Source organism: Thalassophryne amazonica, chromosome 15 (genome assembly GCF_902500255.1).
Source record: "Thalassophryne amazonica chromosome 15, fThaAma1.1, whole genome shotgun sequence".
In the NCBI taxonomy this organism is placed as follows: domain Eukaryota; kingdom Metazoa; phylum Chordata; class Actinopteri; order Batrachoidiformes; family Batrachoididae; genus Thalassophryne; species Thalassophryne amazonica.
Genome location: NC_047117.1, coordinates 1,914,054 through 2,058,232, shown reverse-complemented (window position 1 = coordinate 2,058,232; position 144,179 = coordinate 1,914,054). Strand labels below are relative to the sequence as shown.

The 144,179-nt window shown below is 42.5% G+C and overlaps 5 protein-coding genes and 2 long non-coding RNA genes across 12 annotated transcripts in view; 3 read left to right on the top strand and 4 right to left on the bottom strand.

Annotated features, from left to right (window-relative positions):
- ttbk1a (tau tubulin kinase 1a) overlaps window positions 1–398 on the bottom strand; it is a 123,123-nt gene extending 122,725 nt beyond the window's left edge. Inside the window, 1 exon segment of the mRNA XM_034187653.1 lies at window positions 265–398. Coding sequence (XP_034043544.1) covers window positions 265–267 — 3 coding nt within the window. The 5' untranslated portion in view covers window positions 268–398.
- Window positions 399–24,380: 23,982 nt separating this feature from the next.
- tpcn3 (two pore segment channel 3) lies at window positions 24,381–73,708 on the bottom strand. 3 transcript variants are annotated; one of them, XM_034189266.1, is made up of 20 exons: window positions 73,308–73,708; window positions 72,499–72,581; window positions 70,712–70,826; window positions 69,022–69,150; window positions 67,420–67,536; window positions 67,036–67,154; window positions 66,408–66,509; window positions 66,021–66,147; window positions 65,535–65,742; window positions 52,440–52,584; window positions 52,156–52,341; window positions 48,291–48,320; window positions 45,573–45,637; window positions 38,302–38,389; window positions 34,686–34,755; window positions 33,721–33,940; window positions 33,237–33,327; window positions 28,035–28,148; window positions 26,378–26,490; window positions 24,381–24,676 (listed from the first exon to the last, which is right to left on the bottom strand). In XM_034189266.1, the coding sequence occupies exons 1-20, from the start codon at window positions 73,386–73,388 to the stop codon at window positions 24,543–24,545; spliced, it is 2,337 nt and encodes a 778-aa protein (XP_034045157.1). In that variant the 5' UTR covers window positions 73,389–73,708; the 3' UTR covers window positions 24,381–24,542. The 3 variants fall into 3 exon arrangements, with proteins under 3 accessions (XP_034045157.1, XP_034045159.1, XP_034045158.1); XM_034189268.1 differs by lacking the exon at window positions 28,035–28,148; XM_034189267.1 differs by lacking the exon at window positions 48,291–48,320.
- A 6,711-nt stretch (window positions 73,709–80,419) lies between these two features.
- pgap4 (post-GPI attachment to proteins GalNAc transferase 4) lies at window positions 80,420–85,861 on the bottom strand. 3 transcript variants are annotated; one of them, XM_034189271.1, is made up of 3 exons: window positions 85,797–85,855; window positions 85,029–85,060; window positions 80,420–82,980 (listed from the first exon to the last, which is right to left on the bottom strand). In XM_034189271.1, the coding sequence occupies exon 3, from the start codon at window positions 82,858–82,860 to the stop codon at window positions 81,670–81,672; it is 1,191 nt and encodes a 396-aa protein (XP_034045162.1). In that variant the 5' UTR covers window positions 82,861–82,980; window positions 85,029–85,060; window positions 85,797–85,855; the 3' UTR covers window positions 80,420–81,669. The 3 variants fall into 3 exon arrangements, with proteins under 3 accessions (XP_034045162.1, XP_034045161.1, XP_034045163.1); XM_034189270.1 differs by having other exon boundaries at window positions 84,999–85,060; window positions 85,797–85,834; XM_034189272.1 differs by lacking the exon at window positions 85,029–85,060 and having other exon boundaries at window positions 85,797–85,861.
- Window positions 85,862–100,515: 14,654 nt separating this feature from the next.
- LOC117525725 (putative uncharacterized protein DDB_G0282133) lies at window positions 100,516–113,313 on the top strand. Its single transcript, XM_034187652.1, has 8 exons — window positions 100,516–100,658; window positions 107,757–108,403; window positions 108,660–108,727; window positions 108,814–109,183; window positions 109,430–110,716; window positions 111,005–111,166; window positions 111,270–111,291; window positions 112,794–113,313. The coding sequence occupies exons 1-8, from the start codon at window positions 100,516–100,518 to the stop codon at window positions 113,311–113,313; spliced, it is 3,219 nt and encodes a 1,072-aa protein (XP_034043543.1).
- A 2,241-nt stretch (window positions 113,314–115,554) lies between these two features.
- On the bottom strand, window positions 115,555–124,031 carry LOC117527100. The gene is made up of 3 exons (XR_004565438.1): window positions 123,886–124,031; window positions 119,331–119,332; window positions 115,555–115,607 (listed from the first exon to the last, which is right to left on the bottom strand). It is a non-coding gene; the product is annotated as an uncharacterized LOC117527100 (long non-coding RNA).
- On the top strand, window positions 118,786–137,280 carry LOC117527094 (myelin and lymphocyte protein-like). Its single transcript, XM_034189274.1, has 4 exons — window positions 118,786–118,916; window positions 124,722–124,889; window positions 133,396–133,521; window positions 137,128–137,280. The coding sequence occupies exons 1-4, from the start codon at window positions 118,827–118,829 to the stop codon at window positions 137,200–137,202; spliced, it is 459 nt and encodes a 152-aa protein (XP_034045165.1). The 5' UTR covers window positions 118,786–118,826; the 3' UTR covers window positions 137,203–137,280.
- A 676-nt stretch (window positions 137,281–137,956) lies between these two features.
- LOC117527098 lies at window positions 137,957–138,359 on the top strand. Of its 2 annotated transcripts, none has more exons than XR_004565437.1 (3): window positions 137,957–137,989; window positions 138,044–138,077; window positions 138,267–138,359. It is a non-coding gene; the product is annotated as an uncharacterized LOC117527098 (long non-coding RNA). The 2 variants fall into 2 exon arrangements; XR_004565436.1 differs by having other exon boundaries at window positions 137,973–137,989; window positions 138,071–138,097; window positions 138,233–138,359.
- Window positions 138,360–144,179: the final 5,820 nt, after the last annotated feature.

Genomic DNA, 144,179 nt, shown 5'->3' with positions numbered 1-144,179 from the left:
AGGTGGATGGAGGCTTCGGAGGTCTTTTTGTTCCTGATCAAACTTTGACCACAGAGTTTCTGAGTTCAACGTTGTAAAGTTCTGTCAGTTTGTGAGGGAAAGTCTGTGGTCCAGCTGCAGGTCAGAGACGCACATCCGAATTCTTCTTCTTACCCAAACAGGTTTTTCAGGGGGCGGGGCAAGGGGTTGTGTGCTTTGCCAGAAGCTGGGTTTGCATCATTCCAGGCTAAGTATTAATTTATTTTTCAGCCAGTCAGAGCTCACCATAGTTCTGAGCTCCCAGAAAACGTGACGGCTTACAACAAATCCTGAGCCGGACAAAACCCGTCCTGCGTTAGCCTACAAGCCAAAACAGAGGGCAGACATTAAACAGGACAGGAAGTAACACAGTGATGACGTGGGCGGGGCAGAAGGACCGCATGCAGAAAGCTTTGTGAGAAACAGCAACAGCAAAAAATTAATTAATAAAAAGGTCACTTGGCTCAGTTTGGATCATTCTGATCATCAGAACGTCCAGTGAGAGTGACCATCTCAGCCACATTTAACATACAGCATTTACTCTACTTTGCACTTTATCTTACAGTCACTAGGGGGCAACATCACTCTTCAAAAATGTAAATAAAAATATACACAAACCCTAAATAATTCACATCTTAGGGCCCGGTCACCCGGCGACAGCTGAATGAAGGATAAAAAGTGACAAATTCACAAATGGTCGAGAAAAGGTGGACCAGTGATACTGCACCTTCCCGTCACCGAAAAGCCTGTGAATCAAAAGTGCAAAAAGGAACAAAACAAAACTAACGGAAGAAAAACTAAGTGAATGTGGAACTTGATGCTTCAAACAAAATCAAAATGAAACATTCACGATGACGTGACCGACAGCGGGTAGACCGACTGTAGCCAGCCCCGCCCTCATGTCCATAGCCCCTGCAGGGGCGGGGTTCGGTTGTCTTGAGAACAGGTGAGAGATGTTTGTCTTCACAGTAACACTGTGTGTGCACACGCACACCTGGAACGTGCATGAAGAGTTAAAGTAGTTGATAAAACATTCTTGCCGCTATTGGTTCTGTATGAAAAACGCTGCTTTTTGTCACACATGTGGACGAATCATCAGCGAGGTTGCTACGATCAGCTCGTCTGAGATTTGGTTATTGATCCATTCAGATATCACCAACATTCAGGCACAATGTTGGGCTTGGGAGGTTGGACGAAGTTCAAATGACAGTTAAACGGAACATCAACGTTATGGAAACTACACAAATGATGAGGAGCCATTAAGACAGGAAGCAAAACAGAATACGGACAAACTGAGATTATCGTCGGGATTCCTGCACATTTTTCAACAGTTTGAAAATTCTAATGATGTGCCAGCTACACACACACACAAAAAAAAAACTGGACGACAGTTAAACAAAAGTCAACATAAGTCCAGATTTCTTGCTTCGTTTGGGCTTGGGTGTCCTTCGTTAGTGCCATGTGACCGCAGCTTTACGCTCACCTTCAAAAAGACTCATTACTATGGAACAACAAAAACATATTCAAATGATAAAGGCACGACACACGGACCAAACTGCTGAGTTTAAGAAGTGACATTCAGCACGGTCACTGTCAGTGTTTGTTTCCATAAACACTTCAGATTTTGACTACATGGTGATATTATGACCTCCGAGGCAGAATCAATGCTTCAAGACACACTGGGGGCGGAGCTTCTGAGTAATAATACAGTGAAATGAATAAAGGACCTGTGAAACCAGGTGGCAAGGTGGATTAGTGGTTAGCAATCTTGCCTCACAGCAAGAAGGTCATGGGATCGAGTCCCACCTGTGTGGAGTTTGGACCATTCTTCTTTACAAAACATCTCAGGTTTGTTGGTTTCCGAGCATGGACAGTCCGCTTAAAATCACACCACAGATTTTCAATAATATTCAGGTCTGGGGACTGAGATGGCCATTCCAGAACGTTGTACTTGTTCCTCTGCAAGAATGCCTTAGTAGATTTTGACCAGTGTTTAGGGTCGTTGTTTTGTTGAAAGATCCAGCCCCGGCGCAACTTCAACTTTGTCACTGATTCATGAACATTGTTCTTAAGAATCTGCTGATATTGACTGGAATCCATGTGACCATGTGAAATTTCTGTTTGACCATCCAGTAGATGGGTCAAAATCCATAGAACATTGCCATCTACTGTATTGGAGTGTGAATAGCATCCAATCTACTGATATTGACTGGAATCCATGTAACCCTCAGCTTTAACAAGATTCTTAGTACCTGCACTGGCCACATAGCCCCACAGCATGATGGAACCACCTCCAAATTTTACTGTAGGTAGCAAGTGTTTTTCTTGGAATGCTGTGTTCTTTTTCAGCCATGCATACCGCCCCTTATGTCCAAATAACTCAGTTTTAGTTTAATCAGTCGACAGCACCTTATTCCAAAATGAAGCTGGCTTGTCCAAATTATAAGGTGACATTTTTTGGGAATCCCACGGGTCACGGGATTCCCATGGGATTCCCACGGGATGGGAGTCATCTTTGCTATTCATCATGTGATTGGGATGGTACGTGATTAAATGTTAACGGAGCAGACGGCAGCGGAACAAAGGTTTTAGGCAGCGAGCCGTCCTGCCGTAATGTGGGTGGTAAATTTTCAAAAAAGGCGCCGAAAAAATAGTGGGTGGCTTTGCTTAAAGCCGTCTAAAATTAGGACTGAGTCCGATCACTGCAGTCGTGTGTGTATGTGTGTGTGTCTGTGAGAGAGTCGGCTGGCTGCAAGGCGGGAGGGGGCGGTGGAGGGTGTGAGTGCTTTATTTCTCTCTGGACTGTTCTGACGGTACGTCCTGTTCACACCATGTGCACATGTCGGTGACAGACTGAAATTATGAGGTGAAATAAATTGGTCAGAATTCCTTAAAATGAGAATATATGAATGAAGATTATAAAAATCACACACGTGTGTTTAAAAAGACCTGATGTGGAGAAACTCTGCAGTGATGTTCAGAATCAGAAATCACAAAGCAGCTGAGAACTCTGAACTTTAACAGGCTGTTATTTTACAAAGATATTTATTTTAGATGGCTTCATGTAGTTGTTTTATGTTCAAGCACAAAACGTGACTGAGGAGGAAAATATAAGCTGCTGATTTTTATTTTTCAAAGTTATCAGTCTGCAGTTCTGAGTTTCATTTATTTCAAAGTAAGTTACCGCTTATTATCAGTCTGCATTGTTCAGTTTTTCCTGCACGTTTGTGTATTTTTTTCCTTCTTTATAAGAGTTTGGTGTTTGCGTTTGTTCTACAAAGTTTGAAAAACAATAAAGTGTTCACACTTTTCTTTATAGCAGTTCTGTAATTTCAGAAATGGAAGACAAACAACCACAAATCAGAAAAAGTTGGGACTGTATGTATGTGCTCAAATATTTAGTGCTAAATGTATTCAAATCAATAAAATGACAAGGGTGGCCAAATTTATGCACCTGCCTAATTTTGTTTAAATAATTATTGCACACTTTCTAAAAATACTAGAAACTTCATTTCACTTCTCAAATATCACTGTTTGTCTGCTATATGATATATTTAACTGGAATTTCTGATCCAGACAACCAATGATTTATAAAGGAAAATCATGGAAATTATCAGTGGTGCCCAAACACACACACACACACACACACACACACACACACACACACACACACACAGTCTCTCTGTCTCTCTCTCTCAAGATTGGGTTGTGTTTATAAAATAGGTTGCTGACATTTTTCAAGGGTGGCAATAAATTATGCAATGTTTCTATAATGAGTTTGAATGGTGTGTGAGTCCAAAATGTTTTTAAAACCTTAGACCTCAAGAGTTTTTTTGAAAAACACAACTCTTATTTCCTGTTAATTATGTAATTGGTAATTTAATGTCTTAATGTATTTATAAATTGTTTAGGTTATTGTTATCATATACACACAATTTTTATTAATATCGTTATAATTATTATTATTTTATTTTATTATGACTCCTATTTCATCATTTGGTTTTTAAATGGACCATAATAGAAATGTGTTTTCACCTTCTTGTGTCATCCAGGTATTTTTAATGCATTTACAATTATATTATGTATGTACACTGAACTTAGTAAATACGAGGTCTATTAGACAATAAACCGACCCTTTTATTTTTTTTTTTAACTATATGGATTTGAATGACGTGCGATTCCACCAATCATGCTTGAACCCTCGTGCGCATGCGTGAGTTTTTTCACGCGTGTCGGTGACATCATTTCCCTGTAGGCAAGCCTTGAGTGAGATGTGGTCCCGCCCTCTCGGCTGAATTCCTTTGTTTCACACGCTGCTCCAGACGGCGCGCGTTGCTTTATCAAAGTTTTTTCTGGACCTGTGAGGAATATCTGAGTGGACACTATTCAAGAAATTAAGATGGTTTTCGGTGAAAAGTTTAACGGCTGATGAGAGATTATGGGGTGTTTCTGTCGCTGTAAGGATTTCCCACGGAGCGGGACGTCGTGCAGCGCTTCCAGGCGCCGTCGTCGGCCTGTTTCGACCTGAAAACATCCTAATTTAAGGCTCTGTTGACCCAGGATGTCGTGAGAGAACGGAGAAGATTCAGAAGAGGCCGGCATGAGGACTTTATGCGGACATTCCACTGTTTAAGGACATTTTTTAATGAAAGACGTGCGCGCAAATTCGCAGAGTCACTTCCGTGACGACTCGGCGAATCTGTGTGCGCCACGACAGGAAAAACACCTCCGTGTTGAAAACCATTTGTAAAATTCAGGCGGCTTTTGATGGCTTTCAACAAGTGAGTAACTGAGAAATTGTTTAACAGCTGGGCATGTTCCAACTTGCCCGTTAAGGTTTCCAACGGAGGTGTTTTTCCTGTCGCGACCCCACGCGGTCAGGTCCGGCCCGACATGCGACTCTGCCCGCACGTTCTTTCATTACAAAATGTCCGTTAACAATGGAATGTCCGAATAAACTCCTCATGCCGACTTCTTCTGAAAGTTCTCTGTTCTCTGACAACTTCCTGGATCAACAGAGCCTGAAATGTGGAAGTTTTCAACTTGAAACGGCGAGACGCTGCCGCCTCGAAGCGCAGATCGCCGTCAGGCGCCGTGGGCCGTCCTTACGGCGACACTACCAGACCAAAATCTCTCATCAGCCGTTAAAATTTTTACCGAAAACCAGCTGAATTTATCGAATGGTGTCCACTCAGTTGTGCCTTACAGTTTTGAAAAAATTTTGATCAAACAAAGCAGCAGTCTCTGAGCCATTACTAATCAATGAAAAAAATTGACGAGAGGGTGGGCCACTCCTCACTCAAAGACTGCCCACAGGCGAATGACGTAACCGACAGGCGTGAAAAAACTCTCACATGCCCACGAGGGTTCAAGCATGTCTGATGTAATCACACGTGATTCAAATCCATATGGTTTTTGAAAAAAAATAATAAGGTCGGATACTTTTCTAATAGACCTCGTAAAATCATGCAGCACGCTTTTAATACATAGATGATTTACCGCCCCCTGCTGGAATGGCGTGCGAGTCCATAATGTAAATATCAGCGTCCATTGTTCAGTGTTGTTACCTAATACAGATATTCTTCACAGGTCCAGAAAAAATTTTGATAAAGCAACGTGCGCCGTCTCGAGCAGCGTGTGAAACAAAGGAATTCAGCCGAGAGGGCGGGACCACATCTCACTCAAGGCCTGCGCACAGGGAAATGAAGTCACCGACACGCGTGAAAAAACTCACGCATGCGCACGAGGGTTCAAGCATGATTGGTGTAATCGCACGTCATTCAAATCTATATAGTTCCCCCCCACACACACACAGGCCACTTGGCTAATATAATATATAGCAAAAATTACCATTTTTATGTCTGTAATTGCCACAAATAACAGCAGCAAATGTTTCTATAAACTACAAATTTTAAATATTTTAAAATAAATACTGCAAAACAAAACAGTGCAGAATTTTATTCTGAAAATAACATGCCAGGTGGATGTTTTTTGTTTTATCACATTATGTAACTAAAATATTTTATTTACAGTTCAAGATGTTACATTATGGAGCAGATCCAGATAAATGGATCAATCCAGGAATTAGTTCAGCCAATGGTGAAGTACAGGGTGTGTCAGTGGGCGGAGATAAGAGGGTGACTGTCATAAAGCGGTGGGCTAAGCCAGTTTACTTTACTGAGTGCCCCTCTAGTTTAAAACACCAGCAATCAAACAACCAAAACTCAAATATCAGCCTTTGTTTTTAGTGTCAGACAAAAACAATCACACGCTGATTAAATGGATCTACTCGCGTTAATCTGAGATACAGTTTTTGAGTGAAATCAAAGGAAGAACAAAAGTTAAATAATAATATATTAAGACTCCAGGATGGGACTGTGTTCTGAAAACGGGATGAGAAGAAACGATGGACAGAGCACAGACAGGAAGGAAAAGAAGGTTCAGGTCCAGACTGTGTGGACATCAGAACCACTGAGAACCAGGAAGAGAACAAAGAAGAGTGCCGCTGACACTCTGGAATCTGAGCTGTTGATCAGCATTTTTAAATCTGTTTTCTCACGTGAGAGATAATCAATAACTGTCACATCAGAGGCTGCAGCTGATCAAACTGCAGGTTTCTCTGAATGACGTTTGACTGACAGCTGGCAGGGTACCGCCCACTCTTCAGGCTTTGTTTACAGTATTTCACGCTGAGGGTTCTTTGTTACGTCATAAGAGGTCGAGTTTCCCTGAATGAACGTTTGATGGACAGCTGGCACGTTAGCCCCCCCCCCCGCATCTTTTCCTCTCTGCAGTGCACAGTCTCACGCAGCTCCGCGCACGCGCACCGCGGCATCCTGCCGATGAATAAATCCGGCCCGGACTGACCCGGTGACCCGTTTTTAATCTGATTCACGCGGAACAAACGTTAATGACGAGAAAATGACGTCATCACCGCACGAGCCGGCCTTTCATGTGGACTTCGGCAGGTGTGGACGCGGCCCGGATGTGGTCCGGATCAGGCCTACCTGGCGCACCGTCCGCTCCTTTTCCGCCTTTTGGGAATCTTCATCTGGGACTTGATTTGGACACAAAACGTTCGGAATAAAAAAAAACAGATCTGCTCAGTCCGAGGCGGGTCCGGGCACCACGTGCAGTCCCCGGTACCAAACCGGACCCGCTCGGTCCGACGCACAGCAAACTCTGTGACCGAACCGGAACCCCAGAACAGCTCTTAATGTCCCATCAGAGACCTTGACAGGCGCCTGTCCTCCTGTTCCGATCCGGATCAGCAGGATGCTGACGGCGACCCTCAGCCAGCCTGAACCAGAACACAAGATCCGACCCAGACCGCGGCTGTGGAGGAGCGTGAGGGTGTCCGGTTCTCCGGATCCAGCCCGATTGTCCGCACTGCAGCTCTGCGTCCCTTCGTCAAGCTGCCGGCAATGCACCGACACCGCCAAATCCACCATTTCAAAATAAAAGCCGCCCGGTTGAACGCTACATTTACTGAAAAATATCCTTTAAAAAACACATTAAATGTAAATATAGTGAAATAAAACACCAATTTAACAACTCTTCCATATCAACAAATTGTCCAGTATAGCTATTTCATGTTTTCAAAGGTTTAGTTTTCTCACATGTGCATCTGCTCACTTCCTTCAGCTGCTCCCCTGTTTTACAGCAGATCCCAGGTGGACCTGCATGTTCATTTGGCACAAGTTCTACGCCGGACACCCCTCCTGACCCAACTCCACAGTACACAGCAGGGGTGGGGTTTAGACCGGGAACCTTCCACACTGAAACCAAGTGCACTAACCGCCCTGTCAGCTCACTTCTTCATATTTTGTTATAACTAAATCCTGCAGTCTGTGACCAAATTCAACAGGAAGCTTTGACTGGCATCATCCAATCACAGGGTGCCGTTTTCACAGGCGTGTGTGTGTGCTTGAGTGTTTGAGCTTGTGTGTGTGCTTGAGTTTGTGTGTGTTTGTATGTCTTTGAGCGTGTGTGTGTGTGTTTGTATGTCTTTGAGTTTGTGTGTGTGTTTGAGTCTGTGTGTGAGATTGAGTTTGTGTGTGTTTGTATGTCTGAGTTTGTGTGTGTGTGTGTTTGAGTTTGTGTATGTGAGACTGAGTTTGTGTGTTTGAGTTTGTGTGTGTGACTGAGTTTGAGTTTGTGTTTGTTAGATTGAGTTTGTGTGTGTGTGTTTTGAGTTTGTGAGTGTGTGTGTGTGTGTGAGATTGAGTTTGTGTGTGTGAGATTGAGTTTGTGAGATTGAGTTTGTGTGTGTGTGTTTTGAGTTTGTGTATGTGACTGAGTCTGAGTTTGTGTGTGTGAGATTGAGTTTGTGTGTGTGTGTTTTGAGTTTGTGTATGTGACTGAGTCTGAGTTTGTGTGTGTGAGATTGAGTTTGTGTTTGTGAGATTGAGTTTGTGTGTGTGACTGAGTCTGAGTTTGTGTTTGTGAGATTGAGTTTGTGTTTGTGAGATTGAGTTTGTGTGTGTGTGTGTTTTGAGTTTGTGTATGTGACTGAGTCTGAGTTTGTGTGTGTGAGATTGAGTTTGTGTGTGTGTGTTTTGAGTTTGTGTATGTGACTGAGTCTGAGTTTGTGTGTGTGAGATTGAGTTTGTGTGTGTGAGATTGAGTTTGTGTTTGTGAGATTGAGTTTGTGTTTGTGAGATTGAGTTTGTGTTTGTGAGATTGAGTTTGTGTATGTGACTGAGTCTGAGTTTGAGTGTGTGAGACTGAGTTTGTGTTTGTGAGATTGAGTTTGAGTGTGTGAGATTGAGTTTGTGTTTGTGATATTGAGTTTGTGTGTGTGTTTTGAGTTTGTGTGTGTGACTGAGTCTGAGTTTGTGTATGTGACTGAGTCTGAGTTTGTGTGTGTGAGATTGAGTTTGTGTTTGTGAGATTGAGTTTGTGTGTGTGACTGAGTTTGAGTGTGTGAGATTGAGTTTGAGTGTGTGAGATTGAGTTTGTGTTTGTGAGATTGAGTTTGTGTGTGAGATTGAGTTTGTGTGTGTGTGTGTTTTGAGTTTGTGTATGTGACTGAGTCTGAGTTTGTGTGTGAGATTGAGTTTGAGTGTGTGAGATTGAGTTTGTGTGTGTGACTGAGTTTGAGTGTGTGAGATTGAGTTTGTGTGTGAGATTGAGTTTGTGTGTGTGTTTGAGTTTGTCTGTGTGTGTGTTTTGAGTTTGTGTATGTGACTGAGTCTGAGTTTGTGTATGTGACTGAGTCTGAGTTTGTGTATGTGACTGAGTCTGAGTTTGAGTGTGTGAGACTGAGTTTGTGTTTGTGAGATTGAGTTTGAGTGTGTGAGATTGAGTTTGTGTTTGTGATATTGAGTTTGTGTGTGTGTTTTGAGTTTGTGTGTGTGACTGAGTCTGAGTTTGTGTATGTGACTGAGTCTGAGTTTGTGTGTGTGAGATTGAGTTTGTGTTTGTGAGATTGAGTTTGTGTGTGTGACTGAGTTTGAGTGTGTGAGATTGAGTTTGAGTGTGTGAGATTGAGTTTGTGTTTGTGAGATTGAGTTTGTGTGTGAGATTGAGTTTGTGTGTGTGTGTGTTTTGAGTTTGTGTATGTGACTGAGTCTGAGTTTGTGTGTGAGATTGAGTTTGAGTGTGTGAGATTGAGTTTGTGTGTGTGACTGAGTTTGAGTGTGTGAGATTGAGTTTGTGTGTGAGATTGAGTTTGTGTGTGTGTTTGAGTTTGTCTGTGTGTGTGTTTTGAGTTTGTGTATGTGACTGAGTCTGAGTTTGTGTATGTGACTGAGTCTGAGTTTGTGTATGTGACTGAGTCTGAGTTTGTGTGTGTGAGATTGAGTTTGTGTTTGTGAGATTGAGTTTGTGTGTGTGACTGAGTTTGAGTGTGTGAGATTGAGTTTGTGTGTGTGTTTGAGTTTGTCTGTGTGTGTGTTTTGAGTTTGTGTATGTGACTGAGTCTGAGTTTGTGTATGTGACTGAGTCTGAGTTTGTGTGTGTGAGATTGAGTTTGTGTTTGTGAGATTGAGTTTGTGTATGTGACTGAGTCTGAGTTTGAGTGTGTGAGATTGAGTATGTGTTTGTGAGATTGAGTTTGTGTATGTGACTGAGTCTGAGTTTGAGTGTGTGAGATTGAGTATGTGTTTGTGAGATTGAGTTTGTGTGTGTGTTTTGAGTTTGTGTGTGTGACTGAGTTTGAGTGTGTGAGATTGAGTTTGTGTTTGTGAGATTGAGTTTGTGTGTGTGTCTGAGTTTGAGTGTGTGAGATTGAGTTTGTGTGTGTTTGAGTTTGTCTTTGTGTGTGTGTGTGTTTGTGCTGATAAGGCTGCCATGGGTTAGGCAGAGAAGCACAGAGTTCCAATACGGCCTCTCTTTAACCCTCCAGATCCAATTGTGAATATTCTCTGGTCTCCAACATCAATTCCTTTGCAGGGGAGACATTTGCTCCGAGATTATTTCCAATCTGCATTTCAATTCAAGAGTTAACGCAGTCTGAGATTGTACCGCCCTGCCCACCTCATTAATCATGACGGACAGGTGTGGGGTTGTCTTTTAGTAGCAGCCATTTTGACTAATTATTGTCACGGACACGGGTGAGCATAAAGTGACTTTTCCAAACTTCTGAAGTGTTAAGGCTAACAATTAGCCCCGTTCGGCTGGCTACAACAGTGACGTCACCGTGTGCGCCAGCTTTCTGCCTGTCAGATTTGTTTTGTTTTGGACTACTTTACTCGCTAAAAGCTCCACTTTGCGCAAAATGGATAAGAGGGAAACGAAGGGTCGACCTAAACGTGTTACTACTGAGGCGGGTGTAGGAGCTGGTGTTCCACTCAGGACGAGGCTCTGGTGGAGAGTGACGAACAGCGCTCGGACGCACCGCTCAGTGTGGCAACATTTATCAAGGTGCTAGCGGGCTTGAAGCAGGATATTTGTATGACGTTTGACTCCAAGATTGATTTCCTTACCCTCACACTAAGGTCAGAAATATCATCTGTGAAAACTGAGCTTAAGGCCAATGTAAACGCCATCCAGGCCCTTGTTGATGCTCAGGAGACCACCATCAAGGAGCTGGAAATTTCTGCCACCTCTTGCAGTGATGATCTGACCTCTCTTCAGGCCTCTGTGTCTGGTTTGGCAGAGAAGGTCAAATATCTACATGTTAAATGTGAGGATCTTGAGGGAAGATCGAGCTCACAGATCTAACAGGGAAAAGCCTAAAGCAGGGGACCCACCACGACCGATTATCATCAGAGTGCACTATTTTCATGTAAAGGAGCAAATACTGCGTCGTGCGGGAGCTGCTGCACCTCTTCTCTATCAAGGCAAGATGATCTCCATTTTTCCTGACTTCACGTCATCAGTGGCCAAAAAACACTCACAGTTTGCTAATGCTAAATGTCTCCTACACTCATGTCCTGGCATTAAGTTCGGCTTATTCTACCCTGCAGACCTAAGGATCACACTACCGGATGGAGGGGTACACAAGTTTTCTGATCCCAAGGCTGCTACAGATTTCATTAGTAAGACACTGGGGACCACAACTTCTTCAGATTTGTAGCTTTAACTTGATTGGAGGCTGATGGGACTCTTGTTCATTATTTTTAACCCATACTGGTAAAAATTTATTTTATTGAAAATCCTGTGTTAAGTTCCCTATCAATGTAGGGTGTGCTTTAGCTACTACATTTTGTTTTACTCAATTTTTTTTTATTACTATCTTTATTTTCAATTTTATATTATCATTCTTACCATTATTCTTTTTTAGTTCTACTTAGCTATTTTTAATACTATATATACCTGGAAAAAAATCTTTGAGTTTAGTTCAGTTATTAGTATTTATTAGGGGGAAGAAGAGACAAGTTTGCATATTTATTTATTGTTTTGTTGTTGTTGTTATTTCTCCTTTTTTAATTATCTTTTTTTATTTATCTATCTTTAAATTTTATTTTGTTATTATTATTTATTATTATTACTATTTTCTAATTCTATTTATTTATTTTATTTTTATTTTTTCTCTTTCCCTCTCCCTCTTCAAATTCCTATTTCTGCCTTGTTGTTTTATTTGTACTTGGTTATTTTTATTCTTTGGTAAATTTCCATATGCTTAACTGTGGAAAAAATGTATATATATTTTGTTCCTGCTTGATGGAAGCCTGAGTTCTGCTGGGTCACTGGATGAGTGGAAGGAGGTACCTAGCGGATAGCAAAAGGGGGTGTGTGCACATCTCGTTTGGGAAGATGCTTCAGCAGTTAGGGGTAAGTTTGACTGTTCTTTTGTTCGTTGCACTGTTCTGGCACAGGTTTTTTGGTCTTCAAGTGCTTGCAATGGGTCATTCCTTTTTTTTTTTTCTTTTTTTTTTTACTTTATTTTATTTATTTATTTATTTTTTTGGTGTTTGTTAAATAATGTCACAATCCAATAAGGGTAATGTACTGAAGGGTCAAATTCTCAGGTTTTGTAGCTGGAATTGTAAAGGATTAAATCAACCTATTAAAAGGAGTAAAGTGCTCCATCATTTACAGCATTTAGGCTTTCAAATAGCTTTCTTACAGGAAACTCACTTGAAAATCTCAGATCATTCTAGACTTCGGAAGGGCTGGGTGGGTCAGTTGTATCATTCAACTTTTCAAAGTAAGGTTCGGGGCGCTGCCATTCTGATTCACAAATCTGTGCCATTTGTTTGTTCTAATGTCACTGCTGATCCTAATGGTAGATACATTATTGTTAGTGGAAGTATCTTTGATACAAAATTAATTTTGGCTAATGTGTATGCGCCCAATTGGGATGACTGTAATTTTTTTAGTTCTTTTGTCACAAAAATTCCAGATTTATCCTCACATTTTTTGGTTTTGGATGGGGATCTCAACTGTTGGTTGAGTCAGCTGGATCGATCATCAAATAATTCTATCAGACAATCGCATTCTTCCAAAATTGTAAAACATTTTCTCAAGGAATTCTCAGTTGTTGATGCCTGGCGTTCTCTTAATCCTACTCGGAGAGAATACATTTTTTTCTCCCCAGTTCATCATACATACACACGTATTGATTACTTTCTCCTGGACAGTCAGCTCATATCTCATATCCGTGCTTGTTCTCATAATGCTATTGTCATTTTAGATCATGCCCCAGTGACACTGGACTTGGTAGTGGGCGGTGGCGCTTTCTCTTTTGTCCCGTGGCACATGAATACGTGCCTGTTGTCTTATAAGTTTGCTGACTTTGTGGTGTCAAAAATTGATCTATTTGTTGCCACAAACGATATACCCGGTACATCGCCTTCCCTTCTGTGGGAGGCATTTAAGGCTTTTATACGGGGACATATTATTTCTTACAGTAGTTTTGATGTGAAGCAAAGAAAGGCAAAGTTATCAGAACTTACAACCCAAATTTGTCATTTGGATGAATTGTATGCTGCCTCTCCTTTACCCGAAGTATATAATGACAGATTGTCTTTGCAGGCAGAATTTGATCGCTTATCGTCAGTCCAGGCTGAGGAGATGTTGTTGAAGGCACAACACGGCCAATACAAGTACGGTGACAAGGCCAGTAAACTACTCTCTCATCAGCTCCGTAGCGTGTCGACAGCACATCTTATTCCACAGATCCAAACCCCTGGTAGTGTTTCATCTGACCCTCAAATAATTAACGATCAGTTTCGAAACTTCTATTCATCACTTTATATCTCTGAATGTCCTTTTAGTATTCCGTCTTTGGACTCATTCTTTGACAACCTTGTCTGTCCTGTATTGGATAGAGCACAGAGTCTTAAGTTGGAGGAGCCTATTGGTGTCGGGGAGGTTCTTCGTGCTATTAATAATATGCAAAGTTCTAAATGTCCTGGGCAGGATGGATTCCCTGTTGAATTTTATAGAAAGTTTATTCTTAAATTGGCCCCACTCCTTTTGAAGATGTTTAATCACTCATTTGAATCTGGATCTCTTCCTGCCTCTTTATTACAGGCCTCCATATCCCTAATCCTGAAGAAGGGTAAGGACCCACTGTCCTGTGGCTCCTATCACCAGATTTCACTTCTAAACGTAGACTATAAAATTCTTGCAAAAATTTTGGCCCTTTGTCTAGAAACCGTATTGCCATCAGTAATCAGTCCTGACCAGACTGGATTTATTAAGGGTAAATATGCCTTCTCTAATCTTAGATGCTTGTTTAATATACTTTACAACCCTACAGACTCTGCTGAAGCGAATTTGCACTTAGTCTGGATGCTGAGAAGGCGTTTGACAGGGTCGAGTGGGGTTACCTTTTCTATGTGCTTGAATGATTTGGATTTGGTCATAAGTTTCTCTCATGGATAAAGCTTTTATACACTACCCCACTTGCCTCTGTCAAAACAAATTCAATTTACTCAAAATTTTTTCCTCTTTTTAGAGGCACTAGACAGGGCTGCCCTATGTCTCCATTACTTTTTGCGACTGCCATAGAACGATTGGCCATCTCACTTAGATCTAATGCACGTCACTGGAGTCACGAGACTTGGCCTTGAACAAAAGGTTTCCCTGTACACTGATGATTTGCTTCTCTACATTTCAAAACCAGCTTCTTCAATTCCCACTGTTCTCTCAATTCTTGACCAGTTTAGTCATATTTCTGGCTATAAATTAAACCTAGGCAAAAGCAAAATCTTTCCCTTGAATTCTGCGGCTCAAAATTATTCATTGGCTTCCCTTCCGTTTCGGGTTGCACTTGAAGGTTTTACATATTTAGGGGTGAAAGTTAGGAGGTCTATTAGAAAAGTATCTGACCTTATTATTTTTTTCAAAAACCATATGGATTTGAATCACGTGTGATCACATCAGACATGCTTGAACCCTCGTGGGCATGCGAGAGTTTTTTCACGCCTGTCGGTTACGTCATTCCTCTGTGGGCAGTCTTTGAGTGAGGAGTGGCCCGTTTTTTTCATTGTTTATGAATGGCTCAGAGACTGCTGCTTTGTTTGATAAAAAATTTTTCAAAACTGTAAGGCACAACTGAGTGGACACCATTCGATAAATTCAGCTGGTTTTTGGTAAAAATTTTAACGGCTGATGAGAGATTTTGGTCTGGTAGTGTCGCCGTAAGGATGGCCCACGGCACCTGACGGTGATCTGCGCTTCGAGGCGGCAGCGTCTCGCCGTTTCAAGTTGAAAACTTCCACATTTCAGGCTGTTGACCCAGGAAGTCGTCAGAGAACAGAGAACTTTCAGAAGAAGTCGGCATGAGGAGTTTATTCGGACATTCCATTGTTAACGGACATTTTGTAATGAAAGAACGTGCGGGCAGAGTCGCATGTCGGGCCGGACCCGACCGCGGGGGGTCGCGACAGGAAAAACACCTCCGTTGGAAACCTTAACGGGCAAGTTGGAACATGCCCAAGCTGTTAAACAATTTCTCAGTTACTCACTTGTTGAAAGCCATCAAAAGCCGCCTGAATTTTACAAATGGTTTTCAACACGGAGGTGTTTTTCCTGTCGCGGCGCAAATTCGCAGAGTCGTTTCCGTGACGACTCGGCGAATTTGCGCGCACGTCTTTCATTACAAAATGTCCTTAAACAGTGGAATGTCCACATAAACTCCTCATGCTGGCCTCTTCTGAATCTTCTCTGTTCTCTCACGACGTCCTGGGTGAATTAAGCCTTAAATTAGGATGTTTTCAGGTCGAAACAGGCCGACGACGGCGCCTGGAAGCGCTGCACGACGTCTTGCTCCATGGGAAGTCCTTACACCGACAGAAATACCCCATAATCTCTCATCAGCCGTTAAACTTTTCACCGAAAACCAGCTTAATTTCTCGAATAGTGTCCACTCGGATATTCCTCACAGGTCCAGAAAAAATTTTGATAAAGCAACGCGCGCCGTCTCGAGCAGCGTGTGAAACAAAGGAATTCAGCCGAGAGGGCGGGACCACATCTCACTCAAGGCCTGCCCACAGGGAAATGACGTCACCGACACGCGTGAAAAAACTCACGCATGCGCACGAGGGTTCAAGCATGACTGGTGGAATCGCACGTCATTCAAATCCATATAGTTTTAAAAAAAAATAAAAGGGTCGGTTTATTGTCTAATAGACCTCGTAAAAGTAAATTTTGTGACCTTTTCAAGTTTAATTTTGAGCCTCTTGTGGATAGGGTTAGGCAGGATTTAGACAGATGGTCCTTACTTCATCTATCTGTTGCTGGAAGAATTAATACAGTTAAAATGAACGTGCTTCCGAAGTTTTCTTTTGTCTTCCAATGTGTCCCTGTTTATATCCCTGTCTCTTTCCTTAGTAAACTGGACCAAATTATTACCAGCTTTATTTGGGATCATAAACCATATCTACAGAGACCAAAAAATGTTGGTGGAATGGCGTTACCAAATTTTATGTTTTACTATTGGGCCTCTAATATCCGTATTCTTACATACTGGCTTAAGTCAGATGACTTGGACAATACCCCAGCTTGGCTTAGCTTGGAAACCTCATCGTGTGTGCGATCATCCTTATCAGCTCTGGTTTATGCTCCGAAATCGTTACCAGCCACTGAAATCTCTAATAATAAAATCGTAGGAACAACTTTGAATTTCACTACTTTCGCTACTTTAAATTTTACTTCTTTTCCTTGCAATCCCCTATTTCTAAAAACCCTTTATTTTGGCCCTCCCTGATTGATTCTGCATTTTCCCTCTGGTTTTCTCTTGGTATTAAATCATTCAATGATCTCTATTTTGAGGGTACTTTTGCATCTTTTGATCAGCTTTCTTTGAAATTTGATCTCCCAAAAAGCCACTTTTTCCGCTATTTACAAGTTTGAAGCTATGTTAAAGAGAAAACTACTTTGTTTCCATCTAAACCTCCTGCCCAGGATTTTGAGAATCTTTTGCTGCCTCCCCCACCACGAAAGGGTCTTATATCATGCCTACATGAGAGATTGTGTTCTTTACGTGAATCTCATCTTTTAATTATCAAAGCAGCATGGGAGGAAGACTTGGGCTTTGCTATCCAGGATGATTTATGGGAAAAAAATTCTCCATCAGGTACATGGTTCTTCACTGTGTGCCAGGCATGGATTAATTCAATGTAACTGGACTAAGGCTAGACTCTCTAGGGTATATCCTAATGTTAGTCCAGATTGTGACCGTTGCCACCAAACGCCTGCATCGCTAATCCATATGTTGTGGTCATGCCCATCACTTCAACAATATTGGACCAAATTTTTTGCAACATTGTCAGAAGTTGTCCAGCTGACCATCCAACCTGATCCTTTAACAGCATTGTTTGGGGTTCTCCCTGACAGAGTCGCCATACCAAAACTTATATCTGATCTTGTCGCATTCCTCACTTTGTTGGCAAGACGTAGGATATTGTTGTGTTGGAAATCAGCCTCTCCTCCATCATTTGAAATTTGGATCAATGACTTTATATTTCAGCAAACTCGAAAAAATTAAATTTACCTTACATGGATCCATCTCAAAATTTATTAAGATCTGGCAACCTTTTTTTGATCATAATCGGACACTGCCGACCTGGAAGGTACCCAGGTCGGACCCCCTCTTTTTATTTTTTTCTCTTTTTATTTTTTCTCTTTTTTAACATATATATTTATTTATTATTATTGCTATTATTTTTTTAAGCTGCCTACACTGCACATCTTAATACTTTTGTTAAGATGGGACTTCTTTCCTCAGATTGTACCTTTTGTAGCTGTTTTTTATTTCAATATTTATTACTGAGGTGTGATTGTGCTGTGCACTGTGGAAGGTTGGTTCTGTTCTGTTCTTAAAAAAAAAATGCATATATATTTTGTATATCTGTATTCTGTGTTATTGGTGTAAAAATCCAATAAAAATATTTAGAAAAAAAAAAAAGAATAAATCCTCAACGTCTTCCACGGAGAGTGGTGCCAAGCACACAACGCGCCACTTCTCCCAGGCGTCAAGAACATAGCCCGCAGGATAGGTTCCGTCTGGGCATGCAGGGTCCCCCAGCCCTGATTTCCTGATTTGTTGAAAAGATGGTGTCAATAGCTTTGAGAGACCAGCTGATCAATTCCATGGTTATTCCAAATACAGTTCAAAGAATTCAGTCTGGTGAAGTTGGGACTTTTGAAGGTTGGGGCAGAGATTAAAAAAAAAAACACAGAAAGAGAGGAAAGAGGAGGAGATGCGACCGCCCTCGCCGGAGTCCCAACCAAGAGAGCCATGTTCCATGAAAGGACAGAAAAGAAGAGACGAGAGCAAAGATGACTAAATTAGACCGTTTAGGATTTTTCAGCACAGCCAGCAGCCCACCAAGTCCGATGAGTCCAGGCCCAGTTAACTGTAAAACTATACGAGGTCTGTTAGAAAAGTAACAGACCTTTTTATTTTTTGCAAAAACCATATGGATTTGAATCACGTGCGCTTGCATCAGCCAAGCTTGAACCTTTTTTCACGCCTGTCGGTTGCGTCATTCGCCTGTAAGCATGCTTTGTGGGAGGAGTGGTCCAGCCCCCTCAGCGGATTTTCATTGTCAGGAAAATGGCCGAGCGACTGCCGCTTTGCTGCATCAAAATTTTTTCAGAAACTGTGAGAGACAGCCAGGTGGACACCGTTCGGAAAATTCAGATGGCTTTCGGTAAAGATCTTATGGGCATCACACAGATTAAGGAGCATTACAACCGGATTAAAGACGGCCCACAGCAGCTGAGGGCGCGCCGCGCTTCGAGCGGCCATCGACAGGCTAAAACGACCAGATCATTTCCAAAGTGAAGGCTGTGTTGATCCGGGACGTTGTCTGACTACCAGAGAAATGACAAGAGAGGTGGACGTAGCACTTTTTCGGCACATTACACTGTTACAGGAGATTTTGTAATGAAAGACGTGCGGCAGAATTCGCGCGTCAGGACGGAGCCGCTAATGGCGCAGAACAAAAAGCACCTCTGTGTTGGAAGTCTCACGGGACATGCCCAGCTCTTCCACCATTCGGAAGATTCAGACGACTTTGGGTGGCTTTTCAGTCGAGTGAGTATCCGAGAAATTGTCGAAGAGCTGAGCATGTCACATGTCCTGTGAGACCAACACGGAGGTGCTTTCGTTCCGCGCCATTAGCAGCTCCGTGGCGAATTGCTCCGCTCCTGTTTTCATGACAAAATCTCCTTTAACAGTGCGCCCTCCGCCATTGTGCGCCGTCTTTAAACCGGCTGTACCACTCCTTAATCTGTGTGATGCCCATAAAATCGTCCCTGAAAGCCATCTGAATTTTCCGAATGGTGTCCACCTGCTTGTCTTTCACAGTTTCTGGAAAAATTTGATGCAGCGCTGCTCCAGCCATTCAGATATTTTCCTCACAATGAAAATCCGCAGAGGGGGGTGGACCACTCCTCCCACAAAGCCTGCTCACAGGCGAATGACGCAATCGACAGGTGTGAAAAAACTCACGCATGTGCACGAAGGTTCAAGCTTGGCTGATGCAATCACACGTGATTCAAATCCATATAGTTTTTGAAAAAAATAAAAAGGTCCAATACTTTTCTAACAGACCTCGTATGTGTTTAGTTTTTCTTTTCATTACTTGCTGAAAAGCAATCACTTTTTACAATTCTCCATATTATATAAAGAACCCAGTCCCGGCTGCCCCATCACCGTGTGACTCCCCAGTCGCCATCCTGGAGTCCTTCCATAACCTGAGGATCACCCATCACCCAGGACCTCAAGTGGGAGCTGAACTTCAGCTCTCTCACCAAGAGAGCACAACAGAGGATGAACTTTCTGCAGCAGCTGAGGAAGTTCAACCTGCCAAAAACAATGATGGTGAACTTCTAGACTGCAGCCTGACCCCACAGACACTGCAGTCTGACCCCACAGACACAGATACAGACACTGCAGTCTGACCCCACAGACACTGCAGTCTGACCCCACAGACACAGACACGCAGCCTCACCCCACAGACACAGACACGCAGCCTCACCCCACAGACACAGACACGCAGCCTCACCCCACAGACACAGACACGCAGCCTCACCCCACAGACAGAGGGCATTTTGATGAAAATATTTTAGATGCTGCTGTAAAACATATCGTAGCAATGCAGTCCTGGCCATTTCCCAAAAAATGTAATTGTTGTTTTTCTGAAACATTTTACAACACATCTACAAAAGCCAGGATCAAACAGCCACACAGCTGTGCTGATCTCCAAACCTGGACTGCATTGGGAGATGTGCTGGCTATTTGGAGATCACAGTTCACCCCTTTACAACAACGTCTGGGTGAATGGAATCAAAGAATGGGGGGAAAAAAAAAAAGAAAATTCTGTTTAAGTGTGATTCAGCACACCGTATGACAATCGTGACAGTTGGATGCTATTCACACTCCCATCCAGTAGATGGCAGTGTTCTATGGATTTTGACCCATCTATTGGATGGTCACATGGTCGTTATTCGTTGTGCTGAATCACACTTAAACAGAATTTTCACATGGTCACATGGATTTCAGTCAATATCAGCAGATTCTTGAGAACAATGTTCATGAATCAGTGACAAAGTTGAAGTTGTTCCGGGGCTGGATCTTTCAACAAGACAACGACCCTAAACACTGCTCAAAACCTACTAAGGCATTCATGCAGAGGAACACGTACAATGTTTTGGAAGGCCATCTCAGTCCCCAGACCTGAATATTATTGAAAATCTGTGGTGTGATTTTAAGTGGGCTGTCCATGCTCAGAAACCAACAAACCTGAGATGTTTTGTAAAGAAGAATGGTCCAAAATACCTTCAACCAGACTCTCATTGGAAGCTATAGGAAGCATTTAGAGGCTGTTATTTCTGCAAAAGGAGGATCTACTGAATATTGATGTATTTTTTCTGTTGGGGTGCACAAATTTATGCACCTGCCTAATTTTGTTTAAAGAATTATGGCACACTTTCTGTAAATACTATAAACTTCATTTCACTTCTCAAATATCACTGTGTTTGTCTGCTATATGATATATTTAACTGAAATTTCTGATCCAAACAACCAATGATTTATAAAGGAAAATCACGGAAATCATCAGGGGGGCCCAAACTTTTACATGCAACTATAACTAGTAACACGTGCATAGGCGTGTCCATGCATCTTGCACCGGGGCCGTGCTGAGGTCACTACGCTGCTGACTGCTGGAACACCATTTGTTTTTTTGTTTTATTTTAATGCTTTAGTATTGCTGCATTTCAAGTTTGCAGGCCCTTACCAAAAAATAGTACTGATAAGTATATAAAAAGTAAACTAGAAGTATACTTGAAACATACTTGCATATACTACTTTTTGGTAAGGGGGTTCACTTCCTGCCTGGTCCTTTCTGTGTGGAGTTTTCACTTCCTCCATGTTTGCGTGATCTAGCTCCACCCACTTCTACACAGGTGCAGGTCAGATGAACTGCAGGGGTGATGGTTTGTCTCTGTGGCCCTGTGACAGACTAACCTCCTGTCCAGGTTGAACTCCGCCTCGCACGCCTTGACTGCTGGAATAAGCTCCACCCCCATCCGCCCTTTTCAGGTTTCAAATCCCGCAAAACCTCAGAGAGGTCGCCGCGCTGTGAGATCCCAGTAACATTGAGAACTGCATTGAGACGCTCTGATCAGGCTGCACTTTAACCGCTGCACACAGACAACACAATTAACATCGCAACATAAAACTATTTTATATTGTGCCTAAAACTGTCATGAATATATTCTCTGGGTTTATAGACGTTATTGTGTTTATTTTATATAAACGTGAGAATCACAGTCTGTCTCTCCGTTATTTTCAGTGGGAGCTGCTGTGAGCTACAGTCACTTCCTGATCATGTCATTCTGGGGGGAAAGTGAAGTTTGCTCTTTAACGCCTTGATTATTGTTCTTTACAACACTGTTTGTCCTCTTTGTTCCAGACTAATATACCGTATATGTCTGAAATTCAGTTTGTGTTTATTAAATTCCACGCAGATTAAACGTAACAGACACAGATTATTTGTTATAATTGTTTTAGCAAGTTTTCAGGGTATCATGCAGCAGTCTCTTATTAACATGACAAAAAGCATAAAAAAATACGTATTTTTGTAGTATAATATTCATTTGTAATTGTCATCATGTGGATTCTCTATGTTGTTTTGACTGCAGCGACTCTCATGCGCAAGGGATTATGGGATACATGAAAACCCTGGATGACCCTTAATTGGAGTACATGGGTATTTTTCCAGTCAAAATGGGCAAAAAGATCAGATAAAATTAGTGAAAGGCTGAAAATTGGTGTATGCTCTCCCCTCAGTAGCCTTGACAACATACAGAAAGTCCCCGTGTATCCTCACTGAGATTTCACCATTATGACATCATAACTTATGTTTACGTGATAAATGGCCTCATCTGGATATGATTACTTTTTATTAAACAGCCATACAATGCTTTGGAATATTGATGTCAACACCAATAAACAAAAGAGCATGAGATCATAATGTCATGACCTCATTTATGATATCATAATATGTTGAATTACCTCAAAGTCGGTAATTATAGGGATGTTCACTGGAATGTTTAAGAACCACAAAATACTCTTAAAAGAGGACGTTACACAGCCCAGGATAGGTGTTCTATGCATTTTTTTCCAAACTCGGGGACTTGGGTTCACAGTAAAGTGTTACGGCTTGAGTCAGACTGTGCCCACATGAAAGGTTATTAAGGGGGCTTTCGTCTTTGTGGATATTCAGTCACGGCATGATCCTCACCAGCCATCTGGAAATCAAATGTCTGATTTTTCAATACCGGTGAATCGTTACTGAACCCCTTTGCACCGGCCAAAAGGCTTTTCTGTTTCCACGGATATGTCACAGTCATCAACAGAAAACGAGCAGCACTGGTTCAAGTTAAAAGGTGACAGCGATGATCTCAGTGTTTTTTGGGAGAAGGATGAAGCATAGACACAACACTAGAGTGTCGTGTCTAGTTTTTATGACATATCGTGTGCACAGTAACGGATGAAAGGCCAGTGAGCCGCTCTGTCATTCCGTCCCCTCAGCGTCCAGTCCGCTGGTCACAGTGACAGCCTCCTCATCCATGTGTTTACCTTTCAACATCCCTGACATTCATACACAATGACGTCATGATGTCACAATGATGTCATGGCGTCTACTTGATATCATATCTATTTCACTTTGAAGCAGTCTTGTCTGTCAAACAATGAAGATACATATACCGCTGCAAATAATTAAATCATCAACATGCATGAAACACTATTTTCCACATCCAAGACGCTCATGGCATCATGACGTCATACCAGGAAAAGCTCCAGGATACATGGGGACTTTTAGTTTGTTGTTTAGGATGGTTAGAGGATTGCATCCAGCTATTTTCAGCTTTCTACTAATTTTTTCCGACCTTTGCCAAAAAAAAAAAAAAAAAGACTTAATATTACTGGACTATATAGAAAATGATTACAAATATAAAAAAGGACTGTTTTGTGCTCAAATGGTTTTCCTCACACAGGACGTGACGTTTGTCGGGCTTCCTGTTTTGTTTGAACTCGTCTAACTTGACTCGCGGGGTTTCCTCGGGTTGTCGCGATGTAATACTTCATCATGACGGCGACCGTGACATGAATCAGCAGGTTTATCTGCGTGTGACAAACACCACCTGGATTTTAATCAATAAGCTTTTTGTTTGCTTTCTTACCCGCTTTTTGTTGCGTCGCTCCGCTCAGCATCAGCAGCGCGCGCGCTCTTCCTCTGTGACTGAATGCGACCGTCTACAGCGCCACCAGCTGGCGGGAGGCCTCTGTCACAACAAATCCATGATTTCTTAGCCTTCGAGTTCATAGATTTTGGGTTAATTTATTTTAATAAATACAAAGATGAGGTTTGGATGCACATAGTTTGCTTTGTTCATTTACAGCTAAAGGGTCAGAAAAGCCTCATGTTTGATTTTAAACCATGTGTACAGAATTGATCAATATTTTCATGTTTCATGTGTTTGATCTGCAAGCAAAAAAAAAAAAAAGAAACCTCTTTAAAATATAGGTTTGAGGATGATGAAAAGGGCGGTTTTAGGCCTGTTAGTTATCAACAGTCGAGTGAAGATAAACTGATGGATGGTCATGTGACATGTGCCCGTATCACTGAACTGAAGAGATGGAAAACAGAAAAAATGCCTTCACGAAGCACCGTAAGAACACAAAAACAAATAAAACCATTTAAACAGTCACTCTGACAGAGATAAACTGCAGCAGTTTATAAAATGTGAGGTTCTGCTCATTAGTAGGCAAATTTATATGCATAAATGTCACCAAAACCGGATCAGCTCCTCTTCTTCACGACTGAGTGAGGTGTGGCCAGCGTTAACGGTACAGACACGCAGGCCAGAGGGACGAACACGTGACAGACCACACAGGAAGTGATGTCAGCAGGCGCTCTGGATCAAAGACACTCCAGCACACAGTCAAGAAAAATAAAGAACATTTATGCAGATGATGAGCAGAAACATCTGTCCAAACATACATGTAGCGCACAGTGGGTGGAGTTACAAAGACAAACATGGTCCCATTGCATTCACACAAACTTAATGTCATGTTTAAGGCTTTCTTAAGGTGACATCATCATGCAGCATCACATCGAGCTGAAGGTCGGGTTGGAAAAGTTCCCGGCTGGTGAAGCTTCTGAATCGTCGCACTCGGCAAAGTCCTCGGGGTCCAGATCGGCCTCAAACATCCTCTGCAACAAGGCGTCAACCGTCCGATACCCTGTCCGAACAAAGAAAAGAACCACAGCTGACGGAAAACCTTCACACATCAAACACGTTACTTAACAACAAGGCATGGACCATCTGACATCAAGTCTGAGGTCCGGTGTCGCAGACTGAACAGTCCGCCCCTAAAAATCCGACCGCCCTGTCTTCACTGCGTTATTTGGGACCACAGCAGCTCGTCTGAGTCTCACTCGCTACACCCAAAGTGATCAAAGAGAATAACGTGATTATTAACCATATTCATTCTGAAGTCAGATTTAAGTAGAAACAAGGTGAAACTCTGTGACGCTTTGAAATGACGGAGGTGCAGTGAACGCATCAGCTAGCAGCTCATGTAGCTGCGGTGCTCTGATCGGTTCCTTGTCTTTTATGATGAAATAATGCTGAATTTATGTGGAAATTATTGTTGTAGAAAAGCTTCAGATATCTGTGGCTGAGACAGATGATGACTGGAGACAGTTTGAAGCAGAAACGAGGTGATAATCAGTGAACCGCGGCTGATGACGCATGCACAGTGAAGGCAAGATGAACCGATTTATAGGGGGACCGTTCAGTCAACAACACCAGCACCTCACCGCATCCACGAGACCCCCACGGGTCCTGGATGGCAACCACCCAGACAACCAGTTAACCAGACAACAAAGTAACCGGCCAGGAGAAACAGGGGCGTGTCCTCGGCCAGGAGAAATGGGGGCGTGTCCTCGACCTTTTCCAGTCTCTGGGGTCATGAACACAGACACCTGTGTCCTGGATCTTGTCCAGATAAACTCCCCACATGGACTAAACGTAGTGTCTGTAGTTTCCTTCACAGTGTCAGTGATCCTCCTCATCTGAGTCTCACTAAGTAACCGTTCATTGGACACAAAGTCATTCCAGCAGGACCCAAAGATCCTCCACAAAGACCTGGGACAAAAGACATCCAGTCCTCACCTTCGGTCACTGGTTAGAGTCCAAGTCTGACATTAGGACAATACGCCAGGAGGCACCAGGACCCTAAAGACTTTCACCTTTATTTTCCTGCAAAGACATCAGCAATATCAAACACCTCTGTCCTTTGACCTTGTGAATCCATAAGACCTTCCCAGGTGTCTCTAGATCTCAAAGGCCAAGGACCCAGAAACATGAAGGTTTCTGCTGAGATTGGTCAATGTCTCTACAACTTCAACACTTTCACCACATACAGAAACACTTGTGATGGACAAGTCCAGGATGTCACTGAAAGCCTGGATCATAGTCTGGATCCAGGACCATCCCAAACCTATATCCATAAAGGTAAGGTCAGAAAACCTTTCCTCACCAACAAAAGCACCTCATGCACTAGTTTCCACAGCCTGACCAAACACCCAGTCCATGCAAGTATTGAACAGTGGATGAACCAGAAGATGTCCCTGAGGAACATTGGTCTTTCCTGAGAAAAACTGAGTCTCTGGATCTGCTCTGCTGGTGTGGGATTAAAAATGTTAGCATTTGCATGTCCTCTTAAGAATGTTAGCTAAAATCCCTAAGCTAACATGCTAAGGCTAAAATTGGCACTGAAGTTGCACCATGTGGTGAAAACAGAATGCTCATACTGATATTTTAGTGTTCCGTTCATGATTCAGTATTCTCATTACATTTCATCGTTTCCATAAACGTCAATGGTCACATTAGCTTTTCAACACATTAGCTTGTGTTAGCCGCTATGTTTGCTTCGTACTTTTAGAAGCAATTTTAAACATGAGCGTTGACTTTCTCTTGCTTGACTGTCCAGTTCCCAGATCGTTATCGATGGTTTCCATCGCATTCACCAGGTTTTCTTCCATTTGTTCCCTGTTTAACAGAAAAAACACAAATTAAGGCCAAACATCAGCTCCAGCGGCTCCGATGCATTTATGAAACCAACATCATCAAATAAAAAGATTGTTAAAATCCACTTGATCATCAGATTCAAACTGTATGAAACTGCAGTTTCAAAAACTTTTTCATTATCCTGTACAGTGGCCATGAAGTGCAAAACCAAACAACATTCCTGTTTCCTCAAATGTATTTTCTAAATGTTGTATTTTAGTTTTTTAATGCTTTAAATTAGTTTTTTACAAACACAGAATAACAAATGAAAGCATTTTTCTTTTGTTCTCAAACATCTTGCATGGTAGCTAATAAGTGAGGAAACACTCAACAATCAACTTTACTCTACTTCTGTAGAGACTTTCAAGTCCAGACGGAAGATGCCCTTATTTTCCCTTTCGTATGGCTAGCATACTAGCATAGTATGTTTCTACGCTTTTTACTCTTTTAATTTATTTTATTAGTAAACGGAGCATGCCGCGGACTCAACTTTATCTAAATTCTGGGTCTTTTAGTTAAGTTTAGGGCTAGTGGTCGGCGATCACCTTAGTATTTCTTCTGTTTCTCTGTTGCTTAATGCTGACAAATTATACTTTAAGTGTAGTTTTTCTGGCCGACTGATTCTGTTTTCTTTTTCTCTCTGTCAGAGATGCAGCAGGATCCATGTGCTGGACTGTGTGATTTATGTGGCGGACGTGGGATGGACTCCACTGTAGGAATAGAGCCAACGAGTAGCTTGATGACCCCCCTCCCCCAATCCACTCCCCCCCGACAATGGACTCATCAGTTTTTGTTGTGTTCTCTATTATAAACCTTTTTGGTAGCCTGGTCCAAGCAGTGGGTCACCCCTTTGAGTCTGGTCTGCTTGAGGTTTCTTCCTCAAATCATCAGAAGGAGTTTTTTCTTACCACTGTCGCCTGTGTTCTTGCTCTGGGGTTGCTCTTGAGGCAACTTTGTTGTGATTTGGCATGATATAAATTAAAATAAAAATTGAAATTGAATTGAACCGCACTAAGCTCTTGGCCACCTGTATACAAATGCCAAAGTAAAACCATGGTCTCAAGTTCAAGATTTCTAAGCCATTATTGTGTGATATCAGAATTAAGTTGAAATAATCCAAGGACATTTTCACTTTCAAATTTGGCAAATGCACAGAAATGTTGATTAAAAAACCTGTTACATTAATAAAGTTCAAATTTATGTGTACCACAATGCATGAGCCAAAATGAGAGTTTCTTTAGTCCAAATGATGAGAAATTAATACAAAATGTTGACTTTAGTTATAGAAAATACAAATAAATTATTTAGATTTTTCCCACTTGAAACATGCTTTTATGTTATTGCACCTCAGGGACACCATACTCTGGAGTGTTTTCGTGACATCTGATCACGTCCCAAATCACCGAGGTCACATCATCATATCTTTAAACTCAAGTTTGGTTCTGTGACACTTGAACGTGTTCTTGAATGTGTGCATGGAGATGTGCAGGCCTGAGTGACAGCTCCTGGTTGTCACGGTAACGCACTGTGCAAACGCCAGCTCCAGCTCTTCGATCTTCTTCTCCAAAGACGTATGCAGGTCACTCTTCTCCAAGGAATACTCAACAAAGAACGCCTCAAGGACGAATGCCACAAAGATACTGTAGAAAGACGCAGGTCAGTGAATGCAGCACGTATTCATGTCAGCACAAAGTCTCGTTTCAGCTGCTCCCATTAGGGGGCGCTACAGCAGAACAATTGTTTCCATCTCACCCTGTCCTCTGTGTCTTCCTCTGTCTCACCCTGTCCTCTGTGTCTTCCTCTGTCTCACCAACCACCTGCATGTCCTCCCTCAGCACATCCATAAACCTCCTCTTTGTCCTCCCTCTTCTCCTCCTGCCTGGCAGTTCCATCCTCAGCATCCTTCTCCCTATATACCCTGCGTCCCTTCTCTGCACATGTCCAAACCATCTCAGTCTCTTCTCTCTGACTTTGTCTCCAAACTGTCCCACCTGAGCTGTCCCTCTGATATGTTCATTCCTAATCTTGTCCATTCTTGTCACTCCCAAAGAGAATCTCAACATCTTCAGCTCAGCCTCCTGTCTTTTTGTTAGTGTCACCGTCTCTAACCTGTCCAACATAGCTGGTCTCACTACTGTCTTGTAAACTTTCTCCTTCACTCTTGCTGATATTCTTCGGTCACAAATCACTCCTGCCACCTTTCTTCACCCACTCCACCCTGCCTGCACTCTCTTCACCTCTCTACCACACTCTCCATTACTTTGAACAGTTGACCCCAAATATTTAAACTCATCTACTTTCACCACTTCTACTCCTTGTAACTGCACTATTCCACTGGGCTCCCTCTCATTCACCCACTTGGACTCAGTCTTGCTTCTACTGACTTTCATTCCCCCAGGGGTCACCAACCCTGTTCCTGGAGGGCACCTATCCTGCATGTTTTCCAAGTCTACCTACTCAAGTCACACCTGATATTTTTAAAAGTGGTGTTTTCCAGCTCTTGATTGGCTGAGCACGCCCGATAGAGTTAATTGACTGGGAGTGGAACAGGGAGAGTTAGAAAACCTGCAGGTCAGGGGCCCTCCAGGAACAGGGTTGGTGACCCCTGCATTTCCAACTCTCCAAACCAGACTCAACCTGCTCCCTACTCTCACTGCAGATCACAATGTCATCTGCAAACATCATAGTGGCGGCATTTAAAAAACATTTCAAAACATTATAATACTCACAGCATCTTCCACATGCAGTTGTCATGTTTGTATTTTTGCCAGCATGCACACAGTCGTGGATGATAGATAGATAGAGTAGATAGAGATAGAGTATCTCGTCAATAGTTTTACATCCTCATTGAAGACAACTTTGGATGCTGTAGCTCCTCTAAAAAAGAGAGCTTTAAATCAGAAGTGCCTGACTCCGTGGTATAACTCACAAACTCATAGCTTAAAGCAGATAACCCGTAAATTGGAGAGGAAATGGCGTCTCACTAATTTAGAAGATCTTCACTTAGCCTGGAAAAAGAGTCTGTTGCTCTATAAAAAAGCCCTCCGTAAAGCTAGGACATCTTTCTACTCATCACTAATTGAAGAAAATAAGAACAACCCCAGGTTTCTTTTCAGCACTGTAGCCAGGCTGACAAAGAGTCAGAGCTCTATTGAGCTGAGTATTCCTTTAACTTTAACTAGTAATGACTTCATGACTTTCTTTGCTAACAAAATTTTAACTATTAGAGAAAAAATTACTCATAACCATCCCAAAGACGTATCGTTATCTTTGGCTGCTTTCAGTGATGCCGGTATTTGGTTAGACTCTTTCTCTCCGATTGTTCTGTCTGAGTTATTTTCATTAGTTACTTCATCCAAACCATCAACATGTTTATTAGACCCCATTCCTACCAGGCTGCTCAAGGAAGCCCTACCATTATTTAATGCTTCGATCTTAAATTTGATCAATCTATCTTTGTTAGTTGGCTATGTACCACAGGCTTTTAAGGTGGCAGTAATTAAACCATTACTTAAAAAGCCATCACTTGACCCAGCTATCTTAGCTAATTATAGGCCAATCTCCAACCTTCCTTTTCTCTCAAAAATTCTTGAAAGGGTAGTTGTAAAACAGCTAACTGATCATCTGCAGAGGAATGGTCTATTTGAAGAGTTTCAGTCAGGTTTTAGAATTCATCATAGTACAGAAACAGCATTAGTGAAGGTTACAAATGATCTTCTTATGGCCTCGGACAGTGGACTCATCTCTGTGCTTGTTCTGTTAGACCTCAGTGCTGCTTTTGATACTGTTGACCATAAAATTGTATTACAGAGATTAGAGCATGCCATAGGTATTAAAGGCACTGCGCTGCGGTGGTTTGAATCATATTTGTCTAATAGATTACAATTTGTTCATGTAAATGGGGAATCTTCTTCACAGACTAAAGTTAATTATGGAATTCCACAAGGTTCTGTGCTAGGACCAATTTTATTCACTTTATACATGCTTCCCTTAGGCAGTATTATTAGACGGTATTGCTTAAATTTTCATTGTTACGCAGATGATACCCAGCTTTATCTATCCATGAAGCCAGAGGACACACACCAATTAGCTAAACTGCAGGATTGTCTTACAGACATAAAGACATGGATGACCTCTAATTTCCTGCTTTTTAAACTCAGATAAAACTGAAGTTATTGTACTTGGCCCCACAATCTTAGAAACATGGTGTCTAACCAGATCCTTACTCTGGATGGCATTACCCTGACCTCTAGTAATACTGTGAGAAATCTTGGAGTCATTTTTGATCAGGATATGTCATTCAAAGCGCATATTAAACAAATATGTAAGACTGCTTTTTTGCATTTACGCAATATCTCTAAAATCAGAAAGGTCTTGTCTCAGAGTGATGCTGAAAAACTAATTCATGCATTTATTTCCTCTAGGCTGGACTATTGTAATTCATTATTATCAGGTTGTCCTAAAAGTTCCCTGAAAAGCCTTCAGTTAATTCAAAATGCTGCAGCTAGAGTACTGACGGGGACTAGAAGGAGAGAGCATATCTCACCCATATTGGCCTCTCTTCATTGGCTTCCTGTTAATTCTAGAATAGAATTTAAAATTCTTCGTCTTACTTATAAGGTTTTGAATAATCAGGTCCAATCTTATCTTAGGGACCTCATAGTACCATATCACCCCAATAGAGCGCTTCGCTCTCAGACTGCAGGCTTACTTGTAGTTCCTAGGGTTTGTAAGAGTAGAATGGGAGGCAGAGCCTTCAGCTTTCAGGCTCCTCTCCTGTGGAACCAGCTCCCAATTCAGATCAGGGAGACAGACACCCTCTCTACTTTTAAGATTAGGCTTAAAACTTTCCTTTTTGCTAAAGCTTATAGTTAGGGCTGGATCAGGTGACCCTGAACCATCCCTTAGTTATGCTGCTATAGACATAGACTGCTGGGGGGTTCCCATGATGCACTGTTTCTTTCTCTTTTTGCTCTGTATGCACCACTCTGCATTTAATCATTAGTGATCGATCTCTGCTCCCCTCCACAGCATGTCTTTTTCCTGGTTCTCTCCCTCAGCCCCAACCAGTCCCAGCAGAAGACTGCCCCTCCCTGAGCCTGGTTCTGCTGGAGGTTTCTTCCTGTTAAAAGGGAGTTTTTCCTTCCCACTGTAGCCAAGTGATTGCTCACAGGGGGTCGTTTTGACCGTTGGGGTTTTACATAATTATTGTATGGCCTTGCCTTACAATATAAAGCGCCTTGGGGCAACTGTTTGTTGTGATTTGGCGCTATATAAAAAAATTGATTGATTGATTGATGATTATGTAAGCTATGTGAACAGTAGCGTGTAAATGCTAAAGTGTTGGAAGGCTTGCTTTACGTATGTTAGCATACAGTTGTTAGTAATAGCATATTAACCAGTGTTAAATTCATAAGATGTTAATCATGGAATGTACGCCTGATTTCTGTATAATCCACAACATGTTCATTTATTACATGACAGTTTGTGTAATAATAAACTGATATCTGCAAATAATACAATATAAAATGTCAACTTTACTATGTCAGCATCTGTGAATTCTTCAAGCTATATTTGGATTAACTATGGAATTGATCAGCTGGTCTCTCAATGCTATTGACACCATTTTTTCCAACATGGAAATCAGGGCTGGGGGACCCTGCATGCCCAGATGGAACCTACCCTGCGGGCTATGTTCTTGACGCTTGGGAGAAGTGACGCATTGTGTGCTTGGTACCACTCTCTGTGGAAGACGTCGAGGAGTTATTCTTATTTGCTTTTACGGCAGGAGGGCTGGTGCTGATTGGGTTATGTGCTGCCCTGACCTACCGGAAAATTGGCAAGACGGCTGATACAAGAACAACAACCTCATAGCTGACCATCATGATTAACAAGGTGGGCAGGGTGCTATAATCTCAGACTGCGTTAACTTTTGAACTCAAACGCAAATTGGAAACTATCTCAGAGCAAATATCTGCCTTGCAAAGGAAGATGTTGGAGACCAGAGAATACTGATGAATTGGATTTCGACGGTCAAAGGAGCTGCAAATGGAATTTGTGTGTCTCTCTGCCGAACCCAAAACATGGCAGCTTTATCAGCTACTGAAGGTCAAAATGCCCCGCTTGTTTTTCCTCCAGAAGGATTCAACGGACTTGGTGAAGCATTCGGCTCCCCTCGTATCTGCCCTTATGCCCTCCCCTACAGCCTGCTGTTGTCAAGGCAACTCCAGACTTTATGCACACAAGGACAGAGACTGATATGAACTCATCTGCACACATGACACATGCCTTCACCTTCCCACCCCTAACACCCTACCCAAAGTTGTTTGAATCTTGAGTCTTTTCCCAAAAATACGCAAACACTTTTAGCCATCATCCAGACTTTAACAAATATAACAACTGATATTTAACAACTGATATTTCTATTCTGGGGTATTGTAAATAGCATTTTAGCTGTGTTAGCATGTTACTTTTATAATACTGTGGAACTGTGACAGTGATGCTGTAAAAAAAGACTAATCTTTATTTTTGGTGAATACATATTTCACTGTTGCCATGTTAGCTTTAACCCACAACATTAGCATCTTAGCATTGCAACGCCTCAGCTACATCACTGTAACTGCTGTAGCTAAACATTAGCCTAACAGGGTGGCTAGCATAGACGCCGTCTGAGGTCAACCTGGAGCAAAGCGGGTGGAGTGTCGCCGCAGCTGCAGTGTTTGTCTTACTTGATGATGACGATGACGACCACAATGTGGAAGACGACAAAGAAGATCCGGGCTGTCACGTGTGTGACGGCCACGAAGCCGCTGCTGAGAAGTGAGGTCATGTTAAGGTCATTTTTTTTAATCATACCTGTTGGTGGAAAGGGGGCATGGTTTTTAAATCCCTTCTAATTGGTCCGGGTGATTAAAGATGTTTTCCTGTTTTTCTTTAATTCTGGGATCTATAAAGTTGAAGTGTGTGTGTGTGTGTGTGTGTGTGTGTGTGTGTGTGTGTGTGTGTGTGTGTGTGTGTGTGTGTGTGTGTGTGTGTGTGTGTGTGTGTGTGTGTACGTACACCCTGCGTTTCTCATGTGTTCATAGTCACGCACTCTGAAACAACGTGTACTGTGTTTAAGATGGATAACTGCCCTGCTGTACATGGCACTTTGGTTATTAAAAAAAAAAAAAAAGGACCACACCTCCTCAGGTCGGAGCAGGTGAAGGATATCATGCCACTGGTTGACCACCGTGAGCTCCAGCAGCAGGACGAAGGAGGACACAATGTTGTTGAAGTTGTTCTTGCAGTAGTTAAGTTGAGCAAAAGTGGTTCCTTTCAGCTGAGGATTCCCACAGTACGCCTTCGCCGGGTCGCTGGAGTCGGCGTCAAAGAACACCACCTTGCCCTTGAACAGCTCCATCCCCAGCATGGCAAATATGTAGTAGACCACCTGGAAAGGACAACCATGTGACCAACACCCAGATATCCTGCTCTGTACTGAAGACACTGGAGCTACACAACATCGCCCCCTCTGGTCAAAACAAGCAGAGCCCGTACATCAGCTGACTGACCGATCGTTTTCAAAAGACGGATCTCATCTATATTATAATTGTCAAGCGGCCTCTGTGCATGTGGCTTCAATCACGCAAAAACCAAGTAGAGCTGACATTCTCCGTTTGGTATGTTCATGTATTTTGGGTCAAGGATAAACACTGCGAAAACGGAAAGTTGATAGGACAAATATTTTTAGAGAAACTACGGACATTAGCTAACAACACTGAGCAATGGATGTTGCTAACTACATTCTGGACTCACACTCCATCCCAGCAGGGGGCAGTAAGTGATTTTATTTAGTAAGTTCAATGTAAGCACGTATATAACCTAACTGTAAATACATTAAAAATACACAGATGACACAAGAAAGTGAAAACACTTATTTCCACTGTGGTCCATTTAAAAATCAAATGACAAAACAGAACTAAAAATAAAATAATAATAAGTGTGTATATTAAAGAACCTAAACAATTTATAAATACATTAAGACAGTAAATTGACATTAAAAATTACATAATTCATCCACGAGCCCATGTCAGACAGTGAGTACTATAAGGTCACAGCACGCCGTCGCTAACTCGCTAACACGACAGAGCTCCAGTGCCTTCAGTCTGTTCCTAGTGTGACCCAAAGCCACTTACAATGATGAGCTGGCCAAAAGTAAGGATGGCCGGTCCGATCCGGATCAGCGTGTTGATAATAGTACGGAATCTGAAAGAGAAGAAGGTACAGTCAGGTACATGACGGAAACCGGAACCTCGTTTAAAATCTACACCACCTCCAAAAGACTTCAAACTGTATGTGCAATATCAATAATGCTACACTAAGAATCCACGGACAGTGAAGGTGCCATCACTAAAAGCACATATCCCATCCAACATGTCGGACGTGTTTAATCTCTGAACTGTGTATTATGTTCTTTCCTCTCGCTCCACTCAGGACACGAACTCACCATCTCCAGTGTGGGAGGCAGGCGCTCTGAACAGAAGGCCAACACCTACAGGCTCCACCATCTGTGGCCAGACTGACTGCACCCACAGCGGTTTACCGACCGCACACACAGCGAGCCCTACGGTTTACTGATCACGTGCACAGCAACCCCAGTGGTTTAACGACCATGTGCCCAGCAACTCCTGCTGACCTCTGTCACAAACGCACTTGTCACTAAACAGCTGCTAAAGTAATCTGTACCCTGATTACTATTATGGTGGCAACCAGTAACTCATTAACATGTACTAACTAAGAAGCTTGTCACTGCAGCAGACAAAATCAGGTACGTGACTCTATGAACACATTCAGTTTGGACTTTTGTTGCGTGCGCATGCATTTTGCTTGTTGACATGTACTCGTTCACAGACATTTTTCACTTGTCAGGTGGGACGATCACCGACTAACTCACGTCTCTGTTGTTTTTCAGTTATTGGGTGTGGCATGAACTTCTAAATCGCCTCACACGGGCGCACCAATATAAATGTAATGAATTACATTAATTTAATTATTTGGAATGAATGGCACCTCACACGGAGTCCCCAATTTAATGTAGAGAGTGAGTAGTTAAACCTTGCAATGTTTAATTGTATGTGAGAACTTACTTTGCAATAAATTTGATTCTGATTTGACAATCAAATCAGCCCAGGTTTAGCTCTTGTACAAACAAGACAATTAGGGGTTATATTGTTTTTAAAATGTCTGCAATCCCACTCAGAAATGTTAAAAAGAAAAAACTAAACGGTCAACATGACAGTAAAACTCTGCCTGTCTGACTGGATTAAAGGTACAGTGTGTCATTTTTAAATAATATGTCCATCAAATATTAATGTGTTTTTAAACTTTTCAATGTTATATATTTTATTAACTTAGACAGAAACATGCAAAAAGAACTTTGATATTACAACATAAGTGTCCTTTTTTTTGGTCTATTATTCTTGCTTTCAATGCATCTAAAATCAGTCAAAATGACTCACAGCGCGCCACCTCGGGCGATAATTACCAACAACACGGCTATACTAAAAATTTCTGGGGCGAACCCTGAAAGCCCATCGCAACAAAACGCAGCCGCACAACAGACTTATTCCAGTATCTAAAACAGAGGCATCCAGCTGCGTGGGAGAAATGCTACACTTTAGAAGGGGAACAAGAGCGCAAACTCCCACTAAAAACCAGCTTACTTTGGTGGAATAATTTACCAAAGTGTATTTTTTAAATCAAAAGAACAGTTGGAGCTTCAATTCCAGGAGGTAAGTAGGGGTTAGTTTTAAGTTTTTGATCAAATAAAAGCAAAACTTGTTCTGAGTTATCTTTGTCATTTGTATTAAATGTTTACTTTTAAAAAGTAGGGGGGGGGGTCGGAAAAAATCGAAAATAGAATTTTTTCTGAAAAAATCTGAGATTTTATTTTTAGGCCAAATCGCCCAGGCCTAGCTATTAGTAAAAAAAAGTAGAAAAGGGGGTTTTCACAATAATAGTAGCATCTGCTGTTGATACTACAATCTCAAAACTATTATGTTCAAACTGCTTTTTTATCAATCCTGTGAATCACTAAACTAGTATTTAGTTGTATAACCACAGTTTTTCATGATTTCTTCACATCTGCGAGGCATTAATTTTGTTGGTTTGGAACCAAGATTTTGCTGGTTTACTAGTGTGCTTGGGGTCATTGTCTTGTTGAAACACCCATTGCAAGGGCATGTCCTCTTCAGCATAAGGCAACATGACCTCTTCAAGTATTTTGACATATCCAAACTGATCCATGATACCTGGTATGGGATATATAGGCCCGACACCATAGTAGGAGAAACATGCCCATATCATGATGTTTGCACCACCATGCTTCACTGTCTTCACTGTGAACTGTGGCTTGAATTCAGAGTTTGGGGGTCGTCTCACAAACTGTCTGCGGCCCTTGGACCCAAAAAGAACAATTTTACTCTCATCAGTCCACAAAATATTCCTCCATTTCTCTTTAGGCCAGCTGATGTGTTCTTTGGTAAATTGTAACCTCTTCTGCACGTCTTTTATTTAACAGAGGGACTTTGCGGGGGATTCTTGCAAATAAATTAGCTTCACACAGGCGTCTTCTAACTGTCACAGCACTTACAGGTAACTCCAGACTGTCTTTGATCATCCTGGAGCTGATCAATGGGTGAGCCTTTGCCATTCTGGTTATTCTTCTATCCATTTTGATGGTTGTTTTCCATTTTTTTCCACGCGTCTTTTTTTTTTTTTTTTTTTGTCCATTTTAAAGCGTTGGAGATCATTGTAGATGAACAGCCTATAATTTTTTGCACCTGTGTATAAGTTTTCCCCTCTCCAATCAACTTTTTAATCAAACTACGCTGTTCTTCTGAACAATGTCTTGAACGTCCCATTTTCCTCAGGCTTTCAAAGAGAAAAGCATGTTCAACAGGTGCTGGCTTCATCCTTAAATAGGGGACACCTGATTCACACCTGTTTGTTCCACAAAATTGATGAACTCACTGACTGAATGCCACACTACTATTATTGTGAACACCCCCTTTTCTACTATTTTGACTAATAGCCCAATTTCATAGCCTTAAGAGTGTGTATATCATGAATGCTTGGTCTTGTTGGATTTGTGAGAATCTACTGAATCTACTGGTACCTTGTTTCCCATGTAACAATAAGAAATATACTCAAAACCTGGATTAATCTTTTTAGTCACATAGTACTACTATTATTCTGAACACTACTGTAAGTGTCTCCAAAGCTTATCTCCAGATGGACCCAGGAACTTCTCAGTTAGAATTAAAACACAGTCTGCCCTCAGTTCAAAACCTCAGGTTTTTGTTGAGAAAGCATTAATGTATTTATTTAATTACGGTGAAGCGAGGCCATGCGCTGCAGGTGGGACGCTCACCGACTAACTCACGTCTCTCTTTGTCGTTTTTCAGTTGTCGGGTGGGACGGTCGCCGACTAACTCATGTCTGTTTCTGTTGTCAACACCTCACTGACTCTCAATTTGAGTTTCTTGTTATTGGCAGAGACAGAACAGATCATTCAGTCATCTGAGGTTTGGATTTACAGCTGCAAATTACACACAGGCTCATGACTGCCCCCTGGAGGTCCACTGCTGTCCTTACTTGAAGATGTTTCTGTGCTTTTAAGAACAAACCAGGATTCAGAATTCATGTGTGAACGTTGGTGTGAACACCAATTACATCCAGCTAAATGTCCTCATGTGACTGCTGCAGTTTGGTGTGTGTGTGTGGACGATGATATCAGACAGAAGGTCAAACCTTTGGATGCTGTCCACGACCCGGATCAGTCTCAGGACTCGCAGGATAAAGACGATGTCCAGAATCTGTCGGCTGGTGTACCCGCCCGCTAAACAAACAAACAAACAAACAACTTCACAGGTGTCACATGTCCAGACAGTGTGAATGAGTAAATACGACTGGAAACTAAATTAAACATAATTCAATTAAATTTATATAGCGCCAAATCACAACAGAGTCACCTAAAGGAGCTTCACACAAAACAATTCAGAAAACAAAATAAAATGAATTAAAATATATAAAAAAAAAGCACAGTAAAAGAGTACTATACCAGTATGCTAGCCATATGAAAGGGAAAATAAGTGCATCTTCTGTCTGGACTTGAAAGTCTCCACAGAATCTGACTGTTTTATTAATGCAGGGAGATCATTCCACAGAACAGGGGCACGATAAGAGAAAGCTCTGTGACCCACAGACTTTTTATTCACCCGAGGGACACAGAGTAGTCCTGCACCCTGAGAACGCAAAGCCCGGGCCGGTACATAGGGTTTAATTAGGTCAGCTAGGTAGGGTGGTGCCAGTCTGTGAACAATTTTATAGACTAGTAGCAGAACCTTAAAATCTGATCTCACTGGGACAGGAAGCCAGTGAAGAGACGCCAAAATGGGTGTAATGTGGTCAAACTTTCTGCTTCATGTCAAAAGTCTGGCTGCAGCATTTTGAACCAATTGTAGAGCCCTAATGCTGGACTGCAGTAACCCAGAAAATAGAACATTGCAGTAGTCCAATCTAGAAGAGATGAACGCATGAATCAGGGTCTCAGCATCAGCCATAGACAGGATGGGACGAATCTTCACTATATTTTGCAGGTGGAAGAAAGCAGTCCTCGTAATGTTTCTAATGTGGAGGCCAAAGGACAATGTAAGATCAAAAATTACTCCAAGGTTCCTCACTTTGTCAGTGTGATGTATGACACACGAGCCTAGGCTAAGTGTTAACTGGTCCAATTGATGCCGATGTCTCACTGGACCAAGAACCATCATTTCAGTCTTATCAGAGTTTAAAAGTCGGAACTCTGGCAGTAAATAGGACTGGAAACTAAATTAAACATACAAACTGTGTCTGTCTTTTAAATCATTTGTTTAAGGGAAAACTCACTGATAATTCACAATTGGATTGGTAGATTATGATATTGAGAGCCCATATGAAAAGTTGTAGGCATGTGTGATCACTTATGTTAAAGTTAAGAGCGTTATTATAGGGCTGGTCTAAAGCCACCAGCAGGCGGCCATGTTGGCTGCTATAACAGCGATTTGTGACATCACATGGGCACAGAGGTTCTACACTCTGCCAGTGTCGCTCTTCAGTACAGAAAGGGCAAAGCACATAAGCAGCAACCAACATCCCAGTTTTGGTATCAGGTTCCAATATAGACATAATTTGCGGATCGGAATTTCCTGATCCAACCTGAGGAATTTTCCAATACTGGAGAGAAATCACGTCTGTGCAAACCTCTCTCACACTGCCTGCTGTGTTTACTGGTGAACAGCAGGAGAGGAGGGGGAGGAGGAAAGTTTCTGCACTGAAAGCGAGCTGTTACTTCCGGAATCCCGGACCAGAGACAAGATTTAATCCACCGGTAACAGCAAATTTCCTACGAGGATTTTCAGATACTGGAGAGAAACCACATCTGTGAAACCTCTCTCGTGCTGCTTGCTCTCTCCTGTTTACTACTGAACAGCAGGAGAGGAAGGGAAGGGGGTGGTTTCTGCGCTGAAGGCGAGCTGTTTTTTTCCGTGCATCGCACCAGAGACGAGGTTTAATCCACCGGTAACAGCAAACGTCCGCCCGGCTCTCGGGTTCAAACGGTCCGTGCCGCAGAGCATGGAATTTCCGAAAAATGAACTGAATTGTTCCTGAAAATCAGCCTCTTTAATGTCTCGGGGCTGTGAAGCCACAGCTCAGAGCGCAGCTGAAGAGGATAGTCGAACAGAAATTCACTTTCTCCCCGCTGAACGGGAAAACCACCAAACCCCTTCAATTTTTATCCAGTTACTCCCGTGAGCACTGATGATACATGTAGAAATTAAGTTTATTTTACAGTTGAAAGGGTTCGATGTTCAGCAGGAAAATGGCAAGTGAGAGAGAGACAGAGAGAGCAAGGGAGGGGAGAGAGAGAGGACTTTTACATCAGAGCCTGTTCGCCATCTGTGGCTTTTTGTGCTCATGCTATGTCACAGCAGTGCCGCAGGCGATCCAGGGTTTTTTCTGATTGGTTAAAATTATGTCAATGGCGGCATTTATCAAATCTTAAATGTCAACTTTCAAGGCAGATATTTCAGTTGTAAGAGCTCCTTATTTTCATTGATACGCATCAATCGTTAGTTTATAGCACAGTCTATCTTCCCAGCCGTATTTTATCAGTGGGTTTTCTTTTCTTTTAAGGGTATATCATTCAGAGATAATACATCACATCATTACTGTGTTATATGATGTTATTCCTGTTCTACATCACATTATTACTGTTATATGAAGTTATTCCTGTTCTACATCACGTAATGACATATATATATTACCGTTATATGTTATTCCTGTTCTACATCACGTAATGACATATATATATTACCGTTATATGTTATTACTGTTTTACATCACGTAATGACATATATATATTACCGTTATATGTTATTACTGTTTTACATCACGTAATGACATATATATATTACCGTTATATGTTATTACTGTTTTACATCACGTAATGACATATATATATTACCGTTATATGTTATTACTGTTTTACATCACGTAATGACATATATATATTACCGTTATATGTTATTACTGTTTTACATCACGTAATGACATATATATATTACCGTTATATGTTATTACTGTTTTACATCACGTAATGACATATATATATTACCGTTATATGTTATTACTGTTTTACATCACGTAATGACATATATATATTACCGTTATATGTTATTACTGTTTTACATCACGTAATGACATATATATATTACCGTTATATGTTATTACTGTTTTACATCACGTAATGACATATATATATTACCGTTATATGTTATTACTGTTTTACATCACGTAATGACATATATATATTACCGTTATATGTTATTACTGTTTTACATCACGTAATGACATATATATATTACCGTTATATGTTATTACTGTTTTACATCACGTAATGACATATATATATTACCGTTATATGTTATTACTGTTTTACATCACGTAATGACATATATATTACCGTTATATGTTATTACTGTTTTACATCACGTAATGACATATATATATTACCGTTATATGTTATTACTGTTTTACATCACGTAATGACATATATATATTACCGTTATATGTTATTACTGTTTTACATCACGTAATGACATATATATATTACCGTTATATGTTATTACTGTTTTACATCACGTAATGACATATATATATTACCGTTATATGTTATTACTGTTTTACATCACGTAATGACATATATATATTACCGTTATATGTTATTACTGTTTTACATCACGTAATGACATATATATATTACCGTTATATGTTATTACTGTTTTACATACACGTAATGACATATATATATTACCGTTATATGTTATTACTGTTTTTACATCACGTAATGACATATATATATTACCGTTATATGTTATTACTGTTCTACGTCACGTATGACATATATATATTACCGTTATATGTTATTACGTTCTACGTCACGTTATGACTATATACCGTTAAATGTTATTACTGTTCTACGTCACGTTATGACATATATTACCGTTAAATGTTATTACTGTTCTACGTCACGTTATGACATATATTACCGTTATATGTTATTACTGTTTTACGTCACGTAATGACATATATATATTACCGTTATATGTTATTACTGTTTTACGTCACGTAATGACATATATATATTACCGTTATATGTTATTACTGTTTTACATCACGTAATGACATATATATATTACCGTTATATGTTATTACTGTTTTACATCACGTAATGACATATATATATTACCGTTATATGTTATTACTGTTTTACATCACGTAATGACATATATATATTACCGTTATATGTTATTACTGTTTTACATCACGTAATGACATATATATATTACCGTTATATGTTATTACTGTTTTACATCACGTAATGACATATATATATTACCGTTATATGTTATTACTGTTTTACATCACGTAATGACATATATATATTACCGTTATATGTTATTACTGTTTTACATCACGTAATGACATATATATATTACCGTTATATGTTATTACTGTTTTACATCACGTAATGACATATATATATTACCGTTATATGTTATTACTGTTTTACATCACGTAATGACATATATATATTACCGTTATATGTTATTACTGTTTTACATCACGTAATGACATATATATATTACCGTTATATGTTATTACTGTTTTACATCACGTAATGACATATATATATTACCGTTATATGTTATTACTGTTTTACATCACGTAATGACATATATATATTACCGTTATATGTTATTACTGTTTTACATCACGTAATGACATATATATATTACCGTTATATGTTATTACTGTTTTACATCACGTAATGACATATATATATTACCGTTATATGTTATTACTGTTTTACATCACGTAATGACATATATATATTACCGTTATATGTTATTACTGTTCTACGTCACGTAATGACATATATATATTACCGTTATATGTTATTACTGTTCTACGTCACGTTATGACATATATTACCGTTAAATGTTATTACTGTTCTACGTCACGTTATGACATATATTACCGTTAAATGTTATTACTGTTCTACGTCACGTTATGACATATATTACCGTTAAATGTTATTACTGGTTTACGTCACGTTATGACATATATTACCGTTAAATGTTATTACTGGTTTACGTCACGTTATGACATATATTACCGTTAAATGTTATTACTGGTTTACGTCACGTTATGACATATATTACCGTTAAATGTTATTACTGGTTTACGTCACGTTATGACATATATTACCGTTAAATGTTATTACTGGTTTACGTCACGTTATGACATATATTACCGTTAAATGTTATTACTGGTTTACGTCACGTTATGACATATATTACCGTTAAATGTTATTACTGGTTTACGTCACGTTATGACATATATTACCGTTAAATGTTATTACTGGTTTACGTCACGTTATGACATATTACCGTTAAATGTTATTACTGTTTTACGTCACGTTATGACATATATTACCGTTAAATGTTATTACTGTTTTACGTCACGTTATGACATATATTACCGTTAAATGTTATTACTGTTTTACGTCACGTTATGACATATATTACCGTTAAATGTTATTACTGTTTTACGTCACGTTATGACATATATTACCGTTAAATGTTATTACTGTTCTACATCACATTATGACTTATGATATTACTGTTAAATGTTATTACTGTTTTACATCACGTTATGACTGTTATATGATATTACTGTTTTACATCACGTTATGACTGTTATATGATATTACTGTCATATGAAGTTATTCCTGTTCTATATCACATTATTACTGTTATGATGTTATTACTGTTCTACATCACGTTATGACTGTTATATGATATTACTGTTATATGAAGTTATTCCTGTTCTACATCACATTATTACTGTTATATGATGTTATTACTGTTCTACATCACGTTATGACTATTATATGATGTTATTACTGTTCTACATCACGTTATGACTATTATATGATATTACTGTTATATATCACGTTATGACTATTATATGATATTACTGTTATATGTTATTCCTGTTCTACATCATGTTATTGCTGTTATATGATGCCATTACTGTTCTACATCACGTTATTATCATGTTATTGCTGTGTTATGATGTTTTTACACGTTACTGTATGTCCAAGTGAAAATAACCATAATAACGATTTATGTTACAGAGATCTGCTCAAATGCTTCAATAAAGTCAAAATCTTAGTTGCCCAACATCACCAGATGACATGTTGATTATTTCATCATTTAAAAGACCAACAGACCAATTTTTCAAGATGGCTGCAGTAACTACACTGGTTAGATTAGTTATGGTAGTGCCTATGGTCTATGTAAGCTAGCCATCTGTGACAACTAACCCGTTTTTACTGTAGCGACTGGTCTACGTGAGCTAGCCATCTGTGACAACAAATGCGTTGTAGCGACTGGCCTACATTAGCTAGCCATCTAGGACAACAAATGCATTGTAGTGCCTGGTCTACATTAGCTAGCCATCTATGACATCTAACCCATTTTTACTGTAGCAACTCGTCTATGTGACCAAGCCATCTATGACAACTAACCCATTTTTACTGTAGCAACTGGTCTACGTAAGCTAGCCATCTATGATAAACGCATTGCAGCGACTGGTCTACATGAGCTAGCCATCTACGATAACTAACCTGTTTGCATTGTAGCGACTGGTCTACATTAGCTATCCATCTATGATAACTAACCCATTTTATTATAGTGACTAGTCTACATTAGCTAGCTAGCTATAACTAACCCATTTGTATTGTAGTGACTGGTTTATGTTAACTAGGTATAACTAACCTGTTTTTATTGTAGTGACTGGTCTACATTAGCTATCCATCTATGATAACTAACCCATTTTATTATAGTGACTCTTCTACATTAGCTATCCATCTATGATAACTAATCCATTTCTATTGTAGTGACTGGTCTACATTAGCTAGCTAGCTATGACTAACCCATCACTATTGTAGTGAGTGGTCTACGTTAGCTAGCTATAACTAACCTGTTTGTATTGTAGTGACTGGGCTACGTTAGCTATCCATCTATGATAACTAACCCATTTTATTATAGTGACTCTTCTACATTAACTATCCATCTATGATAACTAACCCATTTTTATTGTAATGACTGGTCTACAATAGCTAGCTAGCTATGACAAACCCATTTTATTATAGTGACTGGTCTACATTAGCTAGCTACAGCTGACCTGTTTGTATTGTAGTGACTAATCTACATTAGATTAAAAGGTCTGCAGCCGGTGGATTGTGGCATATTTTGAACTCGATGTGTTGATATTTCTGAACATAATCATGTTTTATTGCTTTGATCTTGTGTGTTTTCATCTGTTTAATTAGTTAGCATTTTAACGATAAAACAAAGATTATGACATGAATCTGACAGAATCCACGTTCATTTTTTTTTTTGCCATCTTACATGATTTTGTTGCTGCATTGATGATTGTGGCGATCAGAGCCGCGAGGATGATGACGGTATCGAACCTGCAAAGAAAACAAAAATCCCACAAATGTGTCAGACACTTTTAACATCAATAACAAGTATTTTTCTAACAAAGAAGCCCAGCATTAGCCATCAGCTGCTGAAGATTACAACCCCTGGCAAAAATGATGGAATCACCGGCCTCGGAGGATGTTCATTCAGTTGTTTAATTTTGTAGAAAAAAAGCAGATCACAGACATGACACAAAACTAAAGTCATTTCAAATGGCAACTTTCTGGCTTTAAGAAACACTATAAGAAATCAGGAAAAAAAAAATTGTGTCAGTAACGGTTACTTTTTTAGACCAAGCAGAGGAAAAAACTATGGAATCACTCAATTCTGAGGAAAAAAAATTATGGAATCATCCTGTAAATTTTCATCCCCAAAACTAACACCTGCATCAAATCAGATCTGCTCGTTAGTCTGCATCTAAAAAGGAGTGATCACACCTTGGAGAGCTGTTGCACCAAGTGGACTGACATGAATCATGGCTCCAACACGAGCGATGTCAATTGAAACAAAGGAGAGGATTATCAAACTCTTAAAAGAGGGTAAATCATCACGCAATGTTGCAAAAGATGTTGGTTGTTCACAGTCAGCTGTGTCTAAACTCTGGACCAAATACAAACAACATGGGAAGGTTGTTAAAGGCAAACATACTGGTAGACCAAGGAAGACATCAAAGCGTCAAGACAGAAAACTTAAAGCAATATGTCTCAAAAATCGAAAATGCACAACAAAACAAATGAGGAACGAATGGGAGGAAACTGGAGTCAACATCTGTGACCGAACTATAAGAAACCGCCTAAAGGAAATGGGATTTACATACAGAAAAGCTAAACGAAAGCCATCATTAACACCTAAACAGAAAAAAACAAGGTTACAATGGGCTAAGGAAAAGCAATCGTGGACTGTGGATGACTGGATGATAGTCATATCCAGTGATGAATCTCGAATCTGCATTGGGCAAGGTGATGATGCTGGAACTTTTGCTTGGTGCCGTTCCAATGAGATTTATAAAGATGACTGCCTGAAGAGAACATGTAAATTTCCACAGTCATTGATGATATGGGGCTGCATGTCAGGTAAAGGCACTGGGGAGATGGCTGTCATTACATCATCAATAAATGCACAAGTTTACGTTGATATTTTGGACACTTTTCTTATCCCATCAATTGAAAGGATGTTTGGGGATGATGAAATCTTTTTTCAAGATAATAATGCATCTTGCCATAGAGCAAAAACTGTGAAAACATTCCTTGCAAAAAGACACATAGGGTCAATGTCATGGCCTGCAAATAGTCCGGATCTTAATCCAATTGAAAATCTTTGGTGGAAGTTGAAGAAAATGGTCCATGACAAGGCTCCAACCTGCAAAGCTGATCTGGCAACAGCAATCAGAGAAAGTTGGAGCCAGATTGATGAAGAGTACTGTTTGTCACTCATTAAGTCCATGCCTCAGAGACTGCAAGCTGTTAGAAAAGCCAGAGGTGGTGCAACAAAATACTAGTCATGTGTTGGAGCGTTCTTTTGTTTTTCATGATTCCATCATTTTTTCCTCAGAATTTTTTTCCTCTGCTTGGTCTAAAAAAGTAACCGTTACTGACTGCCACAATTTTTTTTTTTCCTGATTTCTTATAGTGTTTCTTAAAGCCAGAAAGTTGCCATTTGAAATGACTTTAGTTTTGTGTCATGTCTGTGATCTGCTTTTTTTCTACAAAATTAAACAACTGAATGAACATCCTCCGAGGCCGGTGATTCCATCATTTTTGCCAGGGGTTGTATTCACTGCGTTTTCTAACTTTACATGCCAAAAAAAAAAAAAAAAAAAAAAAAAAAAACTACAAATAAGTTGCTAATGCAGTTCCACTGGCTTGCCGGCAGGGGTCGCCCTACTGAAACAAAGAAAAATACCAAAATAAAAGGAAGTCGCAATGTTTTTAAGCTGGCGACCGCAGAGAAGAAAACAGCAGGCTGCATCAAGAGTTTTGGCCGCCAACACTGGATTCATTTAGTTCCAAAAGAGCCTGAAAGCAAAACACTATTTATTTTAAACAGATTTTTATAAAATGGGAGGATCTACTCGTCTGCAGCTTTAAGTCTTAGCAGGAAAACTTAAACACACTGTGGTGACTACAGCGACAGGCGTGGATGGTCTAGCTAAATGGGTGGAGCCATTAACATCGTAACCTGACTTGTTGCAGTTCGTGCAGCAGCTACTGTGTTGCCAACAAGGAGATCATCCATCCATCCATTTATCCCTCCCTCCCATCTTATTTCAGTTAAGGGTCACGGGGGTGGAGCCTATCCCAGGCTCTGCCTATCCACATCTCCTCCTCCTCAGCAGGATAAACTGTTATGGAGTTTAATTAAAATAATATCATTGGTTCTGGCCTGTAACATTTTGAAACAAGTCCACCTGAAGCAGCAGACATATTTTATTCTGAGGAGACCCCCACAGCAGTGTTCTAGGCTCTGCCTCTTTCTGGATCATTTCACTTCATTTGGCTTTTTATCATTTTGACTTTCAGACTTTTTGGCCCAAAATTCAATATGAAGCAGCTGCTTTTGAGGGAATAAATGTCTGGTAGGTTGTTGAAGCAAACATGCGTGTGTAGCGTTTATTAAGCATCTGAAACAGCATTTCTCACGTACCTGGTGCTTATAAGACGAGATGATGATACACTGCGAAAAATGGATGTGGACTGAACTTTAAACTTCAGGAAATTATGACATCAGCAGCAAACATTTCAAATCAGCCTGACTTCAACACATAGAATAAGCCCCGCCCACACAGGTGAGGAGTCCCAGCAGACGCGAAGTGGAACAAATAAAGAGGACTTGTGGAAAACAAAAACCCACCAGGCCAACCTCACACCACGGCGAGAAGACCAAAGGAAAACAATCAGACTGGATCAGACATCTGGTTCTGAATCTGATCTGAAGTCTGCTGAGGTCAGTTACAACCCGAGAGTCAAGATCTAAAATCTGATCTCTGCAAATGTTAATCCTGTCTGTCATGCTCAGAGGATCGCTCCTGTCTCCAAGTCCAGAGTCCCAACTGGACATTTGTCATGAGGGGACAAGACCACCTGTACCGAATCTGAGTCCAGATCAAAACATTAAACAGTCAAGAGATCGAGACAATATTTAAAAAATTAACGTCCGTTTTTAAGCCCCTGTTAATATTCCAAAGTGATGCTTCTATAAGAGACTCTGTCTGGCTCATTGTGAGGCAGCACAGCAACAAAAAACGTGCATTTTGAGATAAAAGCACCAAATTAGGCACAGACATAAAGTTATTTAAAGTGAAACTGGATATTAAGCCATTGTGAACTGTCATCGTGGTTACCATGGCAGCCATTTTACAAAGTGAATACTGGAAAAGTGCTCCAATCACATTGAAAACTAGTTCACATTATTTGTCTGAGCATAAAGATTCCAAAAATGTATAGTCTGGACTATCTGTAACTGAATGTTCTGGAGTTGGACACACACACACACACACACACACACACACACACACACACACACACACACACACACACACACACACACACACACACACACACACACACACACACACACAAAAAAAAACAGCAAGATTGGTGACAAAGGTCAGTTTGTACAGGGGTCAGAAGTTAAAGTTGCTCCAATTTTTGTAAAAAAGTGATGCAAGTTATTGGTTGAGTGAATACAATTAATATATGGAATAGTTTTGATTGTGTTCCATGTTTGGTCTCCAAAGTAAAGGTCAAACAAGGTCGACGTCCATTGGATTCTATGACATCAGAATCACCTTTACTGTCACTGCCCAGTAAAACAGCACAACAAAGTTCGTGTGTGTATCCTCAAAAACAATGCTCACACTCACACACACCCTCACCTCAGTAAATATTAAGAACATCAGGAGATGTGGGGTTATGAGGTGAGCTCAGAAGCCTCTAAACTGCACCGTCCCAGTCAGACATACGTCCCCACACTGCACATGTGACATATGTTACCCTAGAACATGATAACTAAATATGACACTTGGTGCAAACTATTCCTTTTTCAAACCTGATTAACTCAACTAATAATTTATCACTTTTTTTTTTAACAAAATTGGAGCAACTTTAACTTTTGACCCCTGTACAAACTGAAACTGACCTTTGTCACCATTCTTGCTGTTTTTACCCCATAACATTCAGTCACAGATTGTCCAAACTATACCTTTTTGGAATCTTTATGATCAGAAACATAATGTGGTGTAGTTTTCAATATGATTGGAGTATTTTTCAATATTCCTTTTGTAAAATGGCTGTTATGGATGACATCCAAAATTCACGATGGCTCAATATCCAGTTTTATTTGGAACAGCTTTGCCTATATGTGTACCAAATTCCATGCTTCTATCAGAAAATGCACAATAGTTATGGAAACTTTAGCTAAGCTGCACCACTATCAGCTGGGGTGAACCTGAACATTGCATGAGGTAAAAAAGTAAAAGTAGACCAAAACCCAACACTACATACTGAGCCTGATGGCTCACATTAGAGTCTTAATAATTATTATCATTTCTAATTAATGTTTCCAAGATCAAGATGAACTGCTGTCAATTCAGAGACACGACGGAGTGATAAGGTGGTCTGGAGTCAACGATACTTCTCACATATCAGGTCAGGGCGTGTAGACAGATGGGATTTTAGAGGCGTTACAGTAATTCTCATGAATGTGTGTCATTTCACAACCATGGATCAAAAAAGAAAAGAAAGTGAAGAAAAATTTTTAAAAACACCAAGAGAGTTTCTTACATTAACATACTTTGGCGCCTGTTTAATTGCAGACAGTTTGAACTCAAGATATTTTGTGGGAGATTTTTCTGGTCAACTGCTTTTCATTTGTTCATTTTCATCATTTCAAATCTGCAACATATTCTAAAAAAAAAAAAAAAAAAAAAGTTGTAACAGTGAAGCATTTACCACTATGTAATGTTTCATTTGTTCGTTGCTGTGGATCATTTTCTGCCTATCAGCGTTTGCGCACGGGAGCTGCCTCACAAGCCGGCAAAGCTTCCTTACCTACACCAGAGAGCATCTTTTGTCACTTCGCTCACCTGGTGGGGTTCCTTCAGTTTGTCTACCTGCGGACTGTCAGGAAATCCGACGGCCTCTTAAATGTCTGGGGAAGAGGAAAAAGCGTGGCTCCAGGGGAGGCGTGGCGGCAGAAATCGTGTGGTTCCGGCTCTTCTCAGGACAGACGTCTTCTATCCTCGAGCCTGCCCACATGTCACCTTTGTGTATTGACTGCTATCAGATTCTGAGATTGTCTGTATAGTCGTTGTGCACATTCACAACATTAAATTGTTACCTTTTGGCTCATCTATTGACCGTTCATTTGCGCCCCCTGTTGTGGGTCCGTGTCACTACACTTTCCCCAACAGTTTTATTTATCTTACTAGGTCTTATTCTACTTCTTCCTTTACTTCCATGTATTTTATGTATCTAATCTTTGTTTTATTCGTGTGTTTGTATGACTATGTTTGTATTTTAGTGTTGTCTTTTTTGTGCTGATGAGCCAAAGACAATTTTCTACATCGGTGGACAATAAAGAATTATTCTATTCTATTCTGACAACACTAAAAAGACGTGTCAAAGCAAAAAAGGGGAAGTTCTCCGCGCTTCTGCCAAGCACAAAAATCCGGTACAACCAGGTCAGGATAGACTTGTAGAAAAAGCAGGACCACTGGTGCAACACAGAAACATTTATTAAAGGTGCAAGAACAAAAATTAAATTACATCTTCCTCACAGTCCTTGAGCTAAGACTCTGAAGAAGATGCAATTTTTACATCAAAACGTTAGTCTCTTCATTGTTTTTTCACCTTTAATAAACTTTTTTGCACCGACTTCTGTGTTGCACCGCTGGTCCTCCTTTTTCAACACTAAAAAGACATTCAGTTTAGGTTTGTGTCCTTGCGCTTTACACACTGAAATTCCTTGAGTCATTTAATGATATTATGAAATCTAGAAGAAGAAATATACAAATCGCTTCCACTCTTTCTTTAAGGGATACTGTTTTTAAACATTTCAATATTTTCCCCTCATTCATTTGTTGAAAAACTAAAGATCCTCAGCCCATCTTAGGTTCAAACTATCTGCAATAAATCAGAGTTCAGCAAGTTTCTATGTGTAATTACAGCAATTCTCTGGTCTTGGTGCATCAGTACATCTAGTCTGACTTGATGGACACATCCATCGTACCACAGTAAAAAAGGTCTAATAAAATTAAGAGAAGTGGATGGAAATGTTCTCGAGTGTAACTCAGTGTGAGGAAGTGCGGCGGTAAGGTGTGAAGCTGGAGCAGATGACTGATGTCAGTGAGCGATAACTGTGCTTATTCTCCTTTCGTGGTCTGATGTGTTGAAATACAACGTGCAGATCAGATGGCGTCCTTCTGGTAATTGAACTATGTTCTGATGGGGCTACATCAGTATGTGGGAACCTGGTCTGAGACAGTCTCCTCTGCTGTACCACGGCTCACCAGTTCCAGAAGTTGTGCCTGGAGAAGAAAGCCCGGGGTTCAAAGGCATAGAGCTTCAGCAGGATCTCCAGCAGGTAGAGCGCCAAGAACACCCACTCCGAGTTGGCGATCAGTGGGTCGTCCTCGTCCAGGCCAATGAAGACCGCGTTCACCAGGATGATGAGGTCATATGCCATCACAAAGGCCCTGCAAAACATCTTCAGCTCAACATTTGTCACTTTTCATTTTTCTTCTGTTCCTTAATGATTTTAAAAAGAGAATCAGAAATTCTCTCTCCGCCCCACCTGTGCTGGACCAATCGGCAGAGGAGGCGACTGGGTGTGGAGTCATACAGGGTGGGGCACCAAATCTGAAGTGGGTGTGGCCTCGATTTGAGCGTGATCACCTCAATGTTCAGCAGGTCGACCAGTTGGACAAACGCCACTTTACCTGCCAAATGACAAATGCGAACTAAACAGACTTTTCATCTAGCGCCACCATCAGGTGAAAAGGTTAACATGTTCAACACTTTAGTAAAATCTAAGAACAAATAACAACAACAAATTCTCCTCAAACTGTGAACACGACACATGTCTCTATGCCATCAGTGTGCGACAGTGGTGGGCACAGATAACCAAAAAATTAACTTTGATAACAGATAACTGAAAAGTTATCTTTGATAAAGATAAACCGATAAACCACTCAAAAAATGTATCAGAAGTTACAGATAATCGATAACCGATAAATTCCGGTGTTGTCTATGGGACATTTGCAGTTACTAAAGAGCTGTAATTGATTTTTAACACGATCGAAAGCATCAAAAGCAGTAAAAAACCTAAAGAATAACCAAGAATGTCTGACTACGCTGCCCTCTGCAGGAAGCAGCACAGACAAATCCTGCGAGCACCCAAGAAATCAACTCTTTACTAATCATAATCATTTTTCTTTCAACATTCTGCCCCTGCTGGAAGCTCTTGTTTACAACAGCTCTCCCACCACAGAGGCACACCAAGAGCAGCCATAAGAGCAGCTCCCTATCAATTTCAACACTCCGGTCAGGCGGAGGTCTTGAAAAATAAAGTCATACTAACTTATGGTTTTTTGAAAATACTGATAGAATAACTCCATTAATGTCAATTCTGTGATTTGTACAAAGTTAAAATATAACATATATCTTTTAATGTTGAATAAGGCACTAATTCTGAGGTTTTGTAACAAACACAGACCGCAAAGCATTCTGGGTAAAAGTGCTAAACAGTGATTGGTTCAGTAATCCATTATGTAAACCAACACGTTAATGTGACGTGTGTTGGTTTAAAGATAAATGTGCTTTTGTAAAATATTCCATTTTTATTTGTAAAAACAGGCATTTTTACGGAGCCCTGGAAGTGTCATCGCAATTGCATGTTTTAAAACTTTTATGATGTTGTAAAACGTGCACTCAATATTAGTAAGTACATTTATTTATATAGTGCCTTTCACAGACATAAGGCCATGTACACATGTTGTCGGGTATTTGTAAAACTGAATATCTTACCCTTTCAGTTTGGGGAATTACTTCATCCACACTATGTCGTTTAAAAAAAAAAAAAAATCCATCCACATCGAACCGTATAAATGTGTTGTAATTAGTCTGCCAAACCTTTGGGTGGCGGTACTGATTAAAATTCTATCCAATCAGGAGCCTTATTCTCTTGTCGTCACTTCCACAAAAACTAAAAACATGGCGCCAACCTCGTTCATGTGGACCGATAAGGAGACGGAATTACTTCTAACCGTAGTTTTAGAATACAAAGTTAACATATATGCACACAAAAAGCGCCTGGACAATGGACAATACCAACACTTTGAGAGCAGCCATGTACCCAGACGTTTAATACTGCCATGAACACTCCTGGCCAGTAGATGGCAGTAGCGGCCTTGAAAAAATGTCAAACAAAATTCCAGATAATCCGTGTCTGCTACATTTAAGATGCGTGGAATTTAACAAACGCAAATACACTAACGTCTATAAACCCAGAGAATATATTCATGAGAGTTTTAGGCACTAGAGTTTAATGCTGTTATCTGTGGACCCTGAACAGAGTGTCTGAAATGCATTTGTCCTGTCGTGAACGTCTGAGATTACCTTATGCTACCCATAATGCATTGCTGCCTGGCACAGCATGTGCTCACAAAACCTTAAAAATTAGCACATTACTTTAAAACGAAAACATATATCTGATATTTTCACTTTATAAACTTCAGACATGACAATAATTTTAAATAACTTGTCTAAAATGAGTGGTTAAAATTTGAACCATAAGTTAAACATGTATGCCTCTGGATGACTTGGTGACATTGCGATTATATTAGTATGGTGTTAAAGGAAATGACTTTTTTTTTGGTCACCAGTTCTCCTTTGTTTACAGACGACAGAGTGGTTTCTGATTGCAGAGGGTAGAACAACATGCTTATTAGGAAACTTTTAACAGGTAGGTCTCAACAGCTTTAACAGTTTTAAAAATGTTTTTCACTATTCATCTTAGTTTAGTACGTTATCGGACGGTAATTTTTAAATTTATCTAAAAAGATAATCCGATAATGAAAACATTATCTTCGATAATTATCTGTTATCGGATTATGGGAAATGTGCGCACCACTGGTGTGCAGGCACTTGCGTTAGCATGCATGCATAGCAGCTCGCTCTGCGTGTGATTTTTGACTCCTCCCACTTGCAGACTGTTTAACTAGAAGCTTAAAACCCACGCTCTGGCCTTGTGTTCAGAGAGTCCTTTTAGCTGTTGGGGAGTGAGGTTTACCGACTACTACTGCACAGCGCCTCCTGCTGGTTTCTCCACACATGGTTAAATAATAAAAAATTACATTAAAACAACCAACACAAACAGCTTATATGTTTGATTTACCTGGAGAAACTCTGTTATGGAAACACAATTATCTGCACCAATATTACATGTTAATATAGACATACTAAAAGTAGTGTTGGGCCATGCTACATGCTACTGTAATTACTACAGCAATAAAACCATGATAATGTTGGCAATGGCCCACATGAGAGTGCAGCACGCTACATTATCATGGCAGCATTTAAATAACATGAAATTAAAATTCTTCAGCAATTAGTGTTTTAGATTGGTTTGTAGCATTCGTATATTAGCATTTTAATAGAATCTTGATGAACATGTTGCCAACATTTCATCACAAGAATCTGTTAGCATAATGTTATGATACATGCTAACATGGTAATTTTATCCTCACAGCATCTAAATGTTTGTTTTTACATAGTCAGACTGCTGACAACCTGCTGACACACGGCGGTAATAAAGCGGTTTGTTCTGGCTGCATGTGATGAAATCGTTGGTTATGTTTCTGAGGATCATGACTCAGCAGCACTCATAAAAATAACTACAGAGACACAAAAACCTTCTGCTGAAGCTGATTAGAGCGGAGTTTTTAAATGCATCATACAGCACGATTATGGCGCTACTTTTACTGTAACTGAAAACACGGGTATTAGCGTGTTATCAATATTGTGTTAGCAAAGACTCTGAGCTCACCACATTAGCATACTCGTCAGCGAGTGCTTACTGGTAAGATAGTGCTCCGTAACATTACAATAATAATGCTAACATAAAGGGGTGTTAGCAGTAGCATGTCAACATTAGCATGTGGGAAATCTTAATGTGCCAGTTATAGCATTAGCTTTTTGCACGTTATAGCTTGTTGTTGCGTATTTTAAGGTTAACATGGCACGTCCAGACTTGCTGTCCAGATTTAACTTCGACAACACCAGCATTAGGGAGGCCGAACATGGACACGGCCACTTTACAAGAGAGACGGTTGCCAGATTCAGGCACTCGAAAAGAGAACATTTGAACTGTTTGATGGCAGGAAAAGGCCCAGACGAAAGAAGAGAGCACAGTGTTAGCTTTGCAGTTAAGAGCCGTCGTTTGCCTACAGTTCAGCTCAGCAGTAAAGCTACTGGAAGGTTCCTCGCCCTCCAGCTAAACGCCACCACAGGCCCCGTCTCCCTTGTTAGCGTGGACACACCCACACCTGAAGCCAAAGGTGAGTTTTATGACAGTCTGAACTCACTCGTCAGAGACATCATCCCAGGCAGCCACCAAATCATACTTTTGGGGGACTTCAATGCTCGCATTGGAACTGAGCCAATGTGCCTTGGTCACTTCGCCGTTGGAAAAATGAATAAGAACGTCTGCTTGAGTTACGATCCTACCACCAACTGGGCACTACAAACTCCTTCATGAACAGATTACAACACAGGTCTCTTAGAATAGAAATGAAACTTTGTCATTGTACATATACACACACACAGTTGCATGTTAAAGTTTGGGCCCCCTAATGATTTCCATGATTTTCCTTTATAAATCACTGGTTCTTTGGATCAGAAATTTCAGTTAAATATTTCATATTGCAGACAAACACAGACATATTTGAGAAGTGAAATAAAGTTTATAGTATTTACAGAAAGTGTGCAATAATTCTTTAAACAAAATTAGGCAGGTGCATAAATTTTGGCACCCCAACAGAAAAACAATACATCACTAGGACTGCAAGCAGTCATATACAGGCCCTCGTTCCGCGCGACCGCCTACCCAGGCCAGTGGGTGCCCTTGTGACCACATGTGGGCATGTGCATACAGGGGCAACCACTCATCACACAGTTAAAATTTTAAACAAATCACACAACGCATCAACGAGTTATGACATGTTGATGGTTCATCCACTAGGGGGCGCTCAGTGTACAAACAGAGGGGCCAGGTGTGTTCAGGGGCCAACTGTCATCACACGTGAAGTTTCAAGTCAATCAGGCAAAGCATGAAGGAGTTATCATGACTTAATGTTCCATGGCAAAGGGTCAAAATGGCTTCAACATAGAGAAACGTTTTCGATACCTTTTGGTCAGTATCATCTCTGGATGCTGTGAAAGAAATTTGAAGTGCATTGGACAAAATCCCTAGGAGGAGTTCGTTCAAATACAACATGTGGAAATCATTTCAAAATGAGAAGAAAATTCAAAATGGCCGACTTCCTGTTTGGAGTAGACCCATGGTGCAAGAGACTTTTTTATGCGTCTATGCAAGTCACACGTGTACCAATTTTCATCTCCCTACTACAAAAAACCCCTATGGGGAGGGGTTTTTGAAAGTTTCAAGGGGGCGCTATTGAGGCATTTTGCCCCGCCCATGGGCGACGCCCCTATGAATTGTAAGAGGTTGTCATGCTCGACCTGTGTATCAATTTTCATGATGATGTGACAAAATTAAAGCCGTCAAAAGGAAGAGCGTAATTTCATGGCGAATGGGCAATATTCGGCATGTCGCCACATGGACGCCGTTACTCGTAACTTCACGGCGTTCATCGCCTACATTCACCAACTTGTTCCGCATGTTTTAGAAGTGGAATGAAGTTGATTGGGTTAAGTATGTGACATCAGGAACTCTTAAAGTAAAAATAGGACATTACCTGTTACCACCGGGGGGCGCTATGGCGCAGGTGGGATGTTAATATATGCACACGTTCAGGGTGGAGCCCTCATCATGTCCAGCAAGTTTGAAGGATCTACGATGAAGTATGTGGGCGTGACAGCCGTTCGAAGTGAAACAGCGTGCTCCGAAAAGCTCGCCAAAGTTTGACGACCCCTAGCAGCCACGCCTTTTGAACTAATTACATTCTTTTGATAACTTTTGATCACCATGGGGTCATGATGATCTTGACCAAATCTGAAGATGATTGGATGAGTTCGTTCAAATGTAAGTAGTGGAAATGGCCAAAAATGGCAAAAATTAGCTCAAAATCGAAACTTAAAATCAAAATGGCCGACTTCCTGTTGACATTTCACCATGACAGTAAGAGACTTTTTTGTGCATCCTGGCATGGTAAATATGTGTACCGAATTTCGTGAGGCTGCGATGAAAAAACCCCAATGTGGAGGGGTTTTTGAACATTTCTAGGGGGCGCTATTTCACCATTTCACTGCGACAATGTGCGACACCCCCAAAATATCGAATTTCGGATACGGCCGGATGACTATGCAAAGTTTGGTGAGTTTCTGAGCATGGGAAGAGGCCGAAATTTCGATTTCAAGAGTGAGAATAATAAACAGCGCAATTACAATAGGGTCCTTGTAGGACTTTTTCCTACTCGGGCCCTAAATATTTAGTAGATCCTCCTTTTGCAGGAATAATATAGAAATAAAGAATGTTTATGAGTTCAATGGTACGAATATGTTATGAGGTGAATTCTCTGAATTAAATATTCATTCCATTGAAAGAATGTAAAGACATTCATTATTTATTTTATATAACGGATAAAACAGATCCTTGTCGTTTGATATTTTATTAATTTATTTACAACAGAAAAGGGACTTACATTTTGGTGCTCCACTATGATGTGTAGTCCAGTGATGCTGTGCACTGACTTCAGACTTCCATAAAAAATAAAAAAAAAAGACTGTAGTTCCTCAGTCCAGCCAAAAATCAGATCAGCATTTCATCTGAACAGGTCTTCATGCATCCAGACGGCTTACAGCGGAGTGGATTTTGTGTATGTTACAAGCAGCGTCAGTTAGCTCAATCAAATCATCGTTTTCCTGTCCCCCGCGTGTTCAACTGGCTCGGTCGACTGTGTATGTCCTCAGTGCAGCAAACAAAAATAAAAACCATGTCAGAAATGAGTCCAGCTTTTTCTATATGGACTCACTCAATTCTGAGGAAAAAATTATGGAATCACCCTGTAAATTTTCATCCCCAAAACTAACACCTGCATCAAATCAGATCTGCTCGTTAGTCTGCATCTAAAAAGGAGTGATCACATCTTGGAGAGCTGTTGCACCAAGTGGACTGACATGAATCATGGCTCCAACACGAGAGATGTCAACTGAAACAAAGGAGAGGATTATCAAACTCTTAAAAGAGGGTAAATCATCACGCAATGTTGCAAAGATGTTGGTTGTTCACAGTCAGCTGTGTCTAAACTCTGGACCAAATACAAACAACATGGGAAGGTTGTTAAAGGCAAACATACTGGTAGACCAAGGAAGACATCAAAGCGCCAATATGTCAATATGTCTCAAAAATCGAAAATGCACAACAAAACAAATGAGGAACGAATGGGAGGAAACTGGAGTCAACGTCTGTGACCGAACTGTAAGAAACCGCCTAAGGAAATTGGATTTACATACAGAAAAGCTAAACGAAAGCCATCATTAACACCTAAACAGAAAAAAACAAGGTTACAATGGGCTAAGGAAAAGCAATCGTGGACTGTGGATGACTGGATGAAAGTCATATTCAGTGATGAATCTCGAATCTGCATTGGGCAAGGTGATGATGATGGAACTTTTGCTTGGTGCCGTTCCAATGAGATTTATAAAGATGACTGCCTGAAGAGAACATGTAAATTTCCACAGTCATTGATGATATGGGGCTGCATGTCAGGTAAAGGCACTGGGGAGATGGCTGTCATTACATCATCAATAAATGCACAAGTTTACGTTGATATTTTGGACACTTTTCTTATCCCATAATTGAAAGGATGTTTGGGGATGATGAAATCATTTTTCAAGATGATAATGCATCTTGCCATAGAGCAAAAACTGTGAAAACATTCCTTGCAAAAAGACACATAGGGTCAATGTCATGGCCTGCAAATAGTCCGGATCTTAATCCAATTGAAAATCTTTGGTAGAAGTTGAAGAAAATGGTCCATGACAAGGCTCCAACCTGCAAAGCTGATCTGGCAACAGCAATCAGAGAAAGTTGGAGCCAGATTGATGAAGAGTACTGTTTGTCACTCATTAAGTCCATGCCTCAGAGACTGCAAGCTGTTAGAAAAGCCAGAGGTGGTGCAACAAAATACTAGTGATGTGTTGGAGCGTTCTTTTGTTTTTCATGATTCCATCATTTTTTCCTCAGAATTGACTGAGTCCATATTTTTTTCCCTCTGCTTGGTCTAAAAAAGTAACTGTTACTGACTGCCACAATTTTTTTTTCTTGATTTCTTATAGTGTTTCTTAAAGCCAGAAAGTTGCCATTTGAAATGACTTTAGTTTTGTGTCATGTCTGTGATCTGCTTTTTTTCTACAAAATTAAACAACTGAATGAACATCCTCCGAGGCCGGTGATTCCATAATTTTTGCCAGGGGTTGTAGAACCCCTCACTTCTCCGTCATGATTAATGAGTTGAGGTGATACATTCTCAGACTGCGTTAACCCTTGAACTCAGACGCAAGTTGGATAACATCTCAGAGCAAATGTACGCCTTGCAAAGGAAGATGTTGGCAACCAGGGAATACTCAGAAATAGGACTTGGTGGTCAGAGGAGCTGTAAATGCCCTCCGTAAAGCTAGGACATCTTACTACTCATCACTAATTGAAGAAAATAAGAACAACCCCAGGTTTCTTGTCAGCACTGTGGCCAGGCTGACAAAGAGTCAGAGCTCTATTGAGCCGAGTATTCCTTTAACTTTAACTAGTAATGACTTCATGACTTTCTTTGCTAATAAAATTTTAACTATTAGAGAAAAAATTACTCATAACCATCCCAAAGACATATCGTTCTCTTTGGCTGCTTTCAGTGATGCCGGTATTTGGTTAGACTCTTTCTCCCCGATTGTTCTGTCTGAGTTATTTTCATTAGTTACTTCCTCCAAACTATCAACATGTCTATTAGACCCCATTCCTACCAGGCTGCTCAAGGAATCCCTACCATTATTTAATGCTTCGATCTTAAATATGATCAATCTATCTTTGTTAGTTGGCTATGTACCACAGGCTTTTAAAGTGGCAGTAATTAAACCATTACTTAAAAAGCCATCACTTGACCCAGCTATCTTAGCTAATTATAGGCCAATCTCCAACCTTCCTTTTCTCTCAAAAATTCTTGAAAGGGTAGTTGTCAAACAGCTAACTGATCATCTGCAGAGGAATGGTCTATTTGAAGAGTTTCAGTCAGGTTTTAGAATTCATCATAGTACAGAAACAGCATTAGTGAAGGTTACAAATGATCTTCTTATGGCCTCAGACAGTGGACTCATCTCTGTGCTTGTTCTGTTAGACCTCAGTGCTGCTTTTGATACTGTTGACCATAAAATTTTATTACAGAGATTAGAGCATGCCATAGGTATTAAAGGCACTGCGCTGCGGTGGTTTGAATCATATTTATCTAATAGATTACAATTTGTTCATGTAAATGGGGAATCTTCTTCACAGACTAAGGTTAATTATGGAGTTCCACAAGGTTCTGTGCTAGGACCAATTTTATTCACTTTATACATGCTTCCCTTAGGCAGTATTATTAGACAGCATTGCTTAAATTTTCATTGTTACGCAGACGATACCCAGCTTTATCTATCCATGAAGCCAGAGGACACACACCAATTAGCTAAACTGCAGGATTGTCTTACAGACATAAAGACATGGATGACCTCTAATTTCCTGCTTTTAAACTCAGATAAAACTGAAGTTATTGTACTTGGCCCCACAAATCTTAGAAACATGGTGTCTAACCAGATCCTTACTCTGGATGGCATTACCCTGACCTCTAGTAATACTGTGAGAAATCTTGGAGTCATTTTTGATCAGGATATGTCATTCAATGCACATATTAAACAAATATGTAGGACTGCTTTTTTGCATTTGCGCAATATCTCTAAAATTAGAAAGGTCTTGTCTCAGAGTGATGCTGAAAAACTAATTCATGCATTTATTTCCTCTAGGCTGGACTATTGTAATTCATTATTATCAGGTTGTCCTAAAAGTTCCCTGAAAAGCCTTCAGTTAATTCAAAATGCTGCAGCTAGAGTACTGACGGGGACTAGAAGGAGAGAGCATATCTCACCCATATTGGCCTCTCTTCATTGGCTTCCTGTTATTTCTAGAATAGAATTTAAAATTCTTCTTCTTACTTATAAGGTTTTGAATAGTCAGGTCCCATCTTATCTTAGGGACCTCATAGTACCATATCACCCCAATAGAGCGCTTCGCTCTCAGACTGCAGGCTTACTTGTAGTTCCTAGGGTTTGTAAGAGTAGAATGGGAGGCAGAGCCTTCAGCTTTCAGGCTCCTCTCCTGTGGAACCAGCTCCCAATTCAGATCAGGGAGACAGACACCCTCTCTACTTTTAAGATTAGGCTTAAAACTTTCCTTTTTGCTAAAGCTTATAGTTAGGGCTGGATCAGGTGACCCTGAACCATCCCTTAGTTATGCTGCTATAGACGTAGACTGCTGGGGGGTTCCCATGATGCACTGTTTCTTTCTCTTTTTGCTCTGTATGCACCACTCTGCATTTAATCATTAGTGATTGATCTCTGCTCCCCTCCACAGCATGTCTTTTTCCTGGTTCTCTCCCTCAGCCCCAACCAGTCCCAGCAGAAGACTGCCCCTCCCTGAGCCTGGTTCTGCTGGAGGTTTCTTCCTGTTAAAAGGGAGTTTTTCCTTCCCACTGTAGCCAAGTGCTTGCTCACAGGGGGTCGTTTTGACCGTTGGGGTTTTTCTGTAATTATTGTATGGCCTTGCCTTACAATATAAAGCGCCTTGGGGCAATTGTTTGTTGTGATTTGGCGCTATATAAATAAAATTGATTTGATTTAAATGTGTTTTCTCTGCTCACCTCTAAATATGGCAGGCTTATTAGCCTCTGAAGGGCAAGACACCCCGCTGCCAGAAGAATTTCGACAGCCTTGGTGAACCATTCAGCTGCCCTATTATCTTCTGCCCTCCCTGACAGTCTGATGTTGTCAAGGCAACTCCAGACATTATGCACACTGACAGAAACTGACACGAACTCATCTCATCCACACTCATGATCAAATACTAGAAACTTAATTTCACTTCCCAAATGTCACTGTGTTTGTCTGCTATATGATATGTTTAACTGAAATTTCTGATCCAGACAACCAATGATTTATATGGAAAATCATGGAAATCATCAGGGGGGCCCAAACTTTTACATACAATGAAACATGTCCTCTTGTCCTCTGCATTTAACCATCCTAATTACAGTTAGGCACAATCCAACCACTAGGGGCAGTGTGCAGCCACAGTCCGGCACCCGGGGACCAACTACAGATGTAGAGATGCTGCCTTGCTCAGAGGCAAACCCTACATAAGCATGTTTTTGATTGTGGGAGGAAACCCACACAGACATGTGGAGAACATGCCAACTCTACACAAAGGCTGGGAATCGATCCCACGACCTTCTTGCTGCGAGGCACCAGTGCTAACCACTAAACCACCGTGCCGCCCCGCTGCCCTTGGAGACATCCCCACTCTAAGAATTGGTCATCAACACAGTGTGCGGGTGGCGGTGGTTCCTGTGTGGGCAGGGCTGGCGGCATCAACACGTGCTCACCACAGCGCCAGTTGTGACACAGATCACTTATTGAAGTGTTGTAGGCTGAAGCTTCAGCCAAAGGAGTTTTATAGCACCAAATCAACAGGAAAAGCACATCTGCCTGAAGGCCCAATCAGAGCTCCAGCCAATGTTCTCAGAAACTTTCCAGAAGGTGTACAAAGCACCTGCTACCTCAGCCTCTGCTACAGGAGCATGGGACACCCTGAGGGACAGCATTCACCATGTTGCTGCGCACACCTTCGGAAAGCACAACAGGAAGTCTCCTGACTGGCTTGAGGCAAAGACCACACAGGTGATTCCCATCATAGAGGCAACATGATCTACCTTGATTCGGTAAAAGCAGTTACCCGTCAGGAATAACCTTCTTGCCTTGCGCATGGCTAGAAGCCTGGCACAGGGGACAGCTAGACTCTGCACTAATGAGTACTGGGTCGAGCTAAGCAGCAGCATCCAGCAAGCTGCAGACACTGGGAACGTTTCGTGGCACGTATGAAGGCATAAAGAAGGTACCAGGACCTACATCAAGCAAGACCGATCCTATCAAAGCCACATCTGGCACTCTCCTTACAGACACGGCTGAGCAAATGGAGAGATGGGTGCAGCACTATTCTCAACACCTTCAGATGCCACTGTAAGCCTTCCTCCATTGGACAATCTTGATAATGAACCAACCATGGACAAGCTGAAACATGCCATCAAACAACTGAAGCAAGGCAAAGCCCTAGGAAACAATGGCATTCCCCCTGATCTGCTCAAGCACTGTCTTTTGACACTTGCTGCCCCACTGCACCATATGACCATCATATGTGCCCCAGGATATGAGACACGCCAACATCATTACACTGTATAAGAACAAAGGAGACAGGAGGGACTGCAAAAATTACCGAGGTATGTCTCTCCTGAGCATTGTTGGAAACGTCATCACCAGAGGCTGCAGATGCTGGCGGAGCGTGTGTATCCTGAATCACAATGAGGCTTCCGTGCCGAATGCCTGTGTGACCAGAGCTCTCCTGTATGGGAGAAGAAGAGAAGAAAGCTCGACGTATTCCACCTGAGAAACTCTGGACACTCTGGGCCAAGCAGGGTCATCCCTTCAAGTCTGGTCTGCTTGAGGTTTCTTCCTCAGAGGGAGTTTTTCCTTACCACTGCTGCTCTGGGGGTTAATAAGGTTAGACCTTACTTGTGTGAAGCACCTTGAGGCAACTCTGTTGTGATTTGGTGCTATATAAATGAAAATAAATTGAAATAAAAAACTGAGAAGCCTCCGCGAGATTCTGAGTATCACCTTGCGTGATCAGGTCACAGATGCTGATGTAGTATCTCGTGCTGGTCTCCCTAGCATGTACTCGTACCTGCGACAGCACAGACTGCGTTGGCTAGGCCGCATTGGTGGAATGGGTGTCAGTTGCATCGTGAAAGACGTCCTGTATGCGGAGCTCCCTCAGGACTAGCGCTCAATCAGCCGCTTCCATCTGCGCTTCAAAGACGTGGTCAAAAGAGACCTCGCATGTATGAAGATTGACAGTGACTTCTGGCTGACAATCAGGCCAAATGGAGAGCCACCATGCACGAATGCATCATGGCCTTTGAGGCTAAACAGCACGAGCTCGCTGCTGAAAAACGCCACATGCGCTCTGAATGCACTGTAGCCCAGCAAGAGGGCACAACCGCCACAAACACTTCTCAGTGTGTCCTGTGTGGCAGACAATGCCTTTCCGGTACAGGACTCGGCAGCCACGGCAGACGATGCTCCAGCAGCAGCATCACTGATCTTTGTTATTTTCTGGTCAACTTGACCGAAGGAGGCAACGTGGAAAAAATAAGGTTAGCATGTTGACTCCATTTTATCTTCAGTGTTTTATCGTGGATGAAAACACTACGAGCTCTTCTGACTTCTTTTCAGAAAATAAAAATGCAGTGTGAACATATAAATATGTACTTTAAGTTTAAATAAAACAACTATCATCCTTCTAAATGATACAAATGAGGCTCCTCCTCCTGTATTAAATCAAAAGGCGATTTACCGATCCATCCCTGGTTCTTGTCGTCGGCGACGCTCCACAGCAGCTCTCGGTGGGCGTTACTGATGTCCGGCTGCACCAATCGGATCAGCTGGTTCCAGCAGGGCTGTGTCACCACTGGCTCTGCCCCCTCTACTCTGTGCTCCTGCAGCACAGCAAACGCTCGCGCCATCTTGTGGCGTTTGGCCCTGACGAGCTGCCGTACCTCCTGCTGTTTATCACGTGAAAATCAACATGTTCGATGAACAACAGTCTGATGACATCATGAGTTTAAATGAGAAATGAGTTTAAAACTGATACCTCACAGCAAGTTCTCAGACAAAACAGTGCAAAAACATTCACGTTAGCTAGCAATTAGCTGGTCTAACATCAATCAAATGGCACGCTGGTTAACCAGCGGGTTAGCATGTAGCTTTCATAAAAAGTTGTCTGAGTAACTCTGCCTTCTTCGCGGAACATTAGCATTCTAAGCAGTTAGCGACTCGGTACCTTCAGATATTTCTTGTAGTTGTTGTAGACAACGGCCAAGAAGACAGACATGAAGATGTAGGTGTTGATGAGGATGTAGAGGATGAAGAAGATGGCGAAGAAGGAGCTGAAATTATACGCCGGCATCCTGTTGAAGAGAGAGAGAGAAAAAAAACACAATGTGTAAACACGACTGCAAGGAAAGAGGAATCAGAGAGAGATGAAATCCCACAAAGTCATTTCCTTCTTCTTTGAGAAGGACGAAGTGTCTTTCTCTCACTGTGCGCTGAAGATGTTTCCTGAGACGGTTCCTGGTTTTACTGCGAGTCAGTGATCGGTTCCTGTTCAAGGTTCTGGACCCGCAGCATGTTTTCATGGCAGGAAAATATTTTTTTTCTAAAGTCTTACATGACGTCGGGGCTGTTGGCGGTGGTGACAAGCACGTAGAGGTCAAAGACGATGTCCAGGTAGCTGGTGAAGTACGGCGTGCCCTCGATGGTCTGCAGACCACTGCAGAAAACAAACAAATCAACACACGCAAACAAGCTGCTGCAGAAAACAAACAACATGTATTCAGAGAAAGAAGCTGCAGTGGAAAACATCCTTCTATCCATTTTCTATACCTCATTCACTCACTCATCTTCAGTTAAGGGTCATTGGGGGGGGGGGGGGGGGGGGAGCCTATCCCAGCAGTCGTAGGGTGTGAGGCGGGCAGGGTTCACCCTGGACAGAACGCCAGTCTCTGGCGGGTGTATTCTACATCAGAGGCAGTAAACTGATCACCTTCTGTGTGTTTAATAGAGAAATAGGCTAAAAGTCCAATTATCTCCCTTGAACTAGTTCCTTTCATGCACGTCCACACACGGCGTCCACACACGGCGTCCCCACACGGCGTCCCCTGACTGTGTGAAGACTCATTTAAACCCCCAAACACGTGGACATATCATGATGTCAAAGGTCAAAGTGTCAGATTTCTCAGGCATCATGATAAAACTGATCCTGTCCCAAAGTTTGATGGTGTTTCAGGAAGACTTACCGCTTCCCTATGAGTTTGAGCGCCATGAGCGAGAAGATCAGGACGCTGAACATGAAAAGCAGGAAGACATAGAAGATCTGAGGCAGAGCGTTCCTGATGCTTCGGAACGCTCTGCGAAGCTGGACACAAAGAAAAACAAGTAAATTTAAAACATCAACAATCAAAAGATTTCAGAAAGAAAATCCAAAAGCATGAATGTTGTGGTTTCACAGACAGACGTGTTTTTCCGCATTGTTGATCCAAATCTTTTTTGTGAGCTGTATTTTCAGTTGGGTTGAACTTTGCACCAAGAGGCCACCGTACTTTCAGGAGTTCAGCTGCCGTCTAGTCAAACCTTTGCACCTTTACGAGCAGGTGAGACGGGTGAGACAGGTGGGCGGTTACCTGCCGGCCCTCTGTGATGTTGACCAGCAGCAGTGGGCGGAGCACTCTGGACCAGCGGACGGCGTAGCGGTCTGTAGCCTTCAGCGTGCCGTAAATGACCATGTCCACCAGAGTCAGCTGGACAACAAACAGACCGATGATGTCATAGTCATGTTTATGTCTGTGGTTTACCTCCTTCATTTACAGTATGATTATGTTTTTATTTCCTCTTTATGATGTCACTTTGTTTCACAGTGTTTAATATATTTATGACTTTACATGCAGGAGACGTAAACGACTTCTACGAATAAAAAGCTTCACTTTGCATCAGAGTTTGTCTTTCGGAGTCCAAGCGAGCGGCGTGCGTTTGGCAGAAGCGGCTGTGCCGACATCGACTCCGTTTTAATGGAAAATTTAAAAGTCGAGGTGACAAAAGACAAAGAAAAGACTCCAAACATCTAAATAAGTTATATTGAAAAGAAAACATTTCATCAGAACCATTTTGTGTTTGGATTTTACGAGACACTCAAAGACCTGCAGAACCTGTCACCATGGCAACTAAAAAAAAACAAAAAAACAACTGTTAGGCAAGTCCTTTGAACTCGTCTTCGTGCACGCAGCAGAGTGACAGCAGGATGATGTCACGTGTGCAAGGAATTATGGGTCCTGAAAACGTCTCGTTTGGACATGATTTGATTGACAGCTGGCCTGATGATGTCCCTCTAAATTTGAATATGAAATTATAAACAACATTAATTTACTCAAAATCAGACAATGAGTCACTTGAAGTGTTTGTTTCTATTTTGCAAAGGATTCTGTGAACTTTTAAATACAGACAATAGTTTAATAATCATGAAGGGAAAATTTAAAAAACGGCATCAAACAACACTGAAGAAGAACGACAAAAGAAACAAAAAAATAAAATTCAATTAAAAAAGACCTATGACTAGTTTTTTTTAACTAAATAATCTGATCAATAATCAGTATAGATTAGATCACCAGCAATCTGTCACCATGGAGACAGAGCTCAAACTGTGCTGCTATCATTTTTAAGATAAAGAGCTAAAAATGTTTTTGAGTCTTGAGTGCCGCCTCAGTGTAGAACTCAGGACCAGATCCTGTCAGTCAACAACGTCTCCTCACAGGGACCGGAACCAGACGTTTGTTACTGAGTCACCAGGAAGCCGCGAGGCAAAACCGCTGACGAGGCAAAACTGCCGGCTAAAGGTCATTTCCCAACAACAGGCAGAGAGTCGCCTCAGCACAACACAGGAACCACCGCCATCGCCCCCCACAGGAACCAACGGCGCCATAGGAACTGTCGCCCACCCCCATCGCGGCAGCAGCCTGACATCGGTGTGTGAGTGTGTCTGTGCAAATGGGTGAATGTGAGGCATCATTGTAAAGCACTTTGAGCGTCTGATGCAGATGGAAAAGCGGGATATAAATGCATTTATGCCGCCATGCTGCCCCAGAATTAAACCAAAATGAGCATCAATCTAAACAAAGTTGGTCAGACTCTTTATACTGGTAATAAGCTCCGCCCATTGGACTGATGATGTAGCAAATGTCCTTGTTGTGATGTCATAAAAGCCTAGATGTAGATGTAACGGCCTCTCTTACCGCCACAATGACGATAATGCAGATGTTCTTCGGGTCTTTCCAGAACTTATCTCGAGGAATCACTTTGGCAAAGTGAAGCAGCCGCAAAGTGAAGACCAGCAGACACAGCAGCTCCATCAGCATGGTGACCTGAAGAGCAGAAATCAAACATCAGGTCACCGAGACGGCGGGACAGTTTCCCCGGGGACCCGAAACAGGCACCGGGTCACCAAGACAGCGGGACAGTGTCCCCGAAATAGACACCGGATCACCGAGACGGCGGGACAGTGTCCCCGGGGACCCAAAACAGGCACCGGGTCACCGAGACAGTGTCCCCGAGGACCCGAAACAGGCACCGGGTCACCGACACAGTGTCCCCGAGGACCCGAAACAGGCACCGGGTCACCAAGACAGCGGGACAGTGTCCCCGAAATAGACACCGGATCACCGAGACGGCGGGACAGTGTCCCCGGGGACCCAAAACAGGCACCGGGTCACCGAGACAGTGTCCCCGAGGACCCGAAACAGGCACCGGGTCACCGACACAGTGTCCCCGAGGACCCGAAACAGGCACCGGGTCACCAAGACAGCGGGACAGTGTCCCCGAAATAGACACCGGATCACCGAGACGGCGGGACAGTGTCCCCGGGGACCCAAAACAGGCACCGGGTCACCGAGACAGTGTCCCCGAGGACCCGAAACAGGCACCGGGTCACCGAGACAGCGTCCCCGGGGACCCGAAACAGGCACCGGGTCACTGAGACAGCGTCCCCGAGGACCCGAAACAGCACCGGGTCACCGAAACAGTGTCCCCGGGGACCCAAAACAGGCACCGGGTCACCGAGACAGCGTCCCCGGGGACCCAAAACAGGCACGGGTCCTCAGGAAGTACAATGTTTCATTTGTAGGAATCTGATCAACTTGGTGAATTTTTATCTAATTTTTGTTCACAAACAAACAGCACAGAGGTCACATGGTGTCCTGTTGTTCCTCAGGACTATGTAGCTGTGTCTCACGCTTAGTATGAAATTATAATTCATTTTCAGAATAACAGAGCTTAATAAAAAAATTCCTCTATACATTTCTTCAGGCTGTCAACATGCTAGCTCAGTAAACTAACTCATCACCATACGAAAATATCAAAACTCACAAGTGTTAGGTGACGTTAAGCAGCCGCGTGACGCTACCTGATTCAGAACGTATTTGCAGAAAACAACATTCATCCACAAATTAGTTTAACAAATGACCTTTCAAGTTATTTCAGTTGCTACGTGGATATTAGCGTTAGCTGCTGTTCAGTTTTATGCTACTACTTACTGAAAACTATAATTTATTTTTTAATCACTATACTCTAGTCAAGCAGGAATATATAAATACAAGTAAAAGTTAGCATCGTCATGTCAGGAGATACTTTAGCATTATGTTAGCAGCCTAAAGTTGGCTGAAGTTTGAAGCATCAAACATCTTAGTAAATTATGCGAGAAAATGTTTTGCTGCTAATAATCACAGGCGTTCTTTAAAATGATTTGAAACTTAACATGAAACTTCACAAAGCATTATTAATGACTGTGTCAATACTGTTAGCATGCTCAGCCGTGAAAACGGTTAATGCTGAAGCTAAATCTGTTAGCATTGTTAGCCAAACAGAGCTCCTTGATTAATTGATTTTATGACATCATAAAGTGCAGCTGGAAACAGAGGTGCAACTCACCCACATTGGCAGCGGAACGAGCGCGGGCTCCTCAAAGACAGCCAGCGAGAGATCGACCAGGATGAAGACATAGAGGAGGACCCGAGGAGCCCAGTGGTTATAGAGCAGGTAGAGTCTGGAGAGACACATGAGCGCCATTTAGTGTCCACAGCATCCCAACAACAACAAACCTTCATGTGCCAAGTTCCTGAACCTGCTTCTCCTACCAGGCTTCCTTCACCCATCTGTCTCCTCCTCATCTCTCTTCAGCAACACCTTCAAACCCCTTCAAACTGCTGTCCTGGACTTTCTTAGTTATGCGTTTTCTCCCTTCACTGCCTGCGAGTCAACCTCTAGTCAGTCTCCTCTCCACAACCCTTTCCCAGATTTTCTCTGGATGTGAGGTCACTCTGCTCCTTCAGAGGTCTCCACAGTCCTGAACATCTCCTTCAGGATGAATATGGTCCTCTGGCCTTTTCTCCTGATCACATCTGACAACATCTCTGCATCTGGTTTAGGGCTTCTTTGAATTCCTTCTTCTGCTCAATCCTTCATTTAACTGTTTTCAAAAAAATCCTCACGGGGCCCCGAGTACATAAAAAAAAACAAAACAAAAAAAAAAAACACACGGGCCCAGAGTATGTGAAAACAGTCCCAGGGACCCGAGTATGTAAAAAGAAAAAAAAAAAAAAAAAAACACACGGGCCCAGAGTATGTGAAAACAGTCCCAGGGACCCGAGTATGTAAAAAGAAAAAAAAAAAAAAAAAAACACACGGGCCCAGAGTATGTGAAAACAGTCCCAGGGACCCGAGTATGTAAAAATACCCACGGGGCCCCGAGTACATAAAAAGAAAAAAAAAAAAAAAAAAACACACGGGCCCAGAGTATGTGAAAACAGTCCCAGGGACCTGAGTATGTAAAAATACCCACGGGGCCCCGAGTACATAAAAAGAAAAAAAAAAAAAAAAAACACACGGGCCCAGAGTACGTGAAAACAGTCCCAGGGACCTGAGTATGTAAAAAGAAAAAAAAAAAAAAAAACACACGGGCCCAGAGTATGTGAAAACAGTCCCAGGGACCCGAGTATGTAAAAAGAAAAAAAACAAAAAAAAACACACGGGCCCAGAGTATGTGAAAACAGTCCCAGGGACCTGAGTATGTAAAAATACCCACGGGGCCCCGAGTACATAAAAAGAAATAAATAGCCACGGGGCCCTGAATATGTAAAAATACTCAGAGAAAAGCTGGAAAAGCTGAAGTGTGTTAAAAGCTAATCAGCAGAATGTGACAAGAAGATTTCAAGTGAACAAAAATGACTCAGATGAGTTTCTGTGGATGATGCAGTTTCCAAAATGTGTTTTTTTAAGAACTTAAATTTCTTTAAATATCTGATCTATTGTTATATGTGGCACCTGTCAATCGTCCCCACTGAAGGCCTGAACCTGATGTTCAGACCTTTCTGATTTCATATCTCCTTACTCAGATCTCTTTGCTCTGACCTCTACGTCAATGTTCTCCATGCGAGACCCTCATCAGTCTCCTGGAACCCAGACTCCGGGACGGTCTTTGCCTGAGTGGCGTTCTATGCAATGTGACGTGTCCACCCACGACTCCTGAAGAGACTATGGAGGTCGTGAAAGTTACCTGGAGGCTCTTGAGAGGACTGTGGAAGAGTCAGAAGGTTCGTGTGGACCACTGAATCCAGCTCAGGCCGTGCAGATTCTTTTTTGTTTTTTCCTTTTTTTAACAGTCAGATAAAGCATCACAACAACATTCCACAGGTGTTTGATGACATCACGGGTCTAACCTGACAGCCTGTGGTGTCGTGTCAAAGTAGACGTTCCTGTTGTACTGAGCGTCCGACACGAAGACGGCAGCCAGTTCCAAATCCTGAAACACATCAAAGCAGCATCGATGATCCAAAGACTCCTGGCTCAGTCCCCAGGTGGACTCTGTGCAGAACACACGAGGTCAGGAGGTCCAAACCCGCTCACTTGCACAGGGTCCACCTGGGGAATTAAGGCCCTTGCTCAAGGGCACCTTGGTGAGTTTCCCAGTCTGATCAGGGAGCTGAACCTCCAGACCTCCACCGGCCCAAAAACACTTTGACACCACTGAGCCGCACAGCAGCCAAGCTGTGGTGCACTGTGGGCAGAGGTGGGACGAATTCACTATCGTGTCATGATTCAGCAAGTCCCAAGTCAAGTCCCAAGTCATAATGACCACCAGCTTGCAAACTGACTTGAGGCTTGCAGATTCATGACTTCGTGTCACCTCTGATTGTGGGTAATTTGAGTTTGAAAATATGTTGTTAAGTTCAGACCATAAAAAAGATCATTTTTATTGATTTATGTTTAAGCTTTGATGAGGGCATTGGGGGCGGGGCCTATCAGCCTCGCACATGCGCACTTAAGAACTTTATAATCCACTGAAATTAAACTTTAGCAAATATTGAGATCAAGGAAAGGAAACAAGGACGCAAGGAAGCAGGACAGGGCATCAATGGAAACCCGATCCAAACGGAACCAGAGTCCTGTCAAACAAAATCTCGGTCCAAACGGAACCAGACCAGGTGTCAAACAAAAGTTTTTTTGTTTTTTTGGGGGGGGTTTTCACCTCTTTGCTTCTGCTTCGGTTCTCCGGGTTTGGACCTCCCGAACCGTCCGGACCTTTTGGGGGTTTCTCCGCCTCAGACATGCTCTGAAACAGCAAAACAAGAGTCCAAAAAACAACAAAAAAACTTTACCCAGAACTTTTTCCCAGAGACGGAAAAAAGTCACCGAACTGTTCCGAAACGGTTCGGAGGATCCGGTTTCTTATGTGATCTGAAGAAACCCGTCCAGACTGATTTCAACACGTGACCCTCATTTGCGCTGACGATCCGCTTTCCGCTCCATCAGGAGTCTGATCCGGATTCGAGCCGACAGCAGCGGCGGCGCCGTGTGGCCTTCACGGACCGTGGGAAACGTGTGTGACGGTGACGTGGTAAAGCAGGGGCGTGTCTGCTGGGAGCGGTTTGAAGTGGCGCACGTCTTATTACATTGACCACTAATCCACAATATATATTTGATTTTACTTTAATGTTTCCTGACTGCAGGTGTTTTTATTTACGTTACTCATTTCAAAAAGTCATATTTCAGACTAACAGGGTGATATAACCACGCCCCCCTTTTTAGGTGCTCTGTTGTAATGTTTTCTTCAGTAACTTAATAGTCTCATGCTTACATTTTTATGGTGATTAAAAAAATTGTAGCTAAAAAAAAGTTTGCAATGAGATTATGATTTTTTGTATGTTTTTAAGGTTTGTGTGCCTGTTGCTTTAAATGGAAAGGATCTGCTGTTGGCCACGCCCCCTTCCCCACTGGGAGCACGTGAAAATCTGTGATCTTTCATGAAAAGTCTCAACTTAGTTTAAGGCGAAGGGCACGCCCATTCAACGCCTGGTCAGGTGAAAGACACGCCCACTCAACACCTGGTCAAGTGAAGGACACGCCCACTCAACACCTGGTCAGGTGAAGGACACGCCTACATAAGACCTGGCTGGCAGTTTCTTTCAGGATATGGGTTTTGTTGCCACAGACCCTAATGGGCACCATGTGGGATTCTTGGGAACCAGATTAGTTGTAGTAGTTGGATGAGTCCAAAAACCAGCAAAGTTTCAAACCAGATCTTCAGTGATGGACAGAAAATTCTCAGCGTGCCGGGTTTTGGTGAATTTCATTACAATCACTAACATTTTATTTTTTTGCAGCCGACTTTGTGTCCAAAAAGTATTTTATGGTAAAATGGTAAAGTCAAACGGAGCAGCACATAGGCAACAGCAATCAGGAGGGAGGAAGAAACCTCAAGCAGACCAGACGCAGGGGGGCGACCCACTGCTTCAACCAAACTAACACTAACAAAAACCATTGTCGTGACAGTCGGCGAGGGAGGAGTGGGAGAACGTTCACATGGAGGCGAATCAAACGTCTTCAGTGGAGCTGCTTTCCAGGATCGGCTGCATCCTCAAACAGGGTTCGATACCCGGCTGCTCACCGACGATGTCACCTCAGAGAAAGAGAGCAGAATCAAGCAGCCAGAACCCACAGAACACAAAATAGTTTCTCGGCAGTAAACTAAGACACAGACAGGAAACTCATGTCATCATCTCCTTTGTCATCAGTTCTTCGCACGCCAAGCGCAGGCCTTTGCTAATGGGGCGACGCTCACCGGCCACTTTATTAGGTACACCTGTTTAGTTGTTTGCTAACACAAACAGCTAACCCTAACCCTGATGACATCATGTCAACATGGGCCAACATCTCTGAGGAGTGTGTCCCACAACATGTTGAATCTATGCCACCAAGAATTAAGGCCATTCTGAAGGCAAAATGGGGACCAACCCAGTACAAACAAGGTGGACCTAATAAAGTGGCCTGGTGATCATGCTGACCTGCCCACAGTGGACCACTCACCTCAACTTTGAAAATTAGCTTGACTTTGATGTTCTGGTGATGCAACAGTATACGTTGCTGCTCGTGGTACACTGAGTTTTGTTTGTTCTGATTTTTATTATTTATTTTCTTTTGGGAAAAGCTTTAATAAAAAATATGATGTCTAAAGTGGCCAATGAGTACATTTTGTTTTTCTTTAACAATGCTTCTAAACTGAAACTGAAGATATCTGAAGAAACGAGACTGAACTTTGACCTCAGATTTTCAAAAGACATTACTGTATCCAGGTTACTCAAATCCCGGTCCTGTAGGTACACCGCAAAGTTTAATTTATTAACATCCTCACTAAATCAACAGCACGCTGCAGTCGTTACATCGATTAGCAGCTTTTAACCAAAACCAGAATGGTTTTACTTTCACATCATTTTTACTCAAACTTGCAACCAACACCCCAAAACCCACCACCAAAATTAACCAAACACCCCCAAAAATCACCACCAAAATAAACCAAACACCCCAAAAACCACCACCAAAATGACCAAAAACCACCACCAAAATTAACCAAAAAACCACCACCAAAATGACCAAAAACCACCACCAAAATTAACCAAAAAACCACCACCAAAATGAACCAAACACCCCAAAAACCACCACCAAAATGACCAAACATCCCAAAAACTACCACCAAAATAAACCAAACACCACAAAAAGACCAAAAACCACCACCAAAATTAACCAAAAAACCACCACCAAAATGACCAAAAACCACCACCAAAATTAACCAAACACCCCAAAAACCACCACCAAAATGACCAAACATCCCAAAAACTACCACCAAAATAAACCAAACACCACAAAAAGACCAAAAACCACCACCAAAATGACCAAAAACCACCACCAAAATTAACCAAACACCCCAAAAACCACCACCAAAATGACCAAAAACCACCACCAAAATAAACCAAACACCCCAAAAACCACCACCAAAATGACCAAAAACCACCACCAAAATTAACCAAAAAACCACCACCAAAATGACCAAAAACCACCACCAAAATTAACCAAAAAACCACCACCAAAATGAACCAAACACCCCAAAAACCACCACCAAAATGACCAAAAACCACCACCAAAATAAACCAAACACCCCAAAAACCACCACCAAAATGACCAAAAACCACCACCAAAATTAACCAAAAAACCACCACCAAAATGACCAAAAACCACCACCAAAATTAACCAAAAAACCACCACCAAAATGAACCAAACACCCCAAAAACCACCACCAAAATGACCAAACATCCCAAAAACTACCACCAAAATAAACCAAACACCACAAAAAGACCAAAAACCACCACCAAAATGACCAAAAACCACCACCAAAATTAACCAAAAAACCACCACCAAAATGACCAAAAACCACCACCAAAATTAACCAAACACCCCAAAAACCACCACCAAAATGACCAAACATCCCAAAAACTACCACCAAAATAAACCAAACACCACAAAAAGACCAAAAACCACCACCAAAATGACCAAAAACCACCACCAAAATTAACCAAACACCCCAAAAAATCACCACCAAAATAAACCAAACACCCCAAAAACCACCACCAAAATGACCAAAAACCACCACCAAAATTAACCAAAAAACCACCACCAAAATGAACCAAACACCCCAAAAACCACCACCAAAATGACCAAACATCCCAAAAACTACCACCAAAATAAACCAAACACCACAAAAAGACCAAAAACCACCACCAAAATGACCAAAAACCACCACCAAAATTAACCAAAAACCACCACCAAAATGACCAAAAACCACCACCAAAATTAACCAAACACCCCAAAAACCACCACCAAAATGACCAAACATCCCAAAAACTACCACCAAAATAAACCAAACACCACAAAAAGACCAAAAACCACCACCAAAATGACCAAAAACCACCACCAAAATTAACCAAACACCCCAAAAACCACCACCAAAATGACCAAAAACCACCACCAAAATAAACCAAACACCCCAAAAACCACCACCAAAATGACCAAAAACCACCACCAAAATTAACCAAAAAACCACCACCAAAATGACCAAAAACCACCACCAAAATTAACCAAAAAACCACCACCAAAATGAACCAAACACCCCAAAAACCACCACCAAAATGACCAAAAACCACCACCAAAATAAACCAAACACCCCAAAAACCACCACCAAAATGACCAAAAACCACCACCAAAATTAACCAAAAAACCACCACCAAAATGACCAAAAACCACCACCAAAATTAACCAAAAAACCACCACCAAAATGAACCAAACACCCCAAAAACCACCACCAAAATGACCAAACATCCCAAAAACTACCACCAAAATAAACCAAACACCACAAAAAGACCAAAAACCACCACCAAAATGACCAAAAACCACCACCAAAATTAACCAAAAAACCACCACCAAAATGACCAAAAACCACCACCAAAATTAACCAAACACCCCAAAAACCACCACCAAAATGACCAAACATCCCAAAAACTACCACCAAAATAAACCAAACACCACAAAAAGACCAAAAACCACCACCAAAATGACCAAAAACCACCACCAAAATTAACCAAAAACCACCACCAAAATGACCAAAAACCACCACCAAAATTAACCAAACACCCCAAAAACCACCACCAAAATGACCAAACATCCCAAAAACTACCACCAAAATAAACCAAACACCACAAAAAGACCAAAAACCACCACCAAAATGACCAAAAACCACCACCAAAATTAACCAAAAACCACCACCAAAATGACCAAAAACCACCACCAAAATTAACCAAACACCCCAAAAACCACCACCAAAATGACCAAAAACCACCACCAAAATTAACCAAACACCCCAAAAACCACCACCAAAATTAACCAAAAAACCACCACCAAAATGAACCAAACACCCCAAAAACCACCACCAAAATGACCAAACATCCCAAAAACCACCACCAAAATAAACCAAACACCCCAAAAACCACCACCAAAATGACCAAACATCCCAAAAACCACCACCAAAATGACCAAACACCCCAAAAACCACCACCAAAATGACCAAACACCCCAAAAACCACCACCAAAATGACCAAACATCCCAAAAACCACCACCAAAATAAACCAAACACCCCAAAAACCACCACCAAAATGACCAAACACCCCAAAAACCACCACCAAAATGACCAAACATCCCAAAAACCACCACCAAAATAAACCAAACACCCCAAAAACCACCACCAAAATGAACCAAACACCCCAAAAACCACCACCAAAATGACCAAACATCCCAAAAACTACCACCAAAATAAACCAAACACCACAAAAAGACCAAAAACCACCACCAAAATGACCAAAAACCACCACCAAAATTAACCAAAAACCACCACCAAAATGACCAAAAACCACCACCAAAATTAACCAAACACCCCAAAAACCACCACCAAAATGACCAAAAACCACCACCAAAATTAACCAAACACCCCAAAAACCACCACCAAAATTAACCAAAAAACCACCACCAAAATGAACCAAACACCCCAAAAACCACCACCAAAATGACCAAACATCCCAAAAACCACCACCAAAATAAACCAAACACCACAAAAACCACCACCAAAATGACCAAAAACCATCACCAAAATTAACCAAACACCCCAAAAACCACCACCAAAATTAACCAAAAAACCACCACCAAAATGAACCAAACACCCCAAAAACCACCACCAAAATGACCAAACATCCCAAAAACCACCACCAAAATAAACCAAACACCACAAAAAGACCAAAAACCACCACCAAAATGACCAAAAACCACCACCAAGATTAACCAAACACCCCAAAACCCACCACCAAAATTAACCAAAAACCACCACCAAAATGACCAAAAACCACCACCAAAATTAACCAAACACCCCAAAACCCACCACCAAAATTAACCAAACACCCCAAAACCCACCACCAAAATTAACCAAACACCCCAAAACCCACCACCAAAATTAACCAAAAACCACCACCAAAATGACCAAAAACCACCACCAAAATTAACCAAACACCCCCAAAAATCACCACCAAAATAAACCAAACACCCCAAAAACCACCACCAAGATTAACCAAAATGACCAAAAACCACCACCAAAATTAACCAAAATCCACCACCAAAATAAACCAAACACCCCAAAAACCACCACCAAAATGACCAAAAACCACCACCAAAATGAACCAAAAAACCACCACCAAAATGAACCAAACACCCCAAAAACCACCACCAAAATGACCAAACATCCCAAAAATCCACCACCAAAATGACCAAAAACCACCACCAAAATTAACCAAAAAACCACCACCAAAATGACCAAAAACCACCACCAAAATTAACCAAAAAACCACCACCAAAATGAACCAAACACCCCAAAAACCACCACCAAAATGACCAAACATCCCAAAAACCACCACCAAAATAAACCAAACACCACAAAAAGACCAAAACCACCACCAAAATGGCCAAAAACCACCACCAAAATTAACCAAAAACCACCACCAAAATGACCAAAAACCACCACCAAAATTAACCAAAAAACCACCACCAAAATGAACCAAACACCCCAAAAACCACCACCAAAATGACCAAACATCCCAAAACCACCACCAAAATAAACCAAACACCACAAAAAGACCAAAACCCACCACCAAAATGGCCAAAAACCACCACCAAAATTAACCAAAAACCACCACCAAAATGACCAAAAACCACCACCAAAATTAACCCAACACCCCAAAACCCACCACCAAAATTAACCAAAAACCACCACCAAAATTAACCAAACACCCCAAAAACCACCACCAAAATTAACCAAACACCCCAAAAACCACCACCAAAATTAACCAAAATGACCAAAAACCACCACCAAAATTAACCCAACACCCCAAAACCCACCACCAAAATTAACCAAAAACCACCACCAAAATTAACCAAACACCCCAAAAACCACCACCAAAATTAACCAAACACCCCAAAAACCACCACCAAAATTAACCAAAATGACCAAAAACCACCACCAAAATGACCAAAAAACCACCAACACCAGAATTCCCAAAGACACACCACCACCAACACCAGAATCTCGACACACCACCACCAACACCAGAATCTCGACACACCACCACCAACACCAGAATCCCCAAACACACACACACACCACCAATACCAGAAACAGATATTTATTCATTCATTTCAAACATGTTCTGCCATTAGCAAAGTTGACTATTTTTACAATAGCTACATCTTCACATTGTTTTGTTTGAAAAGGAGTAGGCAGAAGTATAAACTTTCATTATTTGGCTGCAATGCTCTGATTGGCTGATTACCGGTCAGATAACCGGTCTGCAACATGTATTTTCGTTACAAACCAGGAAGCTAAAAACACAATTAGATAACCAAGTTGGACATGAATGTATTCCATAAATATCTAAACAGCATCAGAAAAAAACTGAAAGTTTACCAGCTAACGACTGGACCATCAGTTAAGATAGTGGAGGTGAAGAAAGCGAACAAGCTCCAACACTGTCAGCAGCACATTCAGGCAATACTACAAGTTTGTGTGTTCATATGCCATATAATAAACGCTTGCTCAGTTAATAATCCTTTAATATTATCCAACCCCATTTCTACAATACATCTTTATACAAATAATGAATGTTTATGAGTTCAGTGGAACAAATATTTAATGAGGTGAAAGCTGGAACAAACCATTCAACAAGACAATTGAAAGAATGGAAAAACATTCATTATTTGTTTTATATAAGGGCAAAAAGAGATCCTTGTCATTTGATATTTTATTAATATATAAACAACAGAAAAGAGCCTTAGATTTTGGTGCTCCTCACTGATGTTTAACAGTCCAACACAAACTTTAAACAAGAGTCCAGAAGTGTTCTCGGTAGTCCGTGATGCCATGCACAGATTTGCGTACAGACTGCCGCCTGCTTTCCTCACTGCTGTGAAAAATCACATCAGAAATTTGTCCAACTCTTCATCCTAACAGCGCTTCATGCCTCCAGACAGTTCACGGCGTGGTGGATTTGTTTTTTCTGTTAGATGAATTAGCAGCGTCACTTAGCTCCTTCAGATCGTTGTCCACCAGCAAAACAAACTCCGCCCCCTGTAGTGTGAGCATGCGCGGTTGTCAGGGTGTGCAAAAACACATTTCATATTTCACCAACATGGCACACTAAAAATGAGCTACTGCACAGTCAATGAAACACAACGGCAAATGGTACGAATAATCCATGTCATGTGACATACAACCCACCAATCAAATGACAAGGATTCACTCAGCCATTATATAAAACACTTTTCTATAACACAAAAACAACATCACCACCAGAATCCCAAACAAGATTTTATGAACAGCCTAAAGGACAACACCAAGCGAAATTCAACCCATTAAATCTTTGTTTTTGCTCAAAGAAACGAACATCTGATTCCCGGATAGGGAGAGTCAGAGGAGCCTGGGCTGGTTTGGGTTGGGTCTGACTGAGGAATAGGCTCCGATGTGCATGAGGAGATTGGGTTCCACGCTGTGAGACTGCTCTCCGGGGGTCGTCCTCGCTATATGGTACAGGACGATGTCTTTGGCATTACCTGGAGAGCAGAAGGAGCCGTCCAGGTACTGGGCCACTCTGACGGATGTGTTACCGGGGAACAGCATTGCTTGTGTGCAGCACTCGGTGGCCGGGGAGACTGCGTAAAACTGTGGTGAAAGTCTACGGATCTCTAGAAGATAGTGTCGGCCTACGAGCTCTGCGACGGACATGATGTACAGTGTGAAAAAAATCAGGTGGCGGCCAGACAGCGTGAAGGAGAAGGAGCACGGGTTGATGTATGGAAAGGTGAGGAGGAGAGCAGTGGCTCCGACCAGCCCGAGTCCGACCCACTCCAGAATGCGGTACGGCTCGGGGTTCCAGTAGCGCTGAAGTCTTTCAGGGTGGAACAGTTTGATGTAAAGAGTGTGGCGGGCAAACTGACGGGAGAGCAAATTGTTGACCACAGCAAAGAAGCCGTGTCGAGGCACAGCATCATCCTCCAGTACCAGCATGTTTTTGGGCTTCACCAGCTCCCATCCTTTACGGAGGCAGAAGACGTAGTCCCTCTTCTCCCTCTCGAAGATGTTGACCAGCTCCCTGTTCTTCAGTTCCTCCTCACGCGAACGCCGTATCACACGAAAGTGTCCCTCCAGCAGCTTGGCGTCCTCGTTTTGCAGCGGACGGCTTTCCACGTCACAGACGAGCACCTCTGCACAGCGTTGCTTCTCACCACAGTTGCCTAAGAGGACGCTAAGCTGCTGCATCACCTGGAGCAGGTAGTGGTAGTCTGTGGCCTCGCTGCGCCTGGTGGTTACCACGGTGACCAGCAGCTCAGGATTCTGAGTGATGTCAGTGAACCCGACAGAGGCCGCTGTGGTGGAAGCGCTCTGCCAGAAGCGTAGCGCATCCTGGCCGCGGCTGAGGCTCTGCTGCAGGGCGTCTTCACTCATGGAGTCCAGGTACTTGGACCTGTCGAAGAAGTATGAGTAAAGCAGCCGATGGCAGCAGTGAGGAAGAACCACACCGAACGTGACGATGGACAGAACCAGGGCTTGGGTGACGGTGCTGGACCATCGCAGGCAGCCGCACGCTTTCTGTCGCGGCATCAGTAAAACAGCCTTCAGATGGAGACACGTTACTCAGGAGGTCAGAAACACCAAATGCTTCCCGGCACCAACGACTTAGCTGAGAGAGTTGATCCTGGTTAGCAGTTTTGGCTCTGCTGTCTGTGGAAAGAGAAAAGTTTTCTTTCACTCATCATATTGAACATAATTTGTTGCAGTAATGTGTTGTATTTACTGATAGCATTAAACTGTATTCATTTTATTTATTGTGCCATATTAATATTTCTGTTTTCTGGTCCATTGTGCTCAGTGTATTTTTGTTAATTTGTTGTGGATTTTTTTTTCTGTATTTCCAGACTTCTTTCATGTGTTAATATGTCTTGATGCTTCCTGCAAATCAAATTTTAGTTGGGACAGAAACAAGCTGAAGTTGACCCACACAGCTGGAAGACCGTAAACCAACATTCAAACCAGACCTGCAGCTGCATTCATTCATTTTCTAAACCCGCTTACTACAACCAAGGGTCAGAGCGGGTTGGAGCCTATCCCAGCTGTCACAGGGTGTGAGGCGGGGTTCACCCTGGACGGGACGCCAGTCTGTCGCAGGGACACATACAGACAAACAAACAAATTCAACTTAAAGTTTCCACTTCTCCTAACCTGCATGTCTATGGAGGTGGGAGGAAGCCGCCGCCCGCCGTTTGAAACGCCGGGGCCGCCGCCTGCCATCTGAAATGTCCAGAGAAACTCACCACATGGACTAAATGTGGTGTCTGATGTTCCCTCACAGTGTCAGTGATCCTCTTCATCTGAGTCTCACTAAGTTACCGTTCATTGGACACAAAGTCATTCCAGCAGGACCCAAAGATCCTCCACAGAGACCTGGGTCCAAAGACATCCAGTCCTCACCTTCTGTCAAACCCAGACACTCCAATTTATTTCATTTATATCATGCCAAATCACAACAAAGTTGCCTCAAGGTGTGTCACACAAGTAAGGTCTAACCTTACCAACCCCCAGAGCAAGAACACAGGTGACAGTGGTGAGGAAAAACTCCCTCTGATGATTTGAAGAAGAAACGTCAAGCAGACCAGACTCAAAGGGGCGACCCTCTACTTGGGCCATTTGAACAATTAGTTTTTACAAAGTTTAACAAAAAAGAATATAATAAAAGATGAATTTGATGAGAAGTCAATGCAGGCATCCAGTCACAGGCAGGGGTCATGCATCATGATATTCAGTGGGCCCGTCCCCGCGGCAGAGTCCGTTCCATGTCCATTTCAGAAATTATACAGTCGTCACATCCAGCAAGACGTCATCCGCATCTTGGACAGAGAGAAAAAAAAGCAGAATCAGTCAGCCAGAAAAACTACACCTAAGGTAAAATTCATCAGCATTAAGCAACAGGAAAGCAGATGAAATGGGCCAGTACATAGGGTTTAATTAAGTCAGACAAGTAGGGAGTAGCGCTGGGTTGAAAAGATCGATTTGACGATTTTTAATCTATTCCCATTTTATTCCCCACAGATCGATTCATAGATCCAAAGATTGATATATATATATATATATATATATATATATATATATATATATATGTCTTTCGACATCTGGTAAGGATGCTCCAAGGTTCTGCTACTAACCTATAAAATTGTTCACAGACTGGCACCACCCTACCTAGCTGACCTAATTAAACCCTATGTACCGGCCCGGGCTTTATGTTCTCAGGATGCAGGCCTACTTTGTGTCCCTAAGGTGAATAAGTCGTCTGCGGGTCACAGAGCTTTCTCTTATTGTGCCCCTGTTCTGTGGAATGATCTCCCTGTATCAATAAAACAGTCAGATTCTGTGGAGACTTTCAAGTCCAGACTTAAAACACACTTATTTTCCCTTTCATATGGCTAGCATACTGGTATAGTTTTGTTTTACACTTTTTACTGTTTTAATTCATTTATTAGTAAATGGAGCGTGCCGCGGCCTCAACTTTACCTAAATTCTCGGTCTTTTAGTGAAGCTTAGGGCTAGTGGCCGGCGATCACCTTAATATTTCTTCTGTTTTTCTTGTTGTTTAATGCTGACAAATTATACAGTATTTCTTGTCTTTCTGATGCCTGATTCTGTTTTCTCTCCGTTTAAGGTGCAGCTCCATCCAGAGATGAAACACACAAACAACGGATACACACGAGGTCACATGTTCAGTGAGACATCTTCACCAGGGTCAGAAGTCAATCACACAGGTTGTAGTCTGTAGATAATGACAGAGACACAAAGGTTACATTCATTTTTTTCCTCTAAGTTCATATATGCTAACATAAAACTGATGAAAAAAATAATATATTAGATAACTTTGGTTTGAAGAGGCAATTTTCTCTGGACGTCATTCTGACAGCAACAAAACCTAAATTATATAACAATAAAATCATCAATAACCAAAGAAAACATTATAACTTTATCTTCTTCTACTTCCTTATATAACCATAATACTCTGTACTTTGTTGTGTGTTGAGGTATCATGAAATAAAACGTACTTTGTTTGATGTATGCGTGTATCTGTGAGACTGCACGAGTATGACAATACTGCAGTATTTATAGGGATTAGTTTCTGTGCCCGAAGCTGTCAGGCGACACACAAAAACCAGCGCCTCCAGTGGTCGGCCGAAGAACTGCAGGTTTTCACAATTCAGCGTTTGTTTCTTTTTTTTTTTTTTAGCACCAGCGGTCTGACCAAGTTTAGACCTGTTCTAAGCCCGTTTTAGACCTAAGTTCGTTTGAAAGTCAGTAGATCCTGAAACGTAACACGATTACAAACAGTTCTGTTTGGTTGTAAATGTATGTTGTTTATTTCAAAGACATTTTTTCATTACTACTTTTTTTACATTACGCCCGTTTGAATTATTTTTTCTGTGTTGACAAAAGCAGCAACGTTTGTGTGTTTACGTTAAAGTAAGTCAGTAATTCGGAGTTTGACATTTTTAACTCACCTTCAGTCAAAATGTTTTGGTGATTCTTCTTCTACGGCTGCCAGCAGCGCCGCTTCTTCTTCTTCGTGTTTAATGGCGGTTGGCAACCAGCTTCTATGGAGCATTACCGCCACCAACTGGACTGCAGTGTTGGTCAGGAGCCCCCAAACCCAAACCATCTGTCTCCCTGCAGCTGACTGGACAGTACTTGTCTGTCTGTGCTGTTGATACTTTGGACACTGTAGAAGAACATGTTCCACAGTCTCTTGATTGTCACCACAGTCGCAGGTTCCGTCAGCATGTTTATTCATCTTGAGCTGTTCAGTCCTGTGTGACCAAACCTCAGAACACATCCTCCTCTCTTTTGTTTCTGTACGTGCACCTTCCCCTGCCAACAGTTCGTCGAACACCATAAAAGTGACGATGTCTGCAGCCCCGCAGCCTCCCTTCTCATTCGTCTCATGGCGCTCTTGTGCCACACTCTCACGAGCGCCACTAGCTTAGCTTATGCCAAGCTAAAAGTGGACGTTCTCGTTATGGCCGAACAACTGTCCAGTTTCTGGGTATTCTGTGTCAGTGCGCGCCCGCGGCCGCAAAAAGTAGTTCCTAGATACTTGTGATATAATCCTGTGAGATAATGAGTATATCTCATCTAAATCAATTCTAAAATTTACCAGTAATACAATTTTAAAGACAACTGAAGTTTTAAGAGTGGCCGTAATAAATATTTAAGAAACTTAAAATTTATGAGCATTGTAAACATCTGGGACAAAGAGACACATTCTGTGTGTTTGATTGATTTATTCAGTTACATTGTTACATTACATAATTCAAAATTTCATTATTATTGCCAAAGATAGCGCAATAAAGCCAAAAGGCTTATTTCCATTGCAGTCCTCTAAAACCTAAATTGAGACACGGCACAGCCGGCAAACATAGTACAAGATATAACACACTGATATAAAAAAGAGACATAGCATAAATATCACAGAAACATAAATACATGAGATAAAACACTAGAATAAAAGAAAATAATAAATGAATAATAAATAATAAATAAGATGAGACTTATACACCAAGCTGACCTGAAACGATGAGACTTATACCCCAAGCTGACCTGAAACGATGACATTTATACCCAAAGCTGACCTGAAACGATGAGACTTATACCCAAAGCTGACCTGAAACGATGACATTTATACCCCAAGCTGACCTGAAACGATGAGACTTATACCCCAAGCTGACCTGAAACGATGAGACTTATACCCCAAGCTGACCTGAAACGATGACATTTATACCCCAAGCTGACCTGAAACGATGAGACTTATACCCAAAGCTGACCTGAAACGATGACATTTATACCCCAAGCTGACCTGAAACGATGAGACTTATACCCCAAGCTGACCTGAAACGATGACATTTATACCCCAAGCTGACCTGAAACGATGAGACTTATACCCAAAGCTGACCTGAAACGATGACATTTATACGCCAAGCTGACCTGAAACGATGACATTTATACGCCAAGCTGACCTGAAACGATGAGACTTATACCCCAAGCTGACCTGAAACGATGAGACTTATACGCCAAGCTGACCTGAAACGATGAGACTTATACCCCAAGCTGACCTGAAACTATGAGATTTATACGCCAAGCTGACCTGAAACGATGAGACTTATACGCCAAGCTGACCTGAAACGATGAGACTTATACGCCAAGCTGACTTGAAACGATGACACTTATACCCCAAGCTGACTTGAAACGATGAGACTTATACCCCAAGCTGACTTGAAACGATGAGACTTATACCCCAAGCTGACTTGAAACGATGAGATTTATACCCCAAGCTGACCTGAAACGATGAGACTTATACCCCAAGCTGACTTGAAACGATGAGATTTATACGCCAAGCTGACCTGAAACGATGAGACTTATACGCCAAGCTGACCTGAAACGATGATATTTTTACGCCAAGCTGACCTGAAACGATGAGATTTATACCCCAAGCTGACCTGAAACAATGACATTTATACGCCAAGCTGACCTGAAACGATGAGACTTATACCCCAAGCTGACCTGAAACGATGAGACTTATACGCCAAGCTGACTTGAAACGATGACACTTATACCCCAAGCTGACTTGAAACGATGAGACTTATACCCCAAGCTGACTTGAAACGATGAGACTTATACCCCAAGCTGACTTGAAACGATGAGATTTATACCCCAAGCTGACCTGAAACGATGAGACTTATACCCCAAGCTGACTTGAAACGATGAGATTTATACGCCAAGCTGACCTGAAACGATGAGACTTATACGCCAAGCTGACCTGAAACGATGATATTTTTACGCCAAGCTGACCTGAAACGATGAGATTTATACCCCAAGCTGACCTGAAACAATGACATTTATACGCCAAGCTGACCTGAAACGATGAGACTTATACCCCAAGCTGACCTGAAACGATGAGACTTATACCCCAAGCTGACCTGAAACGATGAGACTTATACGCCAAGCTGACCTGAAACGATGACACTTATACCCCAAGCTGACCTGAAACGATGAGATTTATACCCCAAGCTGACTTGAAACGATGAGATTTATACCCCAAGCTGACTTGAAACGATGAGACTTATACCCCAAGCTGACTTGAAACGATGAGATTTATACCCCAAGCTGACTTGAAACGATGAGATTTATACCCCAAGCTGACTTGAAACGATGAGACTTATACCCCAAGCTGACTTGAAACGATGAGATTTATACCCCAAGCTGACCTGAAACGATGAGACTTATACCCCAAGCTGACTTGAAACGATGAGACTTATACCCCAAGCTGACTTGAAACGATGACACTTATACCCCAAGCTGACCTGAAACGATGAGACTTATACCCCAAGCTGACTTGAAACGATGAGATTTATACCCCAAGCTGACTTGAAACGATGAGATTTATACCCCAAGCTGACTTGAAACGATGAGACTTATACCCCAAGCTGACTTGAAACGATGAGATTTATACCCCAAGCTGACCTGAAACGATGAGACTTATACCCCAAGCTGACTTGAAACGATGAGACTTATACCCCAAGCTGACTTGAAACGATGAGACTTATACCCCAAGCTGACCTGAAACGATGAGATTTATACCCCAAGCTGACCTGAAACGATGAGATTTATACCCCAAGCTGACCTGAAACGATGAGACTTATACCCCAAGCTGACTTGAAACGATGAGACTTATACCCCAAGCTGACTTGAAACGATGAGACTTATACCCCAAGCTGACCTGAAACGATGAGACTTATACCCCAAGCTGACCTGAAACGATGAGACTTAGACTTAAAGCACAGTTTCTGCGTGTTTTCTGCTGACTTCAAGTTATCCCCCGAAGTATATGTAACTTCTTGTTGATTTTAAATCATATTCAGGACCAAACTTGCTGATATTATTGATAAGAGCATGCAGACTGTCAGCAACTGTGGCCGAAAATCACGGTCAATAATCAGTAATTATTCATAAAATGTGTAAAGAAGGTAAAGAAGGCTCAGCAGCGGCTGTACTTTCTGAGGAGGCTGAGGAAATTTGGCATGTCACCCAAGATTCTCAGCACCTTCTACAGCTGCATCATTGAGTCCATTCTCACCACCTCGATTACTGCGTGGTATGGCAGGAGAGTCCACAATAGAGCTGCCGCCATCATAAAAGACCCTACACATCCCCAACACGGACTGTTCACACTGCTGCCTTCAGGACGGAGGTTCAGGAGTGTGAAATGCAAAACCACCCGCTTCAAAAACTCTTTCTACCCCACTGCCATCAGACTGCTGAATGCTGCTAAGGACTGAGCAGACCCCCTGGGGTCACTTCACACTGTTACTGCACCTTACTGTTACTTTACTGTTAACTGTTAATACTTGAATCTTGCTATTTGCACATTATTTCATTTCACTTCATACTGGAACTGCACCTTTATTGTTACTTTACTGTATATATATATATATATATATATGTGTGTGTGTGTGTGTGTGTGTGTGTGTGTGTGTGTGTGTGTGTGTGTGTGTGTGTGTGTGTGTGTGTGTGACAGGGATATTTGTTATGATCTGGACTCAGAATGGAAGAAAGTAGAACTCCAAATGGAAAAAGGCAGATTCAGATCAATTTGTGACAAAACCAGGTGATTTATTACAGCAAAAATAGTTAACAAAAGCAAACAGTGAGAGACTCAGGATACAAAAGTAAAAAAAAAAAAAATACAATTCAACTCAGAGGGAAAAATCAAAACCCACAGTACTGACAACACAGAGGGACGAACAAAAGCTTTAGACCCCCAACTCAAGACAAACAAGTCGTGGTATAAGTAAGATGACTAATAGACACACAGGTGTGAGTAATCACTAAAATAAAAAATAAAAAAAAAACAATGAAGTACTAAAGATGACCACACGAGGGCAGCATTACCAAAAGACAATATAATCTAAGACCATCATACAGTCAAATAAACATCTAAGAAAGAAACGCAAAGAGTGAACAGAGACACTTAGAATGTGAACACATAAAAAGACATTACTAAAGAGAAACTCCAAGAGGCATCAGATGAGGGAGAAGTCAGGATTCAAAAGTAACATGTGACAAAGAAGACCAAAACTCAACGTAACCAAGAACAAAATACCACGACCACGTCAAACATGAGCAGAATCCACATAAGCAGATAATCCAAAACCAATGAGGAAGAGAAATCCAGGCAGAGTGGACAGACGGCGTGAGACACAAGAGGTCAAGTGAAGGAGACGAAGCAGGAGGAAGGTGACAGGTGCACAGGGTGAAACACACACAGACTGATGAGCAAGTGCACCACACTTCATCCACACGCACGCACGCACGCACACACACACACACACACACACACACACACACACACACACACACACACACACACACACACACACACAGTAAACACAGAAAGTAAATGTGCAACAGAAAGACCCAGACAGACAGATGACGACTCAAGAGGTGAAACAGATCTAATTAAATACACACACGGCCGCGGGACTAGAGGGTGTGACTAACAGACTAGAACGGAAAAATGACATCAAACCACAAAAGAACCCAGCCGGCCGGGCCGCTGGGTGCAACCACTACAATATTAGAAGGTTGGCAGCCTCACTGCAGCAGTTTCTTTTATTTCCCAGGATTTCAAAGAAATATTGGCAACAAAACTCATTGTTAAGAACAATTCACATTTTATTTTCAGTCGTAAATTATTTCGATATCACTGAGGTATCACACAGTCAGTATGAAGAAATATGCATCATGTTGTGTGGGCCGCTGAAGAGGAGGTACTGCTGGCCCACCACCAGAGGGCGCCCTGCCTGAAGTGCGGGCTTCAGGCACGAGGGGGCGCAACCACCTCGCAGGAGCAACCGGGAGTGACAGCTATCACTCATCATCATCACCAGCTGTCACTCATCACCATCATCTCCACAAAAGCCGGGCAGCAATTCCACCTCGCTGCCGAGATATCGTCTTACCTTCAGGTAAACACTCAGCCATAGTTTTGGTGCCGTATGCACACAATTGTTCTGGACATTTTGCAGGTGAACCTGTTGACTGGTCAGCAGCTGGAAGCTGGGAGGAGACGACGCTCTTCGCTCCTCGGATAAGTAGGAGGTGGAGGTGTTTTTTCCCACCTGATAACAGAGAGACTGTTGCTGACTGTTGTACTGGGTGTGTACACACACACCCACCATTAACTGTTTCTGCCTCCTGCCAGCAGTACCAGGTCTGACAGCTGGAGACGGTGGCCACCTGGGGACTCAGGACTTGGCGGCTCCGGTGTGCTTCAGATCCGTTGGCAGTGGAAATCGAGTGGGGCCCGGCTCTTCTCTGGACAGACGTCTTCTATCCTCGAGCCTGCCCACACGTCACCTTTATATATTGACTGAATTCAAAATCTGTGATTGTCTGTATTTTGTTGTGCACATTCACAACATTAAATTATCTTTTTGGCTCATCCATTGTCCGTTCATTTACGCCCCCTGTTGCGGGTCCGTGTCACTACACTTTCCCAACACATCATTTATTTCAGTCCATACAAATCAAAGAAAATATGAGAGGCATCACGGAGGATCTGACACCTGCCTTCAGTTTCTATCAAGCTGCCAAAACTGTGGAAAAATCACCAGCAAGGTTTTATGATATAAATCAGGGGTGGTCAACTTGTTCCAGAAAGGGCCAAGAGGGTGCAGGTTTTCTTTGCAGCCACTGACTCCACCAGATGATTTGACCATTGGTAACCTTGGAAAGTAGGTCAAGGTCACCGGCCTTCAAACCCATGCGAAGTACTCCTCCAAAGCATGTACCCACCAAATATGAAGTTTTTGCAAGCAATAGGTGCCAAGCTATGTTGCGGCGAATGAATTGCGGCCCGTCAGACGGAAGGACGGACAACCTGGATGCTATATGCCCCGTTAGACTGACCCTCCATTACAATACTACAGTACATTGGCACAGTGATGTACTGAAACATGTATTTACTTACAGTATACCTGTGGTACAGTATATAGTACAGTCAGACAGTAATTCCTGTCAACATTTACATACTATAATGTCATAAAATGTCATTTAACTGGTCTCTTCTCTAAATCTTTGGATTCTGGTGGACACAGTGAATCTACTGATGTTTGGTTGGACCCTTTGTCCGTCCTCCCTCAGGCTCATGGACAAGAACACGGTCGATCACAGGAGCTCTGATTTCATCAGATGTTACTGTTCTGTGTCTTCGCTGACCTCCTCGACCTCCTGGACCACCTCGACCTTCTCTCACACCATCTCCTCGTCTGAACTGGCTTATACAATAGATGTTCCCTCACATCACTGGACACAAGTGTGATTGATTTTGAGTTGTTGTGTTCAAGTGGTGACACCAGCACTTTAACTGTGTTTGACTTTTGCCACCTGTGTTCACCATTATGTAACACAGGTGCATCACAATGAAAATGTGTTACCAAGTTGTGTCTAAACAGGTGAAGCGAGCTGATGGTTTTGACAAAAGACTGACTGATTCAATCAGTGGGTTCAAACGACAGGGTTTAGTGTTTGAACTGTAATATAAGTAGCAGTAAGTGTATAGTTTATATATATATATATATATATATATATATATGAAATAAAGTACAACCTGAACAGAGAAAAATAAGATCTTGATAAATTTAAATAAATAGCAGCTGTATCTAGGGTGACCAAACATCCTGTTTTCACAGGACATGTCCTGATTTTCACATCCTGTCCTGGCTGTCCTGCATTTTTATTTATTTATTTATTTATTTTAAGAACATGATGAAAATGTCCTGGTTTTCTTTGTTTTTCATCTTTGAGTAAACTTCGAGTATCATATGAGTATCTCATTGCCAGACCGAGTGTCCTGGTTTTCGGTAATCAAAATATGGTCACCCTGGCTGTATCCCTATAGAGGTGTAGACGACAACGAATTTAGCACCACGTTTCAGTCAAGAAAACAACAACAAATAGCAGTGAGATCTGGACTATAAAATAATGGACTAGAAGATAAGACAGTCTTTTAGACCAGAAATCATATAAAAAAATAAAAAGCAATAAAAGGTCTTAAAACTTGCCTTGTTGCTAATTGACTGCAAGATCTATATCTTATATACAATATATTTGATCGGAATAGTTCCCGACATGTGGGATACACACGTTATTGCAATAACAACAAAGCAATTTCATTTTGAGAGCAGGGTGACTTTGTGAGCAATAATTGTGGCAGCTACAAAATATAAGGCTCAGTAAATTATTCATATTAATTGATCAAAATATATGTTAATCTTTAACCTTATTTTGTGATGTTTTATGTCATTGATTCCCAGCAGAATATTGGAGTTTATACAACCCCAATTCCAATGAAGTTGGGACGTTGTGTAAAATGTAAATAAAAACAGAATCAATGATTTTCAAATCCTCTTCAACCTATATTCAAATGAATACACCACAAAGACAAGATATTTAATGTTCAAACTGACAAACTTTATTGTTTTTTTGCAAATATTTGCACCAAGAGAGAGACAAGAGAGATACAGACAGACAGACCCAAGCAGAAAACCCCTACAAGAAAATGAACCCATAGAAAACCAATGAAACAGAAAAAAGTAACAAACAGACTAGAGAAATAAAACCAGAACCAAATTCAAACCCTGACAAGCATTTGTGTCCAGCCATTTCATATTTCCAAATACAGGTCAGTAGAAGTCAAAGATGAATTAAAAATTACAAGAGTTTATTTTTCCAAAATTTCTAAAAACAGATGCACAGACAGGTCCAACAAAAATACTCTGTAACCGGCTCAGGGTGAGGAAAACCAGGAACTGAAGGAGTGGGAAGGCACAAACAAAACACACTCCAAAACCCAAACTCTGGGTGAGGAGCAGTTCCATCAAATGGAACTGTATGGGATCAGAGGGGTGGCTCTGAACTGGATTAAAAGTTACTTACAAAACCGGAAGCAGTTTGTTAAACTCGGGGACTACTGTTCTTCAAGTCTGGACATTATTTGTGGGCTTCCACAGGGTTCTGTGTTGGGACCAAAATTATTTATTTTATACATCAATGAGTTATGTAAAGTTTCAGATCTGTTTAAAGCTGTTCTCTTTGCTGATGACACAGACCTGTTTTGCTCAGGAAAAAATCTGCAACAATTATTATCTGATTTACGAACTGAAATGATAAAGTTAAAGAGATGGTTTGATATTAACAAATTATCATTAAATTTGTCAAAAACTAAATTAATGTTATTTGGAAATTATAAAAAAGACATACAAATTCAGTTAAATATACAAGGGGTAAACATAGAACGTGTCACAGAGAATACGTTTTTAGGTGTCATTATTGATGAAAGAATTAATTGAAAGCTCATATTCAACATATTCAAAAGAAGTTATCAAAGAGTATTGCAGTATTAAATAAAGTAAAGCATGTTCTTGATTGCAGAGCACTACATACTCTCTATTGTTCATTGGTTGCTCCTTACTTGACTTATTGCGCTGAAGTTTGGGGCAACAATTACAAAACTACATTGCAACCGTTATTCATTCTTCATAAAAGAGCATTAAGAACAATTCATAATGCAGGTTATTGAGATCACACCAACTCACTGTTCATTAAATCTCAAATATTAAAACTTCATGATATGCTTTTGTTCAAGACTGTTCAGTTATTGCACAAAGTGAAAAATAAACAAGTGCCCTTTAGAATTCAAGAATATTTTACTAAGAGAGAGGGAAAATATAATTTACGGGGCTTGTATCATTTTAAAATTGCTGGTGCCAGGAAAGGTTTCTGTGTCTCCATGTGTGGTCCTAGAATATGGAATAACCTGACGGAGGAACTCAAACGATGTCCCAATATCAATCAGTTTAAAAATCAATATACAGACATGATGTTTTCAAGATATGTATCTGCTGAAGAAGGATGTTTGTGTGTTGCCAAATTGTAAACGTAAATTTGTTTGGTATCATTCAGATTGTGTCCTTTAAGTTGAAGAGACTGAAGTGGTTGAAAATGGGAGTGTTGTGTGGGCCGCCAGAAGAGGAGGTACTGCTGGCCCACCACCACCAGATGGCGCCCTGCTTGGAGTGCGGGCTTCAAGCACAAGAGGGCGTCGGAGCAACGGAGAGTGACAGCTGTCATTCATCATCTGCACCAGCTGTCACTCATTTACCACATCACCATAAAAGCCGGACTACAACTCCACCTCCCCGCCGAGAAATCAGCAACCAAGAGGTAACCTTCTCTGTGGTAATTTTCTCTGCTAACGTAACTCTTCCTTGCAGCCGTTTGCCCTGTGGTGTCCTTATCGGAGCTGGAGTAAGGGCGTGACCGCGATGACTTCGCATCACGCTCCGTAGCAGATAAGTGGTTACACAGGAGCTGCACGAGTGTGTGATTGGAGGTGGAGGTGCTCCCTCCTTGGAGAACATTGACTGTGAGTGGACTACTGAGTGTGTGGATTCACACTCACCTGGATTTTCTCTGTTCTCTGCCAGCAGTACCAGGGTCGACAGCCGAAGACAGAGGCCACCTGGGGACTCGGGACTTGGCGGCTCCGGTGTTCTTCAAGCCCACTGGTGGTGGAAGCTGTGTGGGAATCAGCTCTTCTCTCGCCAGAGGTCTTCTATCTTCGAGCCTGCCCACACGTCACCTGGTGTATCATTGGCAATCCATATCTCTGTCTGTATTCCGTTGTGTGTTTCCACAACATTAAATTGTTACTGGTTGGCTTATCCATTGTCCGTTCCTTAGCGCCCCCTGTTGTGGGTCCGTGTCACGACACCTTCCCAACAGGGAGTGGGAATAGTTGGGTTTTTGGACTATATAACTTTATTTTTGGTTAATGGGGCCGGCGTTAATAAGCTTTGCTTCTGCCTGTACCTTTTCAGGCACACGGATGCATTGTTGATCCATTTTTTTTTCCCCTTTGTTGTAAGTTTTCTTCTTATTATTATTGTTGTTTTGGACTGTGCGTGCTGAATAAATGAATTAATTCATTTAAAAAAAAAAAAAAAAAAAAAAAAACAATTTGCACCAACTGTTCAGCCAATCCTTTGGATGCTAGATGGCATGTTGGAGTTCTGATGTGTTTGACTGCATTCAGTTTTAGGAATGTCTCGAATTCACTTGAAATGAATTGAGGTCCATCAGTTACCACCTCTTTAGGTAACCCATAAGCAGCAGACAAGTTTCTCAAAACTTTGATGGTTTTGCACGTGGTAGTTGACATAGGGACAATCTCTGGCCATCTTGCATATGCATCAATCAATACCAGAAACATCTGACCCTTTGATTCTGCAAAAAGTGTATTCTTTCCAATGGACCTGATGCCCATTTCCAAGTATGCACTGGTACTTCATCAGGTGCACTACGCTGATATTTGCAGACTTCACATTGATTCACTTCTGTTTCAATGTCTTCATCCAAAGAAGGCCACCACATTAAACTCCTATCCAGGGACTTCATTTTGACTGGTAGCTGTTATGTAGCTTGGCAAGTAACCTATCTTTCAGACTATCTGGGATGATTACTCGAAATTCCCAGAGTAAACACTCATTTTCTACAGTTAGATCAAATTTTCTCCTCAAATGCAGTGAATGTTTTCATCCGACACACGTTTTGGGCAACCTGACAAAACACACTGTTTTACTTTGGCCAGTGTCAGATCTTTTGCAGACTGTCCAAATAGGAAATTCAAAGCACCGTATTTGACCTTGGAAACACTGGAATGGACTGGTTTGATATGACTGACATGAAATGTGGGAAGAATGCACATGGACCAGGGGAGACGAAGACGAACTGAGATGGGATTAATAATTTTGGAGACTGGGAAGGGACCAACTAACCTGGAAGCCAATTTCTTGTGCATGGTGGCATGTCGAGAGACTAACCTTTTGGCCTGGAGTGTAGAATGGAGCAGCAGATCACTTACAGTCAGCGGCAGACTTGTAGACTACAGTGGAGCGTAATAAGGCTTTCAGAGCCTACTCCCAGATTCATTAGCAGCAGAGAATCAGACTGAGTGCTGAGGGGACAGAGCACTTGAGATTAACGGTGGGAAACAATGATGGCTGGTGACCAAAAACTACATGAAATGGATAATAACCAGTGTACACTGAGGGTAAACTGTTATGGGCGGGTTCTATCCCAGGGAGCTGTTCTGACTATGATGTGGGATGTTGTGAGGTGAGTACCCAGAGACTGTTCCGTCTGCCCATTGGCCTGTGAATGGTAGCCTGAGGTTAAGCTAGATGTGACCTCAAGGAGACAACAGAACTTCCTCAAAAAAATGAGATACAAACTGTGGTCCCTGGTCAGACACGATATCATGTGGTAACCCGTGCAGTTTGAAAATGTGGGATAGCATGACTTCAGTAGTTTCCTTTACTGATGGAAGCTTTCAAAAGGGTATGAAATGGACCATTTTGGACAAACAATCTACAACAGTCAAGATTACCTTGTGGCCCTTAGAGGGCAGAAAACCGGTTACAAAATCCATAGAAATGTGAGACCACGGGCGAGTTGGTATAGCTAATGGCAATAAGGAGCATGCAGGCGGGTGGTTAGACGATTTATGCATAGTACATACTTGACAGGCAGAAAAATACTCAGTAACATCCTTAACTAGTCCTGGTCACCAAAATCTTTGCTGAACCACAAACAAGGTCTTTATAATCCCATAGTGACAGAACAAACAGCCTCCATGACTCCAGCAGATCGCGTCCCCCCTGAGAGACAAAAAGTTTGCCTAGCGGACAACCCGCGGGAACTGATGCATCCCCTACTGCCGATTTAATTTTAGATTCAATGTCCCAGGTTAATGTAGATACAAAACATGACACAGGTAAGATGGTCCCTGGATCCGTAGGTGCGTCACCCAAGTGCCCCTGACGAGATAAAGCGTCTGGTTTGCTGTTCTTAGTGCCCGGACAGTAGGACAATGTGAAATTAAATCGGCTGAAGAATATGACCCATCTGGCCTGACGGTAGTTGAGATGTTTAGCTGTGTGCAGGTATTCAAGATTCTTGTGATCGGTATAGACCATGAATGGAATTTGTGCCCCCTCTAACCAGTGCCGCCACTCCTTCAAGGCCACTTTAACCGCCAACAGCTAGTGTTCGCGGATGCCATAACTGTACTCTGCAGCGGTAAGCTTTTTTGACAAGAAGGTGCACGGATGCAGCCTATTGTCCGAGGGATTTATCTGAGACAGGACCGTTCCTACTCCCACATTAGAGGCACCAACCTTAACCACGAACTGATGAGCAGGGTCAGGAAGGAGCAGCATGGGGGCCGCAGTGAAGTGATGTTTTAGGACACTGACTGCCTTGTCACACTCGGCATCCAGATGAACAGACGGAGAGACAAGGTGACTGCATGAAGAGGAGCTGTGACCATACTGAAACTACGTATGAATTTTCTGTAGAAGTTTGCAAACCCCAGGAATCATAGAACTTTGCGTGAAGTGGGAACAGCCCAGTCCTGCACCGATGCAGCCTTCTCAGGATCCATCTTTATTTCCCCTTCAGTAATAACAAAGCCCAGAAAGGACACCGTGAGTCTGTGGAATTCACATTTTTCAGCTTTTACAAAAAGATCATTTTGTAGTAACTTCTGTAGAACCGTACGAACATGTCGGTGTGAGTTGCCAGATCATGGGAAAAAATTAAGATGTTGTCGAGGTAAACAAAGACAAACTTATTTAAGTATTCCTGCAGCATGTCACTGACCAAATTTGGTGGGTGCGTTCGTGAGTCCAAAGGGCATGACCAGATACTCATGTCGGGAAGGCGTGTTAAAAGCCATTTTCTATTCATCTCCCTGTCTTATCCAGACCAAATGATAAGCATTCCGTAGATCGAGTTTAGGAAAAACTTTAGCTCCTTCTAACAATTCAAAAGCAGAGGAGATAAGCGGCAATGGATAACGGTTCTTCACTGTGATGTCATTTAAGCCACGGTAATCAGTGCAGGGGCAGAGAGCCTTATCTTTCTTTTCAACAAAGAAGAACCCCGTCCCTGCGGGCAACGACGATAGTCAAATCAAGCCAGCTGCTAAAGATTCCTGTTCATTCATAGTGTGGTGTTCAGGTGCCAATAGAAAAAAGAGCTTTCCTGGGGGAGGACTTGCACCGGGGAGAAGCTCAACAGCGCAGTCATACTCTCAATGAGGAGGTAAAGAGTTAGTTTTAGCTTTACTGAAAACAGCTGCAAGGTCATGGTAGCATTCAGGCACTCCTACCAGATCCGTATTGGAAACCTGCAGGGTGCATTCAGGTTTAGACAGACATACATTATTGCAAGCTGGGCTCCAGGAAGTAATTTCACCTGTTGACCAATCGAAATTGGGCCCATGTTGTTGTAACCAGGGGTGCCCCAGAATGATCAGGTAAGGCATATTATCCAAAACGTGTAAGCTTATGGACTCTGTATGAGTGTTGGAAATAAACATTTTGACCGAGTGAGTGCGATGGGTGATTTGACCAAGTACGTGACCATCCACAGCACGTACCACCAGAGGGCACAAAAGCTTAAATATCTTAAGGCGTAGGGGCCTGGCAAGAGAAGACAAAATCAAATTGGCATCAGAACTGGAATCGACAAAAGCCGATAAGGCAATAGTGGAGTGATCAGAAATGAATTTTGCTGGGATTATATTTTGAGCCAAGACAGAGGAGATGGAATTCAAACTCACCTGTAACTCCGGCCGTGACCACATGGTGGTACCCCTGCCCTGACAACTAGATATTAAATGTCTTGATTGTCCACAGTAATAGCAGAGTTCATCCACACAGCGGCACCGTCGCTCCATTGGAGAGAGACGCATGCGCCCCAGCTGCATGGGCTCTTCGGCGCTGTGCAGAGATGAGTCGGACTGAGCGTGAGTGGAGGAGATGGTGCAGCTCGGAGGCATGTCCAACCGGCGATACGGTTGAAGGCTCCTTCGGCGAGGTCGATCCAGTAGACGTCAGTCAGTGTGGATGGCCAGCACGATGAGTTCATCCAGGTCCTATGGGAGATCGATAGCAATGAGCTGGTCCTGAATGTCGGCTGACAGCCCCTGGAAAAAAACGTCAAGAAGTGTGGCCAGGTTCCATTCACTCACTTTTAGCCGCCAGGATATGGAAGTCTATAGCATAGTCAGTGACTCTGCGGCTGCCCTGCTTAAGCCTCATGAGGGAGCATGCTGCTTCATGTCCTGGAGCCGTGTGCTGGAACACCTGTTCAAGAGCCGTGGTGAAAGATGGAAGTGAAGCACAGTTGGAGGATTGTCAACCCCATTCAGCTGTCACCCATGCAGCAGCTCAACCGGACAGGTGAGTGATCATATGCATATATGAGCTGGAGGTACTTCCTGTCTTCGGAGTGAGATTGCATCAGAATTTTGGCTCTCTGTTGGGACTGTTTACACGGAGACTGCTACCTGCTGCTTTGGACTTTGAACTAACAGTCTTTTTCAAGACTTTTTTACTTTTTTACCTTTTTACTTTTTTTTAACTTTTTTACTGTGCTCCAACGCCTAAGGAAGACCTCTAACGGTCGAAACATCGCGACGGAGCACTTTTATCAGCTAACTTTCATCAGCGTTGGCAAGCTAACTAGCTTGCTAACGCTTTCGTTTTTATTTATTTATTTATTTATTTATTTATTTTTTAGCACTGTTGTCGTGCGTTACCTGTGCTGCTCCACAGCGTGTTTAGTCGATTTTTATTTTATTTTAGCACCGTTGTCGTGCGTTGCCTGTGCTGCTTCATGGCCTGTTTGGTGCCTTGATTGGGGCACTCCTTCTGCTGAATCACCTTTAAATTATTTACACATTATTCACTTTGTGTGTTTTTAGGAATCCGCTAGGTTGCGTAGCTACTAGCTCTTAGCCGATTTAGCATGGCGGCTTCTCCTGTCTCTCCCGTACTTTTCTGCTCTGGGTGTGAAATGTTTAGTTATTCCTCGGCCTCCTTTAGCAGTAACGGTACTTGTAATAAGTGCAGCTTATTCGTAGCTTTGGAGGCCAGGCTGGGCGAATTGGAGACTCGGCTCCGCACCGTGGAAAATTCTACAGCTAGCCAGGCCCCTGTAGTCGGTGCGGACCAAGGTAGCTTAGCCGCCGTTAGTTCCCCCCTGGCAGATCCCGAGCAGCCGGGAAAGCAGGCCGACTGGGTGACTGTGAGGAGGAAGCGTAGCCCTAAACAGAAGCCCCGTGTACACCGTCAACCCGTTCACATCTCTAACCGTTTTTCCCCACTCGACGATACACTCGCCGAGGATCAAACTCTGGTTATTGGCGACTCTGTTTTGAGAAATGTGAAGTTAGCGACACCAGCAACCATTGTCAATTGTCTTCCGGGGGCCAGAGCAGGCGACATCGAAGGACATTTGAAATTGCTGGCTAACGCTAAGCGTAAATTTGGTAAGATTGTAATTCACGTCGGCAGTAATGACACTCGGTTACGCCAATCGGAGGTCACTAAAATTAACATTAAATCGGTGTGTAACTTTGCAAAAACAATGTCGGACTCTGTAGTTTTCTCTGGGCCCCTCCCCAATCGGACCGGGAGTGACATGTTTAGCCGCATGTTCTCCTTGAATTGCTGGCTGTCTGAGTGGTGTCCAAAAAATGAGGTGGGCTTCATTGATAATTGGCAAAGCTTCTGGGGAAAACCTGGTCTTGTTAGGAGAGACGGCATCCATCCCACTTTGGATGGAGCAGCTCTCATTTCTAGAAATCTGGCCAATTTTCTTGGATCCTCCAAACTGTGACTATCCAGCGTTGGGACCAGGAGGCAGAGCTGTGGTCTTACACACCTCTCTGCAGCTTCTCTCCCCCTGCCATCCCCTCATTGCCCCATCCCCGTAGAGACGGTGCCTGCTCCCAGACTACCAATAACCAGCAAAAATCTATTTAAGCATAAAAATTCAAAAAGAAAAAATAATATAGCACCTTCAACTGCACCACAGACTAAAACAGTTAAATGTGGTCTATTAAACATTAGGTCTCTCTCTTCTAAGTCCCTGTTAGTAAATGATATAATAATTGATCAACATATTGATTTATTCTGCCTTACAGAAACCTGGTTACAGCAGGATGAATATGTTAGTTTAAATGAGTCAACACCCCCGAGTCACACTAACTGTCAGAATGCTCGTAGCACGGGCCGAGGCGGAGGATTAGCAGCAATCTTCCATTCCAGCTTATTAATTAATCAAAAACCTAGACAGAGCTTTAATTCATTTGAAAGCTTGTCTCTTAGTCTTGTCCATCCAAATTGGAAGTCCCAAAAACCAGTTTTATTTGTTATTATCTATCGTCCACCTGGTCGTTGCTGTGAGTTTCTCTGTGAATTTTCAGACCTTTTGTCTGACTTAGTGCTTAGCTCAGATAAGATAATTATAGTGGGCGATTTTAACATCCACACAGATGCTGAGAATGACAGCCTCAACACTGCATTTAATCTATTATTAGACTCTATTGGCTTTGCTCAAAAAGTAAATGAGTCCACCCACCACTTTAATCATATCTTAGATCTTGTTCTGACTTATGGTATGGAAATAGAAGACTTAACAGTATTCCCTGAAAACTCCCTTCTGTCTGATCATTTTTTAATAACATTTACATTTACCCTGATGGACTACCCTGCAGTGGGGAATAAGTTTCATTACACTAGAAGTCTTTCAGAAAGTGCTGTAACTAGGTTTAAGGATATGATTCCTTCTTTATGTTCTCTAATGTCATATACCAACACAGAGCAGAGTAGCTACCTAAACTCTGTAAGGGAGTTAGAGTATCTCGTCAATAGTTTTACATCCTCATTGAAGACAACTTTGGATGCTGTAGCTCCTCTGAAAAAGAGAGCTTTAAATCAGAAGTGTCTGACTCCGTGGTATAACTCACAAACTCGTAGCTTAAAGCAGATAACCCGTAAGTTGGAGAGGAAATGGCGTCTCACTAATTTAGAAGATCTTCACTTAGCCTGGAAAAAGAGTTTGTTGCTCTATAAAAAAGCCCTCCGTAAAGCTAGGACATTTTTCTACTCATCAGTAATTGAAGAAAATAAGAACAACCCCATGTTTCTTTTCAGCACTGTAGCCAGGCTGACAAAGAGTCAGAGCTCTATTGAGCTGAGTATTCCATTAACTTTAACTAGTAATGACTTCATGACTTTCTTTGCTAACAAAATTTTGACTATTAGAGAAAAAATTACTCATAACCATCCCAAAGATGTATCGTTATCTTTGGCTGCTTTCAGTGATGCCGGTATTTGGTTAGACTCTTTCTCTCCGATTGTTCTGTCTGAGTTATTTTCATTAGTTACTTCATCCAAACCATCAACATGTTTATTAGACCCCGTTCCTGCCAGGCTGCTCAAGGAAGTCCTACCATTATTCAATGCTTCAATCTTAAATATGATCAATCTATCTTTGTTAGTTGGTTATGTACCACAGGCCTTTAAGGTGGCAGTAATTAAACCATTACTTAAAAAGCCATCACTTGACCCAGCTATCTTAGCTAATTATAGGCCAATCTCCAACCTTCCTTTTCTCTCAAAAATTCTTGAGAGGGTAGTTGTAAAACAGCTAACTGATCACCTGCAGAGGAATGGTCTATTTGAAGAGTTTCAGTCAGGTTTTAGAATTCATCATAGTACAGAAACAGCATTAGTGAAGGTTACAAATGATCTTCTTATGGCTTCGGACAGTGGACTTATCTCTGTGCTTGTTCTGTTAGACCTCAGTGCTGCTTTTGATACTGTTGACCATAAAATTTTATTACAGAGATTAGAGCATGTCATAGGTATTAAAGGCACTGCGCTGCGGTGGTTTGAATCATATTTGTCTAATAGATTACAGTTTGTTCATGTAAATGGGGAATCTTCTTCACAGACTAAAGTTAATTATGGAGTTCCACAAGGTTCTGTGCTAGGACCAATTTTATTCACTTTATACATGCTTCCCTTAGGCAGTATTATTAGATGGTATTGCTTAAATTTTCATTGTTACGCAGATGATACCCAGCTTTATCTATCCATGAAGCCAGAGGATACACACCAATTAGCTAAACTGCAGGATTGTCTTACAGACATAAAGACATGGATGACCTCTAATTTCCTGCTTTTAAACTCAGATAAAACTGAAGTTATTGTACTTGGCCCCACAAATCTTAGAAGCATGGTGTCTAACCAGATCGTTACTCTGGATGGCATTTCCCTGATCTCTAGTAATACTGTGAGAAATCTTGGAGTCATTTTTGATCAGGATATGTCATTCAAAGCGCATATTAAACAAATATGTAGGACTGCCTTTTTGCATTTACGCAATATCTCTAAAATCAGAAAGGTCTTGTCTCAGAGTGATGCTGAAAAATTAATTCATGCATTTATTTCCTCTAGGCTGGACTATTGTAATTCATTATTATCAGGTTGTCCTAAAAGTTCCCTAAAAAGCCTTCAGTTGGTTCAGAATGCTGCAGCTAGAGTACTGACGGGGACTAGCAGGAGAGAGCATATCTCACCCGTGTTGGCCTCTCTTCATTGGCTTCCTGTTAATTCTAGAATAGAATTTAAAATTCTTCTTCTTACTTATAAGGTTTTGAATAATCAGGTCCCATCTTATCTTAGGGACCTCGTAGTACCATATTACCCCATTAGAGCGCTTCGCTCTCAGACTGCAGGCTTACTTGTAGTTCCTAGGGTTTGTAAGAGTAGAATGGGAGGCAGAGCCTTCAGCTTTCAGGCTCCTCTCCTGTGGAACCAGCTCCCAATTCAGATCAGGGAGACAGACACCCTCTCTACTTTTAAGATTAGGCTTAAAACTTTCCTTTTCGCTAAGGCTTATAGTTAGGGCTGGATCAGGTGACCCTGAACCATCCCTTGGTTATGCTGCTTTAGACGTAGACTGTGGGGGGGTTCCCATGATGCACTGTTTCTTTCTCTTTTTGCTCCGTATGCATCACTCTGCATTTAATCATTAGTGATCGATCTCTGCCCCCCTTCACAGCATGTCTTTTTCCTGGTTCTTTCCCTCAGCCCCAACCAGTCTCAGCAGAAGACTGCCCCTCCCTGAGCCTGGTTCTGCTGGAGGTTTCTTCCTGTTAAAAGGGAGTTTTTCCTTCCCACTGTAGCCAAGTGCTTGCTCACAGGGGGTCGTTTTGACCGTTGGGGTTTTTCATAATTATTGTATGGCCTTGCCTTGCAGTATAGAGCGCCTTGGGGCAACTGTTTGTTGTGATTTGGCGCTATATAAGAAAAAAGTTGATTGATTGATTGAAATGTGAGGCACAAACAAACAGCTGTGGTTGTAAAAATACTTTAGTGATGAGGATAGCAGTGGTCGGTACACGAGAAGCCAGTCCAAAAAACAACAGCAGTACAAAAATCATCAGGCATTGGCGGGATCAGAAAGGCAGGAGGTCGAGGAACACACTGAGGCAAGCAGGACTATGAAACACGAGAACGACAGCTGGAGAGAAGGCACAAGGCACATCAATCTGGCGAAGACTATCAGCACCCAGTGAGCTTATATAACCTCAGGTGATGAGCTCCAAACCAGGAACAGGTGTGCACGGAAAGCACCTGAACAAGGGAGTGGCCAGAGAGAGGGAAACGCTCACCACCGAGAACCCAGGGGCAGACGAGAGAAATAGACAGACCCAAGCAGAAAAACCCAGCAAGAGAATAAACACACAGAGAACCAATGAATCAATGAAAATACTGAAACAGACCTGACGAAAATAAAACAGAGAAGCAAACAAAAACTCAAACCCTGACAAATGGCTTGTGATCCGTGATCAACGTGAATTTGTGTCCAAACAAAATCATTGAATTTCATGATTCCAGAAACTAATAACAATAAGAAACAACTTTATTAATTCTGAAGGAAATTGAAATAGTGTCCTTTTCAATTTGAGAATAGTTTTTCTCGGCTTGTGTTAGCATTCACAAAGCAAAAGCAATAGGTTTCCCACTTCCGTGTGATATTTTGTGAGAAATCACTGCACCCACTCCCACGGTGACGCATCACATGCCAGAATTAATGACAGATCAGGGCTGTAGTGAACTAAAACTCTGTTTGAAATTAGCTGTCTTTTAGCTTCTGTAAAAGCCCTGTCACATGACTCTGCCTACTCCCATTTGACATCTTTTCTGTCATCGGTGCTGTCACTGTGGGCAAACTCGGAATGAACTTCCCATCGTAAGTCAACAAGGACAGGAAAGACCTTAACTCTGTCCCAGTTTTTCTTGGGAAATAGCCTCACATTTGTCTTTCAGAGGGTGAATTCCTTCAGCATCAATCATGTGGCCCAAATATGACACATTGTGCAGGAAAAAAGTCAACATTTGAACTGTTTACTCTAAGATTGTGATTTTTCAATCTTTTCAGCACTTCTTCCAATTTTTGCATGTGTTGCTCTGCTCATGGTCCTTTCGTGTGATCAGTATGTCATCCAGGTAACATATGACACCGTCGAAACCTTGCAACACTTGATTTATCAACTTTTAAAATATGGCATGTGCATGCCTTGGTATCCTGGATAAGCCTGTCCCTGTCCCAGAAATGCTGTTGTGTTTAATTGTAAAGTGTGTGAGTCTTCACACACTGTGTCCTTAAAAAAGAACAACAACTTTATTACAAATATGTACACCTGCTGCCCTCTTCGTCCCTGGCACCAACACCGTGGTTATGTGGTGTGGCAAAACCCAGCCTTTTATAAGGCCTGAGGCCCCCTGCTGGTTCCTTCTGGACACCACACTAATCATGTCCAATCAACTGAATTGACCCCAGCTGGACTCCAACTAAACTGTAGAAATGCCTCAAGGATGAGATGCCTGAGCTCAGCGTTGAGCTTTGTGGCAAAGACTGTGAATACTTACGGACATGTGATTTCATTCATTCTTTGTTTATTTTTAATACATTTAAAAATGAATGTACTCCATTTTGGAATAAGGCTGTAACAAAACAAAATAAGGAAAAAGTGAAGCGCTGTGAAAACTTTCCTTATGCACTATAAAAACCTGTGAACTTTGAGAACATTTCCATGATGCACAGAGGCAGAAACATGCCGATAGAACTTGTGCCGATAGAACTTGTGCTTTGGTTTTTTGTATTGTGAAATGTTTTGTGTTTACATCTGTGTGTTCATGGTGGTGTGCCCACAACAACAACAACAACAATGACAACAACAACAGCAACAACGACAACAACAACAATGATGACAACAGCAACGACGACAACAACAGCAACGACGACAACGACAACAACAGCAAAGACGACAACAACAGCAATGATGACAACAACAGCAAAGACGACAACAACAGCAATGATGACAACAGCAACGACAACAACAGCAACAACGACAATGACAACAACAGCAAAGACAACAACAACAGCAATGATGACAACAACAGCAATGATGACAACAGCAACGACAACAACAGCAACAACGACAATGACAACAACAGCAAAGACGACAACAACAGCAATGATGACAACAACAGCAATGATGACAACAACAACGACAACAACAGCAACGACAACAACGACAATGACAACAACAGTAACGACAACAACGACAACAACAGCAAAGACAACAACAACAGCAATGATGACAACAGCAACAACAACAACAACGATGACAACAACAACGATAACAACAGCAACGATGACAACAACAACAGCAACGACGACAACAACAACAACGACAATGACAACAACAGCAACGACGACAACGACAACAACAGCAAAGATGACAACAACAGCAATGATGACAACAGCAACGACAACAACAACAACGATGACAACAACAACGATAACAACAGCAACAATGACAACAGCAACGATGACAACAACGGTAACAACAGCAAGGATGACAACAGCAACGACAACAGCAACGACGACAATGACAACAGCAATGACGACAATGACAACAACAGCAAAGACGACAACAACAGCAATGATGACAACAGCAACAACAACAACAACAACAATGACAACAACAACGATAACAACAGCAACGATGACAACAACAACGACAACAGCAACGACAACAACGACAGCAATGATGACAACAGCAATGACAACAACAACAACGATGACAACAACAACAACAACAGCAACGATGACAACAACAATGATGACAACAGCAACGACAACAACAACAACGATGACAACAACGACAACAACAGCAATGATGACAACAGCAACGACAACAACAACAACAATGACAACAACAACGATAACAACAGCAACGATGACAACAACAACAACAACGACAGCAATGATGACAACAGCAATGACAACAACGATGACAACAACGACAACAACAGCAAAGATGACAACAACGATGACAACAGCAACGACAACAACAGCAACGCTGACAACAACAACGACAACAGCAACGACGACAATGACAGCAATGATGACAACAGCAATGACAACAACAACGATGATGACAACAACAACGACAACAACAGCAACAACGACAATGACAACAACAGCAAAGACAACAACAACAGCAATAATGACAACAACAGCAATGATGACAACAGCAACGACAACAACAGCAACAACGTCAATGACAACAACAGCAAAGACGACAACAACAGCAATGATGACAACAACAGCAATGATGACAACAACAACGACAACAACAGCAAAGACGACAACAACAGCAATGATGACAACAACAGCAATGATGACAACAACAACGACAACAACAGCAACAACAACAACGACAATGACAACAACAGTAACGACAACAACGACAACAACAGCAAAGACAACAACAACAGCAATGATGACAACAGCAACAACAACAACAACAACGATGACAACAACAACGATAACAACAGCAACGATGACAACAGCAACGACGACAACAACAACAACGACAATGACAACAGCAACGACGACAACGACAACAACAGCAAAGATGACAACAACAGCAATGATGACAACAGCAACGACAACAACAACGATGACAACAGCAACGATGACAACAACAACGATAACAACAGCAAGGATGACAACAGCAACGACAACAGCAACGATGACAATGACAACAACAGCAACGACGACAATGACAACAACAGCAAAGACGACAACAACAGCAATGATGACAACAGCAATGACAACAACAACAACGATGACAACAACAACGATAACAACAGCAACGATGACAACAACAACGACAACAGCAACAACAACAACAACAGCAATGATGACAACAGCAACGACAACAACAACAACAATGACAACAACAACAACAACAGCAACGATGACAACAACAATGATGACAACAGCAATGACAACAACAACGATGACAACAACAATGACAACAACAACAGCAATGATGACAACAGCAACGACAACAACAACAACGATGACAACAACAACGACAACAGAAACGATGACAACGACAGCAATGATGACAACAGCAACGACAACAACGATGACAACAACAACGACAACAGCAAAGATGACAACAACGATGACAACAGCAACGACGACAACAACGATGACAACAGCAACGACGACAACAACGATGACAACAGCAACGACAACAACAACGATGACAACAACAACGACAACAACAGCAACGCTGACAACAACGACAACAGCAACGACGACAATGACAGCAACGATGACAACAACAACGACAACAACAGCAACGATGACAACAACAATGATGACAACAGCAACGACAACAACAACAACAATGACAACAACAACAACGACAATGACAACAACAGCAATGACGACAACAACAGCAAAGACGACAACAGCAATGATGTTAACAGCAATGACAACAACAACGATGACAACAACAACAACGATAACAACAGCAACTATGACAACAACGACAACAACAGCAAAGACGACAACAACAGCAATGATGACAACAGCAACGACAACAACAACAACGACAACAACAACAACGTTGACAACAACAACAACGTTGACAACAGCAACGATGACAACAACGACAACAACGACAGCAATGATGACAACAGCAACGACAACAACGACAGCAATGATGACAACAGCAACGACAACAACAGCAACGATGACAACAACAATGATGACAACAGCAACGACGACAACGACAACAACAGCAAAGATGACAACAACAGCAATGATGACAACAGCAACGACAACAACAACGATAACAACAGCAACGATGACAACAACAACGATAACAACAGCAAGGATGACAACAGCAACGACAACAGCAACGATGACAATGACAACAACAGCAACGACGACAATGACAACAACAGCAAAGACGACAACAACAGCAATGATGACAACAGCAATGACAACAACAACAACGATGACAACAACAACGATAACAACAGCAACGATGACAACAACAACGACAACAGCAACAACAACAACAACAGCAATGATGACAACAGCAACGACAACAACAACAACAATGACAACAACAACAACAACAGCAACGATGACAACAACAATGATGACAACAGCAACGACAACAACAACAACGATGACAACAACAATGACAACAACAACAGCAATGATGACAACAGCAACGACAACAACAACAACGATGACAACAACAACGACAACAGAAACAATGACAACGACAGCAATGATGACAACAGCAACGACAACAACGATGACAACAACAACGACAACAACAGCAAAGATGACAACAACGATGACAACAGCAACGACGACAACAACGATGACAACAGCAACGACAACAATAACGATGACAACAACAACGACAACAACAGCAACGCTGACAACAACGACAACAGCAACGACGACAATGACAGCAACGATGACAACAACAACGACAACAACAGCAACGATGACAACAACAATGATGACAACAGCAACGACAACAACAACAACAATGACAACAACAACAACGACAATGACAACAACAGCAATGACGACAACAACAGCAAAGACGACAACAGCAATGATGTTAACAGCAATGACAACAACAACGATGACAACAACAACAACGATAACAACAGCAACTATGACAACAACAACGACAACAACAGCAAAGACGACAACAACAGCAATGATGACAACAGCAACGACAACAACAACAACGACAACAACAACAACGTTGACAACAACAACAACGTTGACAACAGCAACGATGACAACAACAACGACAACAACAACGACAACAACGACAGCAATGATGACAACAGCAACGACAACAACAACAACAATGATAACAACAGCAACGATGACAACAACGACAACAACAACGACAACGACGACAGCAATGATGACAACAGCAACGACAACGACAACAACAACAACGATGACAACAACAACGACAACAACAGCAATGATGACAACAACAACGATAACAGCAGCGATGAGAACAACAATGACAACAGCAACGACAACAACGACAGCAATGATGACAACAGCAACGACAACAACGATGACAACAACAATGACAACAACAGCAACGATGACAACAACAATGATAACAACAGCAACGACAACAACAACAATGATGACAACAACAACGACAACAACAGCAACGCTGACAACAACAACGACAACAGCAACGACGACAATGACAGCAATAATGACAACAGCAATGACAACAACAACAACAATGACAACAACAAGGACAACAGCAACGACGACAATGACAGCAATAATGACAACAGCAATGACAACAACAACAACGATGACAACAACAATGACAACAACAGCAACAATGACAACAACAATGATGACAACAACAACGACAACAACAACAACGATGACAACAACAACGACAATGACAACAACAGCAACGACGACAACAGCAAAGATGACAACAACAGCAATGATGACAACAGCAATGACAACAACAACAACGATGACAACAACAACGATGACAACAACAATGACAACAACAGCAACAATGACAACAACAATGATGACAACAGCAACGACAACAACAACAACGATGACAACAACAACGACAATGACAACAACAGCAACGACGACAACAGCAAAGATGACAACAGCAATGATGACAACAGCAATGACAACAACAACAACGATGACAACAACAACAGCAATGATGACAACAACGACAACAGCAATGACGACAACGACAGCAATGATGACAACAGCAACGACAACAACAGCAACGACAACAACAACAACGATGACAACAACAATGACAACAACAGCAACGATGACAACAACAACGATAACAGCAGCGATGAGAACAACAATGACAACAGCAACGACAACAACGACAGCAATGATGACAACAGCAACGACAACAACGATGACAACAACAATGACAACAGCAATGATGACAACGACAGCAATGATGACAACAGCAACGACAACAACAGCAACGATGACAACAACAATGATGACAACAGCAACGACAACAACAACAACGATGACAACAACAATGATGACAACAGCAACGACAACAACAACGACAACAACAGCAACAATGACAACAACGACAACAGCAACGACGACAATGACAGCAATGATGACAACAGCAACGACAACAACAACAACGATGACAACAACAATGACAACAACAGCAACGACGACAACGACAGAAATGATGACAACAGCAACAACAACAACAGCAGTGATGACAACAGCAACGATAACAACAGCAATGATGACAACAGCAACGATAACAACAGCAATGATGACAACAACAATGACAACAACAGCAACGACGACGACAGAAATGATGACAACAGCAACAACAACAACAACAACAGCAGTGATGACAACAGCAACGATAACAACAGCAGTGATGACAACAGCAACGATAACAACAGCAATGATGACAACAACAATGACAACAACAGCAATGACGACGACAGCAATGATGACAACAGCAATGACAACAACAACAGCAATGATGACAACAGCAACAATGACAACGATGACAACAGCAACGATGACAAGAAGAACAACAGCAACAGAAAGTCATCTGAGGAAACCTGACTGCTTCATTTCCTGTTATTTCTTCCTGTGCTGAGTTTGTGGGTTGGAATCCTGCAGGGTTCTGGTCCCTGTGACGACCAGGTTGTGTTGGGATCAGTTTCCAGCAGCGGGGGTTGGGTGACAGCGATAAGAAACCAGATCTGTGCTGTCGATTAGCTGAGGTGTTTGTCCAACATGTCAGCCACACGGCCACCACATGCTGCCAAACTGCCTCTTTGTTGCTTACAGGTGTGAAGTAAACAAACAGCTGACGGTTAGTAAGTAACAGCTGCAAAGTACCAACATGTCATGGAAACAAAGGCCTGCAACTACAACCAAACTGACCACGTTCCACCAGAACTAATCCACATGAAGACCAGTTTCATGGAGTGTTTAGCCTAGCTTAGCACAGACAGCGACAGCAAAAAAAAAAAAAAAGCTTTTGAGCATCATGATTTTTCTTACATCCGCCCTTTTCAGGTTTCAAATCCCGCAAAACCTCAGAGAGGTCGCCGCACTGTGAGATCTCAGTAATATTGAGAACTGCACTGAGACTCTCTGATCACGCTGCACTTTAACCGCTGCACACGGACAACACCATTAACATCGCAACATAAAACTATTTTTATATTGTGCCTAAAACTCTCATGAATATATTCTCTGGGTTTATAGACGTTGTTATTGCGTTTGTTTTATGTAAACATGTGAGAATCACAGTCTGTCTCTCCGTTATTTTCAGTGGGAGCTGCTGTGAGCTACAATCGCTTCCTGATCAGGTCGGAAAATGAAGTTTGCTCTTTAACGTCTTGATTATTGTTCTTTACAACACTGTTTGTCCTCTTTGTTCCAGACTAATATATATAATATGTCTGAAATTTGGTTTGCGTTCCATGCAGATTAAACGTAACAGACACAGATTATTTGTTATAATTGTTTTAGCAAGTTTTCATGGTATCATGCAGCAGTCTCTTATTAACGTGATGAAAAGTATAAACAAATACATTTTTGTAGTATAATATTCATTTGTAATTGTCATCATGTGGATTCTCTATGTTGTTTTGACTGTAGCGACTCTCTGGTGCGCAAGGGATTATGGGATACGTGAAAACCCTGGATGGAGTTTTTCTACGGCTTGTGGGTAATTTGGCCAATCACATCAGGTTTTTGAGATATGAAACCATATTTCTTGTTGTCGCTGAAGAGGAGGTACTGCTGGCCCACCACCAGAGGGCGCCCTGCCTGAAGTGCGGGCTCCAGGCACTAGAGGGCGCTGCCGCCTTGCAGGAGCAGCCAGAGTGACAGCTGTCACCCATCACCTGCGACAGCTGTCATCAATCATCGGATCTGCAGGGGTATATCAGCAGGACGGCATCTCCACCTCATCGCCGAGATATCGTTTCTACTGAGAAGGTAACGTGCTCAGCTGACTGTTTAACAGTGTTCTTTGTGACTTTTGTGTTTTGCTCTGAGTATTTTCCAACGAGAGGTGGAGGTAACTTACCTGCCGTTCGGATTCCTGGGTGCGAACGCGCCCTCCTTTAATTGTCCTTTGTTCCTCGCCAGCAGTACCAGGTCCGACACGCGGAGGCAGTGGCCACCTGGGAGTTCGGGACTTGGCGGCTCCAGTATTCCCGGGGTCTGGTGGCGGAGGAAACCGTGTGGTTCCGGTTCTACTTTGGAGAGGCGTCTCCTATCTTCGAGCCTGCCCACACGACACCTGTGTGAATTTGACTCTGTCTATTATTGTAATCTGTTGTACTTGTTGTGCATATTCACAACAGTAAAGTGTGTTATTTGACCTATTCCATTGTCCGTTCATTTGCGCCCCCTGTTGTGGGTCCGTGTACTTACACTTTCACAACATTTCTTGTATCAAGCATTGAAGCAGAAGCTGCCGTCTGAAACGTCTCTTCAGCGCCATAAACAATATTACAGCTCTTTGTTCACATTTCATGAACCTGGTTTAAAAATGATGTTTCTCAAGATGCTTTTGTGCGATTAGTGGCATCGAACTTGTGAGTGAATGAGCAACTTTTGTGTAATCCATCACTGCATGCAGATTGCAAAAAGAAAAAAAAAAAGTGATGTGATCGAGGAAATCTGACCTCAGATTCAGCATCACAAAATTACCCTAAATCAGTTCTCAAAGTCCATGCAAGAAAAAAAAAATTGGACCAGTGTAATTACATTTCCAAGAAGAAGCAATTATTCACTCACTCATCTTCAACCTCTTAGTCACGGGAGGTGGAGTCTATCCCAGCAGTCACAGGGTGTGAGGCGGGTTCACCCTGGACAGGACGCCAGTCTGTCACAGGCTGAACCCTCAGACAAACAAACACATTCACACCTACGGACAGTTTAAAGTTTCCAGTCCATTGAACCTGCATATGTTTGGCACCCGGAGGGAACATGCAAATTCCACACAGAAAGGCCACAGGTGGGAATCGAACCCATGACCTTCTTGCTGTGAGGGAACAGCGCTAACCACTAAGCCACCGTGCTGCCCGCAATTGTTTACTGTTCAAGGAAATTTTTGTTTTATTTCTGTCACCATGGACACTCGACTGTTTAACAGATGAAACTGTTAATCATGTAACTAATCGCTAACTGACCTCACTAGTTAAATCGTTAATCACAGTAGTATTTGAACACTAATGAAGCTTGATCAACAATATTATTTTGGCTCCTCCACACCTGCCCCTCTGCCTGCTCCCGGCTGTCCACACATCTTCAGTAGCCAGCCCTCCAGTCCCACTGACCCCCCACCTTCTACCCCCCGGTCACCTCCACTGCACCCCGGACCTCGTCCCTCCTCCCCCGCGACTGCATCCAGCACCAGCCCACCCCAGCTCCCTCCCCCTCACTGTAACTCCGACTGAGGTGAGAGGTCAGCTCCTGCAGCTGAAGCAGAGGAAAGCAGCAGGATCTGATGGGATCCCCCCGAGGCTGCTGAGGACCTGTGCAGATGAGCTCTGTGAGGTCCTCAGCCATATCTTCAACATGAGCCTCAGCCTGGGGGTGCTCCCCACCCTGTGGAAGACCTCCTGTGTGGTCCCGGTTCCCAAAACACCGCACTCCAAGGAACCAGCCCACTACAGACCAGTTGCCTGACCTCCCACCTCATGAAGACCATGGAACAGTTCGTCCTGTCTCACCTCCACACCATGGTGAGCGACACCCTGGACCCACTGCAGTTCACCTACAGGCCCAACATGGGGGTAGATGACGCTGTCACCTACCTACTGCAGCGAGTGCTCACCCACCTGGAGACCGGCGGGAGAGCTGTGGGAGTCAAGTCATGTTCTTTGATTTCTCCAGTGCTTTCAACACCATCAGACGGGCACTGCTGCGGGGGAAGCTGGAGGATGCAGGTGTGGATGGACATCTCGCCGCCTGGACCATCGACTACCTCACTGACTGCCCGCAGTACGTGCGGCTGCGTGGCTGTCAGTCTGAGGTGGTAAGGTGCAGCACCGGGGCCCCCCAGGGCACTGTCCTCTCGCCTTTTCTCTTCACCCTCTACACCTCGGACTTCACCTACAACATGGACAGCTGCCACCTCCAGAAGTTCTCTGATGACTCCACCATTGTGGGTTGTGTGTCTGAGGGGAACGAGCTGGAGTACCGGTCGGTCATCACAGACTTCATGGACTGGTGTGAGCGCAACCACTTGTGTCTCAACACCAGTAAGACGAAGGAGATGGTGATCGACTTCAGGAGGAAACCACCACCTCACCCACCGGTGAACATCCAGGGGAAGGACATAAATCAAATCAAATCAATTTTATTTATATAGCGCCAAATCACAACAAACAGTTGCCCCAAGGCGCTTTATATTGTAAGGCAAAAGCCATACAATAATTACAGAAAAACCCCAACAGTCAAAACGACCCCCTGTGAGCAAGCACTTGGCTACAGTGGGAAGGAAAAACTCCCTTTTAACAGGAAGAAACCTCCAGCAGAACCAGGCTCAGGGAGGGGCAGTCTTCTGCTGGGACTGGTTGGGGCTGAGGGAGAGAACCAGGAAAAAGACATGCTGTGGAAGACAGCAGAGATCAATCACTAATGATTAAATGCAGAGTGGTGCATACAGAGCAAAAAGAGAAAGAAACAGTGCATCATGGGAACCCCCCAGCAGTCTACGTCTATAGCAGCATAACTAAGGGATGGTTCAGGGTCACCTGATCCAGCCCTAACTATAAGCTTTAGCAAAAAGGAAAGTTTTAAGCCTAATCTTAAAAGTAGAGAGGGTGTCTGTCTCCCTGATCTGAATTGGGAGCTGGTTCCACAGGAGAGGAGCCTGAAAGCTGAAGGCTCTGCCTCCCATTCTACTCTTACAAACCCTAGGAACTACAAGTAAGCCTGCAGTCTGAGAGCGAAGCGCTCTATTGGGGTGATATGGTACTATGAGGTCCCTAAGATAAGATGGGACCTGATTATTCAAAACCTTATAAGTAAGAAGAAGAATTTTAAATTCTATTCTAGAATTAACAGGGATATGTTGATCAATTATTCAATTATTATATCATTTACTAACAGGGACTTAGAAGAGCGAGATCTAATGAATAAAGACTGGACAGTTTCAAATACCTGGGTGTTCACCTCAACAACAAACTGGACTGGACTCACAACACCGACGCCCTGTACAAAAAAGGCCAGAGTCGCCTCCACCTCCTGAGGAGACTGAGGTCCTTTGGAGTGAGCAGGCCTCTGCTCTCCTCTATGCTGTCGTCTGTTGGGCCCCGGGCAGCACAGAGCGGGAGAGAAAGAGACTGAACAAGCTGGTCAGGAAGTCCAGCTCTGTCCTGGTCTGTCCTCTGGACTCTCTGGAGGAGGTGGCTGAGAGGAGGGTGTTAGCCAAGTTCAAATCCATCATGAACAACTCCTCTCACCCTCTGCACTGGACTGTAGTGGAGCTGAGCAGCTCCTTCAGTGACAGACTGAGGCACCCTCAGTGCAAGAAGGAACGATACCGCAGGTCGTTCTTCCCTGCTGCTGTCAGACTGTACAATAACACTGTGAATCACGTGCAATATTAATATGTCCACAAATCATGTGCAATATTAATATGTCCATAAATCTTGTGCAATAACAACTTGTTTACAAATCCCAGCACTAATGTCACTTTATCACATCTAAACCCCACTTCACATATTGTAAAGAAGATGCTCCTATCTCTTTTCAATTCCAATCATGTTTATATATATGCATATGTACTTATATGTGTGTGTGTATATATATATATATATATATATACATATTCTATTTCTACCTCATTTCTTATGTCTTGTATTGTTACAAGTATTATTATTATTGCTTATCCTTGCACACTTGTCCTCTACTTGCACCCACCTTGTGTGTTTTTTAAGAGCTGATGTAACGTGAATTTCTCCTCTGTGAGATCAATAAAGTTTATCTTTATCTTTATATATGTACGTGGGTGTGGTTAGGTGGTTGTTTGTCGGTTGTCATGGTGATGACTGAGTCATCTCGGACGCTGGTCGGTGACACGGAGCCGGTCCGGTTCTGGCACCATGGCGTCCAACACAGCGGTCATGGCGAGCCTCCCGAGCGGGACCGGAATCTGCAGCACCGTCCCGGACGTCTTGTACCTGCCCGAACTGGTGAGAAGTGATTTTAGAAAACCGGCTCCGCGCGGCTTGGCTCCGCATGGCTCCGCGCGGCGCAGCTCTCTTCGCGCGGAGAAAACCGTTAAAACCGGGAAGTTAAACCGGTTGAAATAAATACATCAAATCCACTTTTTTTCTGTTTTTATCGTCACAGATCTGATGCTACAAATTTCTCAAGATGAAGGCAGAATGAGCGAATTATTTAAGAAAAAAAGACTTTAAAATTACTTTAGTTTTTACATTTCTGTGCAGTGTCTGTGTGCTTGGAACATTTGTTGTAGCAGCACTCTAAAATGTGGTTTTACGCTCACACAGAATATACACGAGTGGAGTAAATTGAACTTTAAAAAATGGCCTGTAAAGACGCGGATCCGCCGCAGGTTCTGGATAGCAACCATTCAGGCAGACATCTGGTACAAAGCAGCCATCTGTCTGCTGCAGTCAGGTGAGACGTGGGCGTGTCCTTGACCAGATAGAAAAGTGGGTGTGTCCTTGGTAACCGGGCAGGCTATGAATTGGGCCAGATACTGGCTCCATTTTGGAGTGAGGATTCCCTCTTCTAAACGACCAATAGGAGAGCAGCGCTTGCGCCACATCAACATGAGGCTGACGCATGAGCTGACGTCAGCGTCTCAGCCACCAACCAATCACAAGCTAGGAGCGAGAGGCCAGTATGTGGCCCAAGTGAGGCCCGGTTGTCGGGCTTGTGTCCTTGACTTTGTGCTGGATGGTGTCCAGACAAACTCATCATCACGTGGACTAAATGAGGTCCACTGGAAAAATTAAAGAGTCAACTTAAAAATGTAACCAGCTGTGAGTTTTTAAACAGACTCAACTTTACATTACAACTATAACATCACAAAGGCATACGTCAACTCAGAAAAGCAAGTTCACTTAACTGAATGGTTCCTGAAGTTAAAATCTGTCACAGATCTGCATGTTGACTTGGCACAAGTTCAGAACCATCCACACTATAAAGAAGCACTTTATGTTGTGAAAGTGTAGTGACACGGACCCACAACAGGGGGCGCAAATGAACGGTCAATAGATGAGCCAAAAAGTAACAATTTAATGTTGTGAAATGTGCACAACGAAATACAGACAATCTCAGAATATAATTACAGTCAAATCACAAAGGTGACGTGTGGGCAGGCTCGAGGATAGAAGACGTCTGTCCTGAGAAGAGCCGGAACCACACGATTTCCGCCGCTACAGAACCTGGTGAATACTGGAGCCGCCAAGTCCCGAATTCCCAGGTGATCACCGTCCCCGACTGTCGGATCTGGTACTGCTGGCGAGAACAAAGACAGTCAAGTGTGGGTGTGTGTACACCCAGTAACAACAACGGTGGGAATGCCACCTCCACCTCTCACTCAATACGCTGATGAATGTACAGTGATCCCTCAGAGGAAAGGAGTGCCGTCCTGCACTCACTCAGCCTCCACAGGAAGAGGGACCGGTACTCCTGCAAACACTCACAATATACAGATATAGATAAACACAAATGGCTGAGGATATTACCTCCAATGAAGTATGATATCTCGGCGATGAGGTGGAGATGACGTCTGGGTTTTATGGAGTGAGATGATGAAGAATGAGTGACAGCTGTCAGGAAATAATGAGTAACAGCTGTCACTCCCGGCTGTGTCCGTGGCAGCAGCGCCCTCTCGTGCCTGAAGCCCGCACTTCAGGCAGGGCGCCCTCTGGTGGTGGGCCAGCAGTACCTCCTCTTCTGGCGGCCCACACAACACTTTAACCACTTGGCCACCAGCCCAAACTCATCTACAGGAGTCACTTCACAAAGCCAGAACTGTTCCAGACCAGTTCCTAACTAGTTAAATACAATGAACACGTGGATTGAGTTGAACTGTTTGTGTCTGTCATTCTTAAATGTTTAAAATAGGTCACAAAGTGATGTTGTTGGGCTGATGGACAGCTGGTTAAGTGTGCTCATTTCCAGTGTGGAAGGTTCCTGGTTCATGACCCTGAGTGAGAAATAAGGGAGAAGCTGGAGGGACTCAGTCATGAAGTAAAGGTAAGGAAAGAATTTTTTAGTTTGTTCAACTTCAGCAACCATTAGGTTAAGTCAACTGTCTTTTCTGAGTTACATTATTATTTCAAAAGATCATTTTTATCTGAACCAAATCTGAGTTGCTATTAAATTAATTAATAAATATATCAATTCAATTAAATTAGTTGTAATGCAAAGTTGAGTCAATTTAACCTTCTCTTCTTTGTGAAGTTAAAGACTTACTGAGGAGAACAAGTCAGCACAACTATCAGGCCTGAAGTTCAGACAACTTAAGAACCTTTCACAGCTCGTTACGTTACATTTTTAAGTGTATTTTTTTACAGTGTAGCTGATGTTCCCGCACAGTGTCAGTGACCCTCCTCATCTGAGTCTCACTAAGTAACCGTTCATTGGATACAAAGTCATTCCAGCAGAACTCAAAGATCTTCCACAGAGACCTGGGACCAAAGACATCCAGTCCTCACCTCTTGTCAAACCAGACCCTTTGATTCCTCACTCGGCTTCACAGTCAGAGTTAAAGATTACAGCATCATCGGCAGCATCAAGGTCAGTAAATGTTTCATCACTAACAAAGACACCCGCTGGGGTCCACAGGCCGACCCGGCACCCGTGTAAGGAATGAACACAGTCAGAACCAGAACACATCCCTGAGGAACACCAGAACTCACTGGTGCCACACATCACCACATGTACTGAACTGTGGAACCACCTTGGGTCCTGGATGACAACCACCCAGGTAGAGTCATCTGCTGAACTTTAGCTCCGGACCGGGTGTGTCTGTAACTAGACCTGGTGTGTCTGTAACCAGACCAGGTGTGTCTGTAACTAGACTGGGTGTGTCTAACTGCACCAGGTGTGTCTGTAACTAGACCTGGTGTGTCTGTAACCAGACCAGGTGTGTCTGTAACTAGACTGGGTGTGTCTAACTGCACCAGGTGTGTCTGTAACTAGACCGGGTGTGTCTGTAACCGCACCAGGTGTATCTGTAACCGGACCAGGTGTGTCTGTAACTAGACCGGGTGTGTCTGTAACCGCACCAGGTGTGTCTGTAACCGGACCAGGTGTGTCTGTAACCGGACCGGGTGTGTCTGTAACCGGACCAGGTGTGTCTGTAACCAGATCGGGTGTGTCTGTAACCGGACCGGGTGTGTCTGTAACCGGACCAGGTGTGTCTGTAACCGGACCGGGTGTGTCTGTAACCGGACCAGGTGTGTCTGTAACCGGACAAAGTGTGTCTGTAACCGCACCAGATGTGTCTGTAACTGGACCGGGTGTGTCTGCAACCGGATCGGGTGTGTCTGTAACCGCACCAGGTGTGTCTGTAAGCAGACCAGGTGTGTCTGTAACCGGACCGGGTGTGTCTGTAACTAGACCGGGTATGTCTGTAACTGGACCAGATGTGTCTGTAACCGGACCAGGTGTGTCTGTAACCGGACCGGGTGTGTCTGTAACTAGACCGGGTATGTCTGTAACTGGACCAGATGTGTCTGTAACCGGACCAGGTGTGTCTGTAACTGGACCGAGTGTGTCTGTAACCGCACCAGGTGTGTCTGTAACTGGACCGGGTGTGTCTGTAACTAGACCGGGTGTGTCTGTAACCGCACCAGGTGTATCTGTAACCGGACCAGGTGTGTCTGTAACCGGACCGGGTGTGTCTGTAACTAGACCGGGTGTGTCTGTAACCGCACCAGGTGTGTCTGTAAGCGGACCAGGTGTGTCTGTAACCGGACCGGGTGTGTCTGTAACCGGACCAGGTGTGTCTGTAACTAGACCGGGTGTGTCTGTAACCGCACCAGGTGTGTCTGTAACCGGACCAGGTGTGTCTGTAACCGGACCGGGTGTGTCTGTAACTGGACCGAGTGTGTCTGTAACCGCACCAGGTGTGTCTGTAACTGGACCGGGTGTGTCTGTAACCGGATCGGGTATGTCTGTAACTAGACCGGGTGCATCTGTAACCGGACCGGGTGTGTCTGTAACCGGACCGAGTGTGTCTGTAACCGCACCAGGTGTGTCTGTAACTGGACCGGGTGTGTCTGTAACCGGATCAGGTGTGTCTGTAACTAACTAGACCGGGTGTGTCTGTAACTGGACCGGGTGTGTCTGTAACTGGACCAGGTGTGTCTTTAACTGGACCGGGTGTGTCTTAACCGGACCGGGTGTGTCTGTAACTAGACCGGGTGTGTCTGTAACCGGACCGGGTGTGCCTGTAACTGGACCAGGTGTGTCTTTAACTGGACCGGGTGTGTCTGTAACCGGACCGGGTGTGTCTGTAACTAGACCGGGTGTGTCTGTAACTGGACCGGGTGTGTCTGTAACCGGACCGGGTGTGTCTGTAACTAGACCGGGTGCATCTGTAACTGGACCGGGTGTGTCTGTAACTGGACCAGGTGTGTCTTTAACTGGACCGGGTGTGTCTGTAACCGGACCGGGTGTGTCTGTAACTAGACCGGGTGTGTCTGTAACTGGACCAGTGCGTCTGTAGTCACAGCACAGACAGCAGATGTTACCGTCAGGACGTGTCCACATGATCTGCAGCGTGAAGGTTTATCAGCAACCGTCAACCCGCCAGAAGCCCGGCAGTGTCACATTCAGTACAGACTCCTGGAACCACAGCAGTCAGTACGCTGGCCTAAACTCTGAGCAGGTGGTGGAGCGCAACAAAGCAGCTGTGCAGTATTTTACCAGCATGACATGAAACAGCTGCAAAAACATTTTCAGATTTTCTTTTCACAAAACAACAACGACCACAAATTCTGATGGTAAAAAATGTTACTATGGAGCTCAGCAGTTTCAACATCATGAAGAGAAGAGGAGCTGGTGCTGAAAGATATGATGTCATGCAGGGACACTACTGGGAGCAGACAGGAGGTGGGCGGAGTGTATAATGCAGACTGTCAATCATCAGGACGGGATGCCGGTCTGTCACAGGACGTGAGGCGGGTTGACCCTGGATGGGATGCCGGTCTGTCACAAGGCGTGACGCGGGTTGACCCTGGACGGGACGCCGGTCTGTCACAGGACGTGAGGTGGGTTGACCCTGGACGGGACGCCAGTCTGTCACAGGACGTGAGGCGGGTTGACCCTGGACGGGATGCCGGTCTGTCACAAGGCGTGACGTGGGTTGACCCTGGACGGGACGCCGGTCTGTCACAAGGCGTGACGCGGGTTGACCCTGGACGGGACGCCGGTCTGTCACAGGACGTGAGGTGGGTTGACCCTGGACGGGACGCTGGTCTGTCACAGGACGTGAGGCGGGTTGACCCTGGACGGGACGCCGGTCTGTCACAAGGCGTGACGCGGGTTGACCCTGGACGGGACGCCGGTCTGTCACAGGACATGAGGCGGGTTGACCCTGGACGGGATGCCGGTCTGTCACAAGGCGTGACGCGGGTTGACCCTGGACGGGATGCCGGTCTGTCACAGGACATGAGGCGGGTTGACCCTGGACGGGATGCCTTGTCTGTCACAGGACGTGAGGCGGGTTGACCCTGGACGGGATGCTGGTCTGTCACAATCCGTGATGCGGGTTGACCCTGGACGGGACGCCGGTCTGTCACAGGACGTGAGGCGGGTTGACCCTGGATGGGACGCCGGTCTGTCACAGGACGTGAGGCGGGTTGACCCTGGACGGGATGCCGGTCTGTCACAGGTACACATACAGACAAACAAACACATTCACACCTACGGACCATTTAGAGTCACCAATTCACTGAACATGACATCACACTGCACTTTGGTTTTGATGACATCATCATGCTGTGCTGCAGGTCTTCGGCGGTCTGGTGTGGATCCTGGTGGCGTGCACGTACGTGGTCCCAAACAACCCTCAGGGCTGGGTCATGTTTGTCTCCGTCTTTTGCTTCTTCATGACCTTCATTTGGATGTTGGTGTTCGCCTTCGGGGGCCATCACAACAAGAGCAGCTGGGCTGCAGCGGTAAGTGCCGCGTGACAGTCAGCCGAGCAAAAAATGATCAAGACGTGAAGTCCTCACAGCCTTTATCTTCTGTACGTGAAGAAATGAACATCAGTATGTCTTTACACATCATGACTCACTGTCACGGACACTTTGATCAAGACTGCTGATCTTTAATCGTGTTCGCTGACCTTTGACCTCAACAGATAACCTGTAATCCAGCTGCTGACTAAATTTTGATCTTGATTCTTGACCTTAAGTCCTTCCTCAGTGTTCTTTGAGCTGGACTGGGAGGGGTTGTGTGTGGGGAGGGTCAGAGTTCAGCAGTGGTGTAGTCTACATTTTTGAAGTGGGTAGACTGTTTTTTTGCCCGCCATCAACCCCGTGCGTTGCGCCCCTGGTTATTGACATTTTTAACATCATAACAACAAATAGATCTATACTTTCCACCTGATCATTTATATTCTATATTTGCCACTATAAATGTGAGAAATGTGTCAAAATGTAAGTAAGTAATTTGCACCAATTGCAAAATACAGTATACAACAGCAAATCTAAAAGAGTGATTAAAAAATACAAAGATCAAATACATTTATTTTTTGGCATCTGAAAACCTAATTGAACAAAGAAATGTAATCAGGTCATAAACCAAGAATAAACAATGTTTAAATCCAGCCAAAAGTATCATAATCAAGCTACTGTGTATTGTTTAACAGTAAATAAGAGAACTTTAAGTCACAGTCACTCAAAAAAAAAAGTGACTGTGACTCCTTGTTATTAAGAAAGAAAAGTTCTCTTAACAATAGGCAGTAGGCCTCTACTGGTGGTTGGCTCTCACTGCGGTATTGTATCACTTCCTGTTCCGGAGCACAGCGGTGTTTTTCTGTATCTGTTAGCTGTTTAATCTGCGCAGTTAGATTGATCTAGTTATCTAGATTACGATTTGTTTCCCAGTGTAATCTTTACGTGCCTTAACTAAAGCACTCCTTCTGCTGAATCACTCTAAATTATTTACACATTATTCACTTTGCGTGTTTTTAGGAATCCGCTAGCTTAGCGTAGCTACTAGCTCTTAGCCGATTTAGCATGGCGGCTTCTCCTGTCTCTCCCGCACTTTTCTGCTCTGGGTGTGAAATGTTTAGTTATTCCTCGGCCTCCTTTAGCAGTAATGGTACTTGTAATAAGTGTAGCTTATTCGTAGCTTTGGAGGCCAGGCTGGGCGAATTGGAGACTCGGCTCCGCACCGTGGAAAATTCTACAGCTAGCCAGGCCCCTGTAGTCGGTGCGGACCAAGGTAGCTTAGCCGCCGTTAGTTCCCCCCTGGCAGATCCCGAGCAGCCGGGAAAGCAGGCTGACTGGGTGACTGTGAGGAGGAAGCGTAGTCCTAAACAGAAGCCCCGTGTACACCGCCAACCCGTTCACATCTCTAACCGTTTTTCCCCACTCGACGACACACCCGCCGAGGATCAAACTCTGGTTATTGGCGACTCTGTTTTGAGAAATGTGAAGTTAGCGACACCAGCAACCATAGTCAATTGTCTTCCGGGGGCCAGAGCAGGCGACATTGAAGGAAATTTGAAACTGCTGGTTAAGGCTAAGCGTAAATTTGGTAAGATTGTAATTCACGTCGGCAGTAATGACACCCGGTTACGCCAATCGGAGGTCACTAAAATTAACATTAAATCGGTGTGTAACTTTGCAAAAACAATGTCGGACTCTGTAGTTTTCTCTGGGCCCCTCCCCAATCAGACCGGGAGTGACATGTTTAGCCGCATGTTCTCCTTGAATTGCTGGCTGTCTGAGTGGTGTCCAAAAAATGAGGTGGGCTTCATAGATAATTGGCAAAGCTTCTGGGGAAAACCTGGTCTTGTTAGGAGAGACGGCATCCATCCCACTTTGGATGGAGCAGCTCTCATTTCTAGAAATCTGGCTAATTTTCTTAAATCCTCCAAACCGTGACTATCCAGGGTTGGGACCAGGAAGCAGAGTTGTAGTCTTACACACCTCTCTGCAGCTTCTCTCCCCCTGCCATCCCCTCATTACCCCATCCCCGTAGAGACGGTCCTGCTCCCAGACTACCAATAACCAGCAAAATCTATTTAAGCATAAAATTCAAAAAGAAAAAATATATAGCACCTTCAACTGCACCACAGACTAAAACAGTTAAATGTGGTCTATTAAACATTAGGTCTCTCTCTTCTAAGTCCCTGTTGGTAAATGATATAATAATTGATCAACATATTGATTTATTCTGCCTAACAGAACCTGGTTACAGCAGGATGAATATGTTAGTTTAAATGAGTCAACACCCCCGAGTCACACTAACTGTCAGAATGCTCGTAGCACGGGCCGAGGCGGAGGATTAGCAGCAATCTTCCATTCCAGCTTATTAATTAATCAAAAACCCAGACAGAGCTTGAATTCATTTGAAAGCTTGTCTCTTAGTCTTGTCCATCCAAATTGGAAGTCCCAAAAACCAGTTTTATTTAATCTATTATTAGACTCTATTGGCTTTGCTCAAAAAGTAAATGAGTCCACCCACCACTTTAATCATATCTTAGATCTTGTTCTGACTTATGGTATGGAAATAGAAGACTTAACAGTATTCCCTGAAAAACTCCCTTCTGTCTGATCATTTTTTAATAACATTTACATTTACTCTGATGGACTACCCAGCAGTAGGGAATAAGTTTCATTACACTAGAAGTCTTTCAGAAAGCGCTGTAACTAGGTTTAAGGATATGATTCCTTCTTTATGTTCTCTAATGCCATATACCAACACAGTGCAGAGTAGCTACCTAAACTCTGTAAGGGAGTTAGAGTATCTCGTCAATAGTTTTACATCCTCATTGAAGACAGCTTTGGATGCTGTAGCTCCTCTGAAAAAGAGAGCTTTAAATCAGAAGTGTCTGACTCCATGGTATAACTCTCAAACTCGTAGCTTAAAGCAGATAACCCGTAAGTTGGAGAGGAAATGGCGTCTCACTAATTTAGAAGATCTTCACTTAGCCTGGAAAAAGAGTCTGTTGCTCTATAAAAAAGCCCTCCGTAAAGCTGGGACATCTTTCTACTCATCACTAATTGAAGAAAATAAGAACAACCCCAGGTTTCTTTCAGCACTGTAGCCAGGCTGACAAAGAGTCAGAGCTCTATTGAGCTGAGTATTCCATTAACTTTAACTAGTAATGAGTTCATGACTTTCTTTGCTAACAAAATTTTAACTATTAGAGAAAAAATTACTCATAACCATCCCAAAGACGTATCGTTATCTTTGGCTGCTTTCAGTGATGCCGGTATTTGGTTAGACTCTTTCTCTCCGATTGTTCTGTCTGAGTTATTTTCATTAGTTACTTCATCCAAACCATCAACATGTTTATTAGACCCCCATTCCTACCAGGCTGCTCAAGGAAGCCCTACCATTATTTAATGCTTCGATCTTAAATATGATCAATCTATCTTTGTTAGTTGGCTATGTACCACAGGCTTTAAGGTGGCAGTAATTAAACCATTACTTAAAAACCATCACTTGACCCAGCTATCTTAGCTAATTATAGGCCAATCTCCAACCTTCCTTTTCTCTCAAAAATTCTTGAAAGGGTAGTTTGTAAAACAGCTTAACTGATCATCTGCAGAGGAATGGTCTATTTGAAGAGTTTCAGTCAGGTTTTAGAATTCATCATAGTACAGAAACAGCATTATGAAGGTTACAAATGATCTTCTTATGGCCTCGGACAGTGGACTCATCTCTGTGCTTGTTCTGTTAGACCTCAGTGCTGCTTTTGATACTGTTGACCATAAAATTTTATTACAGAGATTAGAGCATGCCATAGGTATTAAAGGCACTGCGCTGCGGTGGTTTTGAATCATATTTGTCTAATAGATTACAATTTGTTCATGTAAATGGGGAATCTTCTTCACAGACTAAAGTTAATTATGGAGTTCCACAAGGTTCTGTGCTAGGACCAATTTTATTCACTTTATATATGCTTCCCTTAGGCAGTATTATTAGACGGTATTGCTTAAATTTTCATTGTTACGCAGATGATACCCAGCTTTATCTATCCATGAAGCCAGACGACACACACCAATTAGCTAAACTGCAGGATTGTCTTACAGACATAAAGACATGGACTGACCTCTAATTTCCTGCTTTTAAACTCAGATAAAACTGAAGTTATTGTACTTGGCCCCACAAATCTTAGAAACATGGGTGTCTAACCAGATCCTTACTGTGGATGGCATTACCCCTGACCTCTAGTAATACTGTGAGAAAATCTTGGAGTCATTTTTGATCAGGATATGTCATTCAAAGCGCATATTAAACAAATATGTAGGACTGCTTTTTTGCATTTACGCAATATCTCTAAAATCAGAAAGGGTCTTGTCTCAGAGTGATGCTGAAAAACTAATTCATGCATTTATTTCCTCTAGGCTGGACTATTGTAATTCATTATTATCAGGTTGTCCTAAAAGTTCCCTAAAAAGCCTTCAGTTAATTCAAAATGCTGCAGCTAGAGTACTGACGGGGACTAGAAGGAGAGAGCATATCTCACCCATATTGGCCTCTCTTCATTGGCTTCCTGTTAATTCTAGAATAGAATTTAAAATTCTTCTTCTTACTTATAAGGTTTTGAATAATCAGGTCCCATCTTATCTTAGGGACCTCGTAGTACCATATCACCCCAATAGAGCGCTTCGCTCTCAGACTGCAGGCTTACTTGTAGTTCCTAGGGTTTGTAAGAGTAGAATTGGGAGGCAGAGCCTTCAGCTTTCAGGCTCCTCTCCTGTGGAACCAGCTCCCAATTCAGATCAGGGAGACAGACACCCTCTCTACTTTTAAGATTAGGCTTAAAACTTTCCTTTTTGCTAAAGCTTATAGTTAGGGCTGGATCAGGGTCACCTGATCCAGCCCTTAGTTATGCTGCTATAGACGTAGACTGCTGGGGGGTTCCCATGATGCACTGTTTCTTTCTCTTTTTGCTCTGTATGCACCACTCTGCATTTAATCATTAGTGATTGATCTCTGCTCCCCTCCACAGCATGTCTTTTTCCTGGTTCTCTCCCTCAGCCCCAACCAGTCCCAGCAGAAGACTGCCCCTCCCTGAGCCTGGTTCTGCTGGAGGTTTCTTCCTGTTAAAAGGGAGTTTTTCCTTCCCACTGTAGCCAAGTGCTTGCTCACAGGGGGTCGTTTTGACCGTTGGGGTTTTACATCATTATTGTATGGCCTTGCCTTACAATATAAAGCGCCTTGGGGCAACTGTTTGTTGTGATTTGGCGCTATATAAAAAAAAAAATTGAATTGAATTGAATTGAATAATAAGGAGCAGTTTATTGCCTCCCAACTAAGAGTTCATTTTTCCTCCCTCTATTTAGTATCGGATATGAGCCTGTACTGTCAAATTCAGCAGCTGTAAGATTCACCCTTCATATAATCCGCATGGCCCCACGTTGTTTGTGTACAGTTTAGATGCATAAACAAAAACAAAACAGAGCACACCGGTCTACATGAGCATGCACCGGCTGCAGAGCCTCACGCCTCCTACCACAATCTCTGTTGAAGTTGACAGTCCATCATCAGGTCCCGATGGGGACTGGAACCTGTAGGCTTTGTGGTCCATACCCAGTATAAACAAGCTCGTATTAGTATACGTGAAGTTCCATTAAAACAGCAGCTAGGCTGAAGGACAGAAGCTCGCTCCCAGAAAATTCACATAACAACAATGAAAATATGGGAGATGCTTTACTTTGCAGAAACCTTTTCAACCCATGACAAAAACATTGGAGGCCAAAAGTATAGTATGAAGACAACCATGCAACTAATACCGGAGAGTATGTCACTTACCAATTCCAGTCATTTTAAAACTACATTATCCAATAGCCAATGGGACTCAAGCTCAAGGAGACATCTGTAGATTACGAGGAAAACCTATTATTTTTTAAAAAGCTGTTTCATTTTATATTTTAACAATAAATAAACGGATCATTAAAAATGTCCACGAATCAAAGTTAAAAGACATTTGCACAAGTAGAAGCTCTCCACTATTGTGCTCAAATTCATATTTTAGAAATGACTTTGTCCTGATAACAACATTAAAGGCAATTACATATTTTGGCGACATTACAAGTTGAAATGACCATTAAAAAAAATTCATCAAGAGGTTTATGTCACAGAAATCCTACTTTACAATCACCCTGCAGTCATTGTTAAATTATTTCCTGTTGCATTTATAATAAACATTTGTATTTATTTACAGTGTTTGTTTTTCTGGTTGAAATGAGATATAAATAATCTACCAGACTTAAAAATGTACATATTTCCATGTTATTTTGTCTAAAAATAAATGTCCAAGGTTCCTTATGTTAAACAAGAAATTATCTAATCTAAAATAACAGGTGGTTTTAATTTACAGATGAAAGGTTTCTAAAGAACCATTTATTGATTTATTTAGCTATTTTAATTACAAGTGGTGTAAACTTTTTTTTTTAACAGTAATCAGAAATTCTGAAGTAACAAACAACAACAAAAAAACATTTCCAAGGATTTTTCTTCAGAAAACTGCTCCATAAATGAGCAGTCCTGTGACACGTTTCTGTTTTTATACAGATCAGTGGTTTCTGTACCAATCCGTTCTGTATAGATCAGTGGTTTCTACACTGATGCATTTTGTAGAGACCAGTGGTCTCTGCCACTAGTCTTCTGTGTTTTGGCCCGACGTGTCGTTCCTAATGGACAACGCAAAGGTACGTCACGGCTCAGAGCATCGAAAGTTGGATTGGATTGAACCTTGACGCGTCACCCTGCCGACAAGCAGCAATGTGCGCTCCCGTCAGAAGCGTCGGTTTAGCTCGGCTTTTGACGCGACGCTTCTGACGCATCTAAAAATCAACGCGTCTCATTGAAAATAATGCTTTTTAGACCGTTTTTTGACGCATTTGACGCGTCTGACGTATTAGCTTAGTGAACAAATAAAACCTAGCTATCATAGGCTAGCCCACTTACCAGCAATGCAGACAGCGCCAGGTTTATCTCCTCCACTCAGGGTGCAAACTTCATCAATCGGCGCTGAAGCAGCAGGTGGACGTTTTCGAAAAGAAATCTAAAACCGAGGCCTGTTTTCTTTTCATTTTTTGTGGGTAAAAATCACCATCAATACTTTCTCCAGCATTCTTCTTGTTTGTGTGCGGCTTTCGCGCTGATTAGCTGGTAGCCCAGCCCCCATCTATCTATGAGCCAATTAAAGCTCTTATCTAGCAGAGCGAGCGGGGGGGTGCAGTCTGCAGTGATGGACGTCTAATGGCTGTCTTTTAAAGGGAGAAAATAAAATTACAGTCAATAAGCGCTCATTTTATTTACACCGTCACGTTCCCCGGGGCAGTTTGAAGTGGGTAGATGGAAATTCCGGGTCTTTGTAGGTGAGTAGACGCCGTCTACCTGCGTTCCACGTACACTACACCACTGGAGTTCGGGGTTGTGTATGTCGGGGCTGTTGATAGTTTGGGTCACTGGGGTCTTTATGGGCATATTTAAAAGTTTTATTGAACATTTAAGAGAATGTTCACATTTGTTCTTCTGTACTGTTCAGTTATCAGGCCGAGTGCTCCTATATCACACTCACAGCCAGTCTGCTCTTTTTAGGGTTAGGATTAGGGTTAGGGATCAGGATTAGGGTTAGGATTAGGGTTAGGGGTCAGGATTAGGGTTAGGGTTTAGGATTAGGTTTAGGATTAGGGTTAGGGGTCAGGATTAGGGTTAGGGTTTGGGCTGGGGATTGGTGCTAAGGTGGGGCATCAGGGTTTGAGTATTTAGGGTTGTTGACACATGGGTGTGAGTTCTCATTAGGGTTAGGATTAGGGTTAGGGTTAGGGCTGGGGATTGGTGCTAAGGTGGGGCATCAGGGTTTGAGTATTTAAGGTTGTTGACGTATGGGTGTGAGTTCTCATCAGGCCGACTCCTCCTGGTTGGTCGGCTCTTTGAGAAAGTCTGTAAACTGACTGTAGGTGTGAGAGTCCGTCTGTCTGTGTGTGTCGGCCCTGTGACAGACTGACGACCTCCAGGGTGAACCCCACCTCTCACTCAGTGACCCCTGCTTTAGACTCCACCCCCCCCCCGTGTGACCTTCATTGGAATAAACAGGTTCGGAACGTTTATGGCTGAAACATTAGATGAAGAACAGTGGTTACGATGTCACATTCACATGTGAGAAATCTGACCAGGCGCGTGTGTGTGTGTGTGTGTGAAGTTACCAGCAACACAAGAGGAAGTGAGTGATATCAACATAAGAATCCAGACAGAGCTGTGATAACATCGTGGTCATCTGGATGAAACCTGATTTTCAGTAAACGTGGTGAAGATGTGAAGCTTGATCTGCATTTGAGGGAGTTGTTTCTGGGTGGGCTTTAGGTCTCCAGGTTGCCTCACAGAGGAGAATTTGTGTTTGTGTTATTTCAGTCCAAATGATGATCACATGAATTTATTTTACTGCATAACTGACATGGACCCACCTTCTTCTGGTCTTTGTTTGTCCAGGACTTTGCGTACCACGGCATTGCTGCCTTCTTCTACCTCAGTGCTTCGGTGGCGTTGGCCATCGTGACTCTGGAGATGAGAAACAGCAACATCGTCCAGAATTATCACCTGGACATCTCAGCAGTGGTGAGTCCAGCAGGATCCTGGATCAGTTCCTGCCAGATAAATGCTGACATAAAGAACGCTAAAACACTTGGATTAGCATGAAGTTTATCCACATGGGACAGCAGAGTGGGCGGGGCTAGACGTTTGACGACAATCATCATCGAATATCCTAAAATCATTGGCTACATTTACATGGAACCTAATAACATACAGCTTCTTCAGAGGCCTGATTATATCTTGGTGGCTTCCCTCACTCATCTCTGTCCAGACAGATGCATCATACTGTCGTCCACAGAACACAGACCTGGACAGACAGCTGTCCACGTTTAGTTGCTTTAAAATAAGTTAATCACTTGACACGTGTGAATCGAACTTATTAACTTAATTTTCAAAGAACTTCATTTTGTTGGTTTGTTTGAGGGAGTGGCCACATCCAGTCATGGCTAAAGACAGGTGGGACAACCAGCTCAATTTCTCAATGACAGATTTACAGAAGAAAACCATGTGTACCTGCAACTTTCTGTCAGCATGATTCTGCCTCTGTGCATCATCTTAATGTTCTAAAATTCTACAGGTTTATACAGAACATCCCGAAAATATTCACAGTTTTTCACTTTTTAAACATTTTGTTTGTACAGCCTTAAAAAAAAAAAAAATATATATATATATATATATATATATATAATATATATATATATATATATATATATATATGTGTGTGTGTGTGTGTGTGTGTTGTGTGTGTGTGTGTGTGTGTATACTCAACAAAAATATAAACACACTTTTGGTTTTGCTCCCATTTTGTTTAGGGTTAGGGTTAGGGTTAAAACACCTCCGTCTTGGAAGTCTCACAGGACATGTTGGGGCATGTCCAGCTGTTACACAATTTCTCGGATACTCACTCGACTGAAAGCCATCGAAAGCCGTCTTCTGAATGGTTTCCAACATGGAGGTGTTTTTTTTTTTTTGCTGTGCGTCCTGAGCTGCTCCGTGCCGACGCGCGAATTCCTCCGCACGTCTTTCATTACAAAATCTCCTGTAACAGTGGAATGTGCCGCAAAAGTGCTATGTCCAGCTCTGTTGCCATTTCTGTGGTAGTCACATGATGTCCCGGATCAACACAGCGTTCAGTTTAGAAATGATCTGGTTGTTCCAGCCTGTCGAATGGCCGCTCGGCGCACCACGCGCCGTCCGCTGCTGTGGGCCGTCCTTAAAAAGGTTTTAACAGTCCATAATCCGTGTGACGCCGACAGAATCTTCACCGATATCCAACTGAATCTATCAAATGGTTTCCAACTGCCTGTCTCTAACAGTTTCTGAAAAAAATTTCATGAAGCAAAGCGGCAGTCTCTCAGCAAGTTCTCAGACAAAAGAAATCCGACGGGAGGGGTGGACCAGTGCTCACTCAAAGCCTGCCCACAGGCGAATGACGCAACCGACAGGCATGGAAAAACTCATGCATGCGCACGAAGGTTCAAGCTTGGCTGATGCAATCACACGTGATTCAAATCCATATAGTTTTTGAAAAAAATAAAAAGGTCCGTTACTTTTTGGACAGACCTTGTATGTACAAGTATTCACAGTCTTGAACCTAAAGTTGAGCTCAGGTGCCTCCTGTTTCCACTGATCATTACCACTCTGAGCTTCATAGTGGAGTAGACCGGAGAAGGATTTTCTTTCACCAAAAGAGATCAAATCTAGACTTGAATCTCAGATGTACCTTCTGGCAGTTTGTAGCTAAACTATCAGATCTTCTTTTTAAGAAAATCCTCCTCTGTACCACTTCATCATGAAGCTGGATAACTGGGGGTACAGTTTACTACAGAGTGTCATACTGTTTGTATTTCTTCATAACTGATGTAAATAAGGTCTGAGACATATTCAGTGGCAGCTTCACCATCAGGGAGCCTCGTCCACAAACACCAAGAAACACTGTTAAAGGGGGAAACACACAGTATGAAGAACAGGGGGATGGAAACCTTTTCAGGGTCATTTGTGTCGGTTCTGTTGTCGTTATGATTTATAAAGAGGAAACACAGTTATTAGACAATGGCTTCACCCAAAAACTAACCATGAGCTGAAAAAAGGTTTTTGTGTTATCATTCATATTCTCTGAAAAATAGCCAACAAACCACACATTCTGCCAGAGTATGTAAATTTTTGAGCCCAACTGTATGTACATCTGATTTCTTAGTTTTTTACTGTAATTTCCAGACTATAAGCCGCTAGTTTTTTCACACACTTTGAACACTGTGGCTTAAACAACAGTAAGTCCCTTCAGCTGCTCCCTTGTTTGGACTCGGGGGTCGCCACAGCAAATCCGAGGTGGATCTGCATGTTGATTTACGCCGGATGCCCTTCCTGATGCAACTCCACATTACATGGAGAAATGTGGCAGGGGTGGGATTTGAACTGGGAACCTGCCACACCGAAACCAAGTGCACTAACCACTTGGCCACCACCCCTACTGTGGCTTAAGCAATGATGCAGCTAATTTATGGATTTTTACAGGCTTTCTCATAAGTCAAAATACGTCAGTTGATGCTGTCCCTTGATTGGCTGAAAGCGACAGTCCTCATGAGGCGTAAATTCACACACATACATAGTAAATATAAAGTGTTACCTGTTCGCTTTAGTGGATTCATCATCATGTCCTGAAGAAAATGATCCGCATAAAGCCTGATTTTGGAAAACAGCATCTGAAAATACTTTAATTCCTTGTCGTGGCTGAAGAAAAGTCCCTCTCGGACACCTTGTGCCACAGTTCCGCCGTCACATCAGTCAGCGGAGCTTCTGTCTAAGTGACAGTGTCTCTGCCTCTCATAGCATCTTTAGCTTGTTGTCCCGTTTGATGCGTCTGGTGGCTGTTGTGTTTTATTACAAACACCTGGAGTAACCTGTCTTGTTGTGGACAAATGTCCTCACGGATCATCTGAGACATCTCTGCTGTGATATTCTCCCTGAGTCAACCTCTCATCTTAGTTAATGTTGTATGCTAATGTTGTTAGCATACATTTAGCAATTGTTGGTAGTTTCACCCGTTAGCTCCACTCCACAATGAATGATTACTGAGAAAATAAGTGACTCAAAACTTTTAAGGTTCATAACAAAGTAGACGTTAGGAGAACCACTGCGCAGTCCAAAAATATGATTTAAGAAACACCTCAACCCAGGTTAGCCTGTTAGCTTAGCTGGGTCAGACCAAAAGAGGGGCGCATGTTCAGTCTGCTTTCACCACATGCTGAGTCACCCAGGCTCCGTCCCTTTTTGCATTAATGAGTCCTTCATGATGTAGCTAAAGTCAGCGCTGAAACATGGCGATGCCCTGACACGGCTTTGTGTCGTGTGTTTGTGTCTCTACATCACGCAGGGTTTGTCCTGGATGGCGACCGTCTGTGTTCAGGCAGACAGTGTTCACGTGTGAAACACAGTGATAAACACATTAAAGCCACAAATACTTGGATTTAACTCTACATGGTGACTTCAGGTTGTTGTTTTTTTTTTTCTTTGTTCTACATTTTGTTATTTGGCGTCTCAGAATGAGAGCATCTGATTGGCTGTTTGTTGGACGCTCCAGCTCTTTGATTTTGTGGGATGAGCTGATGATGCTGACTCCCTGTCTTCCAGGTCTTCTCCTATGTGACGACGCTCCTCTACTTCATTCACACCATCCTGTCCGCTATCCGATGGAAAACCTTCTAGGACGTTGCTCCTCAGAGCAGACCTGAATTCCTTCTGAAACCTTGTACATGTTTGAAGTTGTGGAACGAAGGATCTGGAGTCTGTCCTAATCCACATCCAGCTGTGTCATGACCCTGCTGAGAGGTCAGCAGTGACTTGAGATGATCGGCCACTCTGACATCTGTGATGGTTTTTCCTCAGGTCCTGGGATGATTTGGTCCAACCTCCTCAACAGGCTCATGAAGGTCCACAGCTGGATTAACCTGCTTGGATTCCTCAGACCAAGAATCCTGAACTGGGTCCCTGCTGGTCCTTTGTCTCCAAGTTCCCTTCAGGCACTGAAGACAGTTTAGCTATGGAAGAGACCCACCACCGGGGACTATTTGAACCCTGGGTCTGAGGAGCTGGAATTTAAAACCCAGGTTTTTTTTGGTCTGATAAGCGACAGCATCATTTCTGAAACTAAAGAATTCTCACAAGAATAAATGTTTGTTGTTCTGATAAATAAATTTGAATCACTTTAATCACCAGCTGTCCAGGGTCAGCTCAAGGTCAGCAGGTCAAGTCTTCTCATTCATAACTTGCAAGGTCTTCCCAGGCCACATGGGAGACATGGAATGCTTCCAGTCTCAGTCTGAGGGTTTTCTGGGATTGATTCCCAGTTGGGTATGCCATGTTGGACCAGATGTCATGCATCAGTGCATCCACCACACCATGGAACTGTCATGTGTCCTGGATGGCAACCACCCAGGCAACTAACCAGTCCATCCCCATCTCTCCAAAGTACCCATCTATCTGCTGCAGCCAGGTGAAACTTAGGCGTGTCCTTGGCCAGGTGAAACGTGGGCGTGTCTTCGGTGAGGTGAAATGTGGGTGTGTCCTTGGCCAGGTGAAATGTGGGCGTGTCCTCGACCAGGTGAAACGTGGGCGTGTCTTCGGTGAGGTGAAACGTGGGCGTGTTCTCGGCGAGGGAAAACATGGGCATGTCCTCGGCCAGGTGAAACGTGGGCGTATCCTCGGCCAGGTGAAACGTGGGCATGTCCTTGGCTAGGTGAAATGTGGGTGTGTCCTCGGCCAGGTGGAAGGTGGGAGTGCCCTTGACCTTCTCCTGTCTCTGGGGTCTTCAACACTGAGACACCTCTGTCCTGGATCATGTCCAAAGAAACTCCCCACATGGACTAAATTCAACCTGGTCTCACAGCAAGTTGTGATTCAGCAGCACGAAATATTCATTAATCTATTGGTTCGTGATATTGTGATGAAAAGTGCCTCATTTTCGTCACAGCAGCACAAATTCATTCTCATTCATTCTGTGATGGCTGCATGAAATTAAAAGTGAAGTGGGGGGTCAGGTGGTTATGGTTAGGGTTGGGGGTAGGAGTAGGGTTAGTAATAGTGAGTTAAAAAAAGCTCCATCACGAAAATTTGACTCATTTTGTCACGGGAGCAAAAAACAACAACAACAAAAAAAACCGTGAGACTGGGCTGACTAAATGTGTCTGATGTTCCCTCACAGTGTCAGTGATCCTTCTCATCTGAGTCTCACTAAGTAACCGTTCACTGGACACAAAGTCATTCCAGCAGGAACCAAAGATCTTCCACAGAGACCTGGGACCAAAGACATCCAGTCCTCACCCGAGGACAGGATGGGTCAGGACAGGGCAGGTATTTGATGAAGATGAGGGCCATGAGGGCGCTGATGAGGATCAGGTAGGCCTGCTGGAGCTGCAGGGGGCCTTTCCAGTGGATGCAGATCATCCCCACCACCCCAAAGTTCCAGATGATCGCCCCCAGTCGGGTAGTCCATCGCCACGTTGTAGGTCTTAAAGACTTCCCTGAGGGGAGACGACATCAGGCGACCTGTCAGCGCACTTCAACACGACTCCGAGAGAATCCAACATCAAATTCAACACTGTTTACCATGGTGATGAAACACAATAACTCCATCAAACACATAAAACATGGGGAGGTGATGGTCTAGTGGTTAAGTGTTGGGCTACAGACCAGAGGATCCTCGGTTCAAATCCCAGCCTGACCGGAAAATCATTAAGGCTCCTTGGGCAAGGTCCTTAACCCCTGAGTTGCTCCTGGTGTGTAGTGAGCGCCTTGTATGGCAGCAGCCTAACATCGGGGTGAATGTGAGGCATTATTGTAAAGCACTTTGAGCGTTTTTGCAGATGGAAAAGCGCTATATAAATGCAGTCCATTTACCATTTATTCACTATCAATCTGGAAACCTTTTGTCCAGTAGGAGGCAGTAAAAACTACAATACAGCCATTTCCAACATCCCAAAAGTCCTTCAAAGGGATGGAATACTGAACACATCTAGCTTTTTAGTCCAGGAACCATCTTAAGTTCCTGCCACACTTTGACAGGGAAAAAGGTTTAAAGTGGTTTTGCGTTGCTAAATGAACACCAAATAGCTTTGGCATCAGAGCCCAACTTTTGGTAGAGGTCAAAATGAGGTCAATTGGGATCAAAATTAAAAAAATGTCCCAATCAAAAGGATACCACAGGTACTCATACAGAATCCAAAAATATACCTTTTGTCCTATGGGCCATTTTTGAGTCTTGATCTGAGTTGATCCCATTTTGAAACCAATTTCAAACTGTTTTCCCCGTGAAAGAGTCACAGGACCTTAAGACTGATCCTCTACTATTGGGTCAGTGGTTAGAGTCCAAGTCTGACAACCAGACAGAGCAGGTCTGAAATTATCTGTGTGGTGACCTTCTGGTGATTTAGTTTTCAGATAATTGCTGCAACAACAGGACACCATTTGTCCTGCAGATGTTGCTATGGTTACACAGGGGAGACACAGGTGATGCTAGCTGTTGACATGCATGAATATTTAATCAGCGGGAACATCAGGTGAAGGCGTCGGTGTCGGGGAGGGGCAGACTGAGCTAGAGTGCCTTTATTAGAGAGAGTAGCAACATGACAGGTCGGGAAAGAATCGGTCACGTGACTCCTGGTGCCATCTTGGGGATAAAATAGTTGTTAATGTGTCTGTATGTAAATCAGCTATTTTATTCTATTTATTCTCTGAAAATGTTGGGTTGTTGTTCGTTTGGAGGCACAAATAGACACAACAAGTGCTTCAAGATGTACAGATTCACTTCAGATCTGAACAGAAGAAACATTTGGTAAAATAAAAGCGTGTGGGATGGAAGCGACTTCATCATCAAAGCTTTGAGAGGTCAATTTATTGTTCAGTCCCATGTCAAGTAAAACTCACCTAAACCGTCATCATATAAACCAAATATTCACAGTCACCGGACAAAAAAAGTCCTAAGGTTTTTGTATTGTTTTCCATGGAATAAACATCGTATATTATACTAATAATGAATGTTTATGAGTTCAATGGTACAAATATTTTATGAGATGAAAGCTGGAACAAACCATTTAACTTGGCTTTGCCTCATTGAATGGTTTGTTCCAGCTTTCACTGAATTAAATATTCGTTCCATTGAAAGAATGTAAAAACATTCATTATTTGCTTTATATTACAGCTAAAATAGATCCTTGTCATTTGATATTTTATTAATTTATAAACAACAGAAAAGGGACTTACATGTTGGTGTTCCACTGTGACGTGTAGTCCAGTGATGCAGTGCACCGACTTTGGACTTACATAGAAAAAAAAAAAACTTTGTGTAGTTCCTCAGTCCAGCCAAAAATCATGTCAGTGTTTCATGTGAACAGGTCTTCATGCATCCAGACAGATTACAGTGGGTTTTGTATGTGTATGTGTGTGTGTGGGTGTGTGTTACAAGTAGCGTCAATTAGCTCAATCAAATCATTGTGTTGTCCCCTGCTCATGCACATGCACACATACGCAACCGGCTCGGTCGACTGTGTACATCCTCAGTGTAGTGAAAAAAAAAAATCATATCAGAAATGAGTCCAGCTTTTCTTCTTTCTTCCTGCTAACAGCCTCCAGACAGCACAGTGGATTTGTTCTGTATGTGTGTGTGTGTGTGTGTGAATTAGCAGCATCAGTTAGCTCAATCAAATTACTGCACGGTATGAAAAAAACTCTCTTTTCTTTGTCAGTGGATTGGTTCTGTGTGTGCGTGTGCGCGCATGTGTGGGCGCGTACATGCGCGTACACAAGCACGTGTGCGCACATGCATGAGGACATACGTGTGTGTGTGCACACGTACGTGCGTGTGCATGCAGAGTGCAATGGTACCAAATGTATGGAACCAACTAAATGGAACCAAACTGCACTAAATGCAACGCAGCACAAATGGGATGAATTAATCCATGTCATGTGACATACAAAGCACCAATCAAATGACAAGGATACACTCAGCCGTTATATAAAACAGATTTGTACAGCGGATTTTTCGCTCGCATACGATAAAATGTCCTGTCCAATCACCAGTGGTAGGCACAGTTCCGCTAATCCGCTAACTGCTAATTATCGAAGATAATGTTTTCATTATCGGATTAGCTTTTCAGATCTTTGAAAACCATTATCAGACTAATTATCTGCCGATAAGTTTTGGTCCAATATTTTTTAGGCCGCTAACATATGTTTGCAGATGTGGTAAACAAAGCTGAATAGTTACAAACATCTATGAAATCTAAAATCAGTTGAATACCTATGATGGGGAATTTTCAAGATACTTATCCACTATTAATGTCTTTGACTATGTCTTTGATTATGTCTGTGATCCTGTCTTTGATTCTGTCTTAAATATTATACATGTGTGTGATTTCACTTAATATTGCTCTCTTAGTTAACACTGAACTGTTAAAGTAATCATTAAACTGCTCACACGGGAAGATGAACTTCTGCTCACATGGGGAGTGTGAGAGTGTTTTTGCTAAGCACAGATGTACATTTTAATTAACAGTCCAGCCTTGAGCAGAGAGCAGTGTGACCTGCACACCAGCTCAGGGTTGGATGCTGTTTTCTTGACTGGAGGCATGAAGCCATAACAATTTTCATATCGATGTGAGAACAGACTTTGATTCGCCACTTTGTTTTGTATATTGTCTCTTCCACATGTCTGTATGCAAGTTTATTTTAATAAATACAGGAGGCAAGTGGGCAGGGCCTTCCAGAGCTAATAAGATGGTCGGTGACGAGGGTCACGTTTGTTTGCTCTCTCCTGATTCAGGAAAAGAAATTCAGTGTCTCCTGCGTGATTATTTTCTGTGTTAATTGAGTTGTTCCCTTTTCAGGTTCAACTCTGACAACCTACCTGTTAAATGTTTTGCAGTAGATATGCAATTCGATTCTCCATAAACAGAGGAGAGTTGGTTCTAAAAGGAACCACTGTATTCTTTGCAGGCAAAGAAGAACTTGTCACAGGAAGAAGAGAGAGAAGAAGAGGAGGAAAAAAAAAAACTACGCTGGCAATATCACCCAAGTCATCCAGAGGCATCCAGTTTTAACTTATGGTTAAAATTTTAACCAAACTAATTTTCGGTTATTTAAATTAACGTCACGTCTGAAGTTTTATAAAGTGAAAATATCAGATATATGTTTTAGTTTTAAAGTAATGCACTAATTTTGAAGGTTTTAGTATGGACATGCTGTGTCCAAGTGCATTATGGGTATCTCTCGTGAATATATTCTCTGGGTTTATAGACGTTATTGTGTTTGTTTTATGTAAAAAATTGATCATTGTTTTCAAGATGCCTTCAAATGTTTGTTTGATCCACAACCCAAAGATCCTCACAGCAGAAAAGTCGGCAAATGAACCAGGAAGTTTTCACATTTAAGAAGCACAAGTCAGAATTTTTTTTAAATTGATACATTTCTAATAATTGATCATCAAAATGTTTGTGGATCAATTTAATGAATGATCGGCGTGAGAATCACCGTCGACGTCCAAAAACCACATGACGAACAAACACACGAGCATCACCTCACTCCAACACGTTCACAGCCTGCGTGGCCGTGAGTGGAAACTCTCCATCCTGATGTCTGCTGAGGCGTGATGGGGGACAGCTCTGACCCCAGCGTTCCTGCTGTTAGCGGTTAGCTGTTATCTGTCCAACAAGGAGCTGCTGAAGGGCCGCGGCCACGCACGGCCTTGTATGGCCATGAGGCTGCCAGCAGCATGACGATAACCAGCGACAGCAGTTATGCAGCCATGTTTAGAACAATGTCTGTTTCTGATAAATTTAGAGTCGTTATCGGGGCGAGCGCGCCGAGCTCGGCTCAGCAGGACCCCAGAGGCGCGTCCACGTCCCCAGACGGGCCAAAAAAACCAACAAACACACGTCCAAGACTTTCCTGCAGGTGCAGCGCTGTGACCTACCGCCAGGTGATGTTTCACTGTGAAAGCTAGTAAATATACATTTAATAATGGTTTCATATGGCAGTGACAGGGTGAGTAGTGGTTTCATATGGGTGTGACAGGGTGAGTAATGGTTTCATATGACTGTGACAGGGTGAATGATGGTTTCATATGGCAGTGACAGGGTGAGTAATGGTTTCTTATGACTGTGACAGGGTGAATGACAGTTTCATATGGCAGTGACAGGGTGAGTAGTGGTTTCATATGGGTGTGACAGGGTGAGTAATGGTTTCATATGACTGACAGGGTGAATGATGGTTTCATATGGCAGTGTCAGGGTGAGTAGTGGTTTCATATGACTGTGACAGGGTGAGTAGTGGTTTCATATGGGTGTGACAGGATGAGTAATGGTTTCATATGACTGTGTCAGGGTGAGTAGTGGTTTCATATGGGTGTGACAGGGTGAGTAATGGTTTCATATGACTGTGACAGGGTGAATGATGGTTTCATATGGCAGTGACAGGGTGAGTAATGGTTTCTTATGACTGTGACAGGGTGAATGACAGTTTCATATGGCAGTGACAGGGTGAGTAGTGGTTTCATATGGGTGTGACAGGGTGAGTAATGGTTTCATATGACTGTGACAGGGTGAATGATGGTTTCATATGGCAGTGACAGGGTGAGTAGTGGTTTCATATGACTGTGACAGGGTGAGTAGTGGTTTCATATGGGTGTGACA

Excerpts from the sequence above, each read along its gene's own strand:
- tpcn3 (XM_034189266.1), bottom strand. The coding sequence starts at position 73,388 with ATGTCTGAGGCGGAGAAACCCCCAAAAGGTCCGGACGGTTCGGGAGGT. Across the intron at positions 48,321-52,155 it reads AGGCACAACTTCTGGAACTG|TGTATCATCATCTCGTCTTA; the intron begins GTGAGCCGTGGT and ends CATTTTTCGCAG. Across the intron at positions 24,677-26,377 it reads GTTTAAAATTGCTTCTAAAA|GGTATCGGACGGTTGACGCC; the intron begins GTACGAAGCAAA and ends TTGTTCGGACAG.
- pgap4 (XM_034189272.1), bottom strand. The coding sequence starts at position 82,860 with ATGCCGCGACAGAAAGCGTGCGGCTGCCTGCGATGGTCCAGCACCGTC.
- LOC117525725 (XM_034187652.1), top strand. The coding sequence starts at position 100,516 with ATGAGGGAGCATGCTGCTTCATGTCCTGGAGCCGTGTGCTGGAACACC. Across the intron at positions 100,659-107,756 it reads GCAGCAGCTCAACCGGACAG|CAACGACAACAACAGCAACA; the intron begins GTGAGTGATCAT and ends TGATGACAACAG. Across the intron at positions 111,292-112,793 it reads AAGACGACAACAGCAATGAT|CAACAATGACAACAACGACA; the intron begins GTTAACAGCAAT and ends CGACAACAACAG.
- LOC117527094 (XM_034189274.1), top strand. The coding sequence starts at position 118,827 with ATGGCGTCCAACACAGCGGTCATGGCGAGCCTCCCGAGCGGGACCGGA. Across the intron at positions 118,917-124,721 it reads TCTTGTACCTGCCCGAACTG|GTCTTCGGCGGTCTGGTGTG; the intron begins GTGAGAAGTGAT and ends GCTGTGCTGCAG. Across the intron at positions 124,890-133,395 it reads AGAGCAGCTGGGCTGCAGCG|GACTTTGCGTACCACGGCAT; the intron begins GTAAGTGCCGCG and ends TTGTTTGTCCAG.